Source organism: Sphaeramia orbicularis, chromosome 12 (genome assembly GCF_902148855.1).
Source record: "Sphaeramia orbicularis chromosome 12, fSphaOr1.1, whole genome shotgun sequence".
Classification (NCBI taxonomy): domain Eukaryota; kingdom Metazoa; phylum Chordata; class Actinopteri; order Kurtiformes; family Apogonidae; genus Sphaeramia; species Sphaeramia orbicularis.
Window position 1 is genome coordinate 11,635,182 of NC_043968.1, and position 144,179 is coordinate 11,779,360.

The 144,179-nt window shown below is 35.8% G+C and overlaps 4 protein-coding genes across 9 annotated transcripts; 1 reads left to right on the forward strand and 3 right to left on the reverse strand.

Annotated features, from left to right (window-relative positions):
* The first annotated feature begins 11,545 nt into the window (after window positions 1-11,545).
* Window positions 11,546-23,436, forward strand: ptger4b (prostaglandin E receptor 4 (subtype EP4) b). The gene is made up of 2 exons (XM_030151126.1): window positions 11,546-12,571; window positions 22,612-23,436. Exons 1-2 carry the CDS (start codon window positions 11,789-11,791, stop codon window positions 23,191-23,193), a joined length of 1,365 nt encoding a protein of 454 aa, XP_030006986.1. The 5' UTR covers window positions 11,546-11,788; the 3' UTR covers window positions 23,194-23,436.
* A 16,836-nt stretch (window positions 23,437-40,272) lies between these two features.
* Window positions 40,273-60,879, reverse strand: ttc33 (tetratricopeptide repeat domain 33). 6 transcript variants are annotated; one of them, XM_030149156.1, is made up of 6 exons: window positions 60,595-60,622; window positions 59,835-60,013; window positions 59,385-59,597; window positions 52,557-52,638; window positions 46,912-47,043; window positions 40,273-40,664 (listed from the first exon to the last, which is right to left on the reverse strand). In XM_030149156.1, exons 3-6 carry the CDS (start codon window positions 59,594-59,596, stop codon window positions 40,290-40,292), a joined length of 801 nt encoding a protein of 266 aa, XP_030005016.1. In that variant the 5' UTR covers window position 59,597; window positions 59,835-60,013; window positions 60,595-60,622; the 3' UTR covers window positions 40,273-40,289. The 6 variants fall into 6 exon arrangements, with proteins under 6 accessions (XP_030005016.1, XP_030005014.1, XP_030005015.1 ...); XM_030149154.1 differs by lacking the exons at window positions 59,835-60,013; window positions 60,595-60,622 and adding an exon at window positions 60,799-60,879; XM_030149155.1 differs by lacking the exons at window positions 59,835-60,013; window positions 60,595-60,622 and adding an exon at window positions 60,779-60,871.
* Window positions 60,880-61,777: 898 nt separating this feature from the next.
* On the reverse strand, window positions 61,778-73,424 carry prkaa1 (protein kinase, AMP-activated, alpha 1 catalytic subunit). The gene is made up of 9 exons (XM_030149152.1): window positions 73,328-73,424; window positions 71,437-71,578; window positions 69,743-69,836; window positions 69,331-69,475; window positions 68,760-68,847; window positions 68,415-68,639; window positions 67,774-68,281; window positions 66,249-66,375; window positions 61,778-64,558 (listed from the first exon to the last, which is right to left on the reverse strand). Exons 1-9 carry the CDS (start codon window positions 73,422-73,424, stop codon window positions 64,278-64,280), a joined length of 1,707 nt encoding a protein of 568 aa, XP_030005012.1. The 3' UTR covers window positions 61,778-64,277.
* Window positions 73,425-95,598: 22,174 nt separating this feature from the next.
* Window positions 95,599-111,806, reverse strand: aif1l (allograft inflammatory factor 1-like). The gene is made up of 6 exons (XM_030149200.1): window positions 111,639-111,806; window positions 111,395-111,456; window positions 108,725-108,791; window positions 102,590-102,631; window positions 99,886-100,048; window positions 95,599-97,193 (listed from the first exon to the last, which is right to left on the reverse strand). Exons 1-6 carry the CDS (start codon window positions 111,661-111,663, stop codon window positions 97,106-97,108), a joined length of 447 nt encoding a protein of 148 aa, XP_030005060.1. The 5' UTR covers window positions 111,664-111,806; the 3' UTR covers window positions 95,599-97,105.
* Between the last annotated feature and the right edge of the window lie 32,373 nt (window positions 111,807-144,179).

The window sequence follows — 144,179 nt, forward strand, 5'->3', positions numbered from 1 at the left end:
GACACCAAGAACATCCATATGAACCTTATTATTGTAAAGTAATTCTTCATTTACTTTGGGTATGTCTTTTTAGGCGTTTTTCCCCTGAAAATATGGTCAGGGTTAAACAGGTTAAACTAAAGCAGCATTATATTAAAAACGTACAGCATCTTGACACAGATTTGGCAGGATTTGGTTTTTTAATCAAATTTAAAGAATTTCACAAATCACAGAAATTCACATCCAGAGGTAAAGGACCATATTTTGAGGTCAAAAGCATGTTTTCTGTTATTTAAACTGCAATATTGTACATATACACCAGTGGAAAAATAAGGTATTTTCCTATATTTAATTTACTGATCATAAAAATGTTCATAAAATCTCAGGGTTAAAGTTGAGGGTTATGTCAAAAACAGAAAATCTGAGAAAACTGAAGAAAAAGTCACTTTTTCAGTAAAATATATCATTGACTGACCATAGTATTGTTGCAAAGTTCAGGTGTGGTTTCTTGGAATTAAGAGCGAGTAATTCGAATTTCAGAGATTCTGATATGTGTGAGTGGATTAGAGTGGGGGCAGATGGGAAGTCTACAAGAATGGGGATTGTGGGTGTGAAATTATGGAATGGACCTTATGATGCATTTAAGTTATTCACTCCTTTGGTGAAGTTTAAAAAAAAAAAAAAAAAAAAAAAAAAAGTACTTTAAGTTTAAATTATTCAGAAATATTGAATTGAGATGGTAGATGTGTTTTTATTGTTGACTTTTTTTTTTTTTTTTAAATTTTTAATTTGTTATTATTATGGTGTGAATGCTCGATGCTGTTCACATTTAAGTTGATGTAAACAGTGTATTAGTTTAAAAGGATTGGCAAAAAATAAGCTTTTGCTTCTAGCCTATTCCTTTTTTGGTTTTTATGTTTATTACAATTGATGTACTGAGTACAATGATTGATGTAAAACCAAAAATAAATTTATTCATTCATTCATAAACCATGTGTGTCCATCCACTGTCAGTGATCCAAGTCCATGAGTTTTACTGGTGAATACATGTTGACGTTCACTACGGAGCCTCTGAACGTTCAAATGGGTCGTATCTGGTGACCGTGAAAAGATGACAAACTGCATTTCAGATGATATATGATATGATATGATATGATATGATATGATATGATATGAGAGGGGATGAGATGAGATTAGATGATATGAGATGAGATTACACTACCAGTCCAAAATTGGGACTCCCCTTCTCATTTAAATGACATGAGATGGACCACAGATGACCAACAAGTGCTCAGCATCACTGGAAACTCCTTCAAGACTTTGGGAAAACCTTTTAGGTGACTACCTCATGGAGATCATCCAGAGAATGCCAAGAATATGCAAAGTAGTAATAAAAGCAAAATGTGACTATTTTGAAGAATCTAAAATATAAAACATGCTTTGAGTTATGCCACACTTTTTTAACGACATAATTCCATATGTGTTCATTCATAGTTTTGATGCCTTCAGTGAGAATCTACAATGGAAATAGTCATGAAAATAAAGAAAAACCAGGTGAGTCCAAACTTTTGACTGGTAGATTATATTATATTATATTATATTATATTATATTATATTATATTAGATTAGATTAGATTAGATTAGATTAGATTAGATTAGATTACATTACATTACATTACATTACATTACATTACATCACATATCCTGTCTGGGATTTATTTGAATATGACGGAGAAGAAGAGAGAAGATACAACAAAACTAAAATTAATACTAAAACTAAACTAAAACTAAGCATTTAGAAAAAAAAGAAAACTAATTAAAAGTAGCAAACCTGCTCTAAAAACTAATTAAAAGAAACTAAATTCGAGAAAATTATGGATAAAATTCCCTTCATTTTCATCTTTGTCAATGTTGGAGTGATATGAAAGCAATTTATTTCGTTCTAGCAATTTTAGCTAGCGGTACCATACGGAACTTCACTGTCCATCACTTCTTGTCACTTTTGGTTTCCAGTCGTCTTCTGGTCTCCACTCTACCTGAAAACATGGAGACTAAAGTTGGGAGAAAACACCAGAGTCCTTTCTGGGATTTATTTGAATACGACAGCGAAGAAGATAAAAGATATAAATAAACTAAAACTAAGCATTTAGAAAATAACGAAAACTAATAAAAACGAGCAAACCTGCTCTGAAAACTATTTAAAACTAACTGAATTAGAGGGAAAAAAAGTTAAAACTAAAGTATAATGAAAAATCCGAAACTATTATAACCTTGGTCTAAGTCAAGGTTATTATCGTTAACGAAAACTAAAGAAATGACGAAAACTAGGATTGAAAAAAACATTTTCGTTAACTGAAATAAATAAAAACTATAATGAAAAGAAAAAAAACGATAACTAATTGAAACTGTATTGTGTACTTATAAAACTAACTAAAACGTATAAAAATTATGGATAAAATTCCCTTCATTTTTGTTTTTGTCAGTGTCGGATTGATATGAAATCGATTTATTTCACTCCAGCAATTTTAGCTGCTGGCATCATATGATATTTAACTGATATTTCACAGTTCGTCACTTCTTGTCACTTGTAATTTAGAGTTGTCATCTGGTCCCCACTCTACCTGGAAACATGGAGACTAAAGTTGGGAGAAAACACCAGAGTCCTGTCTGGGATTTATTTGAATACGACAGTGAAGAAGATAAAAGATACGACAAAACTAAAATTAATACTAAAACTAAGTATTTAGAAAAAAATTAAAACAAGAAAAGCACTCGGAGAGCACAGACTGCCGATCAGTGGGGCCCCCCTGTGGCCTCCCCCACCCCCGATCACCACCAAAATGTAATCATTTCTTCCTTGTGCCAGTATCAACATTTCCTGAAAATTTCATGAAAATCTGTCCAGAACTTTTTGAGTTATCTTGCTAACAAACAAACAAACACACATGCACGCACACAAAGCAAAGCGATCACAATACCTCCTTGGTGGAGGTAACTAGTAAACCTGCTCTAAAAGCGAATTAAAACTAATTAGAGAAAAAAAAGTCAAAACTAAATAAAGCTAAAATATAATGAAAAATCCCAAACTATTATAACTTTGTTGGGAACTGTCAAAAAAGTAACACTCTTTATGGGATAAAAAGGAGTTTTTCCTCTATACAATCTGCATGTCTGCACACAGCCTACCAGGAGGAAGTGAGTAAACACTGAAACGATCAAATGACTTCTATCTAATCCTTGTTCGCTGGAACTCGTGTTCCAATTCACAGGAATCCAAGCCCAATCATAATTATTTATCAGTTGTTTTTTTTTTGGAGCGTGAACTCAACACATATTCCCATTTTTGAATCAGACTCAAATGCTATTGTCTGGGTCAACAGGAAGAAGAAAATAACGACAAAAATCAGCAAAATTCATGAAAAACTGCAATAAAGCACATGGGAATAAAGTATATGATTTGACAAAAAAAAATACCCCTTTTTTCTTTGCAAACATGAAGAGAAAGAGAAAAGAACAGACTGGTCCTGAAGACACGTTTTAGTTTCATGTTTCGTGTTTGAGGTTTATGTTACCCGTCGGTCAGAGGAAGTGATGCCTCTGAGTGGGTTTCGATACACTTTGCTGATGAACATGACACATTTGCAGCCACACATCCGACTCTAAAGCAATTTGTTTACAAGCAGTAAATAATTGTATTGAGTTGTTTGTCACTCGCTGTTTGCTCAATGAACACACAGTCAATTTCCTGAGTAGTATCCTAACAAACATTTTTAGATATTTATCTTTTGCAGTTGCGTCATGGTGAACTTTTATTCGAATGGAACAAACCAAAGACGAGGCAAATGTCAGTGAAATACAACACTGAAAATAAAACCACATATGCACAGAAGGTAATACCATGACTAGGTTTCTTTTTTTCTTTTTATTCTTTATTCCACAGGTGCACTGAGTGGCTTTAGTGTGGCAGGTTTTGCAGATATCTTGAATTGACTCAGTGGAATGTTTTCAGGATGCGAAGGAACGATAAGATCGACCGTTACCACAAGTGTAAACTACCTTGAGATGACGCATTTCTGAGTTTCCATTGCCTCTGACCACCATGTGCTTCAAGAATTAAAAAAACAAAACAAAAAAAACAAATAGAAAAGATCCTAGATTAACGTATGTACATGTCTGTGTGATTGTCTGTTCCGCGGATGTTGACTTTGCATGCACTTGCACTTTGAAATCTGATCATATTGTTGACCTCATAGCATAATCGCTTCAGTCATGTGTTTGATATGTGATGACAAGTGTAAAACAGTAATTCAAGCTGCATTTAAATGCATCCATTTACATCAAATATGTCAATGAATCTATGAATAAAACAAAGTCTCATTTTGAGTATAACTGTGCTGTTTATCTTTATCATAGCATTACAGTTTTCTTTTTTTCTTTCAAAGGTCTTTTTTTTATTCATAACAGAACATGAATAAGACATTCACTTTACAGGAAGGAGATTTTTGATTTTCTAAACAACATCCACCCATGACATAACCCTAAAAAATATTAACAACCATGTTTAAACAGCATTAAGTGCAGTATAAAAGAACAATATTAAAAAAAAAAGACAATTAAAAAAAAGAGCAAGGGAAAAGAAAATAATATATTTTTAAAAAATAATAAGTAATACATTAACCCTCCGGTATCCTGTCCAGCAAGGCCCTTACTAAGCACCAAGTGTGCCGTTTTGGCACACTTGTAGAATAATGTCAAAAAATTTTTCATACAGTTTGTTTTTAATTCTTTTACACTTTTTTCTATTTCATCAACTTTAGCCGTAAATAAAAATACCAAATACTCAATAATTGTCACATTTTTTATCCCTTTAAATACCATGTTTGTAATGTAAACAAACCATTTTTTGGATGCAAAAACACAAAAAATACATTTTTTTCAATATACTACATAAAAAGTGGATCACATATTATTTGATTTTTGCAGCCTGGCATATGTCAGTGATTAACTCCAACACTGGTTAATTTGCATTATTATTTTTGGCGCTAGGTCAAATGTTCAAAAATACTAGCATCTGTCACCAAATGTCAAAAAAAATTTCATACAGTTTGTTTTTAATTCTTTTACACTTGTTTCTATTTCATCAACTTGAGCCGTAAATAAAAATAACAAATACTCAATAATTGTCATATTTTTTAACCCTTTAAATGCTGTGTTTTTAATGTAAACAAACCATTTTTTTAAAATGCAAAAAACAGAATTTTTTTTTTTTTTTCCAATATACTACATAAAAAGTGGATTACATCTTATTTGATTTTTTTCATCCTGGCATATGTCAATGATTAACTCCAACATTGGTTAATTTGCATAATTATTTTTGGCGCTAGGTCAAATGTTCAAAAATACTAGCATCTGTCACCACGTGTGCCAAAATCTATAAATCAAAAACCTATAAATCAAACTATTAAATATTATATATGGATTTATTTTTCTGCTCTAATTTGATTTTATTTTTGTAAATCAAGGACAGCCCTAATCATACAGATCAAATAATCATTCATTTTAGATTTTTTTTAACCCTTTAATGATCTCTTTACATCATGATGTCACTACATTTTTTGATGCAGAAAACATAAAATATGTTTTGTTTTTTCGAAATACTACATAAAAATTGGATTACATATTATTTGATTTTTGCAGCCTGGCATATGTCAATGATTAACAGCAACATTAACAACGTTAATCAATTAATTTAGACTCTCACCTCTCAAATGAAGCCCAGATATCAGTGAAAGCAGGATTTATGCCTTAATGGCTTTGGGATCAAAAACAGTGGTTATAATGGAAGAAATAGTGTGTTTTATTCACACTAGGGGGACAGATGCTAGTTTTGTAATTTTCTTTTGTTTACAATGTGCACATTTTAGTTGGTGGCCAGAATTTTAAAGATCATGCAAATATGAACAATTTTTGAATTCTAACCTTATTTAAATTGTGAAAAATAATATCAAGTTTTTGAACACGAAGTGCAAAATGTGCCTAAAAAGCGCACCTGGATACCGGAGGGTTAAAATTCATTTATTTAAAAAAAAAAAAAATCGAAAATCAAACCAAAATTTATTTATATCGCACTTTACAACAACGTAAAGAAGCCCAAAGTGCTTTACATCTTAAAGCATGATTAAATTATAAGATAAAAACCAGGTTAATCAAGTGCCATAAATATGCATAAAGCAGTAGGACACAACACACAGTGATAAAAGAGAGCACAGATTCAAACCTAACAGTGTCCCAGTGCTAAGGGTTCAAAGCCAGTCTAAACAGGTGAGTCTTTAACCTGGACTTGAACAGGGACAGGTCAGTGAGTCAGGAGGCAACGAGTTCCACAGTTTTGGTTCAACAACAGCAAACGAACCATCAGCCCATTGTTTATATCTGGACCTGGGGACATCCAAAATCATCTGAGAGGACGATCGGAGGGCTCTGGTGGGGCGGTGGACTGTTCAAATCTCAGATAAATAGGGAGGAGCTAGACCATTTCAAGCAGGGCTGTCAAACTCATTTTAGTTCAGGGGCCACATTCAGCTAAATTTGATCTGCAGTGGGCTGAACCAGTAAAAAAAACATAACATAATAATATATAAATAATGACAACTCCAATTTTTTGTCTTTGTTTTAGGGTAAAGAAAAAAAACATTAAATTATGAAAATACTTTTATAAACTATCCAAACAAAAAAGATGTGAATAACCTGAAAAAAATGAAATTTCTAGAGAAAAATAAGTGCAATTTTAACAATATTCTGCCTCAACTTATCATTTCTACATGCGCATTATGGATCAGATCTACAAAGACACTAAACACTGAGGAACAGGAAGAAAAGAGTTCAAATTGTGCTTAATTTTCTTTAGACATTTCAGGTTGTTCATATTTGTTCGAGTTATTCACATTTTATTGTTACAGGATACTTTGTAAATGTAAATATTTTCATAATTTAATGTTATTTTTTGCACTAAAACAAAGAAACAAATGTGAAGTTGTTAATTCAAGTTTTTTTTTTGCTTAATTCAAGATTTTTTGCTAAATTTAAGATTTTGTTTTTTTACTTACCGTATTTTTCGGACTATAAGTCGCTCCGGAGTATAAGTTGCACCAGCCAAAAAATGCATAATAAAGAAGAAAAAAACATATATAAGTCGCACTGGAATATAAGTCGCATTTTGCATCCTTGCTCTGATAGAGAGGCGGTTGCGTTGCATGAAGCGGTAACACCAAGAAGGTCCTATCGCGAAATCATTTATATTCATCTCTTTGGCAACTACCTGGGCGTGGAGACACAACTGCACTGTTGACAAGCCTCTCCCGGCAGCACGTTGTTCAAGCACCTATGTGCGAACTCGTTCCTCTAGTTGTGGCCACCTAGCTTTTAGCCCGCAATTAGCTTTTTTTGTTTTCTTCATTGCAGTCAGAGTAACCTCCGCTTTTCGCCAGTCCCTCACAAGTTTCTCGCTCACTCCAAACTTTCTGTCTGCTACTCGATTACCGTTTTCGGCTGCATATTTCACTACCTGCAGCTTGTAATCTGCAGAATATGATTTTCTTTTTGATGGCATTTTTTTCAGCCCTTCTCAGTTGTCTTTATAAGTTATCGGTAATGATGAAATTTTAAATTTTCAGTGGTACAGATGTAGCAGGTACAGGTACACAAGCGCCCTCTTGTGGCTGTCAGTGTGAAAATAACGAACATGTGAAATTATATAATAATGTGTTAATAATTTTACATATAAGTCGCTCCGGAGTATAAGTTGCACCCCCGGCCAAACAATGAAAAAAAGTGCGACTTATAGTCCAGAAAATACGATAATTGAATTTTTTTTTTTTTTTTGCTTAATTCAACATTTTTTCCTTAATTCAAGCTTTTTTTTTTTTTTTTGCTTAATTCAATTCAACACTGTGGAATTTTTGACTTTGCAAAAACATCCCAAGGGCCGGACTAGACCCTTTGGCGGGCCGCATTTGGCCCCCGGGCCGCATGTTTGACACCCCTGATTTAAAGCTTTAAAAACAAACATTAAAATTTTAAAATCAATACGATGGCGGACTGGGAGCCAGTGGAGAGAAGAGGGGATGGGGCTGATGTGGTTGAATCTGGAGGAGTTGGTCAAGACAAAAAAAAAAAAAAAAAAAAAAAAAAAAAGGGGGGGGGGGCTACTCAGAGATTATTGTTGTGGGTTTCTCATCAAATACCAAGAAGGGGCACCATATTTTGTAAAATAACATTAGAGTTTTAATATGAATACAGTAACATTTGAGCTGCATTTTAGCATCGACTGGTTGAAAAGGAGTGTTTTGATTCTTCATGTACCACTGCAGCATTTTAACTGCAGTATATCAGTGCATCATGTTTATATATCAGTAGCCACGTAGCATTTTGGCCAGATTTGGATATGTGTATAAAATTAATGATGGGTCAGTGAACGCAGAGGCTTAACGGACACAAAATACATGTGAAACACAGTCACTCACACTCATAAAGAAACGTAACATTATTCTGACTAAAATGCTGGTTTTGACGTGTCTATATTACACGTTGAGTTAAAATAAACATCGACACGGTCTAATTATATTGTATGACATTACTACTTGAATCTTATTTTAATTTTGTGGTCTAATAATGTGTTTGTTTCACTTTATTGAGTGGATGGATGTCAGTTTACTCCTGTTTCCGCCCTCATGTCCTCTTTGGCACCTTCTAATATTAATATTGTGTTTAATTTGTATCGTTTACAATCAGGACCAAGTGAAAACACAACCTTCCTGTAACTTCACAATTTGATACTATGAACAAATGCTTGAAGTTACTGGAAATATGTTTTTACCAATAATGCATTGCAATATACAGTAACATCTTGTAAATTGTTAGAACAAGAAGCTACTGTAATTTTTTATTGCAGAAATTACAGAAATTTGTTACAGTGTATAGGAGCTATTTGTCCATTTAGTTTTTTTGTTCAAAGTTAATTCACTTTTTTGTTTATGTATGTATGTATTTTTTTTTTTTTTTTTTTTTTTTTACGAATTGTTTATTTTTGATTGTTTACCTTTTTGTTTGTTTATCCTCCTGAGACCCAGGAAATGTCAGCAAAGTACAAGCTTTTTTTTTTTTTTTTTTTTTTTTAATTAAATAAGTGCCTATATTGGAAACATCTTGATGCAACAGTTTTTTTTAGATGCAGTTTTTAAAAATTTTTATGTCCTTTGTGGTGGACGGTTTTCTTTTCTTTTTTTTAAATTTTTTTTATTTGTATAAAGTTGTGAAACTCTTGTCCACAAATGTGGACAGAAAACCCATAGATGAGTCTGAGGAGGTGAATAGTTAGGATATATTTTTTGACTTTCATGGTTATTACTTTCATTCTTTAATATTTAGCACCTTTTGTTTTTCTTTTTGGTTTAGACCGTGGGTACGCAGACATAAATAGGCAGCACCAAGGAAGACCAGCATGCAACTGGGTGGGCCTGTGGTTTTTTGCCAGTCAGTCAGTCCATCAGCCAGGATGACAGGATGAGCAGAAGAGGCAGCAAATAGGCATTAATAGTTGTTTGCATGCAAAACCTGAGAATAAAACACCAGAAATACATCTGTGGTATGGACATTTTGTTTTTGACTGTGAAAACCACAAACCCATGGTGGTTATTAGTTATGTTAACCCATAAACACCCACCATCAACCTAAACCTAAACCATCTACTGACCTAAACTGTTTAACACCTGTTGATCCATTAATCTTACCAACACACGTAAATAATTGGTGTAAAATACAGTTTGTCAACTTTTTATGGTCATCAGATATGACCCATGTGAATGTTCAGAGGCTCCGTAGTGAACAGGGAAACACCGTCATCTTCTACAACATTGATTCACCAGTAAAACCCACAGAGTTTAATAAATGACAGTGGATGGACACATTTGTTTTGATGTTCAGTTAATGATCTATTTGACTGAAAAAGTCACTTTTTCTTCAGTTTTCACTGTTTTTGATTTAATAACCTTTGAATTTACTGTGAACTTTAATGAACATCTAAATAATCAGTAAATTAAATATAGGAAAATACATGATTTACACAGAAAAAAAACTCAAAATAAAGAGAATAATATTGCAATAAATGGTGAGAAATGTTAAATACTGTAGAGAGAAAACTTAATTTGGGAACTACAAAGGTAATACAAAGGTTTTTCATATCTTATATATAGTTTTTTTTCTCCATGAAGTGAGTAATAACTAGTATTGAAATATGTTAAAATGTGAGAAAACATTAGATTAGCAGCATCAAAAATGTTTTCATATCATTTTCTGATATTGGGTGTTAAATACATGTTTCTTTGCTTCAAAAATTAAATCCATGGTGTAGCTGAGTGGACAGTTTTGTAACTCCATGAAAAAAAAGTCAATCTCATGGTTTTTTTCATGCCTAAGGAGGAAAAAAACACTTAAGAAAAAATCTTGACTAAGGTTTTCATAATTCATGCATGAAAGGGTTAAAGATTCACACACCTTGTTGCGCACAAATCCAACGCGTTAATTCACCACAAGGCGTTAACTGGCACGAGCACAAGTGATAACCACAATACATGTAGACCAGGAGTGTCAAACTCATTTTAGTTCAGTTCCATATTCAGCTAAATTTGATCTGCAGTGGGCCGAACCAGAAAAATAATAACATAATAACCTATAAATAATGACAACTCCAAATTTTTGTCTTTGTTTTAGTGTAAAAAAAACATTAAATTATGAAAATACTTACTTTTATAAACTATCCAAAAAAAAAAAAAAGAAAAAACTGAAAAAACTGAAATTCAAATTAAAAAAAGTAAGAAAATTTAGTGCAATTTTAACAATATTATGCCTCAACTTATCATTTGTCCATGTGCATTATAGATCAGATCTACAAAGACACTAAACACTGAGGAACAGGCAGAAAAATTGTTAAAATTGTGCTGAATTTTCTTTGGACATTTCAGGTTGGTCATATTTGTTCAGGTTATTCACATTTTATTGTTTCAGGATAGTTTGTAAATGTAAATATTTTCATAATTTAATGTTATTTTTTTGCACTAAAACAGAAAAAAATTAACTTGTCAATTCTAAATTTGTCTTTTCTTTTTTTTTTTTTTTTTTTTTTTTTTTTTTTTGGCTTAATCCAAGATTTTTTTTTTTATCCAATTGAAGTTTTTTTTTTTTTTTTTTTTTCTTAATTCAAGATTTTTATTTTTATTTATTTATTTATTTTTATTTTTATTTTTATTTTTATTTTTATTTTTATTTTTTTTTAACTTCATTGAAGATTTTTTTGGCTTCAAGAGGAGGTGTGTGAATCCTTAATAATGCCGGACTTAACCTGTTCTACCCTGGTGGTGTTATTGTCTGCCGCACATTACGCACGGCTGCACATGAACTGCGCGTAAATGTGAGGCATCTGACTGGTTCAATTCAACGCAGAGGAGGAGCTGCGTTCAGGGTCCAAGCACAAAAAAAGAAACTCCCCTGTCAGTTCAAAGTGTGACAGCAACGTGAAAACAACCCCAAAGCAACTTTTCCTTTATTGTTTTTTTTTTTAATTCATTGTGATTTGATATCAGAACTAGACGGGAATGCGGAGCTCTAATTCTGTGCGTAAAAGACCAAGTTGGAAACTAATGGATGTGCGTTTTTGCTGAATAACCCGGAGAATGTCAAAGAAATACGAGCGCATCTGGAGTGAGAGGAGCGTCTTTAGTTCTGGAGTCCAAAGAGTGAAAGGAGACCCTGAAGTATGAACAACACCACGGTAACGCAGGGCAGGTTTCAGCCCCCCACCATTCCATCCATTATGTTCATTTTTGGGGTGGTGGGTAATGTCATCGCCATCGTGGTTCTCCGAATATCACGCAAAGAACAAAAGGAGACCACTTTCTACACGCTGGTGTGTGGTCTGGCAGTCATGGACCTCCTGGGTACCACCCTGGCCAGTCCCGTCACCATCGCCACCTACATGAAGGGTTCCTGGCCTGGGGGGGAGCCGCTGTGCCAGTACTCCGGCTTCATCCTGCTCTTCTTCTTTTTGGCTCAACTGAGTATTTTATTCGCAATGTCAGTGGAAAGATACTTGGCAATAAACCACGCGTATTTCTACAACGAATACGTCAACCAAAAACTGGCTGCGCTCATCCTTCTGGCCATCTGCGTCGTTAATGTCTTCTTTTGCGCACTGCCCAGTATGGGACTGGGACAGGTGACGCTCCAAAAACCGGAGACGTGGTGTTTCATCGACTGGAAGAATAAAAGCACAACGGTCATGACTTATAATCTGATATACGCAGGTGTTAACTCGGTCATCGTTCTGGCCACTGTCATTTGTAACGTCATGGTGTGCGGTGCGCTCATCCTCATGCACAAGCGCTATATCCGGCGCACTTCTCTGGGAACGGACCAGAGGCGCATAGCGGAGCTCCGGCGCAGACGAAGTTTTGGAAGATTAGCAGGAGCAGAAATACAGATGGTTATCCTGCTTATAGCGACCTCCGTAGTAATCCTCATCTGCTCAATACCGTTACTGGTGAGTATTGACACATTAACCCTTTCATGCACGAATTATGAGAACCTTAATCCAATTTTTTTTCCTTGAGTGTTTTTATTCCTCAAAAACAATGCGATTGAAAATTTTCTTCTGGAAAAAAAACCCGGATAATTTAAAAAATGTAAAAGATATATTATAAAAAAAAACAAAAAAACAAAAAAACAAAACAAAATAATAATAATAATAATAATAATAATAATAATAATAATAATAATAATAATAACACTGGGTTACAAAAAAAATATTTTTTGCAAGTTGTCGAGGTTTTTTCAACTGAATTAGGACCATTTTGCACCGCTAAATCCAAAAATGACATCTGTTTTTCTCACTCAGGTCAGGTTTTTTGGCTAATTTGATTTTGAAAAATTTGATCTTCTCACAAAATTGATTACATTTTTGTGACTTTATCAGTTGATTTTTTTTATATAGTTCTCACCCAAAATAGGTTTTAAGAGAAAAAAAAAAAAAATTCTAACAGGATGCATTTATTTAGTGTTACAAACTGTAGCAGAATACGTCAGGCTTATTTTTGCAAGATCTCAGACGAAGTTTTGGAAGATTAGCAGGAGCAGAAATACAGATGGTTATCCTGCTTATAGCGACCTCTGTAGTAATCCTCATCTGCTCAATACCGTTACTGGTGAGTATTGACACATTAACCCTTTCATGCACGAATTATGAGAACCTTAATCCAATTTTTTTTCCTTGAGTGTTTTTATTCCTCAAAAACAATGCGATTGAAAATTTTCTTCTGGAAAAAAAACCCGGATAATTTAAAAAATGTAAAAGATATATTATAAAAAAAAAAAAAAACAAAAAAACAAAACAAAATAATAATAATAATAATAATAATAATAATAATAATAATAATAATAATAACACTGGGTTACAAAAAAATATTTTTTGCAAGTTGTCTAGGTTTTTTCAACTGAATTAGGACCATTTTGCACCGCTAAATCCAAAAATGACATCTGTTTTTCTCACTCAGGTCAGGTTTTTTGGCTAATTTGATTTTGAAACATTTGATCTTCTCACAAAATTGATTACATTTTTGTGACTTTATCAGTTGATTTTTTATATAGTTCTCACCCAAAATAGGTTTTAAGAGAAAAAAAAAACAAAAAAAACATTCTAACAGGATGCATTTATTTAGTGTTACAAACTGTAGCAGAATACGTCAGGCTTATTTTTGCAAGATCTCAGACGAAGTTTTGGAAGATTAGCAGGAGCAGAAATACAGATGGTTATCCTGCTTATAGCGACCTCTGTAGTAATCCTCATCTGCTCAATACCGTTACTGGTGAGTATTGACACATTAACCCTTTCATGCACGAATTATGAGAATCTTAATCCAATTTTTTTTCCTTGAGTGTTTTTATTCCTCAAAAACAATGCGATTGAAAATTTTCTTCTGGAAAAAAAACCCGGATAATTTAAAAAATGTAAAAGATATATTATAAAAAAAAACAAACAAAAAAAAACAAAAAAAAAAAACAAAAAAAAAAATAATAATAATAACACTGGGTTACAAAAAAAATATTTTTTGCAAGTTGTCTAGGTTTTTTCAACTGAATTAGGACCATTTTGCACCGCTAAATCCAAACATGACATCTGTTTTTCTCACTCAGGTCAGGTTTTTTGGCTAATTTGATTTTGAAAAATTTGATCTTCTCACAAAATTGATTACATTTTTGTGACTTTATCAGTTGATTTTTTATATAGTTCTCACCCAAAATAGGTTTTAAGAGAAAAAAAAAAAAAAAAAAAAATTTCTAACAGGATGCATTTATTTAGTGTTACAAACTGTAGCAGAATACGTCAGGCTTATTTTTGCAAGATCTCAGACGAAGTTTTGGAAGATTAGCAGGAGCAGAAATACAGATGGTTATCCTGCTTATAGCGACCTCTGTAGTAATCCTCATCTGCTCAATACCGTTACTGGTGAGTATTGACACATTAACCCTTTCATGCACGAATTAAGAGAACCTTAATCCAATTTTATTTATTTATTTTTTTTTCCTGAGTGTTTTTATTCCTCTTCAGGCATGAAAAAAACAATGCGATTGAAAATTTTCTTCTAAAAAAAAAATAATGATAATAACATGACATCTGTTTTTCTCAATCAGGTCAGGTTTTTTTGCTAATTTGATCTTCTCCCAAAATTGATTACATTTTTGTGACTTTATCAGTTGATTTTTTATATAGTTCTCACCCAAAATAGGTTTTAAGAGAAAAAAAAATCATTTTCTAACAGGATTCCTGTTAGGTACAATGGTGTATTCACTGCAGATGTAGCAGAATACGTCAGGCTTATTTTTGCAAGATCTTCTAGTCGAAGCCATTTCATTCACCTGTAATATTAAAAAAAAACATTCATCATAAATTGGCAAAAGTAAAATCTTCAGAACTCGTTTATTGCAAGAAATATGAAAGAATTTTGTATCATATGATGTGAAAATGCCCATAAATGTAAGCAAAAATGTTAAAAAGCCAATATGTAGCATAGTTCAGAAAGTTGCCCTGATTGAGCAAAATTAATGCGATTTTTGGATTCAGCACACCAAAATGATCCTAAATCAGCTCAAAAAACTTAAACAATAAATTTGTTGATGACCAGTGTTATTACGCAGGTGTCAAACATGCGGCCCGGGGGCCAAATCGGGCCCACCAAAGGGTCCGATCCGGGCCATGGGATGAAACTGTAAAATGCCAAAAATTATCATGAAGATATTAACAATCAGTGGTGTCAAAATGATTTTCATTCAGGTTCCACATACAGACCAATTCGATTTCAAGTGAGTGAGAATGTGAAATAGTATCATAATGAGCTATAAATAATGAAAACCGCATATTTTCTTTTGGTTTTAGGGTAAAAAAGTAAAATTACAAGAAAATGTTTACATTTACAAACTATCATTTTACAACAAATGTGAATAACCTGAATAAATATGAACAACCTGAAATGTCTTAATAGAAATTATTGTAATTTTAACAATATTCTGCCTGTTACTAAATGTTTTGTGGCTCCAGTCCGGCCCGTGGGATGAATTTGTGAAATGCAAAAATTACACTGATGGTATTAACTATCAAGGATGTTACATTTATTTTAGGTCATTTCATTCTAAAGTGGGGCAGACCAGTAAAATACTACACAGTAAATTTGCCAGTGTAAAAAATGCAGTGTCAAAGTCGGAGTTCGGAGTTATTCCAACAATGGACAGAGTAAAATTTAACGAGATAACTTCCAGTGTTGGTGAAAATAACTGGAGTTAACCCTCCGGTATCCGGGTGCGCCTTTTACGCACACTTTGCACTTTATGTTAAAAGAAACTTCATATTATTTTTCACAATTTAAATAAGGTTAGAATTCAAAAGTTGTTCATTTTTGCATGATCTTTAAAATTCTGTCCACCAACTAAAATGTGCACATTGTAAACAAAAGAAAATTACCAGACTAGCATCTGTCTCCGAAGTGTGCCTAAAACGCACTATTTCTTCCATTTGATATGTATGATTAGGGCTGACCTTGATTTACAAAAATAAAATCAAATTAGAGCAGAAAAATAAATCAATATTTAATATTTAATAGTTGGATTTATAGGTGTGCATTTTACGCACACTTGGTGACAGATGCTAGTATTTTTGAACATTTGACCTAGTGCCAAAAATAATAATGCAAATTAACCAGTGTTGGAGTTAATCATTGACATATGCCAGGATGAAAAAAATCAAATAGTGTGTGATCCACTTTTTATGTAGTATATTGAAAAAAAAAAAAAGTTTTTTTTCTGTTTGTTGCATAAAAAAAATGGTTTGTTTACATTACAAACACAGCATTTAAAGGGTTAAAAAATGTGACAATTATTGAGTATTTGGTATTTTTATTTACGGCTCAGTTGATGAAATAGAAACAAGTGTAAAAGAATTAAAAACAAATTGTATGAAATTTTTTTTGACATTATTCCACAAGTGTGCCAAAAAGGCGCACTTGGTGCTTAGTCAGGACTTAGCTGGACGGAATACCGGAGGGTTAAAAGAGGTTTTACACAGTCAGTGTCATATATTCAGTGTTAAAATAAATTGACTCTCAAATTTAATTCAACACCAATAAGAGCAAGATGCCTTTCAGTGTTAAAAAATAATGACTCTGAAAAGCCCCGCCCACCTACCTCTGTGCTCAAACTGTGTGAGAAGTTGGACTCTGGTGTCGCCATCTTCCTTGCACTGAAAAACTGCGTTGGTAAGTTTGTGTAAATAAACTCTTGCTTTTGCTATTTCATCCACGCAGAATCTGTGTGCAAGAATAAAGTTACTTCGTCGTTGTCAGTGTTAGGTACGTGTTTTCAAATACCGAATTTCAAGTGGATAACATGATATCGGGTCGGCGGCTTTCATTTTACATGTCATTTTCTGTTTACTTTTAATTGCAATATTTCATTTTTACTTGGAATAAATTGGGAACAGAAATAATTGTAACTTTTTTTGGCCCCTGCAGACACTGAGACTATAGTACATCATATGTAACACTGTTGGGAGGCAGGTAAAAAGCAACACTCTTTGAAGTAATTTATTTATCAACATTTAGTGTGAAGTAGGTTTAACACTGGACAAGTTATTTCTTAACACTTAACTCTTCAGTGTTGAATGTCAATAACACTATGGGTGTTACTTCTCACATAGTGTAAAACTTGATTGACACTAATAAGTGTAGTGTTGTGTCAAATATTAACTCTTACTAGAGTAAAGTTGACTCTGGAAATGTAACTCTATATTCAGTGTAAATTTTACACTTTGTAGATCAGGACCATATGTTCACTGAGGTAGTGTTAAAATTAACTCTTTAAGTGTTATATAAACACTGGCGATTTTACTGTGTATCATAATAACCAATGAAAACCATTTTTTTTCCCCCTTTGTTTTAGTGTAAAAACAGTAAAATTACACAAATGTTTACATTTACAGACTAGCCAAGGTTCAAGGTTCAAGGTTCAAGGTTACTTTATTTGTACCTGTAGGTAGATTTTTTTTCAGTCTAGGTGATTGCTTTGATATTACTACAAGACATACGTTGAACGTGTTAGACAGGTACTTGATCAAGCTTACAGACAAAACAAAAAGACAGGACAAAAAGTGTTCAGTGTTCCACCATTCATCAGTATAGCAGCGTGGATAAGTAAAAGAATAAAATAAATAAATAAGATCAAATAAATAAAAACAAGATGCAATAGAACACAATAAAAACTCAGACAAGATAAAAAATAGTCTGGGATAAAGACCACGATAAGAACATAAAATTTTAAAATTTGAAGTCACAATAATGATAAATAGAGCAAAGAAATAGTATAAATAGCTAAAATAAGTTAATAAAGTGCAATGTCACTATTTTTTATTGAACTCAGTGACGGCCACAGGAACACAGCTGTTTTTATAAACGCTGTGTCCTGCACCTTGGGACTAAAAACCTCCGTCCAGAGGAAAGGAGCTGGAATTCACCTGGTAAAGGATGGGAGTCATTATTAAGAACTGATGAAACCATCCTCTGGACCTGTTTAGTGGACAGGGAGGCGGGACAAGACTGAGACTCACCAATCAGGCGACTGGACCATCTGACTATTTGATTCAATGAGTTTCTCTCTGCAACTGAGGTCTGACCGAACCACGCCACCAGGCAAAAAGATAAAACAGACTCAATAAAGGAACGATAAAACAAAGTTAAAATGGTTTGGTCAAAAAAAAATTTACAAAAAATGTGAATAACCTGAACAAAAACGTCTGAACTCTGTGGATTTTAACAATATTCCGCCTGTTATTAAATGTTTTGTTTATTTGTAGATCCACTGTCATCTGTAAGTTGTGATGCACATGTATAAATGATAAAACTGAGGCGTAATATATTAAAACTGCAAATATTTTTCTTAAGAACTTTCAGGTTGTTCATATTTGTTCATGTTATGTTCAAGTACAGTTCGTAGATGTAAACATTTTCTTTAAGGAATTTGACTTTTTTTCACTGAAAAACATAGAGAAAACATTGGAGTTGACATTATTTATCAGTTGTTATCCTATTATTTATATTATTTGACTGGTCCAGCCCGCTTTAGATTAGATTAGACTGCATCTGGCCCCTGAACTAAAATGAGTTGGACCCCCCTGGATTATTATATAATGGAGGAGGGTTTCCAATACGCATGATCATCCAAAGTCCAAATTAACCCTTTGATGCATGAATTATGAGAACCTTATTCAAGATTTTTTTTTTTCCCCTGAGTGTTTTTATTCCTCGTTATGCATGAAAAAAAACACAAATAATTGAATTTTTTTTTTAATGAACCTATTTTTTATGGAGTTACAAAAATGTCCACTCAGCTGGACATAATGTGTTTAATTTTTGAAGCAAAGAAACATGTATTTAAAATGCAATAGCAAAAAATTCAGATGCAAAAAAATCAGATGCAAAAAAAATCAAAAGCAAAAAAATCAGATGCAAACAATTCAAAAGCAAAAAATTCAGATGCAAAAAATTCAAAAGCAAAAAAATCAGATGCAAAAAATTCAAAAGCAAAAAATTCAGATGCAAAAAAATCAGATGCAAAAAATTCAAAAGCAAAAAATTCAGATGCAAAAAAATCAGATGCAAAAAATTCAAAAGCAAAAAAATCAGATGCAAAAAATTCAAAAGCAAAAAATTCAGATCACACATCCGCGCTGACCGTCTTCCTGCATCAGTGTCACATGACCAACCTAACCTAATTCGATTGGCTGCCTGTCGGTTTGACTTGAGATAGAATCGATTGCTTATCCTTGGTGTCCCGGATGTGTGATCTGAATTTTTTGTCTCTGAATTCAACTATGTTCATAAATTTAGAATTAAAAAAATTAAATGCCAAAAATTCAGATGCAAAAAATTCAAATATGTAAAAGAAAACTGATTTTTGAGTGTATTTCACGAAACAGTAGTTTTGAGTAGAACAGAACTGTCTTTTCATGGTCTTCATTTATGACCCATTTGGACGTTCAGAGGCTCCATAGTAAACGTGGAAACACCATCATCTTCTACAACATTGATTCGCCAGTAAAACCAGTGGAGTTTAATAAATGACAGTGGATGGAGACACTTGGTTCATGTTCAGTTAATGAGAGATTTGCTGAAAAAGTCACTTTTTCTTCAGTTTTATCTGTTTTTGATATAATAACTCAGCTTTAATCCGAGCTTTTATGAACATCTACATTCAAGTACATGAATAGTACATTAATTAAAGGGAAAATTAATGATTTTCACTGAAAACATGCAAAACACAGAGGATAATGTGATAAGAAATGGTGATAAATCACTTAAAAAAGGTTAAATCTAGAGAGAAATTCCTTTGAGTACTGTCACAAAAGTAGCACTGGGTCTTCATGGGTTAAAAAAGTAATGATTGAAATGGAAACAGAATCAAAACAAACAAGGAATAATGTCCATCTTTCACTTGAAAGTAAATGATTGACACAAACCTGCAGGGTAAATAGTGGTGTGAGTTGTGTTTGTGTGCACAGCCTACATCCTCTATTTTCATCATTTTGTAACTGAACTTTGTGTTCCAGATGTACAGTAGATAACTGAGGTAGAGAGACTCACCGAGACACAAGTAAAATACTTGATTTAACCAGTTACTACAACCCCATTTTATTACACTGGATTACAAAAGAAAGTTTTTTGCAAGTTGTCTAGGTTTTTTCATAATAATAGCATTAGAATATGTTAAAATGTGAGACGACATCAGATTAGCAGCATTAAACATGTTTTTATTTCATTGTTTTCATATCCCTCTGTGATATTGGGTTTTAAACACATTTCTTTACTTCAACAATTAAATGCATGGATATTTTTGTAACTCCACAGAAAAAAAACTCGATCGCATTGTTTTTTTCATGCGTAAGGAGGAATAAAAACACTGAAGAAAAAAATCTTGACTAAGGTTCTCACAATTAATGCATGAAAGGGTTAAACAAAAAGTTGGGTTTTTTTTTTGTTTTGCATTTTATCTCCATGAAGTGAGTAATAACTAGTATTAGAGTGTGTTAAAATGTGAGAAAACATCAGATTAGCTGCATTAAACATGTTTTTATTTCATAGTTTTCACACAGTATATCAGTATATACATGTTTTTTTGTTTCTAATATTAAACACATGGTGTCCAGGTGAGTGGACATTTTTGTAACTCCATGAAAAATAGGTTCATAAAAAAATTCAATCGCATTGTTTTGGTTTTTTTTTTGTTTGTTTGTTTTGTTGTTTTTTTTGGGGGGTGGGGGGTCCATGCCTTAAGACAGGGGTGTCAAACTCATTTTAGTTCAGGGGCCACATTCAGCCTAATATGAAATAAAGTGGGCTGGACCAGTAAAATAATGTAAATAATGGGATAAGAACTTATAAATATTATCAACTCCAAAGTTTTCTCTATGTTTTTGAGTGAAAAAAGTCAAATTCCGTGATGAAAATGTTTAAATCTACAAACCGTACTTGAACATAACATAAACAAATATGAACAACCTTAAAATTCTTAAGAAAAATACGTATAATTTTAACAATATTACACCTCAGTTTATCATTTATACATGTGCATCACAACTTACAGATCATAGTGGATCTACAAATACACAAAACATTTGATAATAGGCAGAATATTATTAAAATACTACATACTTCTCTACAGACATTTCAGGTTGTTCATATTTTTTGTGAAAGGCTAGTCTGTAAATGTAAACATTTTTGTGTAATTTTACTTTTTTGACACTAAAAAAAAAAAAAGAAAAATTAGCTTCTTTTCATTATTTATAGGTTATTATGATAGTATTTTACTGGTCTGACCCACTTTAGATTGAACATCCTTGACTGATAACACTGGGTTACAAAAAACTGTTTTTTGCAGGTTGTCTAGGTTTTTTCAACTGAATTCGGACCATTTTGCACCGCTAAATCCAAAAATGACATCTGTTTTTCTCAATCAGGTCAGGTTTTTTTGCTAATTTGATTTTGAAAAATTTGATCTTCTCACAAAATATAATAATTAATACCAAAATAAGATTGGTAAGCACACTTTATGAAACTTGTGACTTGATTCCTGTTAGGTACAATGGTGTATTCACCGCAGATGTAGCAGAATACGTCAGGCTTATTTTTGCAAGATCTTCTAGTCGAAGCCATTTCATTCACCTGTAATATTAAAAAAAACATTCATCATAAATTGGTAAAAGTAAAATCTTCAGAACTCGTTTATTGCAAGAAATATGAACGAATTTTGTATCATATGATGTGAAAATGCCCATAAATGTAAGCAAAAATGTTAAAAAGCCAATATGTAGCATAGTTCAGAAAGTTGACCTGATTGAGCAAAATTAATGTGATTTTTGGATTCAGCACACCAAAATGATCCTAAATCAGCTCAAAAAACTTCAACAATAAATTTGTTGTTGACCAGTGTAATAGGCAGAATATTATTAAAATACTACATACTTCTCTACAGACATTTCAGGTTATTCATATTTTTTGTGAAAGGCTAGTCTGTAAATGTAAACATTTTTGTGTAATTTGACTTTTTTGACACTAAAAAAAAAAAGAAAAATTAGCTTCTTTTCATTATTTATAGGTTATTATGATAGCATTTTACTGGTCTGAACCACTTTAGATTGAACATCCTTGATTGCTAATATCTTCAGTGTAATTTTTACATTTCACAAATTTATCCCAAGGGCCAGATTGGACCCTTTGGCGGACCAGATTTGGCCTCCGGGCTGCATGTTTGACACTTGTACCCTAAGAGGAATGAAAATCACTCAGGAAAAAAAGTCTTGATTAAGTTTCTCATAATTCATGCATGAAAGGGTTAAAGCAAAAAAAAAAAAAAAAAAGTCTCTGTTTTGAATGTCTGGGGTCACCAGAAGTTTGTGATGTTAAAATGGGGTCATGAGCCAGAAAAGGTTGGAAACCACTGTTGTAATGATTAAAAAATATCCTCCATCGTGTTGTTTTGTCTCAGTGGAGGATCTTCGTGAACCAGCTGTACAGTAACCAGACGGAAGAGTCGTCAGGGCTGAATAAAGACTTGCTGGCGATCCGCATGGCCTCCATCAACCCCATCTTAGACCCTTGGATCTACATCCTGCTCAGAAAGACTGTGGTCCTCAAACTGATGGAGAAAATCAAGTGTCTGTTCTGTAAAATGGGCGGCCGGGGGCGAAGGGGAGGAGGACATTTCCGCTGCGTGGACGGCCACCTGTCCTCCTCCATCGTGTCTCGGGATTCGCCGTCTCTGGTGTCACGTGAGCTGCAGGAAATGGTGACCACGTCGCAGACTTACCTGTACCCGTCTGAGGAACACAGAGGGAGGCTGGGCTCATTACGACTGGAGTCCAAGGGAGGCTCCGGTCCGACAGCTGTGGAGACTTTACAGAGGCTCCGGGAGGTCAACCAGGGGCCTCACAGGGGTCTAAAACAGACTGATATGGAGGACTCGTTTCCAGGAAGGACGCTGAAAGAACTGCCGGTGTGTCCTAAGGATCCGGCTCTACATGTGACCTTCACAGACGAGACCGCAAACACACAAGAGAAATGCATTTAGTGGACGCCGTTCAACACTGTATGTGGACAGAAGAGCAAAACAGACCAAAGCACTGCGATGGCATGACTTCAACATGTCTGAGGACTGAAGAGTTTGGACATATGTGACATCCAGGACCAGGAATTAACCCATAAAGACCCAAACATCCACTGATCTAAACTGTTTCATACCTGTTGATCTATTAATCCCATCAATACGTGTAAATAATTGGTATAAAATACAGTTTGTCATCTTTTTATGGTCATCAGATATGAGCCATTTGGACGTTCTGAGGCTCCGTAGTTACCATGGAAACACTGTTACCAGTAAAACCCATTGAGTTTGAGCAATGATATGGATGGAGACACTTGGTTGAAGTTCAGTTAATGATAGACTTTATTGCAAAAGTCATTTTTTTCTGCAGTTTTCTCTGTTTTTGATATAATAACCTTCAAATTTAATCATAGCTTTTATGAACATCTACATGGTCAGGACTTTAAATATAGGAAAATACCTGATTTTCACTTAAAAATGCAAAATACAGAGTAAAATAGAACAAATGGTGAAAAACATCTATTGATCTAAACTGTTTAATCCCTGTTGATCCACTAATCCTATCAATACGTGTAAATAATTGGTGTAAAATACAGTTTGTCATCTTTTCATGGTTATCAGATAGGACCCATTTGGACATTCGGAGGCTGCATAGTTACCGTGGAAACACCGCCACTAGTTAAACCCATGGAGTTTGATCAATGATATGGATGGAGACACTTGGTTGAAGTTCAGTTAATGATAGATTTTACTGCAAAAGTCACTTTTTCTGCAGTTTTCTCTGTTTTTGATATAATACCCTCGAATTTAATCATAGCTTTTATGAACATCTACATGGTCAGGACTTTAAATATAGGAAAATACCTGATTTTCACTTAAAAATGCAAAATACAGAGTAAAATAATAGAACAAATGGTGAAAAACATCTACTGATCTAAACTGTTTAATCCCTGTCGATCCACTAATCCTATCAATACGTGTAAATAATTGGTGTAAAATACAGTTTGTCATCTTTTCATGGTCATCAGATAGGACCCATTTGGATGTTCAGAGGCTGCATAGTTACCATAGAAACACTGTTACCAGTAAAACCCACTGAGTTTGATCAATGATATAGATGGAGACAATTGGTTTAAGTTCAGTTAATGATAGATTTTATTGCAAAAGTCACTTTTTCTGCAGTTCTCTCTGTTTTTGATATAATACCCTTGAATTTAATCATAGCTTTTATGAACATCTACATGGTCAGGACTTTAAATATAGGAAAATACCTGATTTTCACTTAAAAATGCAAAATACAGAGCATAATAGTTGAACAAATGGTGAAAAACATCTACTGATCTAAACTGTTTAATCCCTGTTGATTCATTAATCTCATCAATACATGTAAATAATTGGTATAAAATACAGTTTGTCATCTTTTCATGGTCATCAGATAGGACCCATTTGGACGTTCAGAGGCTCCATAGTTACCATAGAAACACCGTCACCAATAAAATCCATGGAGTTTGATCAATGACATGAATGGAGACACTTGGTTTAAGTTCAGTTAATGATAGATTTTACTGAAAAAGTCATGTTTTCTGCAGTTTTCTCTGTTTTTGATATAATAACTTTCAAATTTAATCTGAGCTTTTATGAACATTTTCATGACCAGTACTTTAAATATAGGAAAATACCTGATTTTCACTTAAAAATGCAAAATACAGAGCATAATAGTTGAACAAACTGTGATAAATAGAGGAAAATTCCTATGGGAACTGCTATAAAAGTAGTACTGGTTGGAACTGCTATAAAAGACACTTGGTTGAAGTTCAGTTAATGATAGATTTTATTGCAAAAGTCACTTTTTCTGCAGTTTTCTCTGTTTTTGATATAAAAACCTTCAAATTTAATCATAACTTTTATTAACATCTACATGGTCAGTACTTTAAATATAGGAAAATACCTGATTTTCACTTAAATATGCAAAATACAGAGTAAAATAGTAGAACAAATGGTGATAAAATGAGGAAAATTCATATGGGAACTGCTATAAAAGTAGTACTGGGTCTTTATGGGTTAAAAGAAGCTTTGCAGATGTTTTGATAAACTAATTAACCATAATCAATGTATTACCACTCACCACAAACATCATATCACTGTAGAGACCTCAGTACAATCACAACAAATATATTCAGTTCAGTTTATGTTGAATATGCAACATAAACACAAAAAAAAATCCTGCCTTAGTGCCTAGAAATAAAACCTGAAAACTGATACATATACACGAAAACAACATATGACTTCATTGTGCATATTAAAAAGTGTGTAATTTATTTAATCCCACTCCATTTCCACATGACAGTCTAAAAATGTAGCTTTTCATCAGCATAAGACTGTATGAAAAATCTATTCTTTTGGATCTTTTTTATTGCTCCACCAAAAATAGTCCCTTGCTGATAAAGGGTTAACACAGTGATGCTCTTGATTCTTCGGTTTGTTTGTGCTTGACATGTGATTTCTAACTGATTTTGTCTTTAATTGTCTCCCCTAGAACTTTTTCAGTGTTCTCCCCTTGTATCTGAATCCATGTTTTCAATTAATTTCTGGAGTTCCCAAAGAGCATAAAGCTTTTGTTCAGGTTTAGTGATAATTTATTTCTGTCGAACCACACCTTTACTTTACTCCATTCTGTATTTATGTCTCGCATTAAAACACAGGTGTCAAACACGTGGCCCGGGGACCAAATCCAGCCCGCCAAAGGGTCCAGTCCGGCCCCTGGGGTGAATTTATGAAATGTAAAAATTACACCAAAGACATTAACAGTCAAGGATGTTCAATCTAAAGTGGGTCTGACTAGTAAAATACTATCATAATAACCTATAATTTATGGGAAAAAAAGCTCATTTTTTTCTTTTTGTTTTAATGTCAAAAGTGAAATTACACAATGTTTACATTTACAGACAAAAAATATGAACAACCTGAAATGTCTGTAGAGAAGTATGTAGTATTTTAATAATATTCTGCCTGTTATTTAATGTTACGTGTATTTGTAGATCCACTGTGATCTGTAAGTTGTGATGCACATGTATATATGATAAACTGAGGTGTAATATTGTTAAAATTACACTCATTTTTCTTGAGAATTTTCAGGTTGTTCATATTTGTTCATGTTACGTTCAAGTACGGTTCGTAGATGTAAACATTTTAATTACTTTTTCACTCTAAAACATAGAGAAAACTTTGGAGTTGATATTATTTCTAAGTTCTTATCCTATTATTTATATTATTTTACTGGTCCGGCCCACTTTATATCATATTAGGCTGAATGTGACCCCTGAACTAAAACGAGTTCGACACCCTCGCATTAAGACCTTTTCATCACTCCCAGAACCAGCTGTATATATCGACCAGAACACACAGTACAACTTCATACGTAGACAAACTCTTTTGTTGCACTTTTCCAAAACCACTCCTGGGCTGTTAGTAATGTGTTTTTTTTTTTCTAGTATTGTTTTGAGCCTGCACACAATGACTGTAAAGAATTAATGTAAAAGAATGTGAACAGTGTTTTGTGATGTTAATTTATTGAAAATGACATTTATTGTCTTCTCTGTGAGAAGGTCCAAATAGTTTGTAGCCATTTTTAAATCGGTACAAGATGAATATGGTCTTTTTTTTTTTTTTTTTTTGATGTTGTTGTTTTAAGAAGTAAACTAAAAACATTTGCAAACAATTTGATCTGGTTAACGGAGTAACTCTAAGATTAAAGCTAGAATAAAACCGTTCCCTGCATTTCATGAAAAAGGGCAGCTGAACTGTAACCAGAAATATGGACGTTATATTCAGTTTTTTCACCCTGTTGTCATCTGTGTTTTTTTTTTTTTTTTACGTTCATGTAATGTGCACCGCCTTTTATCTAATCAGACTTTATGGGAGAGTTAAAATACAGGGAATGAAAATGGAACACATTAAGGTTATTGTCAAATAGGTTTGAGGAGATTCGGTTACAATTGATTTCTTGCTTTAAAATGGTTTTAAAACTTTTTCAATTAACTTTCACCGCAAGATGTTGACTTGTGACCAAACTACATGTACAAAACTCATGAATAAAGTGATAATAAAAGTTGGCAGATATTCACACATGGAAGATTTGGTGTCACTCTTTTACAGTTGGTGAATTAATCTACGATCGCAGACGACTACATGTAAACTGTCTGTTTGTGTCGACACATTAATACAATGACTACACTCCGATTATGATCCGATTTCCTGGAGTTGTCAGATTACACTGGGTTACAAAAAAATGTTTTTTGCAAGTTGTCTAGGTTTTTTCAACTGAATTAGAACCATTTTGCACCACTAAATCCAAAAATGACATCTGTTTTTTCTCAATCAGGTCAGGGTTTTTTTGCGAATTTGATTTTGAAAAATGTGATCTTCTCACAAAATTGATTACATTTTTGTGAATTTATCAGTTGATTTTTTATATAGTTCTCACCCAAAATAGGTTTTAAGAGAAAAAAAATCATTTTCTAACAGGATGTATTTATTATGTATTCACCGCAGATGTAGCAGAATACATCAGGCTTATTTTTGCAAGATCTTCTAGTCGAAGCCATTTCATTCACCTGTAATATTAAAAAAAACATTCATCATAAATTGGCAGAAGTAAAATCTTCAGAACTCGTTTATTGCAAGAAATATGAAAGAATTTTGTATCATATGATGTGAAAATGCCCATAAATGTAAGCAAAAATGTTAAAAAGCCAATATGTAGCATAGTTCAGAAAGTTGAAGTTTTGATTGAGCAAAATTAACGTGATTTTTGGATTCAGCACACCAAAATGATCCTAAATCAGCTCAAAAAACTTCAACAATAAATTTGTTGTTGACCAGTGTTATTAAAGTGATCATGTACACAGGATAATCTGATAGGATTTATCCGATAACGGCAGTAATCTGATTATGTGAAATTGGATTAACACACCTGGATTTCTCCCCAATGTTTTTTTTTTTTTTGCAAGTTTTTTTTTTTTTTTTTTTCAAGCGTGTTTTTGTACACAGCTGAACTATTGTGACCATGTCATTTCCCTTGTGGATCAATAAAGTTAGTCTAAATCTACTACTCTGATGTCAAGTTAATCTGGTTTATTTCGTTCTTTTACGTCTGCGCATGTATAAAAACAATTAAAATCATAGAAAACAGAAGTTATTCAAAGGATTCAAAGGAGTTTTATTTGTCATTCCACCACAAAGAAGAGAACGAAACTGGTTTCTGAGGACCCGTATTTGCCATATGAATAAAATAAATAACTAATAAATAAATGAATACATTAAAAACGACTAAAACTAAGGCTAATTTAAAATCAGTAAAATATACATCTAAAATTAAACTTTAAAATACCTACATAAAATAATAGCACATATTTAGTTAGAAGTTATGTAGTTAAAGGTGAGCAGAAGACACTGAGCCTGTTTACATGACCATAAAAGTCTGATAACTGGGAGTAATTGAATAATTATAATAACACTGGGTTACAAAAAAATGTTTTTTGCAAGTTGTCTAGGTTTTTTCAGCTGAATTAGGACCATTTTGCACCGCTAAATCCAAAAATGACATCTGTTTTTCTCAATCAGGTCAGGTTTTTTTTGCTAATTTGATTTGGAAAAATTCGATCTTCTCACAAAATTGATTACATTTTTGTGACTTTATCAGTTGATTTTTTATATAGTTCTCACCCAAAATAGGTTTTAAGAGAAAAAAAAAATCATTTTCTAACAGGATGTATTTATTATTTATTATGTATTCACCGCAGATGTAGCAGAATACATTAGGCTTATTTTTGCAAGATCTTCTAGTCGAAGCCATTTCATTCACCTGTAATATTAAAAAAAACATTCATCATAAATTGGTAAAAGTAAAATCTTCAGAACTTGTTTATTGCAAGAAATATGAAAGAATTTTGTATCATATGATGTGAAAATGCCCATAAATGTAAGCAAAAATGTTAAAAAGCCAATATGTAGCATAGTTCAGAAAGTTGACCTGATTGAGGAAAATTAATGTGATTTTTGGATTCAGCACACCAAAATGATCCTAAATCAGCTCAAAAAACTTCAACAATAAATTTGTTGTTGACCAGTGTTATTAAAGTGATCGTGTAAACAGAATGATCTGATAGGATTTATCCGATGATGGCAGTAATCTGATTATGTGAAATTGGATTAACACACCTGGATTTCTCCCCAATTTTCTTTTTTTTTTTTTTTCTCAAGAGTGTTTTTGTACACAACTGAGCTATTGTGACCATGTCATTTCCCTTGTGGATTAGTAAAGTTAGTCTAAATCTACTACTCTGATGTCAAGTTAATCTGGTTTATTTCGTTCTTTTACATCTGTGCATGTATAAAAACAATTAAAATCATAGAAAACAGAAGTTACGTAGTTAAACGTGAGCAGAAGACACTGAGCCTGTTTACATGACCATAAAAGTCTGATAACGGAGTAATCGAATAATTACACTGGTCAACAACAAATTTATTGTTGAAGTTTTTTGAGCTGATTTAGGGTAATTTTGGTGTGCTGAATCCAAAAATCACATTAATTTTGCTCAATCAGGTCAACTTTCTGAACTATGCTACATATTGGCTTTTTAACAGTTTTGCTTCCATTTATGGGCATTTTCACATCATATGATACAAAATTCTTTCATATTTCTTGCAATAAACGAGTTCTGAAGATTTTACTTTTGCCAATTTATGATTAATGTCTTTTTTTTAATATTACAGGTGAATGAAATGGCTTCGACTAGAAGATCTTGCAAAAATAAGCCTGACGTATTCTGCTACATCTGCGGTGAATACATAATAAATAATAAATACATCCTGTTAGAAAATGATTTTTTTTCTCTTAAAACCTATTTTGGGTGAGAACTATATAAAAAATCAACTGATAAAGTCCCAAAAATGTAATCAATTTTGTGAGAAGATCAAATTTTTCCAAATCAAATTAGCAAAAAAACCCTGACCTGATTGAGAAAAACAGATGTCATGTTTGGATTTAGTGGTGCAAAATGGTCCTAATTCAGTTGGAAAAACCTAGACAACTTGCAAAAAACATTTTTTTTGTAACCCAGTGTTGTAATAATCAGATCTAATGCTATGGAAGTAAATCTGTCTCATCAGATTTTGAATTATAAAAGCCATTGAATTTCTAGCATTGAATATTTTTTTGCACCGAAATTAAGTACCTGAATTTTTTTGTCTCTCAATTTAACTAACCTTGGTCGTGGTTTGAAGTCGTGACTTACAGGCTCAAAAAACAGCCTGGAACGCAGCATTAGTTAAAAAAACCAAGTGTCTGCTTTGAAACTTGTACAACAGTTTCTTTTGCCATCCTTTCCCTGTCAGTGCGGGTCTGCTTTTACGCTTTCATCTTTTGTTTCTACAATAACACCAGTGGTTAAGGCCTGTTTTGGACTGATCGGTGCAGTGGCAGATGGGAGATGGGAGACGGCACGCCACTTGCAGACAGATGGTTTCTTCACCTAAAGGTTTCCTGCTCCAGTGTGGCCGCTGTCCAACGTCTTCCGAAAGAAGTCACCCCCCCCTCTGCGAACAATAGCCTATTAAAGACATCTGTGACCTCAGACGGAGAAATCTGTTAAAGCCGTTGAGTGGTTGTGAGCCTGGAAACTGTGATTGACAAAACAGTGGAGATACGATCTGAACGTAGGGCAAAAAGGAAAAAATGATTTCACTCAGAAACTGGACCTCTCCTTCCTCATGTCATCAGTTAACACCGGTGTGAAATTGCACAGATCTGTTTTAGACATTGACACCTTCGCTGCAAGCCTGTGAAAATATTTGGATATCAGAAGACGTCACTCCACATCACTGTCGGTTTATTTTTTATTTTTTTTAGCAAAGCAATAAAGTCAGCAGCACTGAGGGATTATACAATATAATCAACATGAAAACAAAAGCAGGTTTAATATTTCTGTGTAGATCCAGGTGGTTTTAGAGGAATTATGAGCAAGAGACACCAAAATAAGTAACAAGCAAATGTGACTAAGCTACTAATAAATATAAAAAAACATTAACAAAAGAGAACTGTCCTCCTGTTATGGCTAAATTGAGATTAGGGATGTCCGATAAAATTGGCCCATCGATATTATCGGCCCGATATTGGCATAAAAATGTAATATCGGTGAATATCGGTTTTTTTTGCCTATCATTAAAACCGATAAAATAATACCTTGATTTCACCTGCATTTACTGACGCGTAAATGAAGCATTGTTTGTAGCTGAAAAAAATGTGCAGTTTTTAAACTTGTACAGTAGAGTTGCCACACTGTAATAGACTCATGGAGGGAGGGAGAGAAAATAAATAAATATGGCATTTTTTCCACAACTTAAGTTGAAGTATGCATTCTTTGCACAGACAGTGTTTACATTTTAAAAGCCTTGTTGCATTTGAGAATGCATCCAATAGGGCATCACAATAAAATTAGGCATGATGTGTTAATTCCATGACAGGAGATATGTGATGTTACCTAAAATCAGTTTAATATCCCACATATATCGGCAGCGGTATCAGTAGATATTGGAATCGGAAATTAAGCGTTGGACAATATCGGCATATCGGTTTTTGGCAAAAAAGCCAATATCGGACATCCCTAATTGAGATCCAAGAAAAAAACTAAATTGCTTGATGACAAACACATAAAGTGAAAGCACAAACCAAACGGAGAGACAGAATTTGAGAAAATATAAAAAAAAATAGATGGAAAACATTTGCAGCTTTCATATTAGCAGAAAGCAAATTAAAGGTCAAGTGTGTAAGATTTTAGAGGATTTAATTGCAGAAATGTGCTACAATATTTATAATTATGCTTTTATTAGTGTGTAATCACGCAAAAATATGTGTTTTGTTAGTTTGTGTTTGTGTTGGTTTAGAATGTAGTGGTGGAAAAAAGTTTTTGGACACCCCATGCATTAGTGATACAGTATATTGCATTAAAGTGAACCTGTACTGGTCATGCTTATGACATTAATTATACTTTGATTGATTGATTGATGTATTTATTTTGAATATGAATGTCAAAACAGAAGAAAATAAATAAACAAAACACTTAAACATAAGACATATAATACATATTTGAAAAGGAGTGAGAAGAAGTGTAACTGATAAACTCCACCCCTTCTCCTTATATAACTAATAACAATAATAACCTTCCTAGTCCAAACATATCTATATTATATACTATAATATGAGCGACACTTATTATTAAATAATTTGGTTTCTGGCTTTATATTATTATGAACAAATATAATATGATTTATATAAACACATAATAGAAGAACACATATATGTAAATATTCATACCAAGGTTATAATAGTTTTGGATTTTTCATTACAGTTTAGTTTTATTTAGTTTTGACTTTTTTTTCTCGAATTCAGTTAGTTTGAATTCGTTTTTAGAGCAGGTTTGCTAGTTTATATTAGTTTTCATCATTTTCTAAATGCTTAGTTTTGGTTTAGTTTTTTTTTAATACCTTTTCTCTTCTTCGCTGTCATATTCACATAAATCCCAGACAGGACTCTGCTGCTTTCTCCCAACTTTAGTCTCCATGTTTCCAGGTAGAGTGGGGACCAGAAGACGACTGGAAACCACAAGTGACGAGAAGTGACGGACCGTTAAATATCATATGGTACCGCTAGCTAAAATTTCTTGAGGGAAACAAATCGCTTTCGTATCAATCTGACATTGACAAAGACAAAAACGAAGGGAATTTTATCCATAATTTTGATACGTTTTAGTTAATTTTGTAAACACACATTACAGTTTCAGTTAGTTGTCGTTTTTTTTATTTTAATTATAGTTTTTATTTATTTCAGTTAACGAAAATGTTTTTACAATTCTAGTTTTCATCATTTCGGTAGTTTTCGTTAACGATAATAACGTTGATTCATACACAGATCTATACACACACATACACACATATAGCTACATACACACACACACACACACACGTATATATATGTATATTAGGGTGGGGAAGCAAAATTTACAATGAACATTTAGTTGTTTTTTCTCAGCAGGCACAACGTCAATTGTTTTGAAACCAAACATATATTAATGTCATAATCATACCTAACACTATTATCCATACCTTTTCAGAAACTTTTGTCCATATGAGTAATCAGGAAAGCAAACGTCAAAGAGTGTGTGATTTGCTGAATGCACTCGTCACACCAAAGGAGATTTCAAAAATAGTTGGAGTGTCCATAAAGACTGTTTATAATGGAAAGAAGAGAATGACTATGAGCAAAACTATTACCAGAAAGTCTGGAAGATACTATTAAAGAAGAATGGGAGAAGTTCTCACCCGAATATTTGAGGAACACTTGCACAAGTTTCAGGAAGCGTGTGAAGGAAGTTATTGAGAAAGAAGGAGGACACATAGAATAAAAACATTTTCTATTATGTACATTTTCTTGTGGCAAATAAATTCTCATGACTTTCAATAAACTAACTGGTCATACACTGTCTTTCAATCCCTGCCTCAAAATATTGTAAATTTTGCTTCCCCACCCTGTATATTTATAGTGATACCCAACTCCTCCCTCATCCCTGTACCTCCTTTTAAATAGTTTCATTCTTAGACATTGGTTTAACTCTTTATTAAATCTGTTCTCTGTTCCACAGTCTCACCCCACTGACTGAAACACAAAAACCCTTCCATGCTTCTTATTTATAAGCAAGAGAGGTGCAAATTCAGTAAAAAATCACCATAAATGCACCACACTGGACCTTTTTCCAGTGTGGTTCTATGGCACATCAGTAAAAAGACACGAGCAGTTTCTGGGAGACAAACAGCTCATGTCTTTTTTTTTTTTTTTTAATAATTCAGGTTTTTTTATTAGAGTTTTCACTTGGTACTGCTGGTGTCTTTTTACCGATGCGCCATAGAAAGCATCCTGACGTACTGCATCTGCGTGTGGTCTTGGAGCTGTACGGCAGCGAACAGGAAGGAGCTCCAAAGGGTCATCACCACGGCCCAGAAGACCACCGGCTGCCCCCCCTTCCTTTCCTGGAGGAACTCTACAGTTCCCACTGTCTCAGTGGAGTAGTATCAGGGATGCGACCCACCCTGCTTTTCCACTTTTTGAACTTTTACCCTCTGGCAGACGTGTCCAGACACTAAAGGCCAACACAAACAGTCTATAGAACAGTTTTTATCCCAGGGCCATGGCTGCACTGAACACTGCTGGACTTTAATTAATCGTGTGGAATGCTGAATGTTGTCCAGGGTATATGATGGTGTTTTATGTGTCTTTTATACTTCCAGTGACACGTTTTTATGCTGCTTCTTTTTTTTTTAATTTTTTTAGATATTTATACTGTCAGGGTTTTTCTTTTCTTTTTTATACTCTTTAATATACATTATTAATACTTTATATAGCACCTAGGACGATTGCATTTTTCAATTTCGTTGTACCTGCATAATGACAATAAAGACATTCTATTCTATTCTATTCTATTCTATTCTATTCTATTCTATTCTATTCTATTCCATGAATTACAGGCGGGGGCAGAACCTATGGGGAGCAGCCGTTGCCAGCTGCTGATTCTGGGTGATCGAGTGCAAGTAAACACGCAGCAGTCAGTGAGCAAGATTGAGTGGAAAATATGTGTTCAGGAAGCTAACTATGGCTGGCAATTTTAAGGAAATGGGTGTAAATGGTTACTTTTTTGATCCAATAATGTGTCATCTTAGACTGGTGTCTGCTGCCTGGGGTTAGTGACCAGTCCATCAAAGTCCAGGTAATCAGACAAAACAACAAGTCTACGTCACAAGGAGGAAACATGTCACTGACCATGACTGACTGATGAAGCAGCGACTTAGTACTCGCATGTACTTGACAACAGGCTTTGATGTAAGTTACCAGATGGAACTGCTAGTATTATACATGATCTTCTGAAATAGCTATCAATGAAAATTCCCTACAGATACCCTTTAAGAATCACTTGTAAACCACTGAACTCTGTCAAGTATTGTTCCATTCTCCAAACCCACATGCTCCCTTCTGCATGTGTAAACCAGTCAAAACTGGATGTTTCAGTAAGACCATGAAATGCATTCAGAGCATGATGCTGAAACTGTCAAGAATTCAGTTTGGTTCATTTTTCTTGTTAAACAATTAACAAAAAAAACAACAACTTGTATTTGTACACTGCAAAAAAGGAATGTGACCAAGATAAACTGAATTGAATTTGGAATATTTATCTTGAAAGATAAGTTTTTAGATTTATTTACTTATTGAGACTCAGTCTTGTTAAGATTATTTGACTTCTTCCAAGAATTTTCATCTTGAGCTACCCCACTTAGGTATTACAACTAATTTTAAACAATATTTATAACAAGACTAGCTACATTGTTGGGGGATTAGTATGGCGGACACAGTAACTGTTTGCCCTCAAGGAATTTTTACTTCTTTTATACAGTTTTGTCTGTACATGTCTATTGAGTCATTACATTTTCACAAGACCATATCTATTTATACCATAGATTTAAAAAAAAATGTTACTATGAAGACTTAAAACAAGTACAATATATTCTGCTTAAAATATGAATTGTATCATTCTATAATCCTTAGATGATATTTTCTTATTTTAAGAAAACATTTTAACCCAATAATGAGTTTTTCTTATTTTTGTACAGGCCTTGTCTGTCTGGTGCAGCCACACCTTTTGAAACACAAAACATTTTTTTTTAAATCTGTAAATATTTTATGATAATATTTGAGATTGTGTAAAATGTTAAGGGTGTGAAAGTGTTTTTCCAGTGCTGTAAAAGCCTCAGTGACCTCCAGATGACCTTTCACTCTCAGAGACCAGACCATCACCATCCAATGCTTTGTAAGTGCTGCACATGTAAATAAATGAGTAACTTACAAAACCTAGTAAACTCCTCTGGAAGGTGAAATATGTGTGGGTTACACTCAGGTGATTCTAGTCCTCTCTGAAATCAGGACTGGATCATATTTTATGACCCTCTGCACTTTTATGTTTGTTTTCCCACTCCCTCATTCTGACACAGCACAACTGTCACTGTGCTGCTGGTATCGTCTTAAATTCAGCAGAATGGTCGGTTGTGATAAATCTCTATTAACCCTTTATAGGGCACTTATTGAAATAATCTGAAATTCAAAATTTCAGCCTTAGTCTTTTATTGGACATCGCCATCTACCTCCTCATCGGTTGGCATGACAACGGTCTTCCTCCTTTTGCCATAAAACACCCGAGCAGCACTTGCTAAAAAGTAAACACATGCAATTAAACAACTGTTATAAGGTCATAAACGGACAAAAATCATTCATATTTAACTAGTCAAAGGTGTTGAACTAGTTCAGGGGTCACATACAGCCCAGTTGGGATCTCAAGTAAAATAACAGCATAATAGCTTATTGTTGGAGCTAAAATACATTTTTGTTTGTTTATTCCTCGTTTTTATTTTGACCTTAATTTAATAACTGTTTTAGTGGGTGTGGCTGTGATGATCACCACATGTTCAGTTCATCATGGGTGTTGGTATGGGTGTGGCAAGGTTATATATACCTGCTGTGAGGTGGGCGGTGTGTGTGTGAGGACAGCCCCAAACAATTTTCTGACTGTGAGCAGAGTAAATTAAGTTGATCGGCGTTTTCAGTGTTTTTCTTAGGTTAAGGAGCCTATTTTGCTTATTTGTAGAAAGTACACGGAACAACGATTGTGACCTCTCATGAACACTTGGACTTGATATCAGTGAATAAGTGGATCGGCATATCCAAAGACAAAGAAAACCAGCCGGACATTCATTCATGCACGCGCCAAAAAATACAACAGGTTGAACCCTTCCACACCAGTGGCGATTTCTCACAGACTGCAAGGGAAGCTCGGCTTCCCCTAAAATTACGAAAATTAAATGGTTAAATATGTTCGGTTGTGTTGACAATTAATTGACTACAAATGTGTTAGAACACGTTCATCTCACAGACGAGTTCGTTCAGAATCAGCTTTATCACAAACCAACAGACTGGATGTTGTTTACTTCTCCTCCATTCCCGTGCCTCTGTTTTCTCATTCCATCTCTGCTCAGTGCATTTGTCCGTAGACGCTCAGCGTCCATGCACTTCAATGGGACTGAGTGGAACTGTTTTCTTCATTGCCTCAAAACTGGACGGTAATTGGATAAATGCCACAATGTTGTCCCGCCCCCGGATGCCCGGCGTCTCTGGGGGTGAATGGAGCTGTGGGCGGAGCTTGGCCAGGCTGGACGCCAGGCTTCCATGTACTGATTGGAGGATCAGTCGAAAGGCTGAATCCCGTTTGATTGACAGCTATTTTCAGATCTACTCCTTCACTGACAGAGTTCAGTTTAATACCGTCGCACATTCTGCTGTGAAATCAGAGAAACCACTACGAAATTACTTGTTCATTTCTTGCACTGTAAATAAAACACACTCATTGTACTTCCTCGTTTTAATTTAACATAATTTCAGCGTTTTCTTGTTTAGTTGGTACGATACGGTCACTGACCCTTTTCTTAAAAAGAAATGGAGGGACGAATTTGTTTAAGTAACTTGACTATTTTTTTTATGTAAGCCGACAATGTGCTTCCCCTGTCTGAAAGACGAGCAGCCGCCACTGTTCCACACCATAGTAGTGGCTAAAGGTAAAGCCACTACACTTATAAATAATGACTCCAAATTTTTCTCTTTGTGTTAGTGCAAAAAAACAACACTAAATTACAAAAACATTTACATTAATGAACTATCCTTCACCTCACTGAGGCACGGGATTGGCCCCGTATTTAATGTTTGCGGAAATGACCAAAAATAGTTACTTGCCCGATAAAGGGTTAATCTTACAGTCTGCCCACTATTTCACTGTAATCACCAATGTCTTCTATGAATTACAAAGTAAATTCTGAAGTAATTATATAAGCTATCGAGTGAAAAATAAGTTAATAAAAATGAATGTAAGAGGATTTTCTATACAATGATGCTTTAGTAGGTCATGAAAGTGTCCAATTATCTCCACCCAATGTCTATTTATCTTATTTATCACCATTAACTTAGCTCTTTAGGTTGTTTTTTGTGTTTATGCATTACTAAATAATCAGTATGTTTAGTGTGTTTGCCGTTGAAAAAGTGTGTATTCTGGGGTGAGATTATCACTTAGGTAACAGAAGTAATCGTTGTGGCCTCTTTACAGGATGTGCTAATGGTTCAGGCGAATGCACAGGGTATCTTCAGACATAATTTTTAGCCCTGTTCGCACAGCATCTGCATTATCTCAGGACATCTAATGGCCCTTTTATAGAAACTCAATTAGTTCTATTTGTGCTGCCCTACAAAGCAGCGGAGCACCGACCGCAGTGAAGCTCAAATGATTCACCCTCCTCAAAATTCAATTAATGTTATCCTTCATGCATTCAAACACTGGTGCTGCTGCTGCTGCAGTGGGCCATCACACCAGTAAACTAGTGTGGAAATGCACGAAAAGCTGCTTCACAAAGGAACCAACATTTCATTTCTTTTGCTGGTGAACTGTTGTTGCAAGTGTGTAAAAGAAAAACCATACAAATGTACCACACTGACATGAGTCACTACCATCAACACACACACACTTTGTTTTTTCCAAGTACATGTCCACATTCAGATGAAACACACCAACAGCTACAACATATTTAAGCAGGCGTCTCAAACTCATTTTCTTTCAGGGGCCACATTCAGCCTGATTTGATCTCCAGTGGGCCAGACCAGTAAAATAATAACATAATAACCTATAAATAATGACAACTCCAAACTTTTGTCTTTGTTTTAGTACAAAAAACCCCCATTCAATTATGAAAATACTTAATTTTATAAACTATCCAAACAAAAAAGATGTGAATAACCTGAAAAAACTGAAATTTCTTAAGAAAACTAAGTGCAATTTTAACAATATTATGCTTTCAACTTATCATTTTTATATGTTGATTATGGATCAGCTCTACAAGGACACTAAAAACTTAGAAACAGTTAGAAAATTGTTAAAATTGTGCTTAATTTTCTTTAGACATTTCAGGTTGTTCATATTTGTTCAGGTTATTCACATTTTATTGTTACAGGATAGTTTGTAAATGTAAATATTTTCATAATTTAACCCTTTCGTGCATGAATTATGAGAACCTTAATCATGATTTTTTTTCCTGAGTGTTTTTATCCCTCTTTAGGCATAAAAATAATAATTCTGCTGATTTTTTGTTAGCCTTTTTTTTATGGAGTTACAAAAATGTCCACTCAGCTGGACACCATGCATTTACTTTTAGAACCAAAGAAACATGTATTTACTGATATACTGTGTGAAAACTATGAAATAAAAACATTTTTAATGCTGCTAATCTGATATTTTCTCACATTTTAACATACCTGCATGGAGATAATATACAAAAAAATACCCTGTTAATTACAATCTAATAACAATTAGCAGTTTTTTTACTCTCAAACATGTTACTGCAGATCAGGTTTATCTATAACAGCAAAGTTACAGTAATGGTATGAATTGCAGTGTATGGGATGATGCATAAGCGTCCACTGTGTTGGTTGATATGGAACTAAAGCACCAAAATCCATGAATATACAAGAGAACAGCTGGAGAAGAACTGTCCACTGTAGTGACCACTGTGCATGAAAGGGTTAATGTTATTTTTTGTACTAAAACAAAGACAAAAATTTGAAGTTGTTATTTATAGGCATAATGTAAATTTTTTTTTTCACATCAAACCAAGAAGAAAATATGAAGTCATTATTTTTTGTTGGTTATTCTGTTATTATTTGACTGTAGATCATATTGGCCTGTATGTGGAACCTGAACTAAAATGAGTTCCACAGCCTTGACTGTGGAATTTTTGCATTTTGCAAATTTATCCCATGGGCCGGATTGGAACTTTTGGCGGGCCGCATGTTTGAGACCCCTGATACAGCCTCACACAATCAGCAGTTACAGAAATAAACCCTTCCAAAAAGGCTGAACAGAACAGTCTAATCAAAGTCTTCGTGCTTTTACAAACTGTTCCTTCGAAGGGGCCGCCGTGTCCTCTGACCCTCCGTCCTCGGTGACTATATTTTTAATATTCCCCTCAGAGTCCATGACCACAGCGGTCCGCTTCAGCTCCTCGTAACGGTTCTGTCGCTCGGCCACAGCCACGCAGGCCGCCAGCACCTCATCCGACTCAAAATCATAGTCCTGCTCCAGCTCGGGAGCCTTGAGAATCTGACTTTTTGTCTCTTCCTCTTGTCGTGTCTTTTCTTTTGTTGCCAGTTCCTGCTTCTGTAGCCTCCGGGCCCACTCCAAGTCCTCCTGCCACAGGGTGCGCTCTGAGGGGCACAGGTGGATCGCAACCTGGAAGGACCTCAGAGCCTGAAGAGACGTGGAAAAAAAAAACAGGAAGAGTTGAAATGAAGTGTTTTATGTGTTCGCTGTAATTCAAGAGGATGGATGGAGCGACCGGTGCTGCAACAGCGTGACTTAATGACCAAGTGGCTGCTTCATCAGCATGTCAACTGATGGTCTTCATGCTGAGCTGCAGGTAGATTTACAGACTCATTAAAAGGTCATCAATATTTCTCAGCTGACCAGGCACTTGGACATTGATTTGAACACGACCGTCTCATTGAATAAAAGGCTTTCACTTGTTAGGAAGCTAACATTAATCTGCCAGTCTGGGACATTCTGCTCAAAGAGGAAATGCTCAGTAAATCCTACAAACAATAAGAGCTGATGTGTAGAATTTCTAGAAAGGTCTTTTTTTTTTTTTTTTTTTGCATAATCTCATTAACAAATTGTCACAAGTTAAATTTCTCTTGCCGGACTCTGAAATCACTGGACTCCTGGCCTTATACCTTCATTCCTACCACCATCAGACTGTACAACAGCAGCTTCGCTTTAATTACATCCTGCTCTAAACAGTCTTTCTTCATCCGTCAATGTTATATCACTCATTTGCACACATTGTTTTGTCAAAGCCACCTACTGTACACTTGTTACTTATTACCTATGTTTACAACGGGCTTTGTGTGTTTGTTTGTTTGTCTGTTAGCAAGATAACTCAAAAAGTTATGCACGGATTTTGATGAAATTTTCAGGAAATGTTGATACTGGCACAAGGAACAAATGATTAAATTTTGGTGGTGATGGGGGGGGGCTGATCTGCTTTGGTGGAGGTCTGCACTCTCCAAGTGCTTTTCTAGTTTATTATTATTATTACCCCGCCCCCCAAAGGGGAGGCAAGGGGTATTGTTTTTGATTCAGTTTGTTTCTTTGTTCATTTGTTTGTTTGTTTGCAGCAAAACTATTGGTTGAATTCATACTAAATTGGGTTCATAGATTGCCAGTGACCCAGAATAGATGTGATTACATTTTGGGAAAAGTAGGTCAAAGTTCAAATTTTTTATGAATTTTTAAAATCTTTTTTCTTCTCCCATTTACTTATCATGGGTGAAATTTCAAATGTCTGTGAAAACATCAATTTTGTTTAAATTCACTTCAAACTTGCCACATATATAGAGGCAACTGATATACTGACATCAGCACATGCATAGACATGATGACATCAGTGGGATAAAAATAAGGTACAATAAATGTGAGGGGCGGGGTTTGTTGTGCCTGGCAACACTTATTATTTATTATTATTACTACTGATGTCATTTTTAGTCACTTCCACAAATTTTTACATTGTATTTGATGCCTCTTTTCTTGTGATGATGTACAATAAAATTTCCCCCCTTGGTTGTTAAGTTATCTTATGTTATCTTATCTTATCTTATGCCTGGTATACCTATTGGCCACTTTATTAGGTACAACAGTTGGACATGTGCATTCAGAGATGTTCTTCTGCAGACCTCAGATCTAACCTGTAGTAAACTGAGCTACTGTTACTGTTCTATCAGCTTGAACCAACCTGACTGTCCTCTTCTGTTCTTCTAAAAAAAAAAAAAAATGCAGTTTCACCACGTTCACAATCAACTACTGCTCTTTGGGTGTTTCCTTTTTTTGGGCCATTCTCTGTCAACCTTAGAGATAGACCAGCCCATCTGACACCAACAATCATGCCATTTCCACAGTCACTGAAATCCCCTTCCTTCTCTATTCTAAAGCTCAGTTTGACCTTCAGTATATCGTCTTCAACATGTCTGCATGACTTAATGCACTGAGTTGCTGCCATGTGATATCTGCATTAATGTGCAGTTGACAGGGTTGCTACAGGTTTGTACAAGTTAAATTTAACACTTTTTAAGACCTTTTTAAGACTAATTGGAACAGAATTTAAAGCTCATTTCACGGCCATGCCGGCAAAAATTGACTCCAAGAATTTAGGAAATGCATTTATTTACTCCAACACCTTGATTCCCACTGTTCCTAGTCTTTTCTCACTGGGGCCTGCAAAGTTAGCGATAATTGTTCCTAATTTCAATAAAAATTGTCAGGTGGAAATGAGTCGACTAACGTTATTTTCTTTCTAGTTGGACATTTCCCAGTCACATTTAAACATAATCCAGCAAACCAATTTATGGTAACATGAGTTAAGACCTACCATATCACATTTAATACCTTTTAAAGACTTTTTTAAAGTATTAAATGTAGATTTGTAAATTCAAGACTTTTAAGACTTTTTAAGGCCCTGCAGGAACCCTGAGTTAAACACGTGTACCTAATAAAGTGGCCACGACAGTGCATGTCAGTAATAAAGCCCTGAGCATGGAAACTTGACTCCAAAAACACTTTAATTTTGTCACCCCTGTAAAACTACACAGTTTTAATCCTTACATGACTTACCCGGCTAAAGGAAAGATCAAAGACTTTGATAAGACCTGGACACCTTTTTTTTTTTCTTTTTTTTACAATTTTTAAAGGACTTGTCTGTATAGTCAATTAAGTTGTGCCTGTCAAGTATGTTTTGTTGCACTGGGAGTGGGTGCTATTGTGTGGGTGGGGGGTGGCAGGGATTGTTTTGATGTGTTGTGTTTTTTTGCTTGTTCTTATAAAACAATGAAAATGACAATAAATATATTTATGAAAAAAAACAAACACTTTAATTTGAAATAATTTAAAGAAACTCTCCAACAAACCTGATGATATAATCCATAAATGGAGGTACGCTGGGTAAAACTCGTACTAGGTCTAATTTTAAATGAGACTTTGAATATAAAGTGATATCTCCAACAAAGCTCAACACTGATTTGAGGCCATACGGTTTACAATCTGATGTGACAGTTTCCCAGAAGTAGAAACCTGCTTTTTGAAACTCACCTGAAGTAAGTAAGACAGATGACCTGTAGGTTTTTGATAAATGAACTGTCTCCTCTATAAACAAAGACTCAAGTTTCATCTTGAATAGACTTCACTTAAAACCATCAGCCCCTTATGTTGAAGGTAATCCTTCACCAGGCAAACTGCCACTGTGAGCAGATTAACTGGTTCCTCTGGGAAAGTCGTTACCGGAGGTTCTGATAGTAAGAACAGGGCCGCAACTGTTGTACAGTCGTGGAAAAAATTAATATACCACCCTTGTTTTCTTCAATTTCTTGTTCATTTTAATGCCTGGTATAACTGAAGGTACATTTGTTTGGACAAATATAATGATAACGACAAAAATAGCTCATAAGAGTTTAATTTCAGAGCTGATATCTATCCATTTTCCATAGTTTTCTTGATAATAACCAAAATCACTTCAGTTCTTACATCAATATCTATGGCATTGTACTGACAAAAACAGTGCTTTTATTCATTCCATGTTTTCTTTTCTTTCTGTTTTAGTCACATGAGTCACACAGGAGTTAGTACTTGATTGCATATCCATTGTTTTTGATGGTCTAATAATTTTTTCCGCGACTGGATAATGCAAAAAAAAAAAAGTAAAAGGTAGTCGTGGTCATTGGAATTTGTTTTACTACATTTGTGGTTGTAAAACCTAATAAAAGCTCTAACACAGAACAAAAATGATGAGTTATGTTTGGGTACTTTCCATGATTTCCTCAACAGAGATATAGAAAATTAAAGAAAAACACAAGGAATCGGTGCAGTCACAATTGCACAAACAGGCGCTACTCAAACATGTCGCTGCACACAAAGCTCTTGAACTCGACCGAACAAGTCTAACTAAAAATAGGTGTGCATTCTTTTTTGGTTTTTTTTATCATCCGTCAGAATAGCTTCATTATATTAGCAGGGGGTGTGTCTATATTTGGCTTAGTGTGAGCTTAAGTAACATTCAACACTTCCCATTGTTGTTTTTGGTGCAGCAGGACGGGCCTGTCGCTCTGGGACATGTAGGATCTGCACACTGTGCCATTAGCTGAAGGGTTTCTGAGGTCAGCCCCGTTGGTTTGGTAGCGTACCTACGATGGGCAGGTTTTCATACGCCCACAGGTACAGACGCGTTCTGGGGCAATTTAAGCAAACATTCAAGCCTGAGGCGCCTGGGCGTCCTTTGAAAGAGGCGCCTCATCTCAGAAGCAGGGAATTTACAGAAGTAGTAAACAGAAATAACTGACGAATCCTCTTAACAGCTTAACAAAAGGAACCAAAAAAAAAAACATGAAAGACTTGCAGGCAGACATAAAACCGGGTGTAGTTCATTTCAAAATCAAACATCTGAAACAATGTGGACGTTACACTAATGATTATTTGTGTCTGACTGAGCCATGAGTTAGTACGCAACACTACAGCATCCACGTCGTATGTACAGCAGCACATGTTAATGAAGTCTTCATGTGCACTTGAAGCCTTTAACTACAATTACTTTTGCATCTTTTGACTAAAGTCACACAACGCATCTAGTTTCAATCCAAACTCATATTAATTTGTAGTGAACAATGCATCTGAGAGGGAATGCTAACCCTGTACAAACTGTACAAGCATTCCAGTTCATTATTTCTTAAGCTGGATGCACCAACACTTAATCGCCTCTAGATATTTACTCGTCGATGCAGCTATTGATACTCATATAGACTGATGGAGTTGTTTTTGACTTATGCAGATCACACACAGAGACGGATGTATGTTTGGCAGTTCCTTTACTCAACTCAAACTGCCAGGAATTCATCCCCAACGTATTCCAGAGTAACATAAACCTGAAGTAAAATCACCAATATTATCCATTGAGGAATTCTTTTTTTTTTTTTAATAAAAAGAATTATAAATGGAGTTTGGAGCCATTTAAAGGTGCGGGAGACTTTCGTGACCATCATCAAATCTGTAAAACCTAAGTCATAGCCTAAGTATCATGAATCTGTAAGTCTTTCTGTGATTACTCACCTGAATCTCTTGCATTACGGTGAACAGTTTCTTAGTGACATCCACCAAAAACAAACCATGTGTTTACAAACAGAATCGGGAAGTAACTTGGGTATCTTTGGAATTTTGTCGCGACGTGCATTGTGGGAAATGGAGGTTTGCGTAGCGGCAGCTGCTACAGACAAGACGTGGAAACGGCAGGAGCTCCCCTTCCTCTATGCATATTCCTCCAGCCATTTCTGCATTTCAGCTGTTTCTGCATCGTGTTTGTTTAATCCATATAATATCATATGGTTGAGCTGCCACTGTCGCAGCCAGGCGGCTGCGTGAACCTCCCTTTCCCACAATATATGTCGCAACAAAATTCTGAAGATGCCCGAGTTACCTCCCGGCTCTGTTCACCGTGATGCAAGAAATTCAGGTGAGGAATCACAGAAAGACTAACAGATTTGTGATACTGAGGCTATGACTGAGGTTTGACAGATTTGATGAAAAATTGGTCACGAAAGTCTCCCACACCTTTAAAGAAGTTACAGAGGTCTGACCAGTTAAGAGTGCAGCTTTAAAGTTGTATTTTCAGAGGCTTCTTTGTTCATTCTTAAGTTAAATGGCGGAAAATCTAATGGGTTCGACATATTCACTTATGCCATGTTTTTGCCACTGGTTTCGGCTCACTTCGACTCGTCTCGACTCGGCCTTTTTGCGTTTCCATTACAAAAAAGGACCTGGAATCTGGTACCCGGTACTAGTTTTTTGGTATCACCTCCACCGAGGTTCCAAGACTGGGGAACAGATACTAAAATGTGACGTGTAAACACTGCAGACCACTGATTGGTCAGAGAGTTGTCTCTGTGACCCGCTGTTTTACAAAAAACAGATGCAGAAGTTGACAGGAAATATAGCGGTAGGTTAATCCACATGATGACAGCCTGTAAAACTACACCATGGTTTGACATGGAGGTTCAGATGTAAAAATTCAGCATGAGCTTGACGAGACAACACACAACGAGCGAGTTTATCAACAACCTTCTGAGCAGACGACACGGAAGTAACGCGCCACATCGCTATGATGTCCAGGTACTGTAAAGTCGGTAGTATCCTGTAATGGAAACGGTCTCCAGGAATAGGACCTGGTACCCGAGTTGAGTCGAGCCGAGCCGAGCCGAGTTGAGTCAGGCCGGTTCCACATAGTGGAAACGCGGCATTATTCAATATACGGTACCAAGGTTCATGAAGGTCAGTGTATGACATACACAGGCAGGATAATTACTGAACATCATTGACTTGTTTCCATAAATTCTCTATGAAGTAATAACTTTTGTTTACAGTTCATCAGTCACCTCCATGACCAGTGACTGTAGACTAGTCTTACCAGGTCCACCTCTCCCAGGTTGAGCTGGGCCCGGCCTAGAGTTTGCCACCCCTCCCACCACACAGGCCGGAGCTTCACTGCCATCTCTGCGGCCTGCACAGCTGGAAACACTTCCTGCAGGACGGTCAGCACCTGCACAAACAAAACGGGGTTCAGCCCTCACACGCCTTTTCCACCAAATTTGTCCTAGTTCTTGAACTGGACCCCTTCTGGACTATTGAAACCTTGGTTCTATATGATGAACCAGCCTGGAAGATGGCAGTACACAATGTACAACAGACCATAATATGGTTAGATATTAGCCCATCCAGGTCCACTCTGACAAAGTGTTCATTTTTAGTAGTAGATTGTTATTATTATAAGTAGTAGTAGTAACAGTAGTAGTATTAGTAGTAGTAGGAATAATATATTATTGTTATGATTACTTATTACTGTTATTGCTTTATTATAACTTTTATCCTTTAACTTCTATCTATCTATCTATCTATCTATCTTACATATTATAATATTATAACATAATTACCTACCTATTATTATTATTATTATTATTATTATTATTATTATTATTATTAATTATCTATTATTACTAATAATACTTTATTATTACTACTTTGCTACTTGTTGTTTCTGCAAGTACTTTCCAATGTGCAATTGCCTTTTTTTTGTTTGCTTGTTTTCACTACTGTTTTCTGTAGTTATTGTTTTGCTATTTCCTTGGAACCTCCATTTCCTAATGACGCTGCCCAAAGGATCAGTAAAGTTGTATCTAATCTAATCTAATCATTTATATTTTAGTTTGTTTATGATTACGTGAACATTAACTACAGACAAAGTTAACTTAGTGATTATAAAAAACATCTTTGTGAGTCTGATCCTGCCATCATTAAATCTGAAACCTGATGGATTTCCTGACTGCCAACACATCAGGCAGTGATTTATTGACATATTAGGCAGATGAATTGACAGTGAAGGCTCCAGATGTGACTCATGTTCCAGAGGATCTCACAGTTCGGAACAACCAGATAATCATCAACTCCCTTTCAGTAATTTACTGTTAATTTAACTGAACTAAAACGCAACAACGTTACTCTGAGCTCATTACAAACCTCTTACACTTGGACCCAGTCATGTATATGGAATCATGAGGAGACAAACCAGAAAAATATGTATGTTTGTTGTGACAGAAGTGGTCAAGATGCTCATATCATTAGTTCATAAAAGTCAAAATCTGAGAGACAAAAGTTGTTCAAGGGAACTGAACATTTCTGATTATCCCATAATATTAGTTTCATTAGGGCCAGAGTGGTAAAACTTCTGTACAGAGGTACATTTTCAACACAGTCTACATGAGCGGTGCATTATGTTGTTATTTGTAACCTGTTTAATAACAAATGCAGTGTCCCATGATAGTTAGCTGTTAAGAGCCTTCCTTTGTAACACAAGTAACCAAATGTTTTATGATATAATTTATTCATGAGAGGAACTGAACCAAAACAAGTCAATTATTTTGGTAAAAACTTTATGTTGTGCTGCAATACACATACACTGTGATAATAACTTTATAGCTTCATAAATAATGAATCGTGATACACATTTTTCTTTTGTCTTATGGGTTTATTTGGTTTAGATTCTCAGCTCAAACACTTGGACAAATTCTTTTGAATGGTATACCTCTGGATTTGTGAAATATGTCACATTCGAACCAGATGGATTTTTTTGTTGTTGAATAACTCACATTGTGTTCCTTTTCGTTGTTATCATTCCTTTGGACATTGCCTGTGTTTTTAAATTGTTTGCTGGCCTTGACCAGATCTTGCACAAAACATTGTTTGTGACCTAAACTACACTTTAAAAATCGTATCATTTTGTGTTATTGCTAAATTATTGTCTGTTTTTTTTTTCTAATTTATTGTTACCACTGATCTTTGAACCTGTTTTTCATTATGATATGGTGTTCGCTGCTTGACCTCTTGGCCAGGTCACGCTTGTAAAAGAGATCTCGATCTCAATAGGATTTTATCTGGTTCAATAAAGGTTAAATTTAAAAATAAAAAAAAATAAATAAAAGTTATGTTTAAATATTGGGCAAAATTCCATCAAAATAAAGAAAAATTAACAAAATGAGAACAAAATCAGGAAATAAGAGGCCACAGGTGCAATTTTTAAATTGTACATACATATTTGATATTGTTTAACCTCCTGAGACCCAGAAATTAATTTTTGTCCTCTGTAGGGAACAAGAGTTTCACAGTTTTAATTAAAAGTGCTGTCCGTTGCAAAGCATTCCATTAAAAAATAAGTAAGTGAGTAAATAAATAAATAAATACATAAATAAATAAATTAATTAAAAATGTATCTGAAAAAACTGTTGTATTATGCAGTTTCCAATCAAGACAACTATTTAATGTAAAAAAGCAAAAACCTTCACTTTCCTGGGTCTCAGGAGATTTAAGCCATTTTTACTTTTAGCATTTTTATCTTGTTACTTTTTTTCCATCTTGTTCCAAAGTTTTTATTCATTTACATCCTTTATGTCTTTTTTTTTTTTTTTTTTTATCATTTTACATCTATCGCTCCTGAAGACCATTGAGCAGTAACATTCTGGAGGAAGTGGTGACATTTTTACAAATTAACCCAATTTCTTGGTGGGTTTATTCGGTCTGCTGTAACAGACAGACAGACAGACAGACATGGGCTAGACGTATCAGGCACAAGCTGATTTAGTTACAGAATCATAGTGATGAGGGGGAAGTAAGCGGCCAGCCTCGACGTAACCGACATCGTCATTTAGAGCATTAATGGGAATATAACGATGTCCAACCTATTTTCAGCTTCATGAATGTGAAAAAAGCAACAATGAACCTTATTATGTACGATGGGCTGTACATAAACTGTCAAACACATTAGAGCTTCATCCTAGTAAAACACAACTGTGTGCTCATGACACACACTTTGTTGGTCTTGTTCTCTAATGATTTCCTTCTCAAATGTCTCGTAATGGACGATATTGTATTAGGCCTACAATCCTCCGTGTAATCTGAATACTTGGAGCTATAAGGAGATATTTCATTGTGTTAGCTGTAGTAAATAAAGAAGTCTGAGTCTGGAGGATGCCTGTGACAAACATCTGAGCAAGGAGGGCAGAGAAAAACTTCAACCTGTGTCCCTACAGAGGAAATTTAAGTAGGGCACATGGATCCGAGCCAAATGTTTGAAGGTGTAGGAAACATGTTGCAGTGGCTGATATCAGTGATCTGACTTGAAAGCATACCAAAGTGGCAGATGAAAGAGGGTCTCGTGCATCCACTGTGGCTGATAAATCACATACAAATAACAGTAGGCTTTAGGATGTGCCCACAGCTAACAACAAGGTTTGTACACGTTTTAAGGTCAGATTCAAGCACTTTTCAAGCACTTTTAAGGGCCATTTTCAATTTTTTCCAACACAGCACTGTATCACTCAGGAAATATACATATCTACAGGAATACATTTACTTGTGATGATTTTTTTTCACTTTTTATCACAATATTGTACACTGTATCCTATATTATAAAAGGGAAGTGGACTGTGTGTATCTCGGGCATCAGACAAAATCCAGAAAGAGCTGACTGCTTTTGACAGTTTGGCATACTCGTGTATTTTTGGTCAAGGAAGAGACTAGCGAAAACAGTAATTTGATAGGACTGATACTTTGGGAGATATTACTAATTTTGGAATACAATAGCCTTACAATCACGTTGCTATGCCCAGAATCATAGAATTATAGCAGCGGCTAGGGGTGGCTGTGGCTCAGGTGGTAGAGCAGGTCATCCAATAACGGTTGGCGGTTCGAATCCTGCTCTGTCCTAGTCAGTCCGTTGTGTATTTGGGCAAGACACTTCACCCTGTAGTGTGTATGTAGTGTGTATGAATGTTTGGTGGTGGTCGGAGGGGCTGTAGGCGCAAATTGGCAGCCATGCTTCTGTCAGTCTGTCCCAGGGCAGCTGTGGCTACAAATGTAGTTTACCACCACCAGAGTGTGAATGTGAGAGCGAATGAATAATGGGCAATAATGTAAAGCGCTTTGGGTGTCTAGAAAAGCGCTATATAAATCCAATCCATTATTATTATTGATGTGAGTTACCTAGCAACAGATAAACTATAAGGCCACGTTGCCATGGTGTCAAATTTCATGTGCAGAAACAGACATGTCAGCTGAGAGGTTATTCAACTGAATAATAGCATAACAGCATAAAAACTACCACATCTAGAGCCCACGGTTCCCCATGGATCAACACGCTTGTTATGCTATAGACATCTAAAATCATGTTGTAAAAAGTTTAGAAATTAAAGGAGAAGGCAAAGTTTTATCCAAAAAAAGGGAAGTCACTTGATGTTTTTCAGTCACACTTGCACCAAGCCAAAGATTAAGATAAAAATGTACCTGGAGTCGACCTGAGAACACCTGGAATTTCTTTTTTTGACACGAAGTTTTATTTTTCAAACTGTTTCACCTCTCTGTAAGTAGCTTTGGCTTGACCTCTAACATGGCAGAGTTACTATTAAAAATAAATAAAACCATATCACAGAATTTGAATTACAACAATTTTCAAGCACTTCAATTAAAATGGGTTGTTCCACATTGGTGGAACAATCCACCAAGCACTACCAGAACAGAGGCATCCCTACCTGTCTTCAAGAAGCTCTTGAAGACCCAGCTCTTCAAATCAAATCAAATCAAATTTTATTTATATAGCACCAAATCATAACAAAAGTGATTTCATGACACTTTACATATAGAGTTGGTCAAAACCAGACTCTAAGCCAATTTACAGAAACCCAACAGAATCCTCCAGGAGCAAACACTTGTGACTGGTGACAGTGGAGGGAAAAACCTCCCTTTAACAGCAGAAACCTGGAGCAGACCCAGACTCCTGGAGGATGGCCGTCTGCCTTGACCAGTTGGGGTTAAAGAGAGAGAGTAAAGGAGGAGAAAATAGAGAGTGATAGAGATAGAGAAAGACTGGGGGAGAAGGGGGGAAGTTGGGGGAGACACATGGATGCAATTGATGCACAGAAAACTGAACTAGAACATCTATGGAACTATGTGATAAACACTATCAGAACTATATGGATAAGTGAGTGATGACGATGAAGGCAGGAGTTCTTCAGAAAACACCTCCTGTCCTAGCACTTTCAAACATTCCATTTTAAATGTATTATCATGTCTATTCTGTTGTTTTTACTTGGTATTTTTATTTCAATGTTGATATTTTAGTCTATTATTTTGCTTTTTATTCTTCTGTACGACACTGTTTTAATTGTACAGCTGTTTTATGTTTTAATCTATTCTTGTATTTTTCTTTCATTTTTGGTTTTTCCCTTGTAAGTCGCTTTAGAAAAAAGCGTCTGCCAAATGCATAAATGTAAATGTAATGTAATGTAAAATTCAAGCACTTTTCAGACCTTGAAAACACAACACTGAAATTCAAGCATTTTCAAGGATTTCAAGCACCCGTAAGAACCCTGTAACAATTTCCTTTGCCACCGTATGTAAAAAAAAAACAAAAAAAACAAACACCTTTAAATCTTGGACCGCAACACATGTTAATGTTTTATTACCCAAAGATGCATTTGAGAACAAAAACATCCTTTCATCATGTACCTGTGACTTCATCTCATACAGTAGTGGGTTCTCTGGAGTCAGCTGAATGGCCTCGTCCCACTTCTTAATGGCCTCCCAGTGCCTGAAAAAACCATTAAAACCATTACTCACATTGGTTAGACCTACTGTTAAGGCAACAACCTGCACAATACTGATGACCTATATACTGAGAAACAAGTGCAGTGTCTATTCTTGTCTATGGTGTAGATATTGAGATTTAATGTTTGCAGGTCCACCACGATCAACTCCCTTCACAAATATGTTGTATAACATCAGGTCAAACATGTCATTATATGTCAGTGGGTAAGGTTTAATTCTGTATTGTTTAAATACCACTACATCAAACAGAGAATAAGACAAAGCACTGAAATTTTACACCAAATTCTATTGCCTCTGCCTTAAGATTTGACATATATTTATATATATAAATGAACATATGACCATGTGTTTGTTCAGTGGGTGCTGTATTACAGGGTGGAATGAAATGAATGCAGAGTGGAAGATAAATATTTCACTTACTGTTTTCTATTCCAAAGTTCTATTTAATTTAAGCATTTTTTGTATTTAAATTAAAAACAAAGTGTCCCAAATAGAAATAATTGATCTAATCCACCAGTGTTTAAACATATGGCCTGTGGGCTAAAATTGGCCCACCAAAGTGTCCAATCCAGCCTGTGAGATCAATTTATTAAATGAAAACATTACAAAAAAATTACCCTGAACATGTTAACAACCAATGGTGTCAAAATCTTTTATCTCAGGTTCCAAATTCAGATCAAATGTGATTTAATGTGGATCAGATCAGTAAAATACTATAATAATAACCTATAATGACAACTCCAAATGTTTCTCTTTGTTTGAGGGTAAAAAGTACAATTCCATAAAAAAAAATGTTTGCCTTTACAAACTATCCTTTCACCAAAAATGTGTATAACTCGAACGAATACAAACATAATGAAATGTCTTAATAGAAGTAAGTATAATTTTACCAATATTCTGCCTGTTACTAAATGTTTTGTGTATTTGTAGATCCCCTGTGATCTGTAAGTTGTAATGTACATGTGTAAAAGATAAACTGAGGCAAAATATTGCTAAAACTGCACTTATTTTTCTAAAGAAATTTTAGATTCTTCCTGTTATTCATATTTTTAGGGAAGCTTTGTAGATGTAAACACTTTCATAATATAATTTTACTTTTTTCACTGTTATTGTTTTACTGGTCCGACTCACTTCCGATCATACTGAGTTGAATGTGACCCCTGAACTAAAATGAGTTTGACACCCCTGATCTAATCTATTAAACTGGTTCATTAAGTGAGAAAAAAAGCCCAAAAAAGTTGCATGTGTCATTCACACAACCTGCTCACATGAAAAATATGACACAAATTCAACTCCTCAACCGTAGATTTTAGTCTTTTTCTTATCCGACAGCTGCAAAGACACTGATATCGACCAGTAGCACCTGGTGAAACATGCAAAGCGAACAATAAACACAATTTGCATAAATGTGATGGAAGGGAACAGGTGTCTCACTGTCACTGCAGCCTCTCTCTAAGCAGCTGTCACCAGTAGGAGGTGAGTTCAGGCAAGAATCTGGCGATACGATACAAAACACAATACTAGCATGATAGCATCACAATACAATATATAGCGATATATCATGATACTAAGAAAGCAATATTTTTTTTTGTTTTATTTCTTTTCTTTTTATAAAAGATTATTTCCTGGAAAACTAGCATCTGCGTCTCTGAGACAGAAAAAAAAATCCTTTTAGGATGCTTCAAATAATCATTATTTAACAAAACAGTGTTATCAATTTAAAAAAAAAATACATACATGAACTGCGGTATCACAATACTACTATTTTAGTATAAAAAAACAACAGAGAAAAATATCCATGTGAATATATCAATAAAAGAGCTTGGAGGATTCCCAAAAAAATATAATCGAAAAAGAAAACCAAAAAAACAAAATAAACCTCCGCCATGTCTGCATTTGAATAAATAGTTAATACCGTATCGCGAAATGAAATATCGCAATATATCACAGAACTGATATTTTCTTACATCTCTAGTCACTGGTGGTCTGCAGATCTGTTTTGCACTTATTTGTCTACTAGTGACTGAGAGTGCTTTTCCTTTGAATGTGCTGAATGGGCACATTCACATGCATCTAAAAAGCCTTTCCAAGTCAATATTGACTCGACTCACTTCAACTGCCTGATCAAGACAAAAGCCTGTAAAGATTTTGAGGTGGAATCATGGGTTTGACAATATGTAGGTTTAAGTCTATGTCTTTTTAAAGCTCTATGGAGGCGGATGTCCTGAAGAACATAGCAGCAATTAAAGCCCCAGGAGGAGCCCGTTTATGCTGATCACTTACAAAGAAGCATGTTGGATTACAATCGGCAAGGAAGAGCTTCAGCAAACTGAAAATCAACAATGAAGAGAGAGGAAATGGGACTGAGGCTGTGTCGAAATCCAACAGAGAAATGAGGCAAAGGACACTGCAAAAACACTGGAGGAAGTTAAGCAATAAGTAACAACCACACCAAGCCTGAGGGTTAAAAATGGCTTTACTGTTATCAAAACTGTGAACATCAGTCAAAAGACAAAGACAACAAAACGAGAAGTGGCTGTTATATGAATGTTGGTGATAGTGCTGTGAACAAAGACTGAACAAAACTGAGGTTTAGTTTGAAACAGTCTTAAAATGCCATAGTAGCTTTTTGGTTTGATCAGCAAAGCATCTGCTGCAATCTGACTCAACGCAACAGCTGGAGGCCGAACTAGTCAGTAAACTATGATAAGAATTCAAATGATTACATGAGTTACTGTTATCGAAGAGCTCCCACACATTCCAAATAAATGTCAAAAAGCATTTTTATTGTAAGGAGATACTGAAAGGAGTGGTTATCCCACAGCATGGCCTGTGTCTCACCTCAGGCTTTTACGGATCTGATACGGTTTGATTTAGGAGTAATTAAACATTTCCCAAAAAAAGGAAAAAAAGGAGGTTTTAGTAACAAAATCATGCTTTGACTAAAACTTCGATTTAGTTTTGAACAACTCTAATTTCAAAAGGTCAGCAAAAAGTAAGGTCCCTGAACACATCGTCTACTAGAAGTGTTTATACAATCTACGATTTGTGCTATTCCTTTATCAGCCAGAACATGGGTGTATTCCTTGGACTAAAACAGCTGTATATAAACTTCAAAACAGACAGAATTAAGGGTTTTGTGTCATTATAAATCACTTTGGAAAGCTCAATGGTGCTTTCATCCCCATCGCTTTCTAAATGGACGTCACTAAACTGCATCAAACAGCTGCCGCTCATTCAAGATGCTGCTGCTTCAGCTTCAACAAGGACAACGACAACGGTGCACACTACACCAAGTCTAAACTTTCTGACATTCAGTTAATGACCAAACAGCTTTTAAAGTGCTGCTGCTGGTCTAAAAATACACTTCTGATATGTTTAAAGAATATGCAAACTGCAAATTAGCTTAGAATTTAAATGCTTTGGTCTGTGCTACACACTTGTCCCTGTGCAAATAATGCCTAAATAAGTAAATATAAACAAGTAGGACCCTGTCATTAGAAAGAAAGAGAGATAGAAAGAGAGACAGAGAGAGAGAGGGAGAGAAACAGAGAGAAAGAGAGAGGAACAAAAAGAGAGAGAAAGAGAAAGGATGTGAGAGAATGAGAGAGAGAGAAAGAGGGAGGGAGAGACAGAGAGAGAAACAAAGAGAGAGAGAGAAAGAAAGAGAAAGAGAGACAGAGAGGACGTGAGAGTATGAGGGAGAGAGAGAAAGAGAGACAGAGAGAATGAGAGAGAATGAGAGAGAGAAAGAAAGAGAAAGAGAGAGAGAGAGGACGTGAGAGAATGAGAGAGAGAGAAAGAGGGAGGGAGAGAGACAGAGAGAATGAGAGAGAATGAGAGCGAGAAAGAGGGAGGGAGAGAGAGAAAGAAAGAAAGAGAAAGAGAGAGAGACAGAGAGGACATGAGAGAATGAGAGAGAGACAGAGAGAACGAGAGAGAAGAAGAGAGAGAGAAAGAAAGAGAGACAGAGAGGACGTGAGAGAATGAGAGAGAAAGAGGGAGGGAGAGAGACAGAGAGAGAAAGAGAGACAGAGAGAATGAGAGAGAAGAGAGAGAGAGAGACAGAGAGAAGGACAGAGAAAGAGAGAGAGAGAGAGAGAGAAAGAGGGAGGGAGACAGAGAGAAACAAAAAGAGAGAGAGAGAAAGAAAGAAAGAAGAGAGAGAGACAGAGAAGACATGAGAGAATGAGAGAGAGAGAGAAAAAGAGAGAGAGAGAGAGAACGAGAGAGAGAGAGAACGAGAGAGAAGAAGAGAGGGAGAGAGAGAGAGAGAGAGAGAGAGATATTACATCTACTGACTCAGATCTGCTGGTGGATCCCAGGGACCTGCCAGTAGATATTCAATGTTCTTCAAATTTTTCCAATTTTAAAATCCAAGTTGAAAACAGCTCTTTACGTGTGTGTGCCTGAGCTCTAAAACCTTAAGCCAGTTCATACTGCCTGAAAATGCTGGAGTGATGTACTTTCTTTTAATCATATTAGTAAATGTAATCATATTGGTAAATCTTCAGTTATATTATTATTATTTTATGCACTTGCTTCTTTTATTGCTCAAGCACTTCATTTTTATTTTCCTCTGGGTATTCTTTGTGTGTTTATATATATATATATACACTCAACACTGACTTGAAAAGTGCTAATAAGTGTACATTGCTTTGCCTTGGCCCTCATAAAGAGTGTCACCAAAACTGTGCATGAGCTAAAGCTTAAGTACTGCCAACATTTTACAGATGTCTGTCTTTGTGTCTGTGGTTGGTACAAACTGTCTAATTGTGAATAAACACCGTACTCCTCTGTGAATCAGAAGTCTAATATATTTATGTGAAACAACATATGTAAACAATAAGGAATGTAGAAAAGCAACTCCATTACACAACTCTGTCCCATTATGAGATCCACCCACATGTACAAGTTTGTGCCTTGAAGCAGATTCACATTTACCAACAGGTACACAAGGAGCGTTTTAGTTTGATCAGGAGCATTTAAACCTGCGTAATGACAGGTCAATATTGTTAAAAGAGGAAAAAGCCCTTGTCCAGACCATTTCAAACCTCTGAGCAGCCATTATGGAGCAGCAAAGCATCATTTCCCTGACAAAATCCACTTTCTCTGCACAAATATAATTACAGGCAGTCACAGAGGGCAACATCATTATATCATCTGGACTGGGGTTATCGCGAAGTGATTGTTATTTGGCTAAAAAGGTCAATTACTGTGGAAGAAATATCACGTAACAGTTGCTGATTGTGACCTAAATTGTTTTCTGGGTGTGTAAGACAAGACTCACAAAAGCTACCCAGTGATTTATCAAAATCCTACAGTGTCAAATACAAAAGCTGAAAACATGCATTTTGTCAGAACAGAACACTTTTATTTCTGTAGTACACTCTTTTAACATAGGTAAAGTGATGGATGTTTAGAGCAGAATTGTGGTTTGGTACAAGTGTAGTTTTTCAGCATTTGCATGTATGTGAGTTTCATTAAAATTTAAATAAATTAGTCCGTACTTTTATTTCTTCTAAATGCTAAATATAAGTTCAAATTCCTGTTGACCATCTCCTCTCTGCACCATGCCGCTGTTATTTCATTAATCACTTATTTCATTACAGGACATGTGTGCATTTTTCTCTATTAAATTGCAATTCAGCACACAAGCAAATAATAACAAGTGCACTTTAAACTTTTAGATAAAACCTAATAAAGTAGAAATGAACACCCTGCAACTCTTGAATGTGTATTTTTTTGTCAATCCTCTGCAGCAAATTATTAGTGAAACCAAAAAGCAGTGAAGATGGATATGAGCGCTGTACAATGGCGCCCTCTATTGGAATATTTCTAATGGTACGTATTTATATTTACAGGCCTAGATCTGTCCTACATGCACCATTATAAACCTGACTAAAACCCCTAATAACAACAATAATACTAGCTATAAGCACTGTAATTAATACGCATGATTGTAGGATAAAGGACAAATGAATGAAATGCCAATCAAAATTAGAGCTGAAACGATTAATCGACCCAAAGTGATCCAAAAAAAAAATCATTCAACCACAATTCTCCTGAATCAAAGCTTTGTTTCCTTCATTTCTCTGCTATTAAATATTGGTTCCACTGTTGTGCTTCACACAGATGCTTATTGTGATGCACAAAGAAGCTTCAATTCAGGAAAACTGCAATAGAATATTTCCCTTCAATGAATTCGAGTCGATTAATCAAATCATTAATTTTTGCACTCGCTTCAAGCACCTAATCGATTAATCGTTTGCAGCTCTAATCAAAATGGTGTCAAGGATGCATTCAACTGCAGTTGTATTTCTATTTTCTGGACTTGGTGCCCTGAAACTACCAGAAAATATCAGGTCTGCTGAGAGTCTGAGTTCTTCTAAGTCAAGGTTAAAGACTCACCTGTTCACTGCTGCCTTTGACTAAAAGGCTTTTTGTTTTTTAAATTTTATATTCTCCTTCCAAACTCTGCACTGCAACTCTTACTTTAATATGTGTGTTTTTATATTTTGGGTTTTATGTGTTGTTTTCTTACTTGCTGTTTTTAATCACCTTTTACATGTTTCTTTTATAATGTTTTAAATGTGTTTCTTTTTCCCTTGTCGCTGTATTTCAATGTCCTGTGTGAAGCACCTTGAACTGCCTTGTTGCTGAAATGTGCTATACAAATAAACTTGCCTTGCCTTGCCATGATGTGCAGACATTACAGGGTCTCCTCACCTGCCTTGCTCTGCCAGCTGTGAGCCCTCTTCTTTCAGCCTTTTGCTCTTCTCTGCACAGTCCTCCAGCAGGACCTCCTTTCGTCTTTTAATGGCGTGCAGCCAGTTCACATCCTCATTGTGACCTCCTGCATCGTCTTGGGCTTCAAACTGCTGAACCACCGACTTTGACACCTTTTCACCAGCTTTCCTCTTCCATCCAAATGAGGCCATTCTGTGTGGGAAAGCAGAGGAGAGTGGACAGTCACTGACTACATGCTTCTGTCAACGACCTGACCAGTGACTTTCACATGAACTAAGCATCAGTGTTATTTAAATGGTCAATTTAACACTGTAATGACGAATCTACTTATATATTGTATTCAAGTGCAGAACATACATCTTGCTCAATGAACTGAATGGAAGTAAAGCTACCTAGCTAAGTTAGCTAGCCATGTAAACAAAAACAAACCTGTCACCACTGAGCTAGCTGATGTTAGCTGTTGACATGACCAGTGACTGTCATATGAACCGTCAAGCATCAGTGTTATTTCAATTAACCAGTGTAAATGTAACACGAATCTACTTATATACTGTATTTAAGTGCAGAACGTACATCTTGTTCAATGAACTGAATGGAAGTAAAGCTACCTAGCTAAATTGGGCCTTCCTAATCCGAATGACAAATGGCATGGAATAACGAATGACCTAACCCTAACCCTAGTGGTCATTCGTTATTCCATGCCATTTGTCATTCGGATTAGTCAAGCCCAGCTAAATTAGCTAGCTAAGCATTAGCTACATGCCATGTAAACAAAAACAAACCTGTCACCACCGAGCTAGCTGACGTTAGCTGTCAACCTGACCAGTGACTGTCATATGAACCGTCAAGCATCAGTGTTATTTCAATTAACCAGTGTCAGTGTAACGCAAATCTACGTCTATACTGTATTTATGTGCAGAACGTACATCTCGCTGAATGAACTGAAGTAAAGCTACCTAGCTAAGTTAGCTAGTTAAGTATTAGCTACATGCCATGTAAACAAAACAAACCTGTCACCACCGAGCTAGCTGACGTTAGCTGTCGACCTGACCAGTGACTGTCATATGAACCGTCAAGTATCAGTGTTATTTCAATTAACCAGTGTCAATTTAACACGAATCTACTTATATACTATATTTAAGTGCAGAACGTACATCTCGCTCAATGAACTGAATGGAAGTAAAGCTACCTAGCTAAGTTAGCTAGCTAAGTATTAGCTACATGCCATGTAAACAAAACAAACCTGTAACCACTGAGCTAGCTGACGTTAGCTGTGGAAGCTACTAATTCGAGGCACATCGTCTCAAACAAGACTGCAGATAACTAATTTGATTACGATAAAATGCACTTTTATTTGGAAAGACTGAAAATACTTGGGTGGGAAAGTACGCACAGATCCGGCAAGTCTTTAAGAAAATGCTAACAGTAAAAGCTAGCGATTGTGTGTGATCTTCTCGACCCGGAAGTTGTTGACTGGTTTCGCTGATTCTTAAAGGAACACGCGCCTCATTTCGATGTTTTCCATTCCTGAGGGAGGGGAGGCAGGGGTATTGTTTTTGGTTCTGTTTAGGGTTAGGGTTAATTTTTAAGTTTAATTTTTAATACTCAGGCAGCAAAACCATTGGTTGAATTCATACCAAATTTGGTTTATAGATTGCCGGTGACCCAGAATAGATCTGATGAAATGTTGGGAAAAGTAGGTCAAAGTTTCAAATTTTTTATAAATTTTTAAAATATTTTTTCTTCTCCCATTTACGTATAATGGGCGAAATTTCAAATGTCTGTAGCAGCAAAACTATTGATTGAATTCATACCACACTGGGTTTACAGATTGCCTGTGACCCAAAATAACTGCAACTACATTTTGGGAAAAGTAGGTCAAAGTTAAAATTTTTAATGAATTTTTAAAATCTTTTTTTTCTCCATTTTCTTATAATGGGCAAAATTTCAAATGTCTGTAGCAGCAAAACTATTAGTTGAATTCATACCACATTGGGTTTATAGATTGCCAGTGACCCAAATTACATGTCATTATATTTTGGGAAAAGTTGGTCAAAGTTACATTTTTTAAATGAATTTTTAAAATCTTTTTTTTTTTTCTCCCATTTACATACAATGGATGAAATTTCAAATGTCTATAAAAACATCAATTTTTTTTCCCTTTACTTGAAACTTGGCAAATATATAGAGACAATTGATATACTGATATCAGGACATGCACAGACATGATGACATCAGCTGGGTCGATACCAAAATAAGCTAAAATATGTGCGAGGGGTGGGGTTTGTTGTGCCTGGAACCACTTGTTACAACAGTTGATGGAATTATTGTATATACTGTTTAAGGGATACAAAAAAGTAAGCAGAAACGTGTACAGTTCAGCTGTTTATTAGGCAGTTGTGTATACAAATGATTTCAACACTGTCAATTAAAATGTACACTGGTCAATCTGGTAGGGTCCCTTTACACACCAAACAAAAATAGAACAATATTTATTTGAAGCAGTTCAAATAGATACAATTGACAGATTTCACCATTCCACTACGATGCTACTCCATTACCTGTCAAAATCACACATTCATCTTATCCACAAAACCCATCACGTAACCATGACAGGTTTCGCAGTCATAGTTTGCAACTGCCCCTCACTTCTGGAAAGTTTTGTATCTTACCAAGCTCACAGTATGTTGTAAACTGTGATATAATAAACTCTAGTTAAAACCAAGACAGAAAGAGTCAAGTGTCATTTTTTTTTTTTTTTATTTCAGTCCAAACTTGCCCCATAGGACAGCAAATGAATAATTATTGTCATGCTTAGCAATCGCTGTTGTATTTATCTGAAATGGAAAGTTGCTGATACAAACACAATAGTAAAAAATTTGAAGTTATAGAGACCTAAACACTGGAAATCAAGACCTTCAGTGACTGCTGACACTTGTTAAACATTTGTAACATTAAGTGAAGTGTTCAATCAAAAGGTAAAACGAAAACAAGAAACAATTGTATTTGTCCAATTATAAAGTGGCAGCAGTTACTGAAGTCTATAAGAGTTTGGCAAATAGCACTGTCACATATTTAACTGTTTTTCAGCTAAGATGTGTTTTTTGTAATGCTCTGACTTAAAATAGGAGGTTCTAGTTTTTCTACCTAAATATAAATCAACAAAACTTTAAATTATATGTAGGTTTGTTGTCTTAAAACTCCAGAAAAGTGTAAATAATTCTGACCAATTCCACGCTTACTAACAATGAACAGTACTCAACAGTTGAGAATGATAAGGCAGCCAAACAGACACCATTTAAAACTTTAAGACTCTGAACAGGAAATTGAATTCAGGGAAACATGTCATACAATGAACATATTTTGTGAGCTTAAAAGAATAAAGTTCTGTCTCATTTTTTCTATAAAGCCATTCACACATCTTTTCTTCTCAGCAGGACTTTAAAATTCCAACCTCACAAGTCTCTTTCAGTTTTAGACAATATGTCTACTTTTCTTCAAAGTCAACCTTAAAGGGAATGTATGGGCATTCAAAAAAGAAATAAACATAGCCAAAAACAAAAAATATTGAGAATGTCTTCAACTGCTGAAAAGAAAATGTCCGTGCTCGGCCAGTAATTGCTACTCCTTTTAGATCAGTTGGCATTCAGAATTCGAATGTAGGCAAAAGGCATGTCACTCAGTAATTATGTTAAAATCCTATTGATAAATCAGTAATCTAAAAACACTAGAAACAGAGAAAATACAACAAAAAAAAAGTCAAAATCAACTCGTAATTTTAATGTGACACTGAAAATGATATATCTCTAGATTTTGACTGTCATGGCAAATGGTAAAAGCAGGCTATATTTATCTGGAAAGACACTGAAGTATCAGAAAAAAAAAGGTGATTGAAGAAAATAAAACTGATATTGATTTTAAAAACCAGACAGTAAAAAAGGAATATCATATATCATCCAGCAATAGATCTTAATGCAAGAAAAGAAAAAAAAAAAAAAAATCAATTTTCAATAGAACCAACACTCTGCCCACTTAACGCAATGATAAATATATTCACGTCTTTATATATAAAAATGTGGGGGGACAGACAAATTCCAACATTTTTTTACAACGAGGACAAAACCATGAAAATCTAGTCTCTGACAGCTCAATCAGATTCACAAAAAAAAAAAAGAAAAAAAAAAAGAAAAAAAGAACCAAACACAAATGTGACGAAGCATTCTTTTGTCCCTGACAAGACAGAAATACAGGGGTCATTGCACTTCCTCAGGGTCCGATGAGCGTGACGGGTACGACAACCCTAGATATAACCAGTGCAGCGCCCCGACAGATCTGCGCCTCTTCTCTGATCCCCACTGAGAGACAAAACAAGAGCAGCAGGAAATAAAAGAAACTTGTGCAAAAGTGCTTCCTGTATCCTATTCGACTGCCACCCACCCGACCCCAACCTTTACCTCGTGGCCCCTTTTTCTCTGCAGGCAAAACTCGATCTTGTTCTTTGTACTGGAAAGCAGTGCTCACTGGCTACAGTACAGAAAATTCAGTGTAATCACTTGCGTGCGTGTGTGTGTGTATAAGTAGGTTGTGGACATTTGCTATTAAATTGACCAAGAAACTGTAACACCATCTCTTTAATGTTGTTCCGTCCCAGCTGTTTGGTAGCTCAGACATTCATCTTTCCAAATAACCCCCTTTACATCCCCCGTTCAGCTCAGTATACATCCCGTCAGCTTAGGGAACACCAACCTGCATCAGTGCCATGGAACAATCATTTCATCCTCCGCCGGGATGAATTGAGCCATGAATCGGTTGCATGCTTATTGCTATAAAGACACTCGGATAGGAAGAAAGGCTAGCGATTGTTGTTGCAAGCTATCGTGCAAGTAGTTTAATAAGATTTGCGCACATCTCGAAGAACTCGATGGTGTGGCTTCCCGGTCGGGGAATAGATGTGTTGTCCCCTCCTGTCGAGTCGATGGATGAGGTCAGTGATGAAGCTAAGGAGCCCTCGGCCGCCTTGGTGGGGTGCACAGTGCTAGACGCAGCCGGAGCGTCCGCCCCGTCTACATCGTTCTTAATAGTGGTGCGGTAGTTGCCTACGGACCCAGATCGAAGAGGGGTAGCGGTTCCGGATTTTGTCTCCATCATATCATCTGAATAACACACGAGACAAGACGGTTGCCAGAAAATTCACATGCAAACAAACAATGTGTGTGAGCGAATGAATAATGGATCAATAATGTAAAAGCACTTTGGGTGCCTTAAAAAGCACTAAAGAAATCTAATCGATCATTATTATTATTATTATTATTATTATTATTATTATTTAGAGTTCATACACACTTTTCAAGGTCAAATTCAAGCACTTTTAAGGGTCATTTTTACATTTTTCTAGCACAGCACCTTATTGCTGGGGTAAAATACATACCTACAGTAATACATGTACTCAGATTTTTTTTTTCACTTTTTATCACAATGATGTATATTGTATTATGCTACAAAAACCTAAAATTATGTTTCATATTAGCAAAAAGTTTAGAAATTAAAGGAGAACACAAAGTTTTATCCAAAACAAAGGGAAGTCACTTAGCATTCTTCAGAGACAAAGATTGAGATAAAAATGTACCTGAAGTTGACCTGAGAGCACCTGGTAATGTTCTTTTTTGACATAAAAGTTTTATTTTTCAAACTGTATCACCTCTCTGTAAGTAGCTGTGGCTTGGCATCTAACCTGGCAGAGTTAATATTCAAAATAAATTAAAAAACAAAAATTAAAAAAATCACATCACAGAGTTAGTATTGCAGGCACTTTTAAGCACTTCAACTAAAATTCAAGCACTTTTCAGACCTTGAAAACACAACATTGAAATTCAAGCATTTTCAAGGATTTCAAGCACCTGTACAAACCCTGAATATTAAAAGGGTTCCTACAGGTTTCTACAAGTTAAATTTAAGACTTTTAATGACCTTTTTAAGACTACTTAGAACAGAATTTAATGCCCGTTTCACAGCCATACTGGCAAAAATTCGTGACTCCTAGAACTTAGGAAAATGTATTTATTTATTCCAGTGCCTTGACTCCCACCGTTCCAAGTCATATCTCATCGGGGGTTGCAAAGTTAGCGATAATTGGATCCTAATTTCAATGTTGGAACAGGTGGAACTAAGTCGACTAACGTTACTTTCTTTGCAGCTTGGACATTTAACAGACACATTTAAACCTAGCACAGCAAACAAGTTTATGGCAACATAACTTAAGAACTACCATATTTAATAAATTTTAAAGACTTTTTTAAGGTATTAAATGCAAATTTATAAATTCAAGACTTTTAAGACTTCTTCAGACACTGTGGGAACCCTGTAGATAATATATCTGTATAATTAGGGTTAGTGTCTAATTTCCTTGCGTTCATTGATGTCTTATAACTGCGGCTGAACACAAGCACTGATTGATTGCAGAGGCCTGAAATGCACTGGTAACCTTTAGACGCCATGCCTGAGCTAAGGTAATGACCCATAAAAACACTCCTATCTCACAGATTTGTTTGAAGTACCGCTGGGCACCTACGCACACTGTGGAAAAGCCAGGAGCTTAACCCACAGTCAATCATTTATGGAGTCTGCATAGCAGCACAGCCACATTCAGACAGACTCCAGGTGAAGGCTGAAGCATAAACTTCACAGAAAATGTATATTAGTCATACACCAACAAAGAACACGCCATTACGCTACACTTAAAATGACCTATTCTTCAGGTAAAACTGATTTGGAAACTCCAGTCTTCTGATTTGACTGTTGACACACATCTTTGTGAAAGGTGTGGATTGTGTTCTTTGAGCTTACCGTCTATGCTACGGAAGTCGAGGAGGTAGGTTCTGCTGTCCACCTGGTAGAGCTGAAGACTCATTTTGGTTTGCATCCCAGTAATCGGGTTCTTCCTTCTCACGCGTAAATAATACGGATTCACCACCTGAGATGTGAAGGGAGAAGTGTAAAAGTGAAAAGTGAGAGTGTCTGTGACGTTAAACAGTTCAGTTCACAGCACACTTGGGGGCTGTGCACAAACTGGGCAGTACACATGCATCGACCGGGGGGGGGGGCTTTACCAACGTACTGTCACATAGAGAGACCATCTGACGGACTTCCATTGAAGTGACAAAATAATTTAAAATGAACTTGAAATATGGGGAGAGGACTGCAAAAGCAAACGGAATGAATAAGTCTTGGTTTCTTTTCATTTCTTTTCAATCTTCAAACAGACAACAGTCCAAGCTTCAGTTAGTTCAACCTCGTGTCAGTGAACAGCTTGTTGGATGCGTTTCAGTACACATCCTACATCCTACACCAACACTCTGTCCTGGTAGACCCCCCCCCATCCACTTCACTGGGAACTAAACAGTCTCATGCAGTTTATCCGAAACAAACAGGTGGAGTCACAAACGTCGACGCTATTTTAATTTGCTTGTAAATTATAGTTCTAAATGACCTTTTCCTTTAATATTAGAAACATTGTCATGGTTAGACCTCGACGCTCAAACACTCATTCGTGCTTTGACTGTTTAGATTATTGTGAATCCAACTGAGCTAGACTGTGTAAAAATCTAAAATTGAAAAACTGCTGCAAGATCAGAATACTGCTGCCAGAGTCCAAACTAAGACTAGGAAAGGGATTTAAAGACTCCACTCCTGAAGCCTCTGCACTGGTGACCTGTTGCACAATTGATTTTAAAGTTATATTACTTGTTCATAAAGCTTTAATTAACTTCAACCCTGTACAGATTATAGATTTTCTTTCCTTTTGCATTTCATCCGGATAACTCAGACTCTCCACTGTGCCTTAGGTACTCTGTAAAAGTACAGGTAAGGACAACTAACTTTTTGTAATGTTAAATCTTTAGTTTTTATATATTAATCATTGATTAAAATCCGAAAACTTTTTTACTTTCTTTCCGCATTGTTTTATAATATTCAGTCTCACTACATTGTAAGTGCAATATTGGATGCTTTTAATGTGAAGTGAAGTTTCATAAGTGCGCCTGCAAATTTTTCTCTGTTACCAAGCAGCATGCTATGCTATGTGAATGCAAATACCACAAATGAGAAAAAAAGAAAAAACACAACTGAACATGATTTCTACAGCATGTTTCATAAGAACATGCAGCCCAAAGAGCTTCATGGATCAACATGAAAATGGTAGACAACACTACATTAATCTTCCACAAGACAGTTCATGACAAATACAAGTACAGCTGCACCTCTATCAGTTAAGAACATTCAATTCTGTTTTACTGTATTTGAATTCTAACAGACAGCACGATATTAGGTTTTATTTTATTTTATGCTATGCCGCTTTAGCCGACTTTCCTACCTTCCACTCGTAATCCAGCTGTTTCATGGCACGGCACACTTCGGACATGATATCATTTGGTCTGCTTTGACTGCGGATACCCAGGTGCCACTTGGCCCTTCTGACGCCCTGGTGTTTGGACTTCTGGGGGTTCAGTTCATCCAGTGTGTGCCGAGGCCTGGGAGGAGTCTCTGCCACAAGAAAGGGCACGCGCTCAGGATGGGGCTTGATGACCGCACCGGACGAGGTCAGGTGCTGGTCGTCTAGAAAAGAGTCGGGGGGACTGGACGCCAGGTAGAAATCCTTGGCTTCGCTCATGATGCGACGATTGTCAATGATGAGGTGGTAGGCGACGGCCAACGGGTCCTGGTGGTTGCGACTGTATAGGCAGGCCAGGACCTCCTCCTCTGTGCACTCGAACTTCTCACAAACCTCCTTCAGAGCTTCGTCGTCAATCATGTTGTTGCTGTAGGAGGGGTCCTCTGGGAACAAATACTTGGGTAGGTCCTGTTTAAACCACTCATCCTCTCTGAGGGACAAGGAAATGTATCATCATTACACAAAACACAACAGCATCTGAAAAGGTAAATAGCGCTAAAATAAATCACCGTAGGACCTAAAAAGAGAATAGCTGTGACTGTAAATGACCCCACTGTGCTCACCGGATCTCTTTGATGGTGGCTCTTTTCATGGGGTCCACCTGCAGCATGTGTTTAAGGAGGCTTATTACTGATGGGTTCAGGTACTGTGGTGTGAAAAAGATCCCATCACAGATCTTCTTAAAGAGTGTTGGCACATGGTCGTCATCAAAGGGAAGCGTCCCACACAGCAAGGCATAGAGAATGACCCCACTGCTCCAGATATCAACCTCTGGACCAGCATATAACCTGAGGATAAACATGAAGGGGTTACACGTAAGCAAAGATGGAGTGGGTTTTCTTTATGCACCACAGATCATTCAGAATGTGAAACTGCTTCAACTGCTAAATGTAACAAAAAAACATTACCTTCCTGAGATGACCTCAGGAGCAGCGTAGTTTGGAGAACCACAACTTGTTCGCAGGAACTCTCCATCTGACATCATGTTTGACAAACCTAAAGAGCATTTCACAGCAATATGACACACATTAGCTATCAATCCTGAACAAATTATTATATATTTGAATCAGTTCATTAATGGTTTAATGCTTTGATTGTGGATGACTTCTCAAAGCATGCAAGAGCCACAGTAAAAAAAAAAAATAAAAAAATAAAAAAAATAATAATAATAATAACCTGTTAAATAAAATGTTTCATTTGGTGAACTGATTTAGGAAACAAAAACAATATTAAGTAAGTAAATACGTTAAATTTTTATTTGAAAGATGGATGCTTTCACTTTTTTTCCATGTTTTTCCACATTTTTCTGCATGCTGCTAACTGTACATCTACTTCACCAAATGTTTATAAAAACATATTTTATAGTGCTGCACACTAGTGAAAAACTTCACAATACTATTTTAAGTGTTACTAAAAAAATCCTCTTTTGAGTTATATCTATTCCCCTGAGTCCTGCATTTAGTCTTGAAACTTGCTTACCAAAGTCTGCGATCTTGGCATTCATATGTGCATCAAGCAGTACGTTTTCTGGCTTGAGGTCTCGGTGTACCACCATGTGTCTGTGGCAGTAGTCTACCGCTGAAATAATCTGCTGGAACAGCCGACGACTCTCCTTCTCATCCAACTGTCAATGCAGAAAAGATCAATCTTTTGATCTCCGTGAGTCATTTAGCACATCACAGCTGACTAAGCAGTCCAACCGCGTTGTTTTTGATATCTTTTCCAGCCACTGTTGGTTCAAAGATTAACTGTACCCGAAGCTACCGAAAAAGACCATGAGCATTCTGCACTTCTTTGTCTCGTCAATGCTAATAAAATAAGAGGATTCAGTGTACATTACCACATCTGCTATGTATTAAAAGACATTAGCACAAACATGTTGGTGAATTACCTTCCCATTTTTACAGATGTAGTCAAAGAGCTCTCCTCCAGACACATACTCCATCACCATGAAGATATCTGTGGGGGTGCTAATAACCTGGTACCTGCAGAAATGAACACACATTGGTAACCACTCATGCCATATATAATCAGTTTATAATGCTCTGCTCAAATTTAGAGAGCTATTAGTTCTCATTTCAGCAAGCTATGCAACTTTCCATCATAACTCTGTTCAAAGAAGGCTAATAGTATGACCCACTTCAGTTTGCAAATTCACAAAAACAGCTAGACAATCTATAATCTGATCATGCATTTTAAAACGGCACAAGCCAGAAGACACACAAATACCAATGAAATTTCCTCATATTCTTTTCTGTCACACTTTGATGTTTATTAGGGATTTCAGACTTTTGAGGATGTTTGATCGATAGAGCTGGCTTTCATTTTTACATTTATGCATGAGGGTGCAAATGCAACACTTGGAAAAAAGTACTGACTGTAGTTACACCTGTAATTCTGCACAACTTTGGTTCTAATTGTAAGTGTCAGAACAACCAGCAGGACACTGGAAAGTTCTGCCAGCAGTGAGGAAACCACACTGTGCAGCAGACTAATTGGACGATCAACCTCTGCAGCTCTGAACCATAAAAAACGCTTAAAAACTAAACCAAAACCAGCATATGACTCCAATGTATCAAGTTAAAAGGTAACAGCAGAACTGAACTCTCTACAGCAACAAAAGTTAGACTGTCACGATTTCATCATATGTGACTCAATAAAAGACATTGGCTAACTGCTCATTTGCAATCAAAGTCACCTAACGCCAAATACAGATAAAACGGGACTCCAGCAAAACTTGTTTAGTCCAGATATGTTCACTTGACATGTGCACAGTGTTTCATACAGCTCCCTGTCAAAGATGGCATCTCCCTGATACACGGAGTTTCACAAACATCGACAACAGTTTACATTCCTGAGGATGCTTGACGTGGAGCTGGTATTTTAGGCAATTAGCCACTCCTCCAAGTCAGTTAAATGACCACACAACTGTGGACTTGGGCCCTTACAGCAGCCAACACACATTTACATATCAGCAAGGGATTTATTTTTAGATGGCTTAGCATCATTTTAAGCACCAATGTTGTATTATACAGAAACGTTACATGCAGAGTGACTACATCAGGCTTGAAATACAGTCACTGTCTGCACCTGCATATTAATGCAAAAGCATATGAGGCAGCGTCCCATGGTATGTGCCGCAGTGAATTCCAAAATGTGAAGTTAAACAATAACCCAGTCTAAAACATAGTCTCTATCTGCAATAACTCGTGTTCATGTCATCAGCAGAGCCAAATATTTCCTGCCGCACAAACACTACTTTAAGCTGACCCATAAGTTATGTGAATTCTGAAATTTAAAAACACAATATGTCTAAGGAGACAGTAATAGAGAACTTGTGTCAATAGAGGTTATGAAGCGTAAAGAGTACAATAAAGAGTACTTGTGTCAACAGTGGGGATAAGCAGGCAAAAAGCAGAATGAGTAAACGACTGACGGGAAAGAAGACTGGGTCAGACAGATAACATCCTAGATGGATATAGTCAAAAACACACCGTTAAAGGCTCAAAAATAGCTCAGTGGGTGGCATTAATGTGGCGGCAGTAGGATTATAGAGCAGTGAGCAGGGTGTAATCTAGGACTTACAGTTTAATTATGTGAGGGTGCCTGAAAAGCTTGAGGTTTTGGATCTCCCTGCGGATCTTTCCCACCACGTCCAAACTGCGGATCTTCTGCCTGTTCAAGATCTTCACCGCCACTTGGTGCTTGGTCAGCTCATGTTGGCCCACTGCAGGACAAACGGTATGACATGACATGAGTACCAAAATAACAAATAATAAATAAAATAAATAAAAAATAAAAAACAAAAAATACAACCAAAATAATATCAAGTCAGAATATCACAGAATCGTTAAAGTGTTTAGCTAGGTGATGCAAACTTTAACTAAAAGAACACAAGCAAATAAAGGTATATTTAAGTGTAAAAGACGGTCATTTGTAAGTCACCTAAAGCGAATGTTTCAGTGCAAACTACTTCAGTGTACAAGCGGTCGTAAATTCAGACTCAACACACACCAACTTTATGGTGGGACATAAAGATAAGTTCTTATCTAAATAACAAAACAAGGTTGACACAACTGCCAATCACTTTCTCACACCAAAACAGAGCAGCATTTTCCTAATGCGCATAATCAAGGCAATACTCATAACTAACAGAGGAAAGCTTTCTAACAAAACAATTAAAGGGGAAAATAAGTTAAATATAATGAAGACTTATCTGTACAAATCACCACAGAGAGTAAAACAACATATGCATACTGTGCTGGCAATGAACACTGAGGATATCTGCACAAAATTCACTGAAGGCTTCCTTCCTTTCAGTGCAAAGGGATGAGTCACTGGGAATTAATGGACTGTAAACAAAGCTTGTGGGTGCTCTGGTTTGGTGGAGAGGGTCTGGCTCAGTCCCTTCGTTTGGGTATGATGATGGAGCTTCACAGTTTTCCAACCAGACCACTGGCATTAATTAAACAGTTCAAGAAAGTGCAACCTTACATTTAACACATTTAATTCACACACATTAACTAGTCACCATGACATTAGCAAACAACCACATACAGATAGATAGATAGATAGATAGATAGATAGATAGATAGATAGATAGATAGATACTTTATTAATCCTGAGGGAAATTCAAGTATTCAGCAGCTTTACATACAGCACAAGGAGACAAAAAACAGACAGACCAAAATACAACAGTGGCTTAGTATCCAGGTTGACATTAAAGTTAGTATATATACTCTAAAAGACACTTGCTAAAGAACTACTTCTAAAAGAGCTCCCTGTACAATACTGTAAATAAAGACTTGTGGTTGTATTTACACATTTCAGGGCAGTGATATAAAGTGAAAGCACACATGTAACACATAGTGAAACATAGTGGTTGTTACTTCATGCTGATATCCTGTGGAAATGGTACCGCTGTGTAATGACAGCCCTGGGTTTGCCCAACTCCCGTCCTTTCGCACCATAAACTATCAGCTATCCCTCCTCACTAGCTTGGCAAACACAACTCCAAAGCGGGGCAAAGTCGAGACCAAACACCGTGTCTAACTACAGGACTTGGAAAAAAAACGAGAGGGGGGAGGAAACGGAACGAATCAGGAGAGTGGTACTTTTTTGTTCATTTGCACCAAGCTAGCGCTAACACTAGTGAGGAGGCTTTACTTCCCGGTGTCTTGACAAGCGACTTGTGGCTCTCTGGTTAGCAACCAAAGCTAACTACAACGAACACAGGAATATTGGGACGACTAGCGTTAAAACTGCCTTGTATGACTGTCAGTGGCAGCTGCGGTAACGCCCCTACACACACAAACTAGTTAGCGTTCGGCTAAAAGGCTAGACAACAAGTGTGTTAACTTCGCAGCGTTCCAAGTTAGCTTTCCCATCAGGCTACATTAGCACAAAGCTAAAAGCTTCCTCTGCCACCATCTTTCAGTTGGCAGCACGCACAAACGTTAGGACAGTTCAGACATACCTTTAACCTTCCCAAAGGTTCCCACTCCGAGTGTGTCACCGAGAATGTAATGTCCGATTTTAACTCTTCCTTCATGTTTCGCTTTTTCCGTCGCCATCTTCCCGCAGTGGCCTTGCTGCGGGGTTACCTAGCTGCGGGCAGAGATGGACCGAGCTCCGCTGTGTCTGCGTGCGTCTACTCCAGCGGCTCCGCTCCGCACACAGGCTGGGTGGGAGGAGCTCCGGCTCGTGCGCCATTCGTCAGAGACGTAGCTTACGTATGATGATGCATTCAGGAGCACTCCGGAAATTTCACAAATCAAGTTTCAACCTCCAACGCTATTTTGTCTCGATTTTCTGACTTGGAAGAAATAACTAATTTTTATCATTCTTGTCCTGAAACTACGGTGGCCCAGAGATGCAACAGCCGAAAAAATTATCCACTGTAAGTAAAAAAAGAGAACAGCCCAAAAAATTATCCACTATAAGAAAAAAAGAGAACAGCCCAAAAAATTATCCACTATAAGAAAAAAAGAGAACGGCCCAAAAAAGTATCCGCTATGAGAAAAAAAGAGAACAGCCCAAAAAATTATCCGCCATAAGAAAAAAAGAGAACGGCCCAAAAAAGTATCCGCTATGAGAAAAAAAGAGAACAGCCCAAAAAATTATCCGCTATAAGAAAAAAAGAGAACAGCCCAAAAATTATCCACTATATGAAAAAAAGAGAGCAGCCCAAAAAATTATCCACTATAAGAAAGAAAAGAGAACAGCCCAAAAATTATCCACTACAAGAAAAAAAAGAGAACAGCCCAAAAAATTATCAGCCGTAAGAAAAAAAGAGAACAACCCAAAAAATTATCCACTATAAGAACAAAAGAGAACAGCCCAAAAAATTATCCACTATAAGAAAAAACAGAGAACAGCCCCAAAAATTATCCACTATATGAAAAAAAGAGAACAGCCCCAAAAATTATCTACTATAAGAAAAAAAGAGAACAGCTCAAAAAATTACCCACTATATGAAAAAAAGAGAACAGCCCCAAAATTATCCACTATATGAAAAAAAGAGAACAGCCCCAAAAATTATCTACTATAAGAAAAAAAGAGAACAGCTCAAAAAATTATCCACTATATGAAAAAAAGAGAACAGCCCCAAAAATTATCCACTATAAGAAAAAAAGAGAACAGCCCAAAAAATTATCCACTATAAGAAAAAAAGAGAACAGCCCCAAAAATTATCCACTATAAGAAAAAAAGAGAACAGCTCAAAAAATTATCCACTATAAGAAAAAGAACAGAACAGCCCAAAAAAAAAAAAATTATCCACTATATGAAAAGAAGAGAACAGCCCCAAAAATTATCCACTATAAGAAAAAGAAGAGAACAGCTCAAAAAATTATCCACTATATGAAAAAAAGAGAACAGCCCCCAAAATTATCCAGTATAAGAAAAAAAGAGAACAGCCCAAAAAATTATCCACTATATGAAAAAAAGAGAACAGCCCCAAAAATTATCCACTATAAGAAAAAAAGAGAACAGCCCAAAAAATTATCCACAATAAAAATAGAGAACAGTCCAAAAAATTATCCACTATAAGAAAAAAAGAGAACAGCCCAAAAAATTATCCACAATAAAAATAGAGAACAGCCCAAAAAATTATCCACTATAAGAAAAAAAGAGAACAGCTCAAAAAATTATCCACCATAAGAAAAAAAGAGAACAGCCCAAAAAATTATCCACTATAAGAAAAAAAGAGAACAGCTCAAAAAATTATCCACCATAAGAAAAAAAGAGAACGGCCCAAAAATTATCCACTACAAGAAAAAAAGAGAACAGCCCCAAAAATTATCCACTATAAGAAAAATAAGAGAACAGCTCAAAAAATGATCCACTATAAGAAAAAAAAAGAGAACAGCCCAAAAAAATTATCCACCATAAGAAAAAAAGAGAACAGCCCAAAAAATTATCCACTATAAGAAAAAAAGGAGAACAGCCCAAAAAATTATCCACTATAAGAAAAAAAAGGGAACAGCCCAGCAAATTATCCACCAGCCCAAAAAAATTATCCACTATAAGAAAAAAAGAGAACAACCCAAAAAAATTATCCGTTTAAGAAAAAAGAGAGAACAGCCCAAAAAATTATCCACTATAAGAAAAAAAGAGAACAGCCCAAAAAATTATCCACCATAAGACAAAAAAACATCATCCACCTTTTCAAATAAGGGGGGCGCTGTGTACCCGAAAGGTTTCTTGCTTTAAAATTAAGGCCACCACAAAAAAATAAAAGCATAGGCTGAAAATGTTTAAAACCTTGAGGTAATGTTGCTAATGCTAACAAAGTAACCCACCGGAAGTGGAGATCAATGCACTAAAAATGAAGTTATTCTAAAAATATACAGTGGATAATTTTTTGGGGGCTTTTGTCTTTTTTATATAGTGGATCATTTTTTGGGGCTGTTCTCTTTTTTTCTTATAGTGGATAATTTTTTTGGGCTAGTGGATCATTTTTTAGGCCGTTGTCTTCTTTTTCTTATAGTGGATAGTTTTTTTGGACCATTGTCTGTTTTTTTCTTAGAGTAGATAATTTTTTGGGGCTGTGTTTTGTTTTGTTTTTTCTTATAGAGTTATAGAGTTCTTATAGTGTTCTTTTTTTTTCTCATGTGGATAATTTTTTGGGCTATTGCACCTCTGGGCCACCACATGAAACTACTCTACACTTGTTCTGTGTGAACACTCTTCTAATTTCTGATCCAAAATTGAAAAATATATCATATCTAAAAGTAATGAAAAGCTAACAATAACGTCCCAAAATGTAATTACATATTTTAAACATGACATTCGTAATTTAGAATGTTGTTGTAAATTTGATCATTTTGTTTGGAAAATTTCATATATATAAAAATAAATATACCAAAACACACCCAAATTTTAAAATCTTCCTGATGGAAGTTGAAAAATATATTAAATCTTTAGAATTTATCTTTAACAAAAAACAAAACAAAAAAAAAAAAGCTCTAGCATCCTGGCAATTTATAGAGAATTCTTTAAAATAGACTGAACTCTCTGTTGCATTTATTTATTTATTTTTGTTAGATTTGTTATTTTCATTTATTTATTTATTCATTTATTTATATACTATTATTTGTCTATTCTGTTTTGTGTCTTTACATCTATACATTATTTTCTTAAACTTATTTAATCAAATGCTTTTTTCTTTTTGACATCTTGTTTGTTTGTTCAGAATTTATGTATTGTATACCCAAATATTTTCAATAAAGTTGAGAAAGAAAAAAAAAAAAACAATCGCGTTTCAACATGGTAGTGTACAAACATCTTTGTGCTTAATGTTTTGAATTCAAGGTCACATTAAAATTAGTATGCGTGTTAGTATGTGCAACAGACAGAAAAGACAGAAAAAAACATGACGTGGGCCGTTATGGTGGAAAAAAGAGGAACGTCTCACATAAACACAAAACAAATGGAAAGTCCACATTAATTATTCATAGAGAAAGCTGAACAGTATAATAAATATAGCCAAGAGGTCTGGTTCAAGTACCACGGGAACTGTCGGGGAACTGCAGATCAAGTCTACACTCACAACGCTATGTTTTGGCCACATATCCCACATCCTACCGTCAGACTTTATACTCTAGCACAGGGGTGTCAAACTCATCTTCTTTCAGGGGCAATATTCAGCTCAATTTGATCTGCAGTGGGCCGGACCAGTAAAATAATAGCATAATAACCTATAAATAATGACAACTCCAAACTTTTTAGTGCAAAAAATAACATTAAATGATGAAACTATTTCTATCCAAAACAAAAAAGATGTGAAAACCCTGAAAAAACTGAAATTTCAGAAGAAAAATAAGTACAATTTTATCAATATTATGCCTCAACTTATGATTTATACATGTGCATTACAGATCAGATCTACCAAGGCACAAAACAAGTAGAATAATGTTAAAATTGCACTTATTTTTCTTTAGACATTCCAGGTTGTTCATATTTGTTCAGATTATTGACATTGTCTTGTTAAAGGATATCAGAATCTCATGTTCTTTGCAATAAATCAAAGAGGAAAAAAAATGGTGTTGCCGTTGCCCTTTTCACATTAAACCAAGAAGAAAATTCGGAGTCATTATTTCTAGGTTATTATGCTGTTATTTTTTGAGTTTGATGCCCTTGACTGTTAATATCTTCAGGGTAATTTTTGCATTTTGCACTTTGTAAATTCATCTCACGGGCCAGATTGTACGGTGGCCCAGAGGTGCAACAACCCAAAAAATGATCCGCTATAAGGAAAAAAGAACAGCCCAAAAAATTAAACTATAAAAAAAAAAAAAAGAACAGAATGGCCCAAAAAATTATCCACTATAAGATAAAAAAAGAGAACAGCCCAAAACAATTATCCACTATATATATTTTTTTAAATAACTATTTTTAACCAACCTCCACTTCCGGTGGGCTACTTCCTTAGCATTAGCCACATTAGCTGAAGGCCTTAAAAATTTTCAGCCTATGCTTTTATTTTTTCTGATTGTGATGACGCTAGTACAGGCACAGAATCCAAATGCAGAACTCAGAGGCGGAATATAAAGTTCAAGGGATTTATTAGTCACTGTTTTCACAAACAAATGGATAATGATAATGAGTGACACAATCTTGAGGATAATAGATGGGGTCTTCCTCTTCGGATTCGTCCTCCGGGCTGAGGACGTTAATCCCTTTCTCCGTTCGGTTACCGGAGCCTTATTCCCGACTAGGGAAAAGCAGAGAGAGGTCAGGGACGGAAACAGGTCATACACAGGTAAGCTATCAAACAGGCGACAGGACATTAGGGTTGGACAAACTCACGTACCAGAAGTCAGGCTAGGCGATCAGAACCGGGGTAGCAGATGAGGCAGACAAAACCGACTGGGAGCAGGCAGTAGACAAAAACCAGGTAGGCAAAAACGGGTCAAAAACAGGTAATCAAACAGACAGACAAGATCAGAACACTGGTAAGAACTACGAGAGTTACAAACTGGCGTCTGACCAGGGCAAGAGACTGACTTTAAATACACAAAAGGGAGGGAAGACAACTAGACACAGGTGGCACAAATCAGGGCGGAGACAGGTAATCAGGGGAAAGGTGAACACGATCAAGGAAGGGAAGTAAAGACGACAGACAAGACACATGAGGGGAAACTTAACAAAATAAAACAGGAAGTGACAAACAAACATGAAAGAGACAAAACCAGACTAGCGTCAGGCTGCAGGCATGACACTGATGACCTTAATTTTAAAGCCAGAGACCTTTTCGGTAAACAGTGCCCCTTTAATTGAAAAGGTGGATGATGTTTTTTTTTTTTTTTCTTATAGTGGATAATTTTTTGGGCTGCTCTTTTTTTTCTTATAGTGGATAATTTTTTGGGCTGCTCTTTTTTTTCTTATAGTGGATAATGTTTTGGGCTGTTGCACCTCTGGGCCACCACAAGATTGGAACCTTTGGTGGGCTGGTTTTGGCCCCCGGGCCGCATGTTTGACACCTGTGCTCTAGCAAAACATTTTCTTGGGCACAACATATGAACACAGTATGCCATGAACAGTCAGGTCCAAGTATTTGGACAGTAACATTTTATAATATCACCCCTGTACACCACAACACTGGGTTTTAAATGAAACTATTAGGATGGGACTGAAGATGGGACTTCAATTCAAGAGGTGTAATTAAAATATTAGAGCATGGAGAACATTTTCAAAGTCCAATTTCCGTTCACTTTTGAATCTATAGACTTGGAAAAAGAGAACCAGGGGAGAACACATTCACAAGACAAATATTTATTCAGAATATTGTCAGTAGCAGGGAAAAAAGCCATCACTAGGAAGTGGCTAAAAAAGGATGCACCAAAAATGGAGGAGTGGATAGAGGTTATAGATGACATCTATAGGATGGAGAAGTTGACTTTCTCTGTCAGACTGGATTTAGACAAATTCACAAAGTATTGGAAAAACTGGGTTGATTTTATAAAACTATTAAGAGCTGATTTCACTGAATAAGAGTATTGTGCATTTAGATCCATGTAAACCCTGGGTTCGTGCTACACTTTAAATGTTAAATGTTCATCTTATACAGGGGAAAAGAATGGCATGTGAAATATGTGTTGTTTCCCTTTAACTATATTTTGGGTTGCTTTGTATATTTTTACTATTCCTGTCAATGCTCCCCTGTTTGAGAATGTTTTGCGTTTGTTTGTTTTTTTTCTCTTTACATACATAGAAGTCATGTAAATGATGTAAAATGCTTTGATGATGCTGACTGAAAAATAATAATAAAAAGATAATTACAAAAAAAAAAAAAAATAGATTAACCAGTTATAAATAACAACTGTTTTTAACCCATAAAAACCCAAACATCCACTGGCGACCAGATCTAAAATGTTAAATACCTGTTGATCCACTAATCCTATCAATACATGTAAATAATCGGTGTTAAATGCAGTTTGTCATCTTTTCATGGTCATCACATATGACCCATTTGGACGTTCAGAGGCTCCGGAGTGAATGTGTAAACACCGTCATCTTCTACAACACTGATCCACCAGTAAAACCCATGGAGTTTGAGAAATGACAGTGGATGGAGAGGTTTATTTTTATGTTCAGTTAATGATAGATTTTCAAAAAATTCAGTCTTCTCTCAGTTTTTGATGTGAACGTTTACCAGACCTGTGTCTTCATGTACAAATATGTTCACTTAACTCATATTCTTCCTAAAGTTTTTCACAATTTCTTCATGTTGTCTTCTGTTATTCACAACTTTCCGACACGATTTTCAAGCAAATTTTATCTTCCGTACTGCTGAACTTCCGTCAATATTCTCTGAAATATCGTGGACCAAATCTGTGGAATAATCTAAGACCTGAACTTCAATAATCATCTACTTTATCATTGTTTAAAAAGCATCTGAAAAGGACTTTAATTCATGAAAAAATGTAAGGCTGTGTATCACTTGATTTGTATTTGATGATTTGTCATGTGGATTACATTTTTATTGTTTTTTACTTTAGTTTATTATTTCAGTTATATTGTATTTTTTATTTGTTTTTTTGTTTTGTTTTTGTGTATTGTTCATTCATATAATTCATATAAGCCTTCTTTTTGGCTTCTAACCTCTCCTGCACAATTTTGTTACTTGTTTGAATGTTGTTGTTTTTTTCTATTGCTGTTTTTATTTTGTGCAAATAAATTAAATTAAATTAAATTAAATAAACTGAAAAGTCACTTCACTATGCATGAAAGGGTTAAGATGCATGTTAATGCACTTTAACCCTTTCATGCATACTGGTCACTACAGTGGACAGCTATTCTACAGCTGTTCTCTTGTATATTCAAGGGTTTTGTTGTTCTTCTCTTCTCTTCTCTTCTCTTCTCTTCTCTTCTCTTCTCTTCTCTTCTCTTCTCTTTTTTTTTTTTTGCACATATCTTTATTAAAGTTTTAAGACACTACATATCTTTTCTGACATGAATTGGTCACATTATGTAGATCTCTCCTGAGCATAAACCCCAAGAATCACAAGCCCTCCCCATAGTTTTCACACAATTCATCAGTAAATACATGTTTCTGTGCGTCAAAAATTAACCGTGTGGTGTCCAGCTGAGTGGACAATTTTTGCAACTTCATGAAAAATATACAGTAACATCGCCAGTTTTTACAAATTTTATAAATTTTACACTTTGTAGATTTTACACTATCTACAAAGTGTAAAATTTACACTGAACATAGAGTTACTTTTCCAGAGTCAACTTTAATCTAGTAAGACTTAATATTTTACACTACACTACACTTATTAGTGTCAGTCAAGTTTTACATTATGTGAGAAGTAACACCCATAGTGTTATTCACATTCAACACTGAAGAGTTAAGTGTTAAGAAATAACATGTCCAGTGTTAAACTTACTTAACACTACATGTTGATAAATAAATTACTCCAAAGAGTGGTGATTTTTACCTGCCTCCCAACAGTGTTACATATGATGTACTATAGTCTCAGTGTCTGCAGGGGCCAAAAAAAGCTACAATTATTTCTGTTCCCAATTTATTCCAAGTAAAAATGAGATGTTGCAATTAAAAGTAAACATAAAATGACATGTAAAATGAAAGCCGCCGACCCGATATCACCTTAACCGTTTGAAATTCAGTATTTGAAAACACGTACCCAACAGTGACAACGACGACGTAACTTTATTCTTGCACACAGATTCTGCTTGGATGGAATAACAAAAGCAAGAGTTTATTTACACAAACTTACAAACACAATTTTTCAATGCGAGGAAGATGGCGACACCAGAGTCCAACTTGTCACTCAGTTTGAGCACGGAGGTTGGTGGGCGGGGCTTTTCAGAGTCATTATTTTTTAACACTGAAAGGCATCTTGCTCTTATTGGTGTTGAATTAAATTTGACAGAGTCAATTTATTTTAACACTGAATATATGACATTGACTGTGTAAAACCTCTTTTAACTCCAATTGTTTTCACCAACACTGGAAGTTATCTTGTTAAATTTTACTCTGTCCATTGTTGGAATAACTCCGAAAGAATTAAAAGACTTTGACACTGCATTTTTTACACTGGCAAATTTACTGTGTAGGTTCATAAGAATTTTTTTTTTCATTATTATTTTTTTAACCCTTTCATGCATACTGGTCACTACAGTGGACAGCTATTCTACAGCTGTTCTCTTATATATTCATGGGTTTTGTTGTTTTAGTTCCATATCAGCCAACACAGTGGACACTAATGCACCATCCCATAATAATACACTGACATTTATACCATTACTGTAACTTTGCTGTTCTTGATAAACCTGATCTGCACTAACATGTTTGAGTGGAAATCAGTTGTTTATCATTGTTATTAAACAGTTTTGGGTTGTTTTTTTTTTTACATAAAGGTTTTTTTTCTTTTTTGCATATTATCTCCATAAAGTGAGTAATGACTAGTGTTAGAGTATGTTAAAATGTGAGAAAACATCAGATTAGCTGCATTAAAAGTGTTGTTATTTCATAGTTTTCACGTAATCTATCAGTAAAAAAAATGCTTCTTTGCTTCAAAAATTAAATCCATGGTGTCAAACTGAGCGGACATTTTTTGAAGTTCATGAAAAATAGATTCATAACAAAATTTTCAATCGCTTTTTTTTTTCTTTCCATGCCGAAAGAGGAATAAAAACACTCAAGAAAATAAATTTTGATCAAGGTTCTCATAATTCGTGCATGAAAGGGTTAATGTATTTTTACTTTTTTTTTTTAAATTATTTTTATTTTATTCATTTATTTTTCAGAAGAAAATTTTCCAATCGCATTTTTTTTTTCATGCTTAAAGAAGAATAAACACATTCAGGAAAAAATTTTGATTAAGGTTCTCATAATTTGTGCATGAAAGGGTTAATTATATAAAAAAAAGTGGTTACAGAAAATGAAAGAATGACATTTCTTCCCAGTAAAGCCCTGATCCTTGCGTCTGCTCACAGTTCCATTTTTCTCTTGATAGTTTTTACTATCTCCGTAAGTTGCATGTCAAAAGTAGCTAAAACTGTAATGCAGGATATTAGTGCTGCTGTTTCACTAAGTCATTTAAAAGAATTTTGTGTAAAGCCAATGCTACAGTATCTCATGAGTCTGACAGAATGAAAATCCTCCTCGACATGGAGTGAATAAGAATGAGTAGTTCAGGGTGTGAAGAGCTAACTGACAGTGATGGATAACCAGAGCTGCACACAGTAGAAACTCTGACGGATACGACTTCATATATTCAAAGCATGTCAAACTGCGCCCCGTGGCGTAACAAAGAACAGTCCAATTTGAATAATATAATAACACAAAAGTACAAATTTCACTAGAACACTTAGTCAGTGAAGCAACTTTTTAAGAGAGAAATGGCTCGGTGAAAGGTAACCATGACTCCCTTAAGAAGTCTGGGAGGAATTAACAGTTAGTACTGCAAGTCTTTGTTAATGACACATTCACATACAGTGCACAGTTGAAAGGCCCGGGGGTCTGTGGGGAACGCAGTATACTGTGGACTAAACTGATGTGAATGTATGAAGCACCCAAACATCTCTTATATTACAGGTAACGACTCAGTGTGTCTGTAAACTATAAAACTGATCATGAAACTGATAATAAGCAGATTAAATATGTTACTATGTGAACTTCAATCAACATCTTTTTTTTTTCCTTTTTTTTTTTAAATCCTTATTTAACCCTTTCATGCACGAATTATGAGAACCTTAATCAAAATTTTTTTCCTGAGTGTTTTTATTCTTCTTCAGGCATGAAAAAAGCAATGTGATTGAAAATTTTCTTCTGAAAAAAAAAAAAAAAAAAAAAAATTAAAATATATATTTTTTTAAATTTAAAAAATACATAAAAAAAATAATAATGAAAAAAAAAAAACCAACTCTTATGGACCTATTTTTCATGAAGTTGCAAAAATGTCCACTCAGCTGGACACCACACGTTAATTTTTGACGCACAGAAACATGTATTTACTGATAAATTGTGTGAAAATGATGGGGAGGGCTTGTGATTCTGGGGGTTTATGCTCAGGAGAGATCTACATAATGTTACCAATTCATGTCAGAAAAGATATGTAGTGTCTTAAAACTTTAATAAAGATATATGTGAAAAAAAAAAACAAAAAAACAACGAAAACAACAAAATCCATGAATATAGAAGAGAAAAGCTGTAGAATAGCTGTCCACTGTAGTGACCAATATGCATGAAAGGGTTAAAGACATACACACCTAGCGTGACTTTTGTAGCAGTTCTCAAATGAATTTTTCTCTTTATTTAACTTTTCCTAAGTGATTACACTGGTCAACAACAAATTTATTGTTGAAGTTTTTTGAACTGATTTAGGATAATTTTGGTGTGCTGAATCCAAAAATCTCATTAATTTTACTCAACCAGGTCAACTTTCTGAACTATGCTACATATTGGCTTTTTTTTAACATTTTTGCTTACATTCATGGGGATTTTCACTTCATATGACACAAAATTCTTTCATATTTCTTGTGATAAAAGAGTTCTGAAGATTTTACTTTTGCCAATTTATGATGAATGGTTTTTTTAATATTACAGGTGAATGAAATGGCTTCGACTAGAAGATCTTGCAAAAATAAGCCTGACGTATTCTGCTACATCTGCAGTGAATACATAATAAATAATAAATACATCCTGTTAGAAAATGATTTTTTTTCTCTTAAAACCTATTTTGGGTGAGAACTATTTAAAAAAATCAACTGATAAAGTCCCAAAAATGTCATCAATTTTGTGAGAAGATCAAATTTTTCAAAATCAAATTAGCAAAAAAACCTGACCTGATTGAGAAAAACAGATGTCCTTTTTGGATTTAGCGGTGCAAAATGGTCCTAATTCAGTTGAAAAAACCGAGACAACTTGCAAAAACCATTTTTTTGTAACCCAGTGTTATTCAAAATTTATTATATATTATCCTCTGAATTTAGCATTTTTTCCAGTAAAGATCATCTGTTTCTGATATTTAACTGACTGATCATAAAAGCTCAGAGTAAAGTCACAGGTTATTGTATCAAAACAGAAAAAAACTGAAGAAATGGAGACTTTTTCAGTAAAATATAGCATTAACTGAACATAAACCTAGTGTCTCCGTCCACTGTCATTGATCCAATTCCATAAGTTTTACTGGTGAATCAATGTTCTAGAAGATGACGGTGTTTCCACGGTAACTACGGAGCCTCTGAACGTCCAAATGGGTCAAATCTGATGACCATGAAAAGACGACAAACTGTATTTTACACCAATTATTTACATGGATCGATAGGATTAGTGGATGAACAGTTTGGATCAGTAGATGCTTTGGGTCGATGGTGGATGTTTGGGTGTTTATGGGTTAAAAAGCAACTGAACAGGACTCTAATTTAGAAAAAAAATGCAGTGTTTTATATCATTTGCTTTTTTTTTCTTAATATTAATCATTCTGAATTTTTATTCATCTTTTTTTTTTTTTTTTTTTTGTGTGCTTTGTTTATTTGCTTGGATAGGTAGTTATATAAGCCTTTTTGTCTACAAACCTCTCCTGCACAATGGTGGTACTTGCATAATTCTTAGTTTTCGTCTTATTGTTTTTGATGTGCAAATAAATAAATAAATAAATAAAGCAGATTAAATAACTTGTAATCAATAATCATATGACTTTCACTTGTTATTTTTCTTAAATGAGTCACTGGCAAATCAACGTTGCAGAAGATGATGGTGTTTCCATGGTAACTACGGAGCCTCTGAACGTCCAAATGGGTCATATCTGATGACCATGAGAAGATGACAAACTATATTTTACACCAATTTACATGGATTGATAGGATTAACGGATGAACAGTTTGGATCAATAGATGCTTTTGGTCGACGGTGGATGTTTGGGTCTTTATGGGTTAAAAAGCAACTGAACAGGACTCTAATTTATGAAAAATTGTGGTGTTTTATATCATTTGATTTTTACTTAATTTTAATTATATTGAATTTTTATTCTTTTTTAAAATTTGCTTGGATAGGTATTTATATAAGCCTTTTTGTCTTCTAACCTCTCCTGCACAATGGTGTTACTTGCATAATTCTTCTTTTTTTTTTTATTATTGTTTGTAATATAAATAAATAAATAAATAGATAAATAAATAAATAAATCAGCTTAAATAACTTGTAATCAATAATCATATGACTTTCACCTGCTATTTTTCTTAAATGAGTCACTGATGAATCAACGTTGCAGAAGATGACGGTGTTTCTACGTTCACTACGGAGCCTCTGCACGTCCAAATGGGTCATATCTGATGACCATGAAAAGACGACAAACTGTATTTTACACCAATTATTTGCATGTATTGATAGAATTAGTGGATGAACAATTTGGATCAGTAGATGCTTTTGGTCGATGGTGGATGTTTGGGTCTTTATGGGTTAAAAAGCAACTGAACAGGACTGTAATTTATGAAAAAATTGCAGTTATTGGATTTTTTTCTTAATTTTAATTACATTATTTTTTTTTTTTTTCTTTTTTGTGTGTTTTGTTTATTTGCTAGGGCAGGCACTTATACGTATAAGCCTTTTTGTCTTCTAACCTCTCCTGCACAATGGTGTTACTTGCATAATTCTTCTTTTTTTTATTATTGTTTGTAATGTGCAAATAAATAAATAAAGAAAGAAAGCAGATTAACCCTTTCATAGATACTGGTCACTACAGTGGACAGCTATTCCATAGCTGTTCTCTTGTATATTCATGGATTTTGTTGTTCTTTTCGTTGTTTTTTTGTTTTTGTTTTTTGTTTTTTACACATATCTTTATTAAAGTTTAAGACACTACATATCTTTTCTGACATGAATTGGTAAAATTATGTAAATCTCTCCTGAGCATAAACCCCCAGAATCTCTCCCCATAGTTTTCATACAATTTATCACTAAATTCATGTTTCTGTGCATCAAAAATTAAACGTGTGGTGTCCAGCAGAGTGGACATTTTTGCAACTTAATGAAAAATAGGTTCATAAGAATTTTTTTTTTTTTTCATTATTATTTATTTTATGTATTTTTTATTATTATTATTATTATTATTTATTTTTTTTAACTTATTTTTATTTTTTATTTTATTTTATTTTATTTTAATGTATTTTTCAGAAGAATTTTTTCAATTGCATTGTTTTTTTCATGCCTAAAGAGGAATAAAAACACTCAGGAAAAAATTTTGATTAAGGTTCTCATAATTCGTTCATGAAAGGGTTAAATAACTTGTAATCAACCATATGACTTTCACCTGTTATTTTTCTTAAATGAGTCATTGGTGAATCAACGTTGTAGAAAATGACGGTGTTTCCACGGTAACTACGGAGCCTCTGAACGTCCAAATGGGTCATATCTGATGACCATAAAAGACGACAAACTGTATTTTACACCAATTATTTACATGTATCGATAGAATTAGTGGATGAACAGTTTGAATCAATAGATGCTTTTGGTCGACGGTGGAATATTTGGGGTCTTTATGGGTTAAAAAGCAACTGAACAGGACTGTAATTTATGAAAAATTGCAGTATTTTATATCATTTGATTTGTACTTGATTTTAATTATATCGAATTTTATTCTTTTTTTTTTTTTTTCCTGTGTTTTGTTTATTTGCTTGAATAGGTATTTATATAAGCCTTTTTGTCTTCTAACCTCTCCTGCACAATGGTGTTACTTGCATAATTCTTCTTTTTTCATTGTTGTTTGTAATGTGCAAATAAATAAATAAATAAATAAATCAGATTAAATAACTTGTAAAAATAATCATATGACTTTCACTTGTTATTTTTCTTAAATGAGTCAAATGATTCCAGTGAAAAATCTAGAAAAAAACCCGTCTATATTTATGTAGAGCATCAGACATTTGTTTTTACAGTCAAATCCATTATGTGTGTGATAATGGATGAGCTTCATCACATGGGTATAATTTGTCACGACTTTGTCACAGTTCTAATAAACCAAACTCCATTGAGTGATGACATCTTGTGGCTATTTCTGAATCTTGCAGGTGTGGCCCACTTACTCCATGTGCTTTTTGTATGTTTTAGTCAAATCTGTTAAAGGGAGAGGAGGATAGAATTATACTTTACTCATGCAATAAAACATGCTATGGAACGCTTCGTAATGAATCATCGTAATGGATCTACACCTGTAGAGAAGAACACAGATCTGGGTTACAGCTCAGTATACGTGGACTACAGAGGTTTGCATGATAAACTGATCAAGCTATGCTGAAAATTAATCATTATGAACAAAGCTTATGTTATGTTGAGCAAACTACTTTTATATGCTTGTTCTTAAATTGTATATTTTTTGTTTTCTTGTTCTGGAGCTCTTTGAAAAGGCAGTAAATTTAGCTTGAAACCAGTGTACCACAACAACAACAACAACAACAACAACAACAGTAATAATAATAATAATAATAATAATAATAATAATAATAATAATAATAATAATAATAATAATAATAATAATAATAATAACAACAACAATAATAATAATAATAATAATAATAATAATAATAATAACAATGATGATGATGATGATAATAATAATAATAATAATAATAATAATAATAATAATAATAACGATAATAATAACGATAATAATAACGATAATAATAATAATAATAATAATAATAATAATAATAATAATAATAATAATAATAATAATAGAGTCCAGAGCTCAAACTGGATTTTGCCCGACTCTCAGGAAAAAAGATATTCTACTTTAGATTCTAAAGTAAATAGCCTTGTAAGCATGATTATAGTCACCATGATAATGAAATGACAAAATTCTTTATTCAGTCATCACATAAAACCAGTGTCAACACTACAAACATTACCAACAGGTGAGTAACTGAAAAGGCCCAGGCCTGGGCTCATTGCAGCCACTGATATTGTTAAAATGTTCATCTTTGTTACCAAAATGTGCTTGTTGTTCTAAAATTTTTTTACCTTATTGTCATAGTTGTAAGGTAATTACACATTTCCTATTTTTATTTTGAAAAATAATGTCTCAGGGAGCAGTCTTGTTGAGTTCATTTGTATTGTTCAATCAAAAATCTACGTTATTTTAAATTTGCACAACAAATTATTCAAGGAAAAGCAAAAAGTATTCTTACGATATTGATGTTTCTTTTAATAAAACTAATAATTGCACCAAGGGTTCAATGTTGTTGGGGTTGAGGGGGGCTTGGGGCCCGACAGCAAAAGACTGAGAACCACTGTATTAACACTACTTTAGGTTACTGTGTATATTTTTGCTATTTCTGTCATTGCTCCCCTGTATGAGTAGGTTTTTGCTTTTTGGGTGTTTTTCTTTACATATATAGAAGCTACATACATGATGTAAATGCTGATAAGATAAGGATGCCAGAAAGAAATAATAAAAAGATAATTACAAAAAAAAAAAAAAAAGAAAAGAAATAGGAGTCCAAATCAGTAGTTCTTTATGTGGCCAGAGGATGGCAGTGTCTCACCAAAGAGCAGATACAGAAATAAGGATCATGAAAGCACAAAAAAGGTCACTGATGATGCATCTGAAGGTTTTCTTTTGTTCTATCAGGCAGTTATTTAGTGTAAATGTGAGACAAAGTGAACACAACAAACTGTGTGTAATATAAATGTGCAGGAGTCATGGAAGAAGAAAACTAGGATATGAGAAAAAGCATCGTATGGGAGTGTCCGACTGTGAAAACAGGGAAACAAGTGACATTTAATGACATCCAGGTCAGATGTGTGAGGTTTCTGCTCTGCTTTTTAACTGTATCTGTGGATGAAGGATGTTTAAGCCATGAGTTCAACGTTCACAGCCAGACAAGATGTATTTCAGAGCAGAAGAACACAGAACAGGCCTCAGTACGGTGGCCCAGAGGTCTAACAGCCCCAAAAAGTATCCACTGTAAGAAAAAAAAGACAACAGCCCCCAAAAATTATCCACTATAAGAAAAAAGAGAACAGCCCAAAAAATTATCCACTATAAGAAAAAAAAAGACAACAGCCCCCAAAAATTATCAACTATAAGAAAAAAAGAGAACAGCCCAGAAAAATTATCCACTATAAGAAAAAAAAGACAATAGCCCCCCAAAATTATCCACTATAAGAAAAAAGAGTACAGCCCAAAAAATTATCCACTATAAGAAAAAAAGAGAACAGCCCAAAAAATTATCCACTGTAAGAAAACAAAGACAACAGCCCCAAAAATTATCCACTATAAGAAAAAAAAGACAATAGCCCCCCAAAATTATTCACTATAAGAAAAAAGAGTACAGCCCAAAAAATGATCCACTATAAGAAAAAAAGAAAACAGCTCAAAAAATTAGCCACTGTAAGAAAAAAAAGAGAACAGCCCCGAAAAATTATCCACTATAAGAAAAAAAAGACAATAGCTCCCCAAAATTATCCACTATAAGAAAAAAGAGTACAGCCAAAAAAATTATCCACTATAAGAAAAAAAGAGAACAGCCCAAAAAATTATCCACTGTAAGAAAACAAAGACAACAGCCCCAAAAATTATCCAGTATAAGAAAAAAAAGACAATAGCCCCCCAAAATTATTCACTATAAGAAAAAAGAGTACAGCCCAAAAAATGATCCACTATAAGAAAAAAAAGACAACAGCCCAAAAAAAGATCCACTGTAAGAAAAAAGAGAACAGCTCAAAAAATTAGCCACTGTAAGAAAAAAAAAAAAGACAACAACCCAAAAAAAGTATCCACTATAAGAAAAAAAAGAGAACAGCCCAAAAAAGTATCCACTGTAAGAAAAAAAAGACAACAGCCCAAAAAAGTATCCGCTATAGGAAAAAAAGAGAACAGCCCAAAAAATTATCCACTGTAAGAAAAAAAAGACCACAACCCAAAAAAGTTTCCACGATAAGAAAAAAAAGAGAACAGCCCAAAAAATTATTCACTAAAAGAAAAAAAAAAAAAAACAGGCCAAAAAAATTATCCACTATAAGAAAAAAAAGACAACAACCCAAAAAAGTATCCACTATAGGAAAAAAAGAGAACAGCCCAAACAATTATCCACTATAACAAAAGAAAAGAGAACAGCTCAAAAAATTATCCACTATAAGAAAAAAAGATAACAGCCCAAAAAAATTATTCAATATAAGAAAAAAAAATAGTACAGTCCAAAAAATTGTCCACTATAAGAAAAAAAGACAACAGCCCAAAAAAATTATCCACTGTAAGAAAAAACATAGTACAGTCCAAAAAATTATCCACTATAAAAAAAAAATAGTACAGTCCAAAAAATTATCCACTATAAGAAAAAAAGACAACAGCCCAAAAAATTATCCACTATAAGAAAAAAAAGAGAACAGCCCAACAAATTATCCACTATATATTTTTAAAATGGGTTTATTTTCAGTGCACCGACCTCCACTTCCAGTCGGTTACTTCGTTAGCATTAGCCACATTAGCCGAAGGCCTTAAAAATTTTCAGCCTATGCTTTTATTTTTTCTGGTGGCCTTAATTTTATAGCAAGAGACTTTTCAGGTAAACAGCGCCACCATAATTGAAAAGGTGGATGATGTTTTTTTTTTTTTTTCTTATAGTGGATAATTTTTTGGGCTGTTCTCTTTTTTTTTTTTATAGTAGATAATTTTTTGGGTTGTTCTCTTTTTTTTTCTTATAGTGGATAATTTTTTGGACTGTTCTCTATTTTTATTGTGGATAATTTTTTGGGCTGTTCTCTTTTTTTTATAGTAGATAATTTTTTGGGTTGTTCTCTTTTTTTTCTTATAGTGGATAATTTTTTGGACTGTTCTCTATTTTTATTGTGGATAATTTTTTGGGCTGTTCTCTTTTTTTCTCATAGTAGATAATTTTTTGGGCTGTTCTCTTTTTTTTCTCATAGTAGATAATTTTTTGGGCTGTTCTCTTTTTTTTTCTCATAGTAGATAATTTTTTTTGGGCTGTTCTCTTTTTTATGGTGGATAATTTTTTGGGCTGTTCTCTTTTTTTTAATGGTGGGTAATTTTTTGGGCTGTTTTCTTTTTTTTCTTTTAGTGGATAATTTTTTGGGCTGTTCTCTTTTTTTCTTATAGTAGATATTTTTTAGGGGCTGTTCTCTTTTTTTTTTATGGTGGATAATTTTTTGGGCTGTTCTCTTTTTTTCTTGTAGCGGGTAATTTTTTGGGCTGTTCTCTTTTTTCTCTCATATGGACAATTTTTTGGGCTGTTCTCTTTTCTTCTTGTAGTGGATACTTTTTTGGACTGTTCTCTTTTTTTTCTTATAGTAGATACTTTTTTTTGGGCTGTTCTCTTTTTTTATAGTGGATAATTTTTTGGACTGTTCTCTTTTTTTTCTTGTAGTGGATTTTGTTTTGGGCTGTTGCATCTCTGGGCCATCTCACTTAGCGTTAGCGTCATCAGCGTTAGCTTGATATCTGTCTCTTCTTTTCCATAAAATTCCCAGAAGTGTCTTCCACTGTGGCTCCTGCCAGTTTGTTACATGAAACAGTGATTATCACTTTCATCAGAGGTGCTTAGAATAATCCTGCTGGATGCATTTGTCAGCAGACTTGCTTTAAGTAATTCTTAGTATCCCTCTGTACAGCTCTATTCCCAGTTACGGACATTCAAACCCATAAAAGGACTAATGCCTGCATTAGCAGATATGTACTTTTAGAAAAAAACAAAACAAAACAAAAACAAAAAAAGCTCCAGAGTATGTGTGCATAAAACTGTATGGATAATAAGCCACATAAAAACTGAATGAAATAAAATAAACAGAAAAACTAGTTCACAGCCAGTTTCCCACACACTGTTTATCTCTGAAGGAAGTGGAAAATGCATGTTTATAAATTATTTACTCAACTGTAAAATTGTCTAATGTATGTTGAAATGTATAGGTCAGTGCTGCTCATCCATGTATATTTTATGTCGACATAAAAGTGAAATGCATCTGGAGTGAACAATAGCATTAACTTCTATAATAACATTTCCAGTGATTCAATCGTTTATGTTCATTTTTGTAGCTGAGCATGTCTGTCTTTGACCATAAACACCCAAACATCCACTGTCGACCAAAACCACCTACAAATCTGAACTGTCAATCTTTCAATCCTTATCAATACATGTAAATAATTGGTGTAAAATATTTGTTTTCATCTTTTCATGGTCATCAGATATGACCCATTTGGACGTTCAGAGGCTCCGTAGTGAACGTAGAAACACCGTCATCTTCTACAACATTGATTCACCAGTAAAACCCATGGAGTTGGATCAGTGACAGTGGATGGAAATGCTTGGTTTTATGTTCAGTTAACCCTCTTGTACACCGTCCAGCGAGGCCCTTACTAAGCACCAAGTGTGCCATTTTGGCACACTTGTGGAATAATGTCAAAAAATTTTTCATACAGTTTGTTTTAAATTCTTTTACACTTTTTTCTATTTCATCAACTTGAGCCGTAAATAAAAATACCAAATACTCAATAACTGTCACATTTTTTAACCCTGTAAATGCCGTGTTTTTAATGTAAACAAACCATTTTTTTGGATGCAAAAAACACAAAAAATATTTTTTTTTTTCAATATACTACATAAAAATTGGATCACATATTATTTGATTTTTTTCATCCTGGCATATGTCAGTGATTAACTCCAACATTGGTTAATTTGCATGATTATTTTTGGCGCTAGGTCAAATGTTCAAAAATACTATCATCTGTCACCAAGTGTGCCAAAATAGCACACCAATAAATCAAACTATTAAATATTATATATGGATTTATTTTTCTGCTCTAATTTGATTTTATTTTTGTAAATCAAGGTCAGCCCTAATCATACATATCAAATAATCATTCATTTTAGATTTTTTTTAACCTTTTAAACAATCTCTTTACATCATGATGTCACAACATTTTTTGATGCAAAAAACACAAAATATGTTTTGTTTTGTTTTTTACAAAATACTACATAAAAATTGGATTACATATCATTTGATTTTTGCAACCTGGCATATGTCAATGATTAACAGCAACATTAACGATGTTAATAAATTAATTTAGACCCTCACCTCTCAAATGAAGCCCAGATATCAGTGAAAGCAGGATTTATGCCTTAATGGCTTTGGGATCAAAAACAGTGGTTATAATGGAAGAAATAGTGTGTTTTAGGCACACTTGGCAGACAGATGCTAGTCATGTAATTTTCTTTTGTTTACAATGTGCACATTTTAGTTGGTGGCCAGAATTTTAAAGATCATGCAAAAATGAACAGCTTTTGAATTCTAACCTTATTTAAATTGTGAAAAATATTAAGTTTTTTAACATGAAGTGCGAAGTGTGCCTAAAAAGCACACCCGGATACCGGAGGGTTAATGATATATTTTACTGAAAAAAGTCACTTTTTCAGCAGTTTTCTGTTTTTGATATAATAACCCTCGACTTTAATCTGAGCTTTCATGAACATCTACATCAGGGGTGTCAAAGTCATTTAAGTTCAGGGACCACATTCAGCTAAATTTGATCTGAAGTGGGTCGGACCACTAAAATTGTAACATAATATATACATAATGTCAACTCCAAACTTTTCTTTATGTTTTACAGTGAAAAAAGTAAAATTACAATATAAAAATGTTTACATCTACAAACCATCCTTTCAAACAATGTGAATAATGTGAAAAAACTGAAAAAAAAAAGTGTCATTTTAACACTTTTATGCTTTAGTTTATCATTTACACATGTACATTATAACTTACAGATCACAGTGGATCCACAGATACACAAAATATTTAGTAACAGGCGGAATATTATTAAAACATTTACAAAGAGAAAACATTGGAGTTGTGAGTATTTATAGGTTATTATGAGATTGAATTGCTCTGAATGTGGAACCTGAACTAAAATGATTGTTAACATCTTAGTGTAATTTTTGCATTTCACAAATTCATCCCAGGGGCTGAACTGGACCCTTAGGCGGCCCGGATTGGCCCCCGGGCCGTATGTTTGACACCTGTGATCTACATGAGCAGTAAATTAACCCTTTCATGTACAAATTATGAGAACTTTAATCAAATTTTTTTCTTGAGTGTTTTTATTCCTCTTTAGGCGAGAAAAAAAAATGCGATTGGAAATTTTCTTCTGAAAAATAAAGAAAAAAAATAAAATAAAAATACTAATAAAAAAAAAAAAAAAAACATAAAAAAAAAAATAATGAAAAAAAAATTCTTATGAGTATTTTTCATGAAGTTGCAAAAATGTCCACTCAGCTGGACACTGCACGTTTAATTTTTGACGCACAGAAACATGTATTTACTGATAAATTGTGTGAAAACTATGGGGAGGGCTTGTGATTCTGGGGGTTTATGCTCAGGAGAGATCTACATAATGTTACCAATTCATGTCAGAAAAGATATGTAGTGTCTTAAAACTTTAATAAAGACATATGTGAAAAAAAAAAAAAAAATACAAAACAAAAAAAAAAGGACAAAATCCATGAATATACAAGAGAACAGCTTTAGAATAGCTGTCCACTGGAGTGACCACTATGCATGAAAGGGTTAAATTTTGGACTATACATGACTTTCATTGAAAAAACACAAAACACAGAGGGTAATATTATAAATAAATGGTGATAAATCCTTAAAGAAAAGTTAAGTATAGAGAAAATATTATTTCAGAACTGCCACAAAAGTCACACTGGGTCCTTATGGGTTCAAGCAAAACCAGTTGAACAAATAATAAACAAAGGACTGAGAACTTAACAGACCAGTGTAAGAAGAATTTTAATTCCTTTGGTGTCTGCAAACAATGTGCATCTTACAGATGGTGAGATAACTAAAATAAACAGCAAACAACATAGTAATATTAAAGCGAGTTAAAAAAAAAAGAGACTACATGTGTCAATGTCACAGTAAACAGTGTAAGTTAAAGGAAAGTTAAAAGTGGAGACAAACTCTGAGGCACAAATCACAGGATGGTTAAACAGAACGATGACAAGCTGCTGAAACAATGTGAGGATGGGATGCATTCGAGACGGTGAAATGAAAACCACATGGAGGTTATGAAGACGCTTGAACAGTCAAATGATAAAACACGTTACACGTTCGCAGATACATTAAAATACAGAATGGTAAGAAAAGGGAAATAAAACAGATGCTATATATATATATATATGTGTATATATAAAAAAAAAAAAATCCACCACTTGTGAAATCCACTCACTCAGACAGCTGTGGAACGCAAAAATAAACACCATATCAACATCATTCAACAAATATCATTAAAACGATCTTTTTTTAAAAATATCAAACAACATTATGTCATGTTCTTCCGGACTTCACAAGCTAAAAGGACTGCTTGAACTGAACATCTGTGTGCACTCCCTCTATTTTATCTGCATGTTGAGGCACTTGGAAAGAATATGATTGTACTGTATGAAGTAGTTTTTATGTACATTAGTGATGCCTGTAGTGTTATTGTGTTCCTGTAAATCACACTCCTTCCAAAATGAATATGTGCTTAACGTTACAGATCTGCATATGCCTTTGATCAACAAGCACATACTGAAGCTGAAAGTCCCACGGTCAACATGATCTCTCACCCACAGAAATGTGTTTTTTTTTTTTTTTTTTCTTCTCTAGATCATGATGTGGTCATGATAACATTGTTACTGATTCCAGATCAGTATTTGGACTCAAAAGGCTGATGACTGTGACCCAGAGGAAATGGGTTGGGTCTGAAATCTCTGGCACCTGATCTAAAGCGAGACGCTGACCAAGATTAGCCTGGCAGGAATCCATCCAAGACCACTGAGGACAGTGCAAAAATATGTTGGAAAATCGACGAAACTTTTCCTTGTGCTTCCCCCCAAAGCATGCTGCTCTTAAAATCTTAAAATTCACAAAACATGGGAACATGGAAGAAAAAAAAAGAAAAAAAGAAAAAAGAATTTAGCAACTTCCCTTAAAATATAACAATGGAACACTTACTACAAAATGTAATTTTCCAAGCAGATTACATCTACAGCTATCATTGCTACATTTTCATTATGGGGAAAAAAAAGAATAATATTCACAGTCAAACATTATTTAGTGAGTCGTGGGCTCAGACTTCCAAGTAACAGACACTTCGCTCATACTGTAAATCACAAAGTAACATCCTCAATCACTGGTCCCACACTATTACAACACTCCACAAGTTAAAAACAACGGCTCGGATCCACACAACCACCGATGGTCCCTCTACTCCACTGCTAGTCTGGAGGTCTACGCTTAAGGCAGGCTAGCAATGTCCCGCTTTGGAGGAGGTCCTGAGGGTTTGCAGGGGGATCCGTTGGCTTTGTCCTCAAAGATCAAGACACTGTGGAGAGACACAGAGGAATCAGGAAAGAACAGTGACTACAGAACACAACCACAGGTATGCTAACTGAAGCACACATGCATTAAAAAAACAAAAAAGAAAAAGGAAAAAAGCCCCTGGTAAAAGTAAGTAAAGGCTCTGACGTGTTAAATATCAAGCTTTGTTTTGCCTTTCGTGTTGTTTTCATCTTTTACATGACACACACTTTTACATCTTTGTCTTATTTTGTCAGACTGCAGTTGTTTTTTTTTTAAATTTTGATTAAATGTTGTGACATAAACATAAAAAACAATAATATCAGAGATTACACGTGTTGATTTGGTTCTGTTTTGTTGGGTTTTCTGTGGTATTCATTGATGGATAGAACAAAGGACTGTTATTTCTGTTATTGTCAAATTAGGTTGAAGTCTGTCTTAATGTTGGGAAGGTGCGCTATGATGCAAAAATAAAATAAATAGTTCTCCTGAAATTAATTTAAACTAAAGGAAAGAGACAGTTTAGCAAATGTAAAGAGAAGAACATAAAGATATTTTGGTAAAAAATGTAAGGAGACATAGTAAAAAATCAGAAATACAATATAGAGAGGGTGTTTGCTCTTTATTCAAATAAAAATCCAGACTTTTTCAAACTGCTATTTTTTCCCCCAGACCCTGACTTTATGTATTTTTATATGTGTGTGCCTACTGTTTTGGTTGAGGTTATACCTGTTGTGTGTAGTAGAAAAGTTCATTTTAATAGAAATATGAATGAATGAATGCATAACATTTACAGAAAATTAGGTTTTACTAACAGAAACATTTTCAAAACATATGAAAATCATAAAAGTGCATGAATATCACACAAACAAGTTTTTCTAGAATCATTCCAGTATCGACCAGTTAATGAAATCATATCCAGTTTTTTTTAATTTGTTTTCCTCATGTATTTGTTATCTTTGAGCATACTCTAAAATTCGACTATGAGAGAAAGTTTCAGACTTTCACACAAAATTCCAGACTTTTCTAGGTCTGGAAAGGAGCATTTCAAAATTCCATACCTTTTAAGACTTTCAAGACCTGCACAAGCACCCTGTACAGATACCTGGAACTTTATTTAAATATCTATACTTGGTTACTTTCCATGTCTGAAGGCAGATGAAAAAAAGTAATTTTTCAGAGTTCTGTGTGTCCTTATTTAAGTGATTTGAAGTGATGGATGGTGGAGGAGGTAGAGGGGACAAACGTATAAACAATGACAGTTGGATATGAGTGAAGGGGGATTATCAGCTCCTCAGTCTATATATTGTTTGAGCAGTAAGTAAAAGCAAAGGAATGATGGGAAACCATAAAAGCACTGAGGGAAACAGTGGTGAAAGCTGTTCACAGCAGAGTGAAGGATCTGACAGGAGCTATTCACAGCCAATGTGAACGTCTTTAATTTCCTTTTTTGGACAACCTCTGCAAAGCTCCACTAAGCCCATAAGGAGCAATGATCCCCGTGATGAAACCGCCACTCACTCCCAGGTCCCTTTGTTTTACTCTACTAACACTACCACTGTGGACCGGTCCAAGTGGGCCAGGTCAAAGCAGCAGTCACCGATCGACCACTGCAGCTTTGTGTGCGTATACACGATGCGTAAGGATCATCTGTCAGATTTAAACCCTGGTTAAACAAAACACTGGCCACCATTAGTGACTTTAATCAAATGCCTTTCACAAACTGTGTCCAATTGTGGAGCCTGACCTCAGCTGTTTTCCTCTAATTGAAACTACGTCATTTTTTGTCTGGCCAAATGCTTTGAATAACAATATTCTGATGTTGTTTTGTTCCCTTAAACTCTAGAGACAAGCCAGGTGTTGCAAACCCTGGTAGTGGGTGCAGCAGCAAGAGTTAAAGCACAAATTACTAGAAAATCCACAATATACAGAACATAAGAATTAACTATACTGGCATTTACTCTGTACCCCACATAGCAAAAACTGTATCTGTAAAACTATTCAGCCAAGTGTCTATGGCTGGGACTGAAATGAGACATCTATAAATAGTGCCTGAGGGATTATGGGACACACTTTGAAAAACAGTTAAGGGCAAAGGAGGAAAAGTTATGCATTTTCTCTGCTTGGTGTTGTTGGGATTATAAGATTTGTCTAGTAAAGGGTCCAGGCAGCTTAGCAGAGCTGACATGCAGCAGCCAATACACACTGGCTCAGGCTGAGTGTGTCCTGAGGCTGCTGTAAAAGCCTTACACCAGCTACACTAACCTGGTTAAAAACAGTAGGAAACATGGTATGCTGTCCACTGTTGGACATCTGCCAACAATTAGTTGAATCTAAAAATCTCTACAATTTGAAGACTTTGAGTGTTTTCTTAGTTGTCTGTGACTGGCAGTGGTTAATCAGTCTGTAATCAGTTACCTAAGCACATGATCCCAGCTAAGGATAAGGATGGGTTGACTATGGATAGGCTATATTCATGGGTTTTGTTGCCATGGAGATTAGACACTAATGCAGCATGTGGGCAGTGACATCAGTGCTAGTCATCCAGGAACCCCTGCTGATGGATAAAGCAATTGGCTGACACAGCACAAGAACCAAATCAGCCTTAGCAATCGCACACTGCACAGATGATGAACCAGTAGAGCGCTTATGCAGCAGGCACAGTGAAAGCTGCACAATGATACATAAAAACGACCCAAGTTAAGATGTTTACTTACAGTTTGAGCACAGCTGAGCGCTTGCCAAGCATCATCTTGACAAAGTCTCTGTAGTTGATGGTGTTGCTGCTGCCACCGGTCACTTCTACGATCATTTTTTTCAACTCCAAGTGGGTCTTGGGTACCCCCAGCTTCTCCATCGTTCTCTTCAGACCCATCAGATCTGAGACAAAGATAAAAAGAATTTAGTGTCAGTGTAGAGTTCTGCTGATCTACATAAGTATGCCGTTAGAGAACACTACGACCCTGTCCAAACCACTGAAAGATGGAAGTAACAATCCTGGATGCCTGTATGGCTCGGTGAAGTTTGTTTACTAATGGTAGTTGACTACATGTCTGAGCAAACAGTGTCTTGTATTGTGCACTGTTGCTGCGACCAGGAAGAAAGTTTTGACACTCACTTGAAGTGGCTTGAAAAAGAGTTCATGTGCACAATGGGAAATGGAGACCTTTTTTTTTAAAAAATAAATTCTTTCATAGCAAATACTTAATTCATGTGACTGATTAGTGGATCAGTCCCTGGAATCTTCCTGAATATTCCCCCAAAGCACAAAAACATACACTGATTCTAGACAGTAGAAATAATTTCTCTGTTTCATCCATGAAAAAACATCATAGCCATTAGTAACTGCATTGTTATTCTAAAATTAAGTTACACCTTCATCAGGGACTGTTTTGAGTGAGCTGTGCTGTGAACCAAGACGAACAGTTTTATGTTACAGCATCAACCCCACAACTTGAAAATACATAAAATACCTCCTTTTGCAGCTCTCTACTCTGTCCAAACCAAAAGTCTACATATAAAGACAAATGAACTTGATGTAACTTCACACCGCTGTGTAAAAGTGACTGCACTTTTCCAAGCCTCTGTGTCGAACACAGAGTAGAGCGGTGGAGTCGAGTTTGATGAAATCCCAGTGGCGATAGGTAAATATATCCTCCTACCTGTCTGAAAACACCCATGTGTTGTTTAAACCTCCTATCACAGGGAACATTTTCTACTGCCTGAAAGCAGACAGGAGTAGGATTCTGTTTTCCTGTTGAATTACACCATAGAAAGAAAATTGAAAGAAAACTATGGACCTTTTACCCAAAAAGGCCAAACAACTATTGATCTGTGCAGTTTTAACAGACCAGTTTGTAGAGTCTGAGGACAGAACAAGCTGAAACACTGTTCTAGATGGAAAACGGTAACATTGTGCTCTGCTTCTACTCTGTTTGCTACAGTCACGATTAATGTGTAGCCTTTATCACCACCTTCTGACAAAAACACAAATTTACTCTAAAGCTCTGTAAAGAAACATATATAATCCACAGTCTCATTTTTCTGGGGAAGGCAGCAAAGGTGCTCATTTTTTAAAAAGCACTTTATGGCCTGTTTAAACAGTGGAAATAAAAGGGATTCATACACAAACACTTCACATATATGACACATTGCATTTTTAAATGTCTTTGGTCGATTTATAGTAGTGCGGAAGTCTAAGGGCACCATCAGCTTTGTTGGTCAGGTTAACTGAACACAGCCTGCGGATTTCTCAGTAAAAACTGTGGGGGTCATCTGGACAGACAAAAGAATAAAAGACAGCCCCGATGTAAAAATAAAACTCTAGGATGGTCTGAAAGAAGTCTACTGTGCACATATTTTTTAATTACCCCAACCCCCAAAGGGAAGACAAGGAGTATTGTTTTTGGTTCGGTTTGTTTCTTTGTTTTCTTTGTTAATACTAGCAGCAAAACTATTCGTTGAATTCATACCAAATTGGGTTTATAGATTGCCAGTGACCCAGAATAGACGTGGTTACATTTTGGGAAAAGTAGGTCATAAGTTCACATTTTTTATGAATTTTTAAAATCTTTTTTCTTCTCCCATGTACTTACAACGGGCAAAGTTTCAAATGTCTATAAAAACATCAATTTTGTTTCAGTTTACATCAAACTTGGCACATATATAGAGGCAATTGCTATGCTGACATCACCACACACAGATATGATGACATCAGCTGGATCGACGCCAAAATAAGCTACAATATGTGCGAGGGGCGGGGTCTATTGTGCCTGGCATCACTTGTTTTTGCTGTATGTATCTTCAGGGGTTGGACAAAATAATGGAAACACCTTCTATGATGCCTCAATGTTAGGTGTTTCCATTATTTTGTCCAACCCCTGTATATAAAAGCACTGAGAAATAAAGACAAATACTCATCATTACCCTGCAAAAACAGGAAAAAACTTAAGGCAGCCCAAGACTTTTCCACAGCCTACGACAATTTAAGGATAACTGGATAATTTCCACATGGTTGTAGTCAATACAAATCTTGCCGCTAAATATTCAGTCACTCCCGTATATGTATTTATTTTCTTGGGAATTACATCTTACAGCTAGCTAAAAAAATACATTCTAACCCACTTAGGTGCTTATCAGTACCTAGAGACAAAGATCACCTCTGATGTGTGACTCCCAGACAAATGCTTGACTCACATATGTTCAATGTCTCGAGGCCTTTCACACTGCTATACAGTATGAGCTCAATTTACACGCAGGACACAAACAAGATATATGAGCCTGCTCTAGCTCTGTTCTCACACAGGTCAGACAATACACACACAATATTAATTACTGTTCCTCATGTGAGCATTTCACATGGGTCAGCTGACAGTTGTTATCTGGGGTGCAGTTGGTGTTTTAGTGTTGGCAATTACTCACCAATCTCCCCCTGGTCATTCAGGTCAAACTCAGCATATTTATCTGCAAAACAAATACACACAAGAGGTTATTACATACACTGGTAATTAATTCTCAATGAGCATCCTCTCGTGTAACATTTCCACATAGGTCCCCAGCTGGTATATTACATGTCAGCAAAACTGTTAACACACCGAACAGTCATTTCACTGTCTTACACACGGCCGACAGCTGACCTGGCAAAAGGACAGCCACAAACAGCTGATAATGGCAGGTGTGTGTGTTTGTGTTTGTCAGTGGAAAGCAGGCGGAGAACAGCTGAATGTGGCTGATTAAAAAATGGGTCAAAGAGAACCTGTGAGAACGACAAACACAGAGATTAGGAAGTTAAAGGGAATGTGATTGGGTTGAAATTTGTGCACCAGTTAATGGGCTTTTTCCACCTCCACATCCACCAGCATCTAATCTGATCCTCCTAAGCCTGGGGAAATACAGGGTAAACAAGGCTGATTACAAACCACAACTCACAAATACAGTACTGAAAAATATTTACATATGCTTGGGAAAAATGATAAAGCTTTCGGAAACATTACATGGAAATCATGTCCAACTGTGCTTAAAGGAGCTATGTGTAGTATTTCTACTTCAAAATAATCTAATATGACCTAACGATTAACTAATGACCAATCATTAGAGTGTTCAGAATAAGGAGTCCTGAAGTTATGCCAAAGACATAAATGTTTTGGATTGGAGAGATATGAACTGAACTTATTTACCCAGACAGTCTGCTATGGTAAGAAAAACTAATGCCACAGGGCCTTTGATCACAGCATCAGTAATGGTGTTTTCACCCTAGGTATCCGGATCCATGCCGTACCTGGATACGCTCACACCATTCCCACAGATGTTGCGTTCACGAGCATGTACCGCGGTCCATGCCCAAGTACAGGTGGGTGTTACAGTGCTGAAACAGTAGGTGGCAGTGTGGAAGAAATTCTGTCGCTATCCAACAAATGCGGAAGAGACAAACCCTTACGTCATCAACCGAGCGACTGTTCTGTTCATTTGTCTACAGGGTGTCCCATAAGTCTCCATCAGGGATTAAAGCAAAAATTTTTCATCTGACTGAAAATTTTCTTCTGGTCAAAATCATTGGCCACTATTAAAAATGATGCAATACAATACTACTATAGCGTACAAGTTTATATAGTCAAATTTGGCAATCCTGTAAAACACACTAAATGGGAGAGTGTACAGATGTAGAAGATTAGTAACATGGATAGAAAAAATGTCATGAATGGTATTGGTGGGGGGTCTGGGGGTCCTCCCCCAGAAAATTTTTAAAGCTTCAGGTCAATTTTGGTGCTCTCTGGTTAATTTTAAAGCGTATGAAAACCTTTTAAGCAAGTGAAAATAATAACTAGAAGAAAACCTTACTGCAAAAAATGAGTGAAAAACTTTTTATTTAACAATTTAGGAACTCCTAAAACATAACTCCAACTCCAACAGCACATGAATTTTGGGGAAAATGTCTGTGTAAATGTAACCCTAACCAACTAATCTTTTATTTTTTCTGCTTTTAGGCACTGCAAATACCAAGGGTGTTACTCATTCATTCAATGTTATCTTCGTACTGTACCACACAGATAGAAATCAGATGCTAAACGGGTCCAAATAAAGCACTTATGCAGTCGGGCGCGTAACCACGTAAGGCAGCGGCACGCACAGCCGCACGCACGGGAAGGGCACATACACACAAACACAAACACACACACTAGTCATATACCGGCAAGAGGAGATAAGCTAAGAATCCAAACATGAAGGTACATGTAGATCAGTTCTGTCTTCTTCCCTTTTCGCTGTGGTTCTTTCACAATGAAAGCTACTTGTTAGCACTAAACTAAAGTTAGCGCCTGGAGGCTGAACTTCGGTAAAGCTGAACTTGTCCATGTGTTTCTGAGGCACAGAATGAGCAGCGTTTCCTTCCAAACATAAATAGTCATCAATCTCTCCTCCCGACATAAAAATAAAGAAGTCATCTTATTATCATCACTGTTAACCCTGTCAGCCCCCTGTGCCTGTGTTAAACACCTGCAGATTCAGGACAGCAGACCCAGGACAGGATCGCGGTGCCGACTGGACTCCGCGAAACACGTGGGGAAGTTACTTCAATATGACTCCCTCCCCCCCTCAATTTTTCCATTTGACGGAAATCCGTCGTGGTGACGGAGAACTTTAATCCCTGGTCTCCATACATAGGAGACATAATACATTCCATGGTTCTAACATGTATTTCTTTATATTTCTTCTTTATAGTGCTTCAGCAGTGGAGGACACGCATTGAAATGTGTTCCCGACAAAATGGCAGTCGTGTAGAGCATATTAAATAAATAAAAATGGTTTATGTCAAGAAACGTTTATTTTTCCTATGTATGGAGACTTATGGGACTCCCTGTACAATGGCAGCAACACAAGCAATACTTTTCTGTCTGTTAGCCTGTTTGAGGCAAAGTGAAGAAGAGCAACCTTCGTTGTTCCTCATATATCACCGAGTGGTTCGGTCGATAAGGCGAGCCCATGCCACACGGATCTGAGTCTTTTTCAGGAGACCACAGGAGCACCATCTATGGTCTTGTGGTGATTAGGTCACTTTCGTTCTGGGACATGGATCACTTTCACACTGCAAAGTACCGTACTGGAGTCCACGCAGTCCGTACCCAAGACTACCTTCTCAGCTGGACTCGGGCATGGAATGTTTGCATACACATTGATAAAATTAAGTGGACTTTGGAGTCCAAAGTACTCGGATATGGACTCGGGTACGCAGGTTGAAAATGCCATAAGTAACAAAATGGGATGACAACCACTAAGAAACAACTTTTAGAGTCAAAGAAAGTGATGCAGTGATAAAAGCTAAAAGCACTGTTGTAGTTTTCACCACTGGACTCAGCTCTGAATAAAAATAATAGTTCAGTGCTGAGATTGCAGGGTTTCTTCTACAAGGGTAAGTTTGATAATGAGGCTTATGAAGGTACAACTTTATTATGTGATATCATGTTCACTAAGTTCACCATTTGCTGATCCACAGTTCAGTTTTGTCTTTGTTTGGACAATTATAAACAGGTCTTTAGTGCTGCTATTGAAAATACAAGCTGCGCTGAAAATTGAGGAGATGTGTAGTTTTACTAACAACAGAGCTAAGCTAACAGAGCTATAACATAAACAATCAATAGTACGACTTTGAGACACTGTCATTTCTACTGTTTGTCAAAATACCATGCTGTGAGATTTTTATTTGACTAAAAAAACTTAATGATACCATGATATAGATATGTATAAACAATAAACTTTATTCTCTATTCAGTGAGTGACACAGTCTCTGAAGAGGTAACAATAATTCATTGGTGAAACAGGGCTTCCCCCGTTATTGATAGTTTGGAATATCAATACAACACATGACCCCTTTAATTCATCAGCTTCCAGAGTGATAAATGGATTTGATACCATGTCAAACTATGTGATGTAAAAGCTTGTTATCAACATATTGGTGAAATGGCTGATGGAAGGCCTTTTCCCGCTTTCTCCTAAATTTTGTTATTCTCTTTTCACTAGAAGACCACTTTGGTCAGATTACACATGCTATTTCTATCTCACAATGGGAGCTCTGTGTGTGTATTGGGAGGGAGGGAGAGGAGGAAGCTGTGAAGCCTTGGGGAGTGGGACGGGACAATGCTGACCCTGTTCGTAAACTCTGAGGAGAGGGCCTCCACATACACACAGCAGTAGTTTTTGAGTGGGAAAGTTGTCGAGGGGCAGCCTGTTTATCATCTACAGCAGCAGAAAAGGGCTCAACTAGATAACACTAAAGTCTTCAGTGTTTCTTCCTGACCAATGTTCCTTTGGTTCCTGAAATAATAGTACCATTAGCTATGAACTGTCATTTTTCCTCTAACCACTGCTCTTTAATGTTCATAGGAATTCTGAGATAAAGACCATGTCTGAAGCTTGAAATTACAATGTCAAGTTTTTCACTTTGATGAATCTGTGACCATGTGGATTCGACACCAACCACTGGGGCAGATATCACTGAAAGGGGACTTTCCACTGCTGTAAAGAACACTGGCTGAAGGCATAAAAAGATAAAAATAAGATAACAGAAATTCCGTTAACCCTAGTGTCAGATGGGAGCTCTAATCCAGTCTTCTGTCATTTAACAAACTCAAAAAAAAAAAAAAAAAAAGTAACTTCTCTTATCTTTTCTTGCTGTTGAGGCTGACCATTAAAGCAATTTTTAGCTATTTCTAAACTTTAAGATACCAGCTATGGCATGGTGAAGGAAACTGACTCAACGCAGTGACTCAGTAAGGAGCTGGTGGACCCAAGTGTCCTCTGGCGCAGTGTTTACTTCATTAATGAGCAGATTTCTTTTATATTTCTCCTGCCTAAATTTAGGGTTTAAGAGATGTGGATCAGGACTCTGCCTCAAAAGATTGGCATTTGATACACTGCAAATTATTTGGCTCATACTAAGATAAAAAACAAACTTAGATTTAAAAGTGTTAGATAATTTATCTTGTTTTAAGAGTTGATTTCTAATTCTAAGTGTTCATACAGCCATAGACGTGCTTATTTCCAGATTTAACAACCTTCATTTAAGAAATCTTGTCGAGTGAAATTATCTTGCTGCATGGGCAGATATTTAGCTTGTTTTGAGTGCCTTTTTCCTCAAATTTAGTGTTTATATCTTGTTTTAAGACAGCCCTTTTTTTGCGGTGTTTGATGTCCTTACTGATACAAAAAATATTCATACATGTAAGGTCTTGGATAATCTAGTGTTTCTCAACCTTTTTTGAACAAAGTCCCACTAACAGCATCAACCTACTGCCGCCTCCTCTGTCCCTGGAAAAATTTGGGACCCGGGGTGGGAGTGGGGAGTGGACAATGTTGTGATGTACAGCAGTTGTCTAAAACACACCCCATTTGTGCCTGAGCACCACCTCTCAATTTTCTTGTTCCAAACACCCCCCACCCCCACTCCCAATGGGCTAGCTCCCCCCGATTGAGAACCACTGATCTAGGCGATTACCAGCTACAAACATGAGGAACACCAGCATGTCTATCCACTTTCACAGCCTACTTCAGAGTTTTTGTTTGTTTTTTTTGTTTGTTGTTGATATTATTGTTTTGTATTGTGTGCTGTTGTTGATTTTTGGTTTTTGTGTTGCTGTGCTGAGTGTATGTACATCCTCTTTGTTGAGTGAGTTGTGGGAAATTGTGGTGCTTTGTTTTTATGTTGTTAATGACCCCAGGAAGAGTAGCTGCTGTGGTGTGCAGCAGCTAATGGGGATCAAACTAACTAATAAACTAATAAATAAAAGTGTTGCTGCCAACCTGTGTGTACATGTTAAAATAATGCATGATTAAGAGTGTTCTCGTAATTGGAAATGCTGATATGATTTGACGGTGGTCGTGGACGTGATGTTTCATAGCACCTCTGGGTCAGTAGGACAGCATGAGGGGAGAAAATAGGGAAGGACTGAAAAAATACCTTTCCCCTCAGGACTTGGGTGCTGGCTCCCATTTCTGTTTATATATCACTGCTCCATTTCCTCCAGCTAGCACAGGCACTAAGTAGGGCATTGAAGCATGATTCTCATTTCAAGACTTATCCTCCTCTATTAGAATAAACAGTCCTGTGTTATTCTGTCTGGAAGATGGCAGATTATATACAATCTGAGAAGGAAAACACACTCTCTACACAGACCCTAGACATACATGTGAATGCACATGCTACGCAATATCTGAGGATTTGGTTGTTTTGTAAATCATGCAATTCAAGTCCCATAATTAGCTCCTCAGCCCCATATTTTTCTTATTCCCAGGAGCACAAGGTTTACCAAGCAATGTTCTGAAATATTGTAACAACAGCCAGTGGAACGTCCGCCACATTCCTCCAAGGCCACGAAGGACTTGGCCTCGCAAACCTCGCAGAAATCCCAGTGGTCAATCTTTCCCACAGAGGATAACAAAATACTTTAGACTTTACTTTCAAACAAACAAATGGTGCACATATGACAAAAGGCACACCCTCATAAAGACAACTGCACACCAGTGATTGAAAAACAACAAAAAAAATGAACATCTGTCTCGACTCACTTTTAAAACCCTCCAATTTCTCTGCCAGGTCTTCTTCATCCCTGTATTTCTGGTCTTCCAAGTATTCCTGAGGAAGAGAAACAAAGAGTGAACACGGCTCAATTGAAACTGGAACTATTTAAGGCTATGTTCAGACTGCAGGCAAATGTGGCCTAAATCCGATTTTTTGCCCATATGTGGCCTGTATCCGATCTGTTAAAGACAGTTTGAAGAGCACAAATCAGATTTTTTCAAATCCAACCCAGGCCACTTTCATATGTGATCCTAAATCCGATACATATCCAATATTTTGCAATGCGACTTCAATCTGAACGGCCAGGTCGCATTTATCCGATCTTTACATCATTGAAATGCGACAAACATCCTAATTCTGCATCCCAGGAGGAGTGGCAGAAAAATATATTTACTTCTGTAAACACAGCGCATGCCTGCGTCGTCACGTATTACATCAGGACCTCTTTTACACATGCGGGTCAATTCAGGGTCACATTCAGTTCATACTCAAAACTGATAGAAGTCGCATTTAATGTGTAATATGAATGAGCACACAAAAAAATCCAACTTGTGCATTAAGATCTGCTGTCTGAACATAGCCTAAGTTTCTTTTTTTTACTTAAAAAGAGAGCGAGAACTATGTCTGTGTCAAATGTCAAAAACTTGGGTGTGATGATTCACAACCTTCCTCCCTGATTGTCACGGCTCATCCCTATGTTCATTAAGTAGAACACCTCACTAGGGTTTTAGAGAAAGAGCAGGAATAATGCCTGAAGGAATCTACTCTAATGAAATTATAATGGAACAATCTGCCATGTGGGAGTCAGCTTCAATCCTTCACAGAGAGAAGAGAAAGCGAGGGAGACAGCGAGCGTGGATGTTTTCAGAGCTGACCTCTAAACGTCGCTGAAGCTTATAATTAAGAGTGAAGAGAATAAACACCACTACTGGGTGTTCATCAGGGGGCGCCTGACTCAGATGTGCTGAATCACTGCTGCAGCCTCAGCACACAGGAATGTCTTATCTCAAACAGTTTATCTGGGAAGCGGTCAGGAATATTTGAACAAGTGCAGTGCACATATTATGCAGCATTTCTACGGCCAGTGTTTCACCACAGGTCAAATATTTCTCCTGTTAAATTCTCAGATGTGATTTTCATATCCCAGGAGTGAGCGTCGAATTCATCCATCCATGATGATAAAACATGACAAACTGGATAACACAGAACATAAATCCTGGATTTACAGGCAGCCCAGCTATTATTGGACATCACCGCTCTTTCCATTTGTCTAATGAACAAATGAAGGATATCCAAATGCTGTATTAATCTCTTTGAGGGAGATGCACAGAAATATCTCGCAGGCGCTCCCAGCTGCTCTGCTGCTATGACCTGGTTTTCATGTGGCCTCTAAAAGGAGGCTGATGACAGTAGAGTGAAGGAGGACAGACGTGTAGTTCAAGTGTGGGAGCAGCAACTGAGGTATCTGATGAAACAAGACCTACAATGGACAAAGAGCTTATTCACATACTTCACAAGACACCTGCTCAGAGAAAGAACGTGTGCGATAGATCAGGGGTGTCAAACTCATTTTAGTTCAGGGGCCACATTAAGCCAAATTTGATCTGAAGTGGGTCGGAACAGTGAAATAATAACATAATAACATAAAAATAATGTCAACTCCAAACTTTTCTCTATGTTTTAGAGCAAAAAAAGTAAAATTATGCGATGAAAATGTTTACATTTACCAACTATCCTTTAAAACACTGTGAATAACATGAACAAATGAAAATTTCTTAAGAAAACTAAGTGCAATTTTAACAATATTATGTCTCAGTTTACCATTTACATATGGAAATTATACAACATACAAATCAAAGTGGATCAACAAATACACAAAACATTTAATAACAGGCAAAATATCGTTAAAATTACACTTCAGACATTTCAAAATGCTCATATTTGTTGAGGTTGTTTGTATTTTTGAGAAAATTTAGTTTGTTTTAGTGTAAATACAGTAAAATGACATGAAAATGTTTACATTTACGAAGGGAAAAGTTTGGAGTTGTGAGTATTTCTAGGTTATTATGAAAGTATTTTACTGATCTGACCCACTGGAGATTTAAGTGGTCTGTTTGTGGTCCCTGAACTAAAATGATTAGTATCTTCAGTGTAATTTTTGCATTTCACAAATTCATCCCAGACTGGACCCTTTGGCGGGCCGGATTTGGCCCCCGGGTCGCATGTTTGACACCTGTGCGATAGAGGCAGTATGGGATGGTCACAAAAATGCATCTTACTAGAGGCCAACAGATCGATCAGTTCAGGTCAAAAGGGGAAATACCCACAGTCCCTGAACGCACACGGGTTGTATGAGCGCGTGCAGCCATTCAACAAGTGCCACTAGCACTACAGGCGGAAAAAAAAAAAAAAAAAAAATCAATAAAATGCATCAACTGTGTCACTGTGACGGGCTGCTCTGAATGAGACTGGCATTAGGGGAATTTATTATTCACAGCACGACCGAGACGGCTAAATCCCGTTGGCCCGGATCGTCATTGTGGCTGTACACTCACAAACAGGGCCGGTGCCAAGTCAAGTGCACGCGCCCTCATTACGTTCACATTCGCGTGAGGAGCCGTTAACAGACGCACGAACGCAGCACAAAACACACCTACCTTATTTATTTCTTCCAATTTTTGTCTCTGTTGCTCCTTTAATTGTCCAAAGGCCTTCCCACCTGTAACAATAAAACAAACGTTATTTTACTATCACGCCTTTTATAGTATGACGGTTATTGGCTTCTCAGTGGACGTAGGCGCGCGGCCTATGATGCTCTATTGTACAGAGTCTAAGCCTGAGCTCGCGCCAGACAGAGGATGCCCGGCGGAGGGAAAATGCGCCTTGTCTTATTTTATTTACCTTGGACGTTGTGACTCGAAGGCATTCCGGAATTTATCTGTATTTATGTGGTCCAACGACAGAAAAATATCCCAGCCAGAAGGCTACCGCAACTGTCCGTAGCAATACTCGTGTTCTCTGATAGAGATGGGGCTCAGTGGGCCACTCGGCACCGGCGTCAACTGCCACGCACTGACGTAAAAGACTTCCGGTCCGGAGTTTCACAATAAAAGCCCGGGCTGTGCCAATAGTAGAGTGTCATAATAATAATAATAATAATAATAATAATAATAATAATAATAATAATAATAATAATAATAATGAATGGAGTTTGTATTCTTTTAAGCTTAATTTTTTTTAATCTGTTTTATGTGCTTATCTGTTTTATCTATTTATCTGATTTTGTTTTGTTTTTTTGTTTGTCGTTTTTTTTTGTTTTTCTTTTTCTCATGCCTATACTTTTTATTGCTTCTGCTGTAATGCTTTTAATGTTTTATGTAAAGCACTTTGAATTGTCTTGTACTTGAAATGTGCTATATAAATAAACCTGCCTTGCCTAATAATAATAATAATAATGAGAATAAGAATAAGAATAAGAATAAGAATAATAAGAATAATAAGAATCATCATCATCAGGCCAATTTAAATTGCTTAGTCAATTAGTTAACGTGTCTTCCAACAAAAAAACCCAACAACAATAATCTGACTAACTTCAATTGAATTAAAAAAAAAAAAAAAAAAAGAAAACCCTGAACAGTTTTTAAGAGCTGACTCAACATATATAGAACTCAGGCAGAAACAGTGCCATAAACATTAGTTCCACATCCATATGAAGTAAAACATAATGTCCTCCCAAAAATGAGTTGACTTTTGAAAAAGAAGTCATCTATACTTATCATTCTGACTAATTGACTATTTGATTATTTAGACACATTCCTGGTATGTAATACACAAAGTCAGTATGTATGGAAATAATTTCCTTCTATTGACTTAGAAATTAAAACATTTTACTGAAAGATACAACAAAAGACAGAGTATGTGTCCCCAAAACTAATATCTATTTGTTATGAAATTATTCTAATTTTATTCTTTCTTTCTTTCTTTCTTTCTTTCTTTCTTTCTTTCTTTCTTTCTTTCTACACTCTAAAGTTATTTGGGTGTTTTTGATAACTTGTCATAATATCTACATCACCGTATTGAATTTCTTCTACCCATGGGATGCTTTTGAGCTTATATTAACATACATTATGTACGTGTTATCAAATTTTATTTGAGACCACATCTGGACATTTCCTTTTTTGAAGCCTATATGTTAAAAGTGACTTTCACATTATCAGTAAAATAATACACTTGAATTGTATAAGCTTGAGCGTAAGGAAATTAATATTGACAGCTTTTATTGTGAAGTTTGAGTGGTCCCGTTTCCGGTATGTTTGTTCAGTTCTACTAATCTCCTCTGTGAATGATGCTCAGGGTAAAACTGGGACACCTCTTACTCACGCTTACCATCATGTGGTTCATGAGGAAACTGCACACATGGAGGGTGTGACCCAGACAATAGTGGAAAAACCAGAGAAAAACGAGCACATTTAACGTCATCCTCATACAATGTAATCACATACTCGTTTATAATAATGATGCAACACAATAGGTCACATCTTCATTTCACAAAATCGTTCAACACAATGAGACAATGCACCATTAAAATCTCTCAGAGCCTTAATATCTTATCACAAAGACAGTCACACGCAAGAAATGTGAAAAACAAAAAAAAAACAAACAAACAAACAAAAAAAAAAAACAGTGTTGGATTTTAATTATAATTGAGCCCAAGCAGCGAAACTGTGTAAACACTTATGATATTTTTACCTTTTTGGTATAATGGAGCAGTTGTATTAAATATAACATCACATTCACATGTGGCGGAGGTTCATTTGTGTTTTTTTTTTTTTTTTTTTTATAGTTTCTATCTTCTTTTTTATTATTTAACACTGTTTTATGAAATAATGGTTATTTGAAGCATTCTAAAAGCACTTTTTACTGTCTGAGAGGCAGATGGTAGTTCCTTTGGAAACAGAAGAATTAGAAAAATGTTGTGATATAACATTAGATCCTGTTCTGAAATAAAAATGTGTTTAGTATTTGTACATATTTTTGGTGTAATTCAGTTCTTCCAGGAAATAATAGTTTAGTTTTATAATAGTTTCAATTCACAGTTTAGAATAGTGTCATCTTTATTCTCAATGTTTTCAGTGATGATTAATGCCCATTGACAATGATGAAGATACTGAGTTCTAAAAATGCCACAAAAAAAAAAAAAATCAGATTTATTTATTTCCCAGCCAGCATGTCCATGTGGGCCCCAGAAGGGTTACAATTGGGTTGCATTTAAAGGTCCCATATGGGTTTGTCTGCAGTTTCCATGGTGACCCCATGTGTGTTTACCCATATCAGAATCAGAATCAAAATCAGAATCAGAATCTCTTTATCGTTATTATACCAAATACAACAAAATTGAGGTAAAGCTCTCAGGTTCAGTGCAAGAATTTACAGACAGACAGCAAATATCAGTAAAACAACAACAAATATCAGTAAAAGGCACAGTTATTTGCATTAAACTATAAAAACTATTGCAAACTAAGATATTTGTAAAACATAGAATTTAAGTACTGCAAATAACATGAGAAGTAGTGCAAATGACGTGAAAGATAAATATCGTGGGACAAATAGTGTGAGAATAAATAACATAAGATATTCAGATCTCTGATTCTGATATGGGCAAACACATGTGGGGTCACCATGGAAACTGTGGACAAACCCAAACAGGACCCTTACATGCAGCCCAGTTATGACCCTTCTCCCTGTACTTATTTATTTTATAATACTGAGTAAAAGTCTTTAGCCCTGTAGCACCTTTAGCTTTGTCGTTTCTGCAGTGCTGTACTTGGCATGTATTTTTATTTTTAAGTGTCTTTATTCAGATAGTGCAAGAAAACATATTTGCCCAATATTAAAAAAACAACACAAAAATCCTAACTAAACAGCTTTTACATGGAAAGTTCACTTTTTTATGATGCTATTTCCATAAATCTTCTATATCTAACTTTATCGTGGAACAAAGGGAGTGGCTTTTGCACATACTGTATATTTATTTTCAGAAAGATTTACACTGTCCACAAATGAATGTAAATAGTGAAAGACTGCGGTTATGCAATAAAGCCATAACATTTTATTGTGTTCTCAGTAGAGTATTATTTATAACCCTGTGGAGGAACCTTGTCTCCCTCTTGTGATCATTTATTATAAAAGCATGTATTGTGCTTCGGTGGTTTGTTTTATGGAGGTCCGTGAACGCCCCAGCAAGACCGCATGGTGTTGATTTATTGTTCAACAGCTGCAGAAAATGATTTAATGACAGATTTAAGAGTCTAACCTTAACTAAGAACATTCTAACTTTGGTTTTCCCAACGTTTTTACTTTTATAATGTGAATTTTCAGACTCATCATTTCAGCTTTTATGTATTTTGTCGCATTTTCAGAGGGTCACAAGTGGACGACATTGCCTTTTTTTTATATTATACCATTGCCATAAACTTCATGTAATAGTCAGTAGAAATTTCCACCTGCAGAGCTCATGTGAATGCAGTCAGGTTTGTGGGTCTCCTTGTACAAACCTGCTTTTTCAGTTCAGCCCTCAAATTTTCTATTGGATTAGGGTCAAAGCTTTGTGATGGCTGCTCCAAAACTGTTTACTTTACAAAGCTGTTACCATTTCTGAAGTACACTGAGGATCATATTGTTCTGCTGAACAATCCATCTGCATCCGAACTTCAGCTTCTTACAAGCCTCACCCTGTTCCTCCATGAATGACATTTTTCATTATGGTCAAACAGCTGTCACATCACTGTCATATCATTTTCAGTCTTACTCATTTTACTCTGTATTTATGGTCCTTGTGGCTTCCAGCTTGCAGACCCACCTTTCAAATTGTGACCACACATTACTCTGGTTACAGTCTATGGAAATATTTTGGCACGAGTTCCTACTAACATCAATCTTTTCCATATTTCCTTGAACTGTACAACTACTGTTAGTATTCTACAAATAATGTATAATGAATGAATGAATGAATGAATGAAATCTTTATTTTGAACATGTAGACAGTGAAATCAAAACAAAACTCAACTAACAAAATATAAGTAGTGGTACATAAATGATTGATAAGCAAACAAACAAACAAACAAACAAATAAACAAACAAACAAAAAAACCCAAAACAACAACAACAACAACAACAACAACAACAACAATAATAATAATAATAATAATAATAATAATAATAATAATAGTAATAATAATAAAACAAATGAAATTAAATTATACATGCTCGAAAAGGAGTAGGAAAAAGTAAAAACTTACTAACATAATCCTACCCCCAATTTCTATTCCTTATGATCACTATATAACAATTATTATTTTGTATGAATATAATAATAATAATAATAATAATAATAATAATAATAATAATGATAATAATAATAATAATAATAATAATAATAATACAATATCGCACTTCCTTTTTCCTATATACACTATGAAAATACCCATTTACAACTTATCCTACCAGATATTAATTTAAGAACAAAACAGAGACATATACATATGTAATATAAATACATATAATATTCTATATTGTCCTATTTAGTAATATAGTCATAATATATTCATATATCCACATTTAAGCTAGATATTATCAGCACATATGTGGCACTATGAACTAATAATAAATGAACAGAGAGATCCAGTGTTTGTGTGCTAGACCTTTAGTTTACCAAGATGACTGTTAAATAGAGTAGAATAAGATTTAATTTGAAAAGGAAAAAAAAAAAAAAAAAAAAAAAAAATAATAATAATAATAATAATAAATGTATTTATCTCATTATTTCAAGTAATCCGAATGAAAAATCAGGTGTAAATTCAACATACTTGAAATCAAAATAAATAAAATGAATCCACTTCCTTTTCCCTGCCTGCACAATATTATATGGTTTTATTGTTTTTCATTTCTTGTATTGTTTTTGGTTTATTTCTTTGTTTGTTAACACTCTAGCAGAAAAACTATTGGTTGAATTCCTGCCAAATTAGGTTTATAGACTGCCAGTGACCCAGAATAGATGCCATTACATTTTGGGAAAAGTAGGTCAATGTTCAAATTTTTATGAATTTTTAATTTCTTTTTTTTTTTCCCCATTGACTTATAATGGGCCAAATTTTACACATCTATTCTGGGTCACTGGCAATCTATAAACCTAATTAGGTATGAATTCAACCAATAGTTTTGCAGCTAAAGTGTTAAACAAACAAAGAAACAAACAAGTGGTGCCAGGCACAACAAACCCCGCCCCTCGCACGTATTGTATCTTATTTTGGCATCAGTCCTGCTGATGTCATCATGTCTATGCGTGTGCTGATGTCACCATACCAATTGCCTCAATATGTGTCAAGTTTGAAGTAAATTGAAACAAAATTGATGTTTTTATAGACATTTGAAATTTCACCCATTATGAGTAAATAGGAAAAAAAAGATTTGAAAAATTCATAAAGAATAGGAACTTTGACCTACTTTTCCCCAAAATGTAATCACATCTATTCTGGGTCACTGGCGAACTATGAACCCAATTTGATATGAATTCAACCAATGGTTTTGCTGCTACAGACATGTGAACTTTCACCTATTTTAAGTAATATTACGAATTCACAAGGCTTGGACCCAAATGCACGAGACAGATACAGTATGAACTTCGTTTGAGTAATTATTACTCAAAAATAAAAGGAACAAAAATATCTTCACAACTGTGGAACCAAAAATTAACACAAAAATCTTCTCAAATGAGGTATCCAAAAAAATTTAACAAAAAGGTCTTGACAAATGTAGTATCAAAAAATTTACAAAAGATCTTTTCAAATGAGGTATCAAAAAAATCTAACAAAATCGTCTTCATGAACGTGGTATCAAAAATTAACACAAAAATCTTCTCAATCGAGGTATCAAAAAATCTAACAAAAAGATCTTCACAAACTGTGGAATCAATAAACTTAAAAAGCGTAACAAAGCAGCACAGAGGACCAGGAGACGGTCGAGGGAGCTCTTGTCTTGACATGGCATGAAAAACGCACTGACAACAGACATGAGGAGAAGAGGGTATATAAAGGTAAAGAGATAATGAGCCCCTGGTGCAAATAATCAAGGGAATCAGGGAGGACGCAGACAAAACAGACACAGCGCTCACAAGCGAACAAAACCCCTCACCAAAATAAAACAGGAAACGAACACAACCAACAGACATAAATTGCTAACACTGCTGAGGGCGGTACGCCACAAGTAAACAGGAAAAAAAGATTTGAAAACTTCATAAAAAATAGGAACTTTGTCTTACTTTCCTCAAAATGCAATCAGATCTATTACACTGGTCAACAACAAATTTATTGTTGAAGTTTTTTGAGCTGATTTAGGATAATTTTGGTGTACTGAATCCAAAAATCACATTAATTTTGCTCAATCAGGTCAACTTTCTGAACTATGCTACATTTTGGCTTTTTAACATTTTTGCTTACATTTATAGGCATTTTCACATCATATGATACAAAATTCTTTCATATTTCTTGCAATAAATGAGTTCTGAAGATTTTACTTTTGCCAATTTATGATTAATGTTTTTTTTTAATATTACAGGTGAATGAAATGGTTTCGACAAGAAGATCTTGCAAAAATAAGCCTGACGTATTCTGCTACATCTGCGGTGAATACACCATTGTACCTAACAGGAATCAAGTCACAAGTTTCATAAAGTGTGCTTACCAATCTTATTTTGGTATTAATTATTATATTTTGTGAGAATATGAAATTTTTCAAAATCAAATTAGCAAAAAAACCTGACCTGATTGAGAAAAACAGATGTCATTTTTGGATTTAGCGGTGCAAAATGGTCCTAATTCAGTTGAAAAAACCTAGACAACTTGCAAAAAGCATTTTTTTGTAACCCAGTGTTTTAGGTCACTGACAATCTATACTGAACAACAAAAGAAATGCAAGTATGTTTCTGTATTGGTTTATATGGGTGTTTTATTATGAATATTGGTTTCATATGAGATATTTATATCCAGCTGTGAAATTTACAGTGGCAGTACACTGAATTGTGTCCATGAGCACTGAGTTGACGGTCACGGAGATGGGCCAAGCGAATATGGCAATCCTGATTACGGGTGGTCACACGTGGTGTTCCAGATCTTGGTCTTTCCCGAGTGGTCCCTGTGTCACGGAATCGTGTCCTCAGCCTACTGATGGTGGACTCGTGCACTTGCAGACGTCTGGCAACGTTGCGAGCCGTTAAACCAGCATCAAGCATACCAATGGCGCGTTCTCTCAGATTATCGTTAAGGCGAGGCATCGTGTTAATGCAGTAACTTTTGAATCGTACCATTTCTTTTTATAGCCCCTGGATAAACAAAGGGAATTGCCACTTCCATTTGTTGCTCCCACTACCATATCACTCAAAACGTACCGCACCTCCGATACTTTGTACACGTGCTCAACACCACTCGTGGTCGTGTTTGCCTGCAAACACACGCTCCAATGGTTACAACTCACTTATTGTAATGTGTATCTCAGTTGACAACTCAACAGGACAGCTGAACTCTTGCCTAAATTAACGGCCAAAACTTGCATTTCTTTTGTTGTTCAGTATATAAACCAAATTTGGTATGAATTCAACCGATAGTTTTGCTGCTAGAGTGTTAACAAACAAACAAACCCCACCAAAAACAATACCCCTCGCCTCCCCTTTGGGGGTCGGGGTAATAATGCAGAAAAACCCCATTAAGGATCAGTTCAACAGATTGTGTGTCACACTGGTGTAGAAACGGTGAAGACAGTGCAGTCGACTCAGAGAAACTCCTCTGTCTGTAACTCAATCTTTTTCCAGAGCAACTGAGGAACTGCCTGACACTTGACTCCAGTAAGTGGATTCCTGTCTGCGCAGGCCTTTCCGAGGTTTATTGGATTTTTTTTTGTTTCTCCCTATCGGGTCTTTTAGTTCAGTGTCTTTGGGGGTGTCATGTTCATTAATTGTTTAATAATGTAGGCACTGTGATAACCTTTTAGAGTGCAACTGGGGCTTTTTCTATCCATTTAGCCCTTTTCAGATAAGCTTGAATTGTTGCTGCTAATTTGTTGTTGGAGTTTTAGGGCATTCGTGTCTCTTTCTTTTTTGGCAAAAACATTTGGAAACACTGTTGTATTTGATTAATTAGATGGAAGTAATTAACATGTGATTCAGGAGTATTAGACCACATGTAGCGGCCTACAAAATCAAAAATAACGAGTATCAATTAGAATTAAACTCCCTGAAGAGAATTTTTGTGAATTATTTATTCTCATAGTCTAAAGGCTTTTCCTGGAGTCAGTAAATTTGATCGCTCAGTTTAAGTGAGACTTTACAGAAACAAAACACACAATCTGAATTAGATATGACGATTCTCTCATTTTCATGGTACAAAGCTGATAGTCGCGTCTCACCAGGGCTAAAAAATAAATCATAACGTCCATACAAATGCCACTGAGGCTTGTCTGAAAGTATACCCTGAAGCCATTTTATGCAGTAATTAATGTAGTTTGAGAACAAGAAAAAAAATAAATCCCGAATCAGCCTTTGGGTTTAAATGTTAAGGTCTGTTGGATACTTGACAACAACTTCAGTGACTAGACTGCATCATATTCATATATAATACTCAGTCTCTGAAGTCATCCTGGGAGCTTACATCCACTGTTTTTTTTTTTATATATTCATGAATTCTGTGCTGGATCATAGGGCTGCTTGGCTTTAAATAAATTATGACCTTGGCAAGACCCCAGTCTGGTATTAAATCGAACAGACTGCAAAGTACTTTCAAATCCTAATGTCTTGCCCTCCCTGTGATTTTCACACCATCTGATACTATTTTGTGGATGTTTAGACGTGGGTGGTGAACACCGCATGTTCCCTTAAATGTTTTTTAATTGATGCTACCGACAGATTGACTCGTGCTGTGGAGGCCTACGTGACTTCTCATTATAAAAGTTTCAGTGAGTGATCTGTAGTGGTGACCATCCTGAAAAACATGAAAACCCCATGTAAAATTCAGTGTTTGTCCTTTTTTTTTTTAGTTAACCCTTTATAGTTCACTCATAGAAATACTCTAAAATTATAAATGTAAACCTTAGTGTGTTATTGGAGGACATAACAAGACTTCATTACTTTTGTGAAATTTCTCTACATTTTTTTGTTGTTATGTAAATGGTAAATGGACTGAATTTATATAGCGCATTTTCTACACTTTGCCCAAAGCGCTTTACAATTCCTCACATTCACACATACATTCATACACCAGTATAGGGATGGGAATCGAGAACCGGTTCTTTTGAGAACTGGTTCCCAGTAGCTTGATTCCTTGGAATCGTTTGCCTGCCCGCTTAACGATTCTACTTATTCATTCCGCCTTCATTGTGTATGTGCGATGACGTCACACGTATGCTGCATTGTTTTGGTCAGAACGTAGCCAACATGGCATTGAGGCAGAAACGGTCTAAAAAGACGACACCAGGTCCACTGGAACACTGTCAAAGCTTCCATGTCTTCAAAAGGGTGGAATCCCTCCAATATCCTCAAACATTTGTCCACAGCATGTGAATCATTTACAGGAATGTCACATATTTGCTACACTACTTTGTGGCGCTTGTGAATGTAGCGGCAGAGTGAACGCCGGGCCGGTTCCGGTGTGGGCAACAAACGTTGTACCCCCTCAAATACAAGTTTCCGAAGGTAAGAAGGGAAAGGAAATGAGATACACAACAAGCCGAGCCGAGTCGAACCAGTTCCACGTAGTAGAAATGCGGCAATAGAGGAATTGGTAAAGAGGCTTTAGTTTCACTTTCATTATACGCCCCCCCCCCCCACACACACACACACACACACACACACACCAAACCGGGCCCAGCGTCATCTGTTCTTGTTATTTGTACATACTGTATATGTTATATTTTCTGTGCAGAGATGGAAATATAAAAGACAGTTAATGCAAACACACCCATTTGTACTCTTTTATTCCCTCACCCCATGAGAATCAATAAGGAATCGGATCAATAAGCAGTATCGATAATGGAATTGTTAAATTCTGAACAATTCCCATCCCTACACCAGTAGGCGGCTGCTGCCATGCAAGGCCCATGCTGCCAGGCTCTACTGGGGTCAGTGTCTTGCCCAAGGACACCTCAACATGTGGACAGTTGGATCCAGGATTCAAACCCCAACCCTTCGGTCAAAGGACGACCTGCTCTACCAACTGAGCCACAGCGACCCATGTTATGTAGAAAATCAAGGTCACTGAAGTTACCATATTTGGTTCCTTACCCATAAGTGACGAAAAAATGAATAAAAAATACAAGAAGTATGTTTAAAAAATACAAGAAAAACACATGTAAGGTAAAAGGAACATGTATTTTAGAACATTAGACCAGCATAAGTGCTGATCCAGACCCCTGTCCACATCCACATTCTCCCTTTGAACATCATTCCTTACATTAGTACCATTACTTCATGGTACCTAACAATGCAGGTCCACTCACTGTTCATGCAGAGGCGGACCTTCCAGACCCTGTAGGCGACCCCACGTGGGGTCCCGACCCCAAGGTTGAAAAACACTGCTTTAAAGTCTGTAACTGATGCGTTGTGTAGATGACTTGTAGCCCTAAGAGATTATTTATTTGTCCCTGGTTAGGCTTTTAAGTAACAGCTCTTACACAAACTAACAGCATGAGAGAACATCAAAATAAAAATGTTTGACAAACACATGCACTCTGACACAGATCAAGAACATAATAAAACCCATAATAATTAATGCTGGGTATGACTCAGTGTTCACAGATTTGCTGCATTATTCAAAACCTTTTTCTTTTCTTCAAATTCCTTGCCATATTCATTTCTCTTGGCAAAATATTCAAGATCTGGGGACTTTTAAAGGGGTCATATTCTGCTAAAACCCACTTTTATTAGTCTTTGGTTCATTTATTTGTGTATTTGGACCCTAATAGTTCAAAAAGTTTGAATTTGAACCCTCCAGGTGCTGCAAAGCTATCTTTATATTCATTCCGACAAAAATTGAGAGAATTTCTACCACCCATTTTAATTCCTTCTTAAGTTGGTATGTTTTATAACTAATTATGTCACAACATTTGCACATATAACGTCAAGACTTCCTATGAACATTTCTCCAAGTACGACATAATTGTTTGTCAGCAGCAGCGGTTGTAGTCCATACTGAAAATATGTCCAAACTTCAAGCCGATTACTTAAAATCCTCAGCTGTTGGTTGTGTTAATGAATTCAAGTGGCTGAACGGGACAGAGCAGCACGGTCAACAACCTGGAGGGGGTGGGGCATTTGCATTTAAAGGGCCAGCGCTCCAAACCACCTTTCTGGTGTCATTCCTCAGAAATAGGGTTGAAGATGGACCTGTGGAGTTGAATTAATGAAGAATTCAGACCCAAGCAGAGTATTTACAGTTTATGTAGACCACAGGGAAATGTTTTAAAATGCATAATTCCATTTAAAAAAGAAAAAATATCAGTCCTTTAACTGAGAAATAGGACTGACTGAAAGTGGTTTTGGATTGTTCTGGTTTGCAGGCTCCGATACCTGGTGACTCCTTTACTGTTATATGTATTTTAAGATCATTTGACCAAATATTTCTGGTACAAAGCCATTCACACAATTCAGATCAATTTCATAAATGAAGATTTATAACATCCCTAAACTTAACAGATTGTACTTTTTCTGAATTATTCTCTGGTGTCATATTATTGGCTTTTGGTCCAGTGTTTTTAATCCTTGTTTATACAGATCAATAAAGTTAATCTGTATCTGTACAGCGACTAGGGTTCATTGTTGTGTGGGGTGCCTGGGCTCGGGCAGATACACAATAAGAAAAATGTGATAAAATCAGTTTGTCTGTATACATCAGCCCTGTGGTGAACTGGCGACACGTCCAGGGTGTAAACTGCCTTTGTCTGTTGGTAGTTGGGGTCGGATCCAACACCCATGTGACCCTCTCAAGGACTAGGAGGTTCAGAAAATGGACGCTGACAAAATCATGGCATGTGTATTTACTTGATCTTGTTTCACAGGTAAACAGGATCATATTAATCGAAAACAAATGACATTAGTTTAAGACAGATTCATTAATCTTACACTAGAATATATCTGAAAAGTCTGTGTATTCTAGTGTCCGTACAATGTTTTGAGGTAGAACTTGTAGCCAAAGTCAAACATCCCCTCTCTGTAAAACCCAGTCTCTCATTAATTCACAGAATTTCCCATTTTGACCCAATATGTCTTGAAACCTAGAGCCTCTTTATCTGAATTTTTCTTTATGATTATTATTGATAAAGTTATAAAGTTTCAGTACTTTGATTCTGGAGGCATTTTGCTCGTAGTGTTATATAATCAAGTTACAGTGTAAGTTCGTCTGTATGTGATTATGGAAATACTGAACTTTGTCTAATATCAGGAAAGTAGGGACATTAGCCGATTTAGACGTATTAATTCATGGTACAAAATGTAATATTTTAACAGCAAAAGCTCCCATTTATCACCATTTAATTTCCGAGGGCTTGAGCCGCTTCAGCTGAAAAGATTAAAAGAAAAGAGCGTCATAACTTCAACTGAGCAAAAATGAAAGTAATATTAATTTGAAGCCATATTTAAAGTAAAACAGGCAGACCATTCAACAAATTAAATACACTTAATATCCAGCCTTAATTTGCACCTGCATAAGTGTCAAGTGGGATGACTGACTGTGTAAAGAACCGACAGTTCTGCCGAAAGTGGCATTTCACCTTTTTTTTTTATTTTTTTTTTATTTTTTTGCACCAGTCTACAAAGAAATATTCAAACAAAAGTAACAGGTTTCAACTGCTCAGTCTGGTTATCATGACAATAAGCCTAAAAATACCTTTTGTTTCATGTATCAACTTGAGGATTCGCCTGCAGCAGTGCAACACAAGTTCCAAAGCTTGTGAGGGTCACGTGCCCCCCAGGTCGACAATGAACATCTGGTTGCTCAAAATATCAAAAGTAACTCCAGGTGAAGTTCGCAGCACCCAGCAGAATTGGAAACGGGCACACACATTTGTTCGAGGGGTAAAGCGAAAATTGGTTTGATGGTGCAAATGAGTTTTTAGACACACCTGTCCAGGATGAACAGAGGGCTGTAAGTGAATTAGAGCAAAGGTTAAAGGGTAATTACATCCTTAAAGGGTGTCAATTGGAGAGACAGCCCACAGCGGGCAAAGGAAGGAGCGATGTTTCATCACAATCTTGAAAGTAGGAGGAGAAAAAATAAAGGGCGAAGAAAGTGAAAATGAGCAGTAAATGAAAAGGAAAAGCAGAATTAGTTTCACTTATAGGAATGTGAAACAGCCAAGAGGCAAACAAGGAGCGGAACTGCAGACTAAACATCATTTAAATACTTTGCAAACAGCAAAAACACCTCAATAATTACGTAGATAATCATTACAGATTAAAGAAAATTCAGAGCAAAACGGTGAATTTGTTACAATTATGCTATCATTAGGGTGCGCATAAACAAAGAACCTCAACCAAGTGTATCCAGTCTCAGTGACCCATTGGCAGATGGAAACCATTTGAAACAACGCCAATGATTTGTGGGTCTGTTTTGATAACACACCACATGAGGGCAGCATAGATTCACACCACTGCCGCTGCTGCTGCTGCTGCATCTGACGGCGGCTTCTACTGCATGCACCATCTTATTAAAAAGCAGATGTTTGGAATCCTGGCCGCAGAAAAACACGATAAATGTTAATGCATGAAAACAGTACAGCTAATGGAATAGAAATAATGACGGAAAAACGGAGGAGTAATTCCATTGTGAGCACATAATTAATACATAATTGCTTTTTCTGAGGATCTGAAAAGGGTTTGATATTGATATGTCATTACAGAGGTGATCTTAGTTTAGAATAAAAATTTCATATTTTAGATCTAAAATAATTATATGCAATGTTGTGAGCGGTGGAATAATTCCTAATTCAAAATTCATTAAAGAGAGGAAGATATTTAGTTGTTATAGCAGAATACGAGAGTGAGATTCACTTTATTTATCCCCTAAAGATTCAAGATTCAAGACTGATTATTGTCATTATGTGCATATAAGGAGGAAGGAGCGAAGGTTTTGTAAGAGGTAGTTCTCGGCTAGTTACAAACAGAAGAGAAAATATAATATCAAAAACAATAGAACTGAATATGTACAACAATATGAGAAACACTAAAGGATTAGTGTATCAAGATGTACAATGTATAAAGAAGAAATGTAAAGGTAATTAAACTGTCCTTTTCATCAAAATGTTGGATCATTCGTTCATTCATTCATTCATTCATTCGTTTTTAGCAGTAGGAAAAATTCAACATATTTTGTGTACAAGGAACTAATATCCGAGCAAATACTTTAATAAATAAAGATGATCAAGACAAAAATAGCAACTGCCATGCACACTAGTAATAACAAAATAAATTCAATATGTATTGCTGAAAAAAAGAGTGGGAAGAAGAAAACTTACTAAATCCCACCCCCACCTCACATTTATACAACCGAACACATTACTTTTGCTTCCTTAATGATACAGTAACATCTGTTTTCGAGTACTAATAATATAAATAACAGATAGAAAACAGATTAGGAAAACTGAAGTATATTACTTCAGGTCTACATTTGCTATGAAAAGGCAAATATATAACATGTTCCTAAATAAAACCCTATAAAGTCCTTCTCGATCACCATTTCGGACTGTCTGTCAGTGTGTGTCGGTGTATTCACCTGCAGAGACCCTGCCCTATATCTGGATTTTTCTATTTTCTTCTTGTTTTGTTGTGTTGGGGACATTTTTTGTCGTTAACCTTTGGGCAGTGAGGTCATACCTCCAGCTAGTCAGTAACAGCATCAAACAACATGCGGGAGCAGAACAATATAAAGAAACAAAGGGACTCCAGGTTATTGTGCTCTTCACGGCACTGCTCATAGTGTGGTGCAGTTCTGTCTGGGCAACAAGACACAGGCCGAACATATGCTTTGGCTCTGATTCCATCTCGAGCATCCCTGCAGAGTTCTGGTGTGATGTGTGTCCACGTGAGCATCATGGCTGTGAAACAATCAGACAAGAGCATTTTATTTTCGTATTTCTTTTTTTGCTAAAGGTGCCCCTTCTCCTCTATTATTCACTCAACCATCTCCGCTCTCCCTCTTTTACAGATCTTTTTCACACTTCTGCATTTTCTACGGCTGGTAAAATGACAATGTCTTGTGGGACTTCTGGTGATTGGTGTGATATTATAGTAAACGGAAAAATCTGAGTGTCCGCAGTGTTCCAACCAGGGTTAATATCGTTAATGAAAACTAATGAAATGACGAAAACTAGAATTGTAAAAGCATTTTCATGAACTGAAATAAACAAAAATTATAATTAAAAGAAAAAAACTATAACTACCGTACTTTCCGGACTATAAGCCGCTACTTTTTTCTCGTTTTGAACCCTGCAGCTTATACAGCGATGCAGCTTGAATATAGATTTATACAGGCTAACAGCCACCAGGGGGCGCTCTAGCAGGAAGCACAAAAGTGAGACAGACAGGTGGAAGAGGTGATGAAGAGGAGAAGTTTTAAGCTTTACTTTTAACAATCATTTTGCGTCTCATGCACAAACCCTCATCATGGAAAACACACGAAGAAATGCATATGATGCAGCTTTTAAGTTGTCTAAGAAGGAAATAGAGCTGCAGTACGGAAGTGCCATTGAGCAACAACGGAGGAGAGACGTAGAAGGTGTGTGACGAAGCCTTTGTTCAACTCCAACACTGAAGAAGACAACTGCAGTGGTTTCAATGCGCAGAAGGAAGATGAAGATAGAGATCAATGACTTTTCTGGGTTTTTTAACCAGCTGTGTTTCTGCTGTTTTACTGCCGTGTTACAGGCACTGTTTGGAAAAAAGCAGTTAAGGCATGGAAATAAATATTTAAATAATTTTTCTGTTTACCATCTTTCTGTGTAAATATCTCATGTCACATCGTGGACACCTGCGACTTATAGTCAGGTGCGGCTTATATTCTGGTGTGCCTTATAGCCCAGAAAGTACGGTAACTGAAACTGTGTTGCATGCTTACAAAACTAACTAAAACATATAAAAATTATGGATAAAATTCCCTTTGTTTTCGTCTTTGTCAATGTCAGATTGATATGAAATCGATTTATTTCCCTCAAGCAATTTTAGCTGTTGGCACCATATGATCTTTAACGGTCCGTCACTTCTCGTCACTTGTGGTTTCCAGTCGTCTTCTGGTCCCCATTCTACCTGGAAACATGGAGGCTAAAGTTGGGAGAAAGCAGCAGAGTCCTGTCTGGGATTTATGTGAATATGACAGAAAAGAAGAGAAAAGATATTAAAAAAACCTAAAACTAAACTAAAACTAAGCATTTAGAAAATAACACAAACTAATAAAAAGTAGCAAACCTGCTCTAAAAAACTAATTAAAACTAACGGAATTAGAGAAAAAAAAAGTCAAAACTAAATAAAACTAAACTCTAATGAAAAATCCAAAGCTGTTATAACCTTGGTTCCAACACAACCACACCTCTTCTTGTTCCATTCATTTCCCACAGACCATGACTGGAAATCTGAGTGAATACAGGCAGTATGGAGAGATGAAGGACCTAAATTCCAGGTTAAGAGAGGCAGCAGGTATCTGCAGTTGGCACTTCATCATGGAGGATGACATTGTAGAAGGTTGCATTTGGCTAAAAAGTAGAGCAGTCCTGAGTATTTTTGCTTCGAACAATTTTACAACGCCACAAAAAAGGAGACTATGAATGGACTAATGGACATCTAGATAAATAATAGCAATAATAATAATAATAATAATAATAATAATAATAATAATAATAATAATAATAATGGATTAGATTGATATAGCGCTTTTTTGGTCACTCAAAGGGCTTTACATTATTGACCCATTATTCATTCGCTCTCACATTCCCCCTCTGGTGGTGGTAAACTATATCTGTATCCACAGTTGCCCTGACGGAAGCTTGGCTGCCAATTCACGCCTACCACCACCGAACATTCATACGTATTCATACACCAGTGTGACTGGCACTGGAGGCAAGGAGGGTGAAATGTCTTGCCCAAGGACACAACGGACTGACTAGGGCAGAGTGGGATTCGAACCGCCAACCCTTCGGTTATTGGATGACCCGCTCTACCATCTGCCCCTGTAGCTAGGGGAGAAGAAACTGGTCAAGTAAATCTGGAAATACGAAGTCATGACTACAGAAGAATTGCTTTATTTGACTTTTTCAGATAAACTGACTCATATTAGAAACTAATCATGACGTGCAAGGCTGAGCTTCAGACGGACAAGTACAGACGTCTAGCCATCACCACTCATTATATGAAAAAGGTCTACTGAATGCAGAGGATTGTTGTTGTCTGAATAGTTCTGTATACAAACGTAGGTGAGAAATGCGACATAGTTGACCTTTAAAGGGGCGATATGAAGTATTTCTAGTTTAAAATGAAATATTATTCTAATTTAGATAGTTGAAGTCTTAAGTTTAATCACATACTAGTAGGGATGGGAATCGATAAGAATTTAACGATTACGATTCCATTATCGATTTTGCTTATTGATCCGATTCCTTATCGATTCTCTTATCAATTCTCATTGGGTGAGGGAATAAAACAGTACAAACGGGTGTGTTTGCATTAACGGTCTTTTATATTTCCATCTCTGCACAGAAAATATAACATATACAGTATGTACAAATAATAATAACAGATGATGCCAGGCCCGTTTTTTTTTTTTGGGGGGGGGGGTTAAGTGAAAGAGAAACTAAAGATGCTTTACTAATTCCTCTATTGCCGCATTTCCACTACGTTGAACCAGTTCGACTCAGCCTGTCTCCCGATGTTGTGCACCTCATTTCCTTTCCCCTGCCTTTGGAAACTTGTATTTGAGGGGGTACAACATTTGTTGCCTGCACCGGAACTGAACTGGGCCCGGATGACAGTCTGGTGTTCACTCTGCCACTAGATTCACAAGCACCGCTAAGTAGCGAATCAAATGAATCACATGCTGTGGACAAATGTTTGAGCATATCAGAGGGAGTCCACCCTTTAGAAGAAATGGAAGCTTTGCTAGTGTTCCAGTGGACCTGGTGTCGTCTGTTTAGACCGTTTCTGCCTCAACACCATGTTGGCTACGTTCTAACCAAAACAATGCAGTGTATGCATGACATCATCGCGCATGCACAATGAAGGCGGAATCAATAAGCAGAATCATTAAGCAGGCAGGCAAACGATTCCAAGGAATCGAGCTACTGGGATCCGGTTTTCAAAAAGAACCGGTTCTCAATTCCCATCCCTACATATTAGTCAATAGTTCATGTTTTAAGATAAAATTCCTTTTTTTCGCTAGATTTCTTTGTTTCACTGATTAGTGGTAAAGTTCTTAGGTTTTTAGGTTCTTAGGACTTAGGTTTTTACCTTAGGTACACTTTTAAATACACATGCCCACATAGGAGTGTAAACCACAGGAGATAAGATGTATGTTGAGGTTTCACATCTGCTTGACTTAAGAGTTAGATAACTCCAGCCCATTGTTGGTGACCCAACCCACCTAGCACAAGGGGGTCATAGTTTGAAGATCGGTTTAAAAGGATTATAAAAGTGATGCACGCTGGAATGTCTGGATCCATTTTCCTGCTGGGAGTGGATTCTCAGCGCTGAATTGTACTTTGTTTGTGGTCAGATCAAGTCAAAATTAAATGTATAAAAATGAGATCTAAAAGAATCCGGACTTATTCTTGGAGCTTCCAGCAAAAGAACACACTAACAAATATATAAAAAAAATCATCAACAGGGTGTTGGAAACAAAGAGGTCTGGAGTTATGTCAAAGATGCCAGTATTGTAGAGATATGAACTGAATATATTTACACTAACATCTGCTGGATTCATGTGACCACAAGAGGGAGTATAGAGTTAGGCCCAATCCCAATTCACCCCCTTGGCCTCTCCCCCTTATCCCTCCCCCATGGCCCTTGCACTTGACACTACCCCTTGAAACGGAGCTGCAAGGGATAGGGGTTGAAACATTCTCCTGTGAAATAAGACAACCCTTCACAACCTGTGACGTCATCAGCAGTCATCGATGCCGCTATTAACAGATGCGAAAACTTTGTTTACTAAAGTATTCCCCATGCCGTCAGTAGCTGTAACTGTCTCTGTTCCATGGGCTTTGGTCGTCTTTTTGCGGCTATCAACCAAGGTTATTATCGTTAACAAAAACTAACGAAATGATGAAAACTAGAATTGAAAAAACATTTTCGTTAACTGAATGTTATGTTCTGACGCACCTTTATCTTTTCCTCCTCTGTCTTTTGTGGGTTTTTTGGTTATAATTCTTTTTTTACACTTTTGGGTGATTATTGTTCTCTCTGTTATTGTGCCTTGTTAACATTTTTGTAAAATATTGCGTATTTAGTGTTTTTTTTAAATAGGTGGCCAATTGGTTTTCCCGCCGGCAAAGCTTATAAATGGGCTGGGCTCTCGCTCTCTCTCGCCTCCTCCTCTCTCCACCTCCTCCAGCGATGCCAGCATATGGAGCGCGCACGTCGAGGCGCGTATCCGCTCCACTCCTCCACGCAAGTTGCTCCACGCCAGCGGGGTTTTTGTTAGCCTTTTGTTAGCTTATCCTTTTGTTTGACCAGGTGGATCCGGACGTCCTATTCTCGTTTTTTGTTTCGTTAGGGCTTGTTTTGAGGTTTGCGTTATTTGATAGGGTAGCGGTGCGCTGGCAGCTCCTACGGCGCTGTACAGGGTTGGCCTGTCCAGCGCACCGTCCTTATGTTTAGTTTGCCGGTCCACTCTGGTCTTTTCCTTTGTTACTTTGGGCACGGGGTTTAAAAAGGGGTTTTGATTCTGCTGAATTAAAATCATGTTGTTCACAACAGAAGAGAATCGCCGAAGAACAAAAATAAATGCAAATAACGAAAAACGTTTTTTCGAATTATACTCCTTGACTCCCGGTGTCCTTTGTAAATATGTTTCACCTTTTGGGTTGTAACACTGAAATAAACAAAAACTATAATTACAAGAAAAAATAATAATTAACTGAAACTGTATTGTGTGCTTACAAAACTAATTAAAACGTATAAAAATTATGGATAAAATTCCCCTAATTTTTGTCTTTGTCAGTGTCGGATTGATACGAAAGCAATTTATTTCGCTCTAGCAATTTTAGCTAGCGGCACCATACGACACTTCACGGTCACTTCTCATCACTTGTGGTTTAGAGTCGTCTTCTGGTCCCCACTCTACCTGGAAACATGGAGACTAAAGTTGGGAGGAAGCAGCAGAGTCCTGTCTGGGATTTATTTGAATACGACAGCGGAGAAGATAAAAGATACGACAAAACTAAAATGAAAACTAAAACTAAACTATAACTAAGCATATAGAAATAAATAAAAACTAATGCAAACTAGCAAACCTGCTCTAAAAATGAATTAAAACTGACTGAATTAGAGAAAAAAAAGTCAAAACCAAATAAAACTAAACTAAAATGAAAAATCCAAAACTATTATAACCTTGGTATCAACTATAAACTGCAGAAATGCAATCTATAACACACTGAAACGGTATTAAATGGTCGATCAAATGATTAAATTGTTTATGAAGAAAATACATTCATTTGTGTGTTTCTTTCATCATTCTGCCTCACTTTTTTTACTCTGTATAACTCCATCTTGCCAATGATTTGAACAGAATTATGGGAAATTTCTCCTACCCCTCCGTTCGTAGTGTGGTCCTGGAAAATCTCTGTTTCGAGGACTATACAACCCTCCACCTTAGCCCCTCCCCTCCGTCTAATTGAGAATTGGGACAACACTACCCCGTCACATGTACGCGCAATACATAGGGGTAGGGGTAAGGGGGCGGGGCCAAGGGGTGAATTGGGATTCAGCCTTACCCTGCAGGTCTCCAGTGGTGAGGAAAATTAAAACAAAGCAGGGTCTTTCACCAAAGTGTAAGAAAGTGACAAAGGTTGAGTGACAAAGTGATAAAAGCTACAAGTCCTGTTGTTGTTTTCACGTTTGGACACAACTCTAAATAAAAAAGAGCACAACGCTGAAATCACAGTTTTTCTACTACATGGGTGAGTTTGATTATGAGGCTAATGATGGAATAAAGTTATTCTGTGATGTTATTATCTTTGAAAATTCATCAAATTATCGATCCGTGGTTCAGACTAAAGTGTGACAGTTCTGACCTTGTTCGGACGATTTCAAACAGATCGTTGGCGCAGATATTGAAAATCCACTCAGGGTTATAATGAAAACTATCAGCTGATGCAGCACATGAAGAGTATAACACAGGACGGACTGTTAAATTAACGGGCTACCATACCATAATACAGATGGATGTAAACAATGAGCTTTATACTTTAGTCAGTGATCCAGTCTGTGGATACATAGCATTGATTTGTTGGTGGTTTTGGTAGTAATGAGTGTTATCTGCTGCACACCTTCGCCCTGCTCTTGAGAGTTTGGAATATCAATACAACATATAACCCCTTTAAAAGACATCATTAATTTCCTTTAACCCATAAAGACTCGGTGCGACTTTTATGGCAGTTCCCAAATGAATTTCTCTCTCTATTTACATTTTCTTAAGTGATTTATCACAACTTATCATAATATTATCCTCTTTATTTATTTATTTTTTAATGTAAATCATATGTTTTCCTATTTTTAATTCACTGATCATGTAGATATTCATAAAAGCTCAGAGTAAATTCAAAGGTTTACTATATCAGAACTGAAGAAAAAGTGATTTTTTCAACAAAATTTATCATTAACTGAACATAAACAAGCGTGTCCATCCACTGTCATTGATCCAACTCCATAGGTTTTACTGGTGAATCAATGTTGTAGAACACAGGTGTCAAACATGTGGCCTGGGGGCCAAATCTGGCCCGCTGAAGGTTCCATTCCGGCCCAAAGGATGAAAGTGCAAAAATGAACCTGAACAGTCCAGGTTGTCCAAATCATTTTAGTTCAGGTTCCACATACAGACCAATGTGATCTACAGTAAAAATAACAACACAATAACCCATAATTACTGACAACTACAAATTTTCTTTGTGAAAAATTATGTGGAAAAAATTTAAGTGAAAAAAATAACATTACACTGTGAAAATATTTACATTTACAAAACTATTCTTTCACAATAAAATACAAATAAACACATAAACAAAAACAAAGATGAACAACCTCAAATGTGCAATTTTAACAATATTCTGCCTGTTACTAAATGTTTTGTGCATTTATGGATCCACTGTGATCTGTAGTTGTGTTAATAATAATAAGAGATGGAATATTGTAGAAAATGTTTAAATTTTAGTTCCAAACTCCAAATTTTAACAATATTCTGCCTGTTACCAAATGTTTATGTAACATTGTGTGTAATGTACATGTATAAATAGTAAGTCGAGGCATAATATTGTTAAAATTACTTTAATTTTTCAAATGAAATCCCTGTTTTTTTCAGGTTATTCACATCTTTTTTGTAAAATGTAAATATTTCATAATTTAAAGATATACCTACCGATGTGGCATTTCTCACAGCACTTAGTAAAAGTTTGAACATGAACAACCTGCCTCCCCCCAAAGCCCCGCCCCCTTCCCTCTGCCTGAGCACTGAGGCTCCTCCTCCTCTCTCCTCCTCTCATCTGATGCGCGATGGAAACGGAGGAGGAAGCAGAGGTGGAGGTCCGGTCCGTTTTGGCGTGTCCGCGGACCCCTCCCTCAGTAATCAGATGCATCATCCACCTGCCGTGGGTCCGTGGCTCCTGTTCCATCAGTAGACCTGGTCTGTGCAGTACTGGGTCAGGGTCTTCACTGCAGTGCCCACGGGATGGGCGCGCGCACTGTGAACGCGCGGCCTCCGCGAATTTTCCGTGGAATTTTGAGGTTTCATAGTCCATACAATTATCATCCTACATCATCTTACATGTGTGACACCATGTACATGTACCTGTATGAGTCCCACCGTCAGAAAAGCTGAGCTTTATGCAGACCTGTTCAGTCCAGTACAGCTGACTTCCGGACTTTTATCTCCATCCTTCATTCATCAGACTCCCGTTTGTGCCCCTCAGTTGTCGTTTCTGTTCATAAATCCGTTTAATCCCTTCCACATGTGCATGTCAGTTCTATCCAAACACATCCTAGACAGTAGACTGTGGTCAGTGACAGGAGAAGCAGCGCGAGTGAAGCTTCAGATTCAGAGGGACACATATCGGACGCGGAGACGGCGATAATGGATCGGATGCTGGACGGCCGTAATGGATGATTGACAGGAGGCTCAGTCAGGTTCGGCCAATTATTTTATTCGGACCGACTAAAATGATTGGTCAGACTGTTATTAGAAATATATGAGAAATAAACATTTTTGAGTTTCAATGCCTGGCGGATTTCTTTTACATTTTAGTTTGACACACACTTATTAGGAGCATTTTACGATGACAAAAGAAAAGTGTAAAAATGCCACATCATACGGTATAGCTTTAATTGGGGGTTTTTGCACTAAAACAAAAAGAAAAACTTGGATTCGGCATTATTTATAGGTTATTAGGTCATTAGTTTACTGGTCTGGCCCGCTTGAGATCAAATTGGGCTAAATATGGCCCGTGAACCAAAATGAGTTTGACACCCCTGTTTGTAGAAGATGATGGTGTTTCCATGGTAACCACAGTACAGAGCCTCTGAATATCCAAATGAGTCATATCTGATGACCATGAAAAGATGACAAACTGTATTTTACACCAATTAGTAACATGTATTGATAGGATTGGTGGATCAACAGGTATTAAACAGTTTATTTCAGGAGATTATTTTGGTCATCAGTGGATATTTGGGTCTTTATGTGTTAAATCCTTTATGTAAGTGCAACAGCATATGTGCATCCTACCTACCTGTCTGCATACAATTTAAAAGGACGCAGTTACAATGAATGACCAAGTCGCATGTTCGATTGTGGGTTAAAGTATCTTTTAAGCAATTTTCTGTTGCAAAAAAAAAAAACAATACCGACTGCTGGCATTTTTATTTTAGGAGGACCAGAAAATCAAAACATCCTACTATGGAACTGTATACACACTATTCACATTTCAGCTTCATCTCTGTTTAATGGTTTTCTCTCTCACTTGACACTGTGGAAAATGAAAGGTCACGGCAATATTGTTTTGCCTGACAAAACATCTCACTGCTGTTTACATGTCATTTATGGCTTGTATCTTTCCATCTTATTCAGAGTGACTACAGGGTTCAGTCTGTTTTAGGTTGTCATCTTATATGAATGCAATGTTCATTCAGTCTGTAATAATACTGAAGTGATACCAAAGATATATAAGTTGAATCCCAAGGAATCCAATATAAAGGCAGGCATTTTGCAACATTCACTAAAATACATTTTTAAAGTAACCTTCCCAACACTGAACACATGTTTATGTTATTCTGGTTTACATTGGCTGAAAAATGTTTGATGCAAAATGTCAAGGAAGATCATGACAAAATGAAACGTGATGTGAATAAAAAAATAAAAAAAAAAGAGAGAGGGTGAAGTTTAGCCTCAATACTAATTCAATACTAGTTGAAAATCCAGAAATTGATTGAAAAAGCCTGAATGGAGGGAGGAGAGAAAAAAGTTTAGTTCAATGTAATTCAAGGGCTTGTACGAGTTTTTAACCCTTTCATGTGTACTGGTCACTACAGTAGACAGCTATTCTCCAGCTGTTCTCTTATATCACAGGTGTCAAACATAAGGCTCGGGGGCCAAATCCAGCCCGCCAAAGGGTCCGGTCCGGCCCTTGGGATAAATTTGTGAAACACAAGAATTACACTAAGATATGAACAATCCTTTTAGTTCAGGTCCCACATTCAGACCAGTTCAATCTCCATTGGGTCAGACCAGTAAAATACTATCATAATAACATATAAAGAATGACAACTCCAAATTTTTCTCTTTGTAAATGTAAATATTTTAATGTATTTACACTAAAACAAAGTACAATTTTGTAAAAAATGTGAATAACCTGAAATGTTTTAAGAGAAGTACAATTTTAACAATTTTCTGTCTGTTATTAAATATTCTGTGTTTGTAGATCCACTGTGATCTGTACGTTATAATGTACATGTGTAAATGATAAACTGAGGTATAATATTGTTAAAATTACACTTATTTTTTCAGTTTGTTTATGTTATTCACATCTTTTGCAAGGATAATTTGTAGATGTAAACCTTTTCATATGGTAAATTTACTTTTTTCACAATAAAACATAGAGAAAAGTTTGGAGTTGACATTATTTATATATTATTATGTTATTATTTTACATGTTTGGCCCACTTCAGATCAAATTTGACTGAATTTGGCCCCTGAACTAAAATGAGTTTGACACCCCTGTCTTATATATTCATGGGTTTGGTTGTTTTAGTTCCATATCAGCCAATACAGTGGACACTTATGCATCATCCCACACACTGCCATTCATACCATTACTGTAACTTTATGTTCATGATAAACCTGATCTGCAGTAACATGACTGAGTGTAAATCAATTGCTAATTGTTATAAGATTGTAATCTATCTATCTATCTATCTATCTATCTATCTATCTATCTATCTATCTATCTATCTATCTATCTATCTATCTATCTATCTATCTATATGAAGTGAGTAAGAACTAGTATTAAAGTATGACAAAAGGTGAGAAAACATCACATTAGCTGCATCAAAAATGACTTTGTTTCATAGTTTTCACACAGTATATCACTTTCTGATATTGCATTTTAAATACATGTTTGCTTCAAGAATTAAACACATGGTGTCCAAATGAGTGGACATTTTTGTAACTCAATGAAAAAAAGGTTAATTGAAAAAAATAAAATAAAATAAAAAAAATAAAATAAAATAAAATAAAATAAAATAAAATAAAATTAAATAAATAAATAAATAAATAAATAAATAAATAAATAAATATATATATATAAAAATCAGTCTCATTGTTTTTTTCATGCCTAAAGAGGAATAAAAACACTCAGGAAAAAAAAAAAAAAAATCTGGACTAAGGTTCTCATAATTCATGCATTAAAGGGTTAATCTTACATATGTTTTCTATGGTTTGAAAGTACCTGCAGACTATAGGTCACATGCTCACATAATAAAAACATAACCCAAACACACATTAACAAGTCTACTCATAATAAAAGTGATAATTAGACTAATTAAATCTGACGTGTTTAATATCTTAAAACATAACATAAAAACAAAGCAGATGATTATGCAAGGTGGCTTAATATCACATGGCTGATTATCAACTTCATTACGTTCATTAATTTATGCATTAGCTGTAAACAATGCAGGGAATGAACAAACAGGCAACAAGTTTCATTACAATGAACTGCTAAACAATGAAAAATGTGCCACTTAGGAGTGATTATTAAACAGTGTTACCAGTGTTCATTAACTTTATCCTTGAATAGGCCTGAAATCATTTTACAGCAGCACAACGTAATGATTATCTTCATAATTCTGTTCTGACGACTTATCAGACTGAGCGGGCAAATGTGCTGCCACGTTTCTGACACCTAACCTCTAAAGTCTGAAAGATCTATCAATCAAAGCATGTATCCATCCATCCGCCGCGTCATCCATCACTCTGCTGCTTAACCAGGTAAAAAAAAAATAATAATAAAAAAAAAAGACAAGGGCAACAGCAGAGGAGCCCTGAAAACCCCGTTATGTCATCTACTAAATAATAATTGTTTATTCTGGTCCAACATCATTTATAATATTTCCATCTCTCCTTCCCAAAAAAACCCACAATGCCATGATGTCTTTGTGTATGTACTATCAACAGAGTGTTTTTCCAACGCTAACTAACACTAACTGTTTGATAAATTTGAGGCAATTAGTGGCTGGATTACACTTACACACATTTACTTTGATAAATGATGACAAATGTGAGGAAGCAGCAGCCGGACCCCTGGGGGCTTCCTGTCTGGCTGAACTTCTCACCTTATCAAGAAGAGTGAAGCCCGCTACCCTCCCAGAGAATCTCATTTTTATCCGCCTGTGTGTGCAGTCTTTCGGTCACCTCCCAAACCGTGTGACTTGACGTGAACGCTGGACTCAGACTGACCCGTAAATTGAGTGTTTTCAGCTCGACTCCTCTCGCACCGCCGTTTACAAAGTCTGTAAGGCGGCCCAAGTCCTTTTTTTTTTTTTCTGCGAATAAGCCACATGTTATTTTGTTATTCGGTCGCTGCTCAAATTGCAACCTTAGTGCAGTGGAATAGGTATGTGTGTGTGTGTGTGTGTGTGTGTGTGCTTCAGTGACCCTGAGAGCAATGTTTTCAGGAACATGAGCTTGTGTAAGGGACACCAGAGGCACAATGGTATCAGGTGAAGAGCCAGTAAAATCAGAGAGGCTCGTGCCCAGAATAGGTACTCAGGGGCCTGTATCTGTAGCCAGGATGGTGGACGGCTGCTCTTATAGTCAGCTCAGATGGAAAGGAGGATAAATCTGCACTGTTTTGTACCTACGATTGCAAAAAATTACATATAACACATTTTTAAATTTATTTTTTCTTCTTTTTAACTTGTCTTGTCCAGCATCCTAACAGTAGAATGGTAGTCTGGCTGCCTTTTGGTGCTGAACAAATTTGCTTTGCCAAGGGAAACTTCATAAAGTATATGAGACTCCCCTTGATATTCTACTGTGTTTATTATGAGTGTTGTTGAACCACATTTCCATGCCAGACCTGACATGGGGGGTGGGGGGTAGGGATGGGAATCGAGAACCGGTTCTTTTTGAGAACCAGATCCCAGTAGCTTGATTCCTTCAAATTGTTTGCCTGACTGCTTAATGATTCTCGTTATCAATTCAGCCTTCGTTGCGCATGCGAGACAACATCATACGTGCGCTGCTTTGTGTTAATGCATGACACTTGGTGTGGACCCAAATGCTACGAGACACTAATATCAGTGGTCAAAAAAGGGATTTATTTAACAAAAGTTCACAAAGTACAAAAATGGATAAACAGAAAGAGAAAGCACAACGTGCTTCAAAAAAACCCCTAATAACTAAAAGAGAAGTACAATGTACTCTATACAAACTAAAAGCCTGAGGTAGATAACATGAGGTTCAAGATTCTAGGTACTGCTCAAGATCACAGAAACGACGCACTGACAACAGACAAAGGGAGAGGGGAAGAATATATAGGGAAGGTAGGGATCACAAACAGGTGTGGGCAACTACATGAGGAACACCAAGGTACAGGCAATGATGGGATTAGGCAAGACAGAGACAAGACTGACAGCGTGCAGACAAAAAACAGGAAAGCGACCACCATCACCAAAATAAAACAGGAAGAAATCAAAACCCCTAAACTAAATCAACATAACTGTCGACGCATGACACATTGTTTTGGTCAGAACGTAGCCAACATGGCGTTGAGGCAGAAACGGTCTAAAAAGACGACACCAGGTCCACTGGAACACTGTCAAAGCTTCCATGTCTTCTACAGGGTGGAATCCCTCTGATATGCTCAAACATTTGTCCACAGCATGTGATTCATTTGATTCACTACTTAGCGGCGTTTGTGAATCTAGTGGCAGGATGTCATCTGGGCCCAGTTCCGGTTCCCGTGCAGGGGCAACAAACGTCGTACCCCCTCAAATACAAGTTTCTGAAGGTAGGGGAAAGGAAATGAGATGCACAACAATGGGAGATGGGCAGAGTCAAACCGGTTCCATGTAGTGGAAATGTAGTGATAGAGGAATTAGTAAAGCGTCTTTAGTTTCACTTTCACTGTACACCCCCCCCACCAAAGCGTCATCTGTTGTTATTATTTGTCCATACTGTATATGTCATATTTTCTGTGCAGAGATGGAAATATAAAAGATAGTTAATGCAAACCCATCCGTCTGTACTCTTTTATTTCCTCACCCAATGAGAATCGATAAGAGAATCGATAAGGAATCAGATTGATAAGCAAAATCTATAACGTAATTGGAATCGTTAAATTCTTATTGATTCCCCTCCCTAGTGGGGGGTGAGTGAAGGGGGGAGAACAAGGAAGAAGAAGGTGGCGAAGACCCTCACAAGAAAATATCAACAATACAAACAATAACAACCGTGGTGATAATTATAATGGTAATAATAACTACAACATCTAACACATTTGAATCATTTCTGTCATCAGTGTTCAGTTACTTCCAAACTGTAATCCATTACAGATTACTTGTTACTGTAATTTAAAAGTAATTTCTTACTTTACAATCTTACTGTCCCAGAATTGTAATGCGTGACATGACCTCTGTATTACTTTTAAGTTACATACAGATTCTTGTCATAAATGGTGCATGCACAGTAGAACCCCCCACCCCCACCCCCAAGTCCAATAATAGGCAAGGCAAATTTATCAGTATAGCACCATTCATACACACAAGGCAATTCAAAGTGCTTTACAAAGGCATAGAAACACAAACAATTACATAAGACAACAGCAGAATGAAATAAAACATTAAACAAAAGGAAAGTGCAGAAAAGATGCTCCACTGGAACTAAATAGAAATTTTCTGACGCATTTTTGATTCCTTAAAGGGGTCATATTTTGTCAAACCCCCTTTTATTAGTCTTTGGTACATTTATTTGTGTATTTGGACCCTAAAAGTTCAAACAGCTTGAATTTGAACCCTCCAGGTGCTGCAAAACTATCTTTATATTCATTCCAGAAAAAAATCAAGTGGATTTCTACAACCTGTTTTAATTCCTTCTTAATTTGTTTGAGTTCATAATTGTTTGTCAGCAGCATTGGTTGTAGTCCATACTGAAAATATGTCCACATTTTGAGCCAGTTACCTAAAATGTTCAGTTGTTGGTTGTATTAACGAACACAAGTGGCTGAACTGGACAGAGCAGCACAGCCGACAACCTGGAGGGGGCGGGGCATGTACATTTAAAGGGCCAGCGCTCCAAACCACCTTTCTGGTGTCATTACTCAGAAATAGGATTGAAGATGGACCTGTGGAGTTGAATTAATGAAGAATTCAGACCCAAGCAGAGCATTTACAGTTTATATTCCCATTTAAAAAAAAAGAGCTAAATATCACGTCTTTAACCCTTTCATGCATGAAATATGAGAACCATAGTCAATATTTTTGTTTTTATTCCTCTTTTGACATGAAAAAACAATGCAGTTGAAATTTTTCAATGAGCCTGTTTTTCATGGAGTTACAAAAATGTCCACTCGGATGGACACCATCTGTTTAATTTTTGAAGCAAAGAAACATATATTTAAAACCCATCACCAGAAAGTGATATACTGTGTGAAAACTATGAAATGAAAACAATTTTAATGCTAATCTGATGTTTTCTTACATTTTAACATACTCTAATACTAGTTATTACTCAGTTCATGGAGATAATTTGCAAAAAAAAAAAAAAAAAAAAAGAATTTTTTGTGCAACAAAACTTTTAATTGCACTCCAATAACAACTAGCAATTGATTTACATTCAAACATGTTACTGCAGATCAGGTTTATCAAGAACAGCTGTCCACCTTGTTGGCTGATACGGAACTAAAACAAAAAAACCCATGAATATACAAGAGAACAACTGGAGAATAGCTGTCCACTGTAGTGACCACTATGCATGAAAGGGTTAAGGTCTCACGGTCTTGCAGGATTGTTTTGTGTTGTTATTTATATTTGAGCAATTGAATTATGGGCAAAAAGTGTGTGGTAATGTAAGTGCTATTGCCATGTACTGAGTAAAATATTGCTGAAAATTGATTAATATTGCCTTACACTACTGCGTTACAGCAAAAAGTAATCCATTACTGTCATGAATTACTTTTGTAAAACGTGACTCCCAACACTGCATCTAACACATTTTAAAAATTTCAGTCACTAATTATTCAGTCATATTCTTACGAGTCCAATTTGCGACCTGAGTTTTACACTTGCTAATGTTTTCCATTTGTAATGAGTGGGCTGCCATGCGCTACAATACAACAATGGAGCTGACCTTGGATGCGCTTGTATGAATTTATTCAACAACTCTCTTTAAAGTACAGCATGTAAAACACAGAACACAATGACTGTCCAGTGCATTAAAAACAGAGAGTCTGTGTTGACAGTTAAGCCCTTGGGCTTGTTTTCATTGCAGTTCTTTTCAAGATTGTGTATATGTGTGAGCGTCTGTGTGCATATGTGAGCACTGTCTTTCTTTGTACTAGCTCAACAAACATGAAGAGTAGGAGCAGTAGCAAGCAAACAGATGAAAATATGTTGGTTTTTTTGGGGGGGATTTCTTTTCAGGATTTTTTTTAATGATTCAATAATTAGCAAATTAGCAACAGTTGATGATGAACTTATTGACTCATTTTTTTTTTTATCAAGTCTCACTCTGTGATGTAGGATCACCTTGTTTTGTTTTGGTTTTTTTGCCCCAACCAAAGACAGTTCTATGATTTCTCATCTTGAAATCCACGGGCACATTTTAAAATCTCTCAGTAAATACGAGGCTTAAGACAGTGACTTCAGACACCACCTACATTATGTCAAGTCATTTATAACAGTTTGCAGTGGATAAGAGACACAACTAAACAAATATCCACATAGTTCTTTCTGATAGCAGTTTCCTGGGTTGTTTTACCTTTAGATTTGTATTGACATCCCTTAGAAATAAGAAGCCAGTGGAGGAAGATCAAGACAAAAATGAACTGATGGAAAGTCTCATACTGACAGTATTAACAGACATTAATCTTCACATTTACACACATGCACATATAAACAAGCTTTAACACCTGGAATCGAAGCCTTGAATGTCTGTCTGTATAACCAAAAAGCAACAAGTAACTAGAGGTGGAACGTAATGAATTACATCTACTCACGTTACTGTAACTGAGTAGCTTTTTTGTGTACTTTGTAATTTTTTAAAGCAATAATTTTACTTCTACTGAAATACATTTTGAAATAAGTATTGTACTACACTACATTGGAAATCGCTCCCATAACTGAGTAAAAAATGAAATGAAATGAAATAAACCTTACCCCACATTTACATATTGGTTTTTATCAGAGGATCAGTCTAAAATAACAGAATGAGTGTGTGATTGCAGCTGCAATCAGTGTCTTTAAAAACTCAGTTTAGTCTATATAGCCTGTTTAACCCTTTCATGCATAGTGGTCACTACGGTGGACAGCTATTCTACAGCTGTTCTCTTGTATATTCATGAATTTTGTTGTTCTTTTTGTTGTTGTTTTTTACACATATCTTTTTTAAAGTTTTAAGACACTACATATCTTTTCTGACATGAATTGATAACATTATGTAGATC

Bases quoted from the DNA above. Each gene is read 5' to 3' on its own strand.
- ptger4b (XM_030151126.1), top strand. From the start codon at position 11,789: ATGAACAACACCACGGTAACGCAGGGCAGGTTTCAGCCCCCCACCATT. The intron at 12,572-22,611 runs GTGAGTATTGAC...GTTTTGTCTCAG, and splicing joins TCTGCTCAATACCGTTACTG to TGGAGGATCTTCGTGAACCA.
- ttc33 (XM_030149154.1), bottom strand. From the start codon at position 59,596: ATGGCCTCATTTGGATGGAAGAGGAAAGCTGGTGAAAAGGTGTCAAAG. The intron at 52,639-59,384 runs GTGAGGAGACCC...TGGTTTTTTCAG, and splicing joins CAGCTGGCAGAGCAAGGCAG to GCACTGGGAGGCCATTAAGA. The intron at 40,665-46,911 runs GTAAGACTAGTC...ACGTCTCTTCAG, and splicing joins ACCTGGGAGAGGTGGACCTG to GCTCTGAGGTCCTTCCAGGT.
- aif1l (XM_030149200.1), bottom strand. From the start codon at position 111,663: ATGCCTTCGAGTCACAACGTCCAAG. The intron at 111,457-111,638 runs GTAAATAAAATA...TTATTGTTACAG, and splicing joins TTCGAGTCACAACGTCCAAG to GTGGGAAGGCCTTTGGACAA. The intron at 97,194-99,885 runs GTAAGTAAACAT...GTCTCTCCACAG, and splicing joins CGCTCAGCTGTGCTCAAACT to TGTCTTGATCTTTGAGGACA.
- prkaa1 (XM_030149152.1), bottom strand. From the start codon at position 73,424: ATGGCGACGGAAAAAGCGAAACATGAAGGAAGAGTTAAAATCGGACAT. The intron at 68,640-68,759 runs GTAATGTTTTTT...GTTTATCCTCAG, and splicing joins CCTGAGGTCATCTCAGGAAG to GTTATATGCTGGTCCAGAGG. The intron at 66,376-67,773 runs GTAGGAAAGTCG...TTCACATCTCAG, and splicing joins AGCTGGATTACGAGTGGAAG to GTGGTGAATCCGTATTATTT.